Source organism: Eptesicus fuscus, chromosome 7, assembly GCF_027574615.1.
Source record: "Eptesicus fuscus isolate TK198812 chromosome 7, DD_ASM_mEF_20220401, whole genome shotgun sequence".
NCBI lineage: Eukaryota > Metazoa > Chordata > Mammalia > Chiroptera > Vespertilionidae > Eptesicus > Eptesicus fuscus.
This window is the reverse complement of record NC_072479.1, coordinates 100466165-100602143: the sequence shown is the minus strand read 5'-3', so window position 1 is coordinate 100602143 and position 135979 is coordinate 100466165. Positions and strand designations below refer to the sequence as shown.

General features: G+C 56.9%; 7 protein-coding genes across 16 annotated transcripts in view; 4 read left to right on the top strand and 3 right to left on the bottom strand.

Annotated features, from left to right (window-relative positions):
• IL2RB (interleukin 2 receptor subunit beta) overlaps positions 1-303 on the top strand; it is a 16414-nt gene extending 16111 nt beyond the window's left edge. Inside the window, exon 10 of the mRNA XM_054718558.1 lies at positions 1-303. This exon is cut by the window's left edge and continues 465 nt beyond it. Coding sequence (XP_054574533.1) covers positions 1-303 — 303 coding nt within the window.
• Positions 304-14392: 14089 nt separating this feature from the next.
• Positions 14393-47168, top strand: TMPRSS6 (transmembrane serine protease 6). The gene is made up of 18 exons (XM_054719488.1): positions 14393-14438; positions 16117-16313; positions 20192-20325; positions 21348-21415; positions 22155-22339; positions 22558-22599; positions 27069-27273; positions 29950-30086; positions 30867-30979; positions 31230-31339; positions 37981-38126; positions 38498-38596; positions 39522-39635; positions 40884-41000; positions 41292-41460; positions 43198-43469; positions 45893-46029; positions 46540-47168. The coding sequence occupies exons 1-18, from the start codon at positions 14413-14415 to the stop codon at positions 46696-46698; spliced, it is 2430 nt and encodes an 809-aa protein (XP_054575463.1). The 5' UTR covers positions 14393-14412; the 3' UTR covers positions 46699-47168.
• Positions 47169-48165: 997 nt separating this feature from the next.
• Positions 48166-58757, bottom strand: KCTD17 (potassium channel tetramerization domain containing 17). 6 transcript variants are annotated; one of them, XM_054719490.1, is made up of 8 exons: positions 58541-58757; positions 57270-57378; positions 55107-55198; positions 54063-54158; positions 51757-51882; positions 50472-50562; positions 49781-49864; positions 48844-48928 (listed from the first exon to the last, which is right to left on the bottom strand). In XM_054719490.1, exons 1-7 carry the CDS (start codon positions 58748-58750, stop codon positions 49812-49814), a joined length of 777 nt encoding a protein of 258 aa, XP_054575465.1. In that variant the 5' UTR covers positions 58751-58757; the 3' UTR covers positions 48844-48928; positions 49781-49811. The 6 variants fall into 6 exon arrangements, with proteins under 6 accessions (XP_028005867.2, XP_008142893.1, XP_028005866.1 ...); XM_028150066.2 differs by lacking the exon at positions 49781-49864 and having other exon boundaries at positions 48166-48928; XM_028150065.2 differs by having other exon boundaries at positions 48836-50284.
• An 8702-nt stretch (positions 58758-67459) lies between these two features.
• On the bottom strand, positions 67460-76306 carry MPST (mercaptopyruvate sulfurtransferase). Of its 2 annotated transcripts, none has more exons than XM_028150068.2 (3): positions 76191-76306; positions 70955-71600; positions 67460-68056 (listed from the first exon to the last, which is right to left on the bottom strand). In XM_028150068.2, the coding sequence occupies exons 1-3, from the start codon at positions 76269-76271 to the stop codon at positions 67758-67760; spliced, it is 1026 nt and encodes a 341-aa protein (XP_028005869.2). In that variant the 5' UTR covers positions 76272-76306; the 3' UTR covers positions 67460-67757. The 2 variants fall into 2 exon arrangements, with proteins under 2 accessions (XP_028005869.2, XP_008143143.2); XM_008144921.3 differs by lacking the exon at positions 76191-76306 and adding an exon at positions 76093-76176.
• A 156-nt stretch (positions 76307-76462) lies between these two features.
• TST (thiosulfate sulfurtransferase) lies at positions 76463-83061 on the top strand. 3 transcript variants are annotated; one of them, XM_054719485.1, is made up of 3 exons: positions 76463-76573; positions 77293-77846; positions 82635-83061. In XM_054719485.1, exons 1-3 carry the CDS (start codon positions 76479-76481, stop codon positions 82931-82933), a joined length of 948 nt encoding a protein of 315 aa, XP_054575460.1. In that variant the 5' UTR covers positions 76463-76478; the 3' UTR covers positions 82934-83061. The 3 variants fall into 3 exon arrangements, with proteins under 3 accessions (XP_054575460.1, XP_008142894.1, XP_054575462.1); XM_008144672.3 differs by having other exon boundaries at positions 76528-76573; positions 77231-77846; XM_054719487.1 differs by lacking the exon at positions 76463-76573 and adding an exon at positions 76608-76632 and having other exon boundaries at positions 77231-77846.
• Positions 83062-85642: 2581 nt separating this feature from the next.
• On the top strand, positions 85643-98335 carry TEX33 (testis expressed 33). Of its 2 annotated transcripts, none has more exons than XM_008144673.3 (7): positions 85643-85749; positions 85822-85910; positions 89959-90003; positions 91443-91876; positions 93855-93999; positions 97875-97985; positions 98156-98335. In XM_008144673.3, the coding sequence occupies exons 3-7, from the start codon at positions 89982-89984 to the stop codon at positions 98245-98247; spliced, it is 804 nt and encodes a 267-aa protein (XP_008142895.2). In that variant the 5' UTR covers positions 85643-85749; positions 85822-85910; positions 89959-89981; the 3' UTR covers positions 98248-98335. The 2 variants fall into 2 exon arrangements, with proteins under 2 accessions (XP_008142895.2, XP_028005871.2); XM_028150070.2 differs by having other exon boundaries at positions 85822-85923.
• Positions 98336-114577: 16242 nt separating this feature from the next.
• CSF2RB (colony stimulating factor 2 receptor subunit beta) lies at positions 114578-128889 on the bottom strand. Its single transcript, XM_054718557.1, has 13 exons — positions 128725-128889; positions 127651-127774; positions 124517-124707; positions 122837-122988; positions 122585-122753; positions 121915-122050; positions 121599-121753; positions 120357-120493; positions 119307-119466; positions 118724-118814; positions 118443-118500; positions 117600-117721; positions 114578-116983 (listed from the first exon to the last, which is right to left on the bottom strand). Exons 1-13 carry the CDS (start codon positions 128798-128800, stop codon positions 115882-115884), a joined length of 2673 nt encoding a protein of 890 aa, XP_054574532.1. The 5' UTR covers positions 128801-128889; the 3' UTR covers positions 114578-115881.
• Positions 128890-135979: the final 7090 nt, after the last annotated feature.

Sequence of the window (135979 nt, the reverse complement as noted above, 5' to 3'; positions counted from 1 at the left end):
GGAACCGCTCCGCAGGAGGGAGTTCCCAGAGACTGGGCCCCCCAGCGCCTGGGGCCTCCCACCCCAGGAGCCACTGGCCTGGTGGGTTGCCCGTCACCCCAGGAGAATGCACTGGGAGAAGCAGAAGAGGAGGGCCCTGGCCCTGGCTCCGGCCCTGGCCCTGGGGAGGGGGCCGGCTTCCCCTGTGCCAGCCCTCCTGTGCAATGCCAGGTCAGGGCCCCCACCTCCTGTCTGCCCCTGAACACGGATGCCTACCTGTCCCTCCAAGAGCTCCAGGATCAGGACCCGGCGTACTTGGTGTAGACAGAGGCCGGGGTGCGGGGCAGGCGGCTCTCCACCGTTGCCCCAGGCCGCGTGGGGACTCTCTGCCTTCGAGGCTGGCCCACTGCTGAGCTCCGCAGTGTCCAGCTGCCCCTGGGGCATGTTCGCTCAGAGGGCCCCCACCAGGCCCTGCACACTCAGCCATTCGGTTCCGAACCTCAGCTGCTGCTCCCTGGTCCTACTCACTGTCCAAGCCAGGAGCTGCAGGGGACACTTGGACTCCCCCACCAGCCACGGGGGACCCTGGACTCTGCCTCTGAAGCATCACTCCTCCCAGCCTGCAGCTGCTCCTCGAGGCGAGTGCTCATGTCTCCGGGGGTCTGCAGGGCCTCCCTTCTGGGCTTCCTGCCCAGTCTCCCCCCGCCCTGTCCCCCACCCTCCACGCGGCAGCCGGAGCGCTCCTTCCAAAACACACACCAGGCCATGCGGTCCCTGTGGCCCTCTGTCCTCCGCCCATTTCCTGGCCTGGCCCTGGCCCCTCCAGCACCACACTGGCCGTTCCCTTCTGGAACCCTCTCAACGGTCCTCCTGAGCCGAGGAGCTCCCTCATGCCCCCACACCTCTGCACATGCCGTTCTCTGTGCCTGGGGTGCCCTCCCCTTTCTCATCGAGGTGACAAACTCCCCTTACCCTTCCAGTGTGGCTTCAGCTTCCCCTGGAGGGAAACGCCGCCTCCCTTAACGTGCCCGGACCTTGAGATCCGCTGCTGGCGTTCTCAGGGTCGCAGGGCGGCTGGATAAAGAGGCCCTGTCACTTCCCTTTGGGATCTCTTTTTACCTCAACAAGCTTGGCTACTGCCTCTTTAAGGCTGTGGCCCAAGTATGGACACAAACCCCCCAGTGACGTGGACACTGGCTGGGTCCTTCCGCAGAGCCATAAGGCATGCTGCTGGAAAGAGACCCCTCCTGGTTCCAGTAGCCCACTCCTGGGTCCCGCCTCCTCCGCCCTCCACTGCAGGCGTCTCTTCCGCAGCCCAGGGGCTGGCACACCTCCAAAAGGGCAGCTCCGTTCACTGCACTTGACACAGTGCACGTGGCACCCCATCGTGTTCCCCGGGTGAATTAACGAACTGTCGGGTACCACCCGGCCTGGGCTTCCCCGCACCCGGCTGCCTTCTCGCAGGGGGTGCCATCCACCTCACAGCAGCACCCTGGGCACCTTGGCCCTTCTGAGGTCAGGACTCAGAGAGGCGAAGGCCCCTGCCCACTGGTTCCAGCATGCCCGCTCCAGGACTGCTCATCCCCTCACATGGCAGTCCTCCCCCTCCTACCTCCTCCTCAGGGCTCCCCACCACCCCTTCACTTCTTTTCCCTCTGTCCCTGGCACCAGTCACACCTGTGATGTCTCTCACAACCTTCTTCCTTGACTTGGAGTCTTGCAAAGGCATGGACCTTGTTCTTGACCAGAGCCGGGAGAGCGCAGTCCCTGTATTTATAGGTCCTGCTCCAAGCTGATTTAGCACTTGACACAAGCCCACCCATTGGCTGACTGGCAACCTATGATGTGCTTTAGAACGGAAGCTCTGTCCAATCACAGAGGCCGGGCCTGGGCTGGCCAATCAGATTTCTCTCAGTCTTGGGCATTTGAACTCAGGGAGGGAGGGAGGCTCCTGGAACAGGCAAGCAGGGAGAAAGCACTGGAAGATGCACTCAGGGAGAAAGCACTGGAAGATGCACTCATGGAGAAAGCGCTGGAAGATGCACGCGGGGAGAAACCACTGGAAAAGGCTGGAGAGGGGGTGAGCCCCAGCTCCTGACACAAAGACACCTACTGCTGAGGGGGCTACTGGCCCTCACTCAGGATTCCTGTCTCCTGTATGTACAAAATAAACGCCCTTTCCTGAAGTCGCCCGAGTCTTGAATTCTTACCATGGAATAGCTCAATTACCCTGCGTCTCACTTCCCACCTCCTGGTAGGACATCCTCTGTGCTGGGCGTCAGAGCGCAGCTCCGCGCCTAGACCTTTGCAGCGAGCGCCCTGGGGCAAACTAGGGAACTGCTCTGCAAGTCCGTTTCCACCTTGCAGAGTTCTGGGGCGGTTACATTTCTCAAGCCTTGGTCATTTGTGTTATATATATTTTTAATGATCCGTGTGCACCATCTTTGTTTTTGTTCACTTAATATTTTTCTTTAACTCAATTCACAGTTTGGGTTAAATACTTTCATTGAAAGGAAAATCTTTTTTAAAAATATATTTTATTGATTTTTTTACAGAGAGGAAGAGAGAGGGATAGAGAGTTAGAAACATCGATGAGAGAGAAACATTGATCAGCTGCCTCCTGCACACCCCCTACTGGGGATGTGCCCGCAACCAAGGTGCATGCCCTTGACCGGAATCGAACCCGGGACCCTTCAGTCCGCAGGCCGATGCTCTATCCACTGAGCCACACCGGTTAGGGCGAAAAGAAAATCTTTATATTGCTTCTGGAAATGGAAAACTGATATTCACTATAAATGAAAGGTAACTGTAAAAATTAAATACAATAAAAATGTTTTAATTCATTGCCTGCTGGAAATCTGCTCAGTTGGCAAGGTTGAGGGTTCGATCCCCCATCAGGGCACATACAAGCAGCAGCCAATGAATGCATAAATAAGTGGAACAACAAATTGATATCTCTCTCTCTCTCTCTCTCTCTCTCTCTCTCTCTCTCTCTTAGGTCAATAAACAAGAAGTACAAATAATAAAGGGGAGATTACTAAGTGTGGGTAAGCTGTTAGAGACATCCCAGCACCAAACAGCCTTCCTTATTGAGGAAAAGCAAAAGGATTGTAGAGGAGATGCCTTTTCCACTACAGGAGTCAGATTTATCCTGCAGGGGTCCAGGCATCACCTCACATGATCTCATGACTTGTATGGATCTTGGCTGTGCCAACCGCCAGCTGCACTTCCTAACCTCCCTGAGCCTCAGTTTCCTACTCTGAAGCCTTGGAGCATGACACCTGCCTCACCGGTGATGAGAGATGATGCTGGGGAAGTTTTATTTATTTTTAGTGCCCTTGACTGAAAAGTTGGGCCAGATCATGGGTGTAATGTCTGGCATCCATAAAACTGCACCCATGGCAGACATGGCTAATCGATTGCACCCACGCACGGCAGACCTTGCTAATAGATCCTCATCCTCCGGAGCCTCAGTGCCCCTTTAGCTTCTGTAAGCAGGTCCCGATTGATCACAGCGGGCGCCTGGTGACATCTCTGACCAGGTAGGTAATCCCTCAGGCTCCTTCCACAACAGAAGCTCTTGTTTTTCCGGACTCGGATTTCCCAGGCAGGAGGACAGGCTGAGATGACGGCAGCCGGAAAGCGGAGAGGGTCCTGTGAGCAGGTGGGCGCAGGGAACCCAGCTGTCCCCGCCGTTTCCAAGGAGAGATCCGAGGGGAGAGAGGGGCCACCGTACAGCAGGTGGAGATGGTCTGATGGTCCAGAGTGGATTCAAGTGTGGCCTCAGGAGCTGGAACAAGGACGGAGCAACTGGCAGGGGTGTGCAGAATGAAGGAAAGACAGGCCGGCCCGGGTCGGATTGCAGGGCAGAGAAGCCGCACCAGCTGGGGACCAGGCAGTCGAAGGCCCGGGATCTGGGATCCGTCAGGTGCAGAGCGGAAAGCAGGAGGCAGCGAGGGCAGATTGAGGGATAAGAGAAAAGGGAGGAGAGGTGGGAGGGCCTTTCAGCCTCCCGGGTCTCCTGTTTCTCAAGCTGAATTTGTTCCCCCAACTCCCCCTCCCTCCACCACCTCCACCACACCTCCCGGCTCCCACTCCAAGCAACCTCCAGGGCCCACGGTTACCAAGAAAACTGTGGAAACAGACCGTGACTGGGAGGACAAACCTCCCACCGTCCTCTGAGTACTGACATTCCAGGTAACTCCAACGACAGTCAAGGAGCACTTTAGAAAGGAATGGGAAACTAACATTTATGTGCCAGGCGCTTCCCAAGCACGTCTCCCATCACCTGGGAGGGACGCTGGGAGGCCGGTGTCGGTTCCACAGCTTGCAGACTGGGAAACTGAGGCTCGGGGCGGTAGAGAAGTGCAGCTGGTGCAGCCCAGATGCAAACTCAGGTACGTGGGGCGCCAGAACTCTTGGTCCTTTGCATCTACAAGGCTGCATGGGAAGCAGTTACATTCATGGAAAAGAGCAAAGCAATACAAAACATAACAAGCAAAATTCCATTCTAATCTTACTGGCAACCAATTAAAAAAACACACACAAAAAACAGCCCACATTCCACACATGCCATGGTTGTGACTGTGGCTGAAACCATCCTCACCTGTGACCTGGCAGCATCCCCTCTCATTCGGATCCCTGCTCGGCCTCCTCCTCAGTCACCTGACCCTCTAACCCTCCACCTCTGAGCCCTCCCAAGGTGGTCTTGCTCTGGCTTGCATCCGGCCACACCTGCGTAAGCCCCTATTGACTCCCCGATATCTTCAGGACAAGGGTTGAGCTCCTCAATGTCTTAGTCCCATGGTCGGCAAACTGCGGCTCGCGAGCCACATGCGGCTCTTTGGCCCCTTGGGTGTGGCTCTTCCACAAAATACCACGGCCTGGGTGAGTCTATTTTGAAGAAGTGGCGTTAGAAGAAGTTTAAGTTTAAAAAATTTGGCTCTCAAAAGAAATTTCAGTCGTTGTACTGTTGATATTTGGCTCTGTGGACTAATGAGTTTGCCGACCACTGTCTTAGTCCATGATTTGATGGGTTGCATCTGCTCTCATGCCTCAGTCTCCCCATCTGTGAATGGGGTAGTCAATTGGATGATTTCTTTTGTTGTTCTTTCTTTCTTTCCTTTTTTTTTTTTTCTTCTTAAATTGATGGTTTCTAAGTGCTCTCTTAGCCCTGGTATTCTGTGGTTTCAGGTGCCACATGGAATGTGGCTTGTGGCCGGGACTACATGTATTTCACTTCAAGAGTGGAAGGCGAGGGGTGAGGGCCAGGGCCACAATGGACTCATTTACTTTGGCATCTGTTGGTCCTTGGATTTGAAGTAATCTTCACACCCAAACAATCCACTCCCGCACTCCTACACATCCCTCGGGGCCCCACTCCAGCATCTCCGCTTCCGGGCGGCCCTCTGATGCCTCCCAAGTAGGGTTGATTACCGCCTCCTACTGTCACCTTCCAAACTCCCTCCCTTAAAACCCTCTGTTGTGCCGCGGGCCGGACCCGGTGCTAGATCCTGGGGCTATCGGAGAGGTAATAACCGTCACAGCAGAAGGTCAGCAGACCCAGGAGCAGCAGCCTTTATTCAGAAAGACCAGGCGTGAGGAGATGCTGGAGGAGCCCTCTGACTTGGAGAAGGAGGTGGAATGCTGATCGGGGCTTTCGTCAGAGGGCCGGCCAGAGTGCAGCTAGTTTTGGAAATAGTGGGTTGCGGATGGTCCTTGGAAGAGGGGGGATTATACTTGTAGATGAGCACTCAGTGAGCATCAGGCTCTGGTCCAAGCATTGTTTCTAATCACTTACAATGATGTCAGAGAGGAGGAGAGAGAAACCATTCTTACTCCATTATACACATGAGAAGGCTAAGGCACAGAGTGGTTGATGGCCCGTGTAAGGCAACACAGCTAGAACACGGTAGCGCAAGGATTTGAACCCGGGCAGTCTTCAGCACTCACACGGCAAGTTCATAAAACCTCTCGGCGCCCCAGCAAGACAAGAATGACGGAGATTCTGAGTCCTGCATCCCCGATGAAGACAGGCGGCCCGAGGGGATGGCGCCGTGTCCCAGGCCACACAGTGAGTCTAGGGGCCAGAGGGGAGGACTGGAGCCCCGAGCTCTCACCCTACATCCTACTATCTTATGGCCACTGTCACTGGGGACGAGGGGCGGGTTGTTGATTACACTTGAGCTCAGCACCAGCAGCCGCAGCCTGGCCCTGAGACAGCCTGGGGACATCCCCTTGCTGGCTTGCTCAGAGACATTTTCCATCACCACAGGTATGACACACGCAGGCTCCCATCACAGCGCCGGGGAGGGGGCGGTGCTCAGGGCTGTGGGAAAGCAGGCAGGAAGTGCTGAGTGGGGGGAGGGACAGGGGGGTACCCAGCGTGCAATTCCAGGAAGCCAGGATGCAGAGGGGAGGGGGAGCTGGCGGGACCTGGTCTTCCATTCCTCTGTGGAGGTGGCCTCACGGAGTCTGACGACTTGCCTGTCTGCAGAGTCCCCAGCCCCGTGGGGGAGGGGCTGACCGCGGAGGACGCAGCCAGGAAAACTGAGTCACACCCTGCCTCTTGGAGGAAAATTGACCTGAGCCTTTATGGGAATGCCCGGCTTGGGAAGGCTCTGGAGAAGGCACCTCGCCTTGGGAGGAGCGTGGGACGCTGTATGGGACTCTATAGCCAGGGGGCCCTGCACAGCTCAGCGGGTTTGGGATATAGTTGCTTGAGGATGGCTCCTGCATTCACTCAACATGCATTTACTGCGGGACTGTTCGGCGCGGGTCACGGTGCTGGGTGCTAGGGAGCCGGTGGTGGGCAGAACAGAGGCCCCCGTGGTCTCCGTGGGGCGGCTGGTGTGCTGGCTCTGGACCTCGATTCCATCCTGGTTCTGCTGACCCCCAGCTGTGACCTTGGGCGAGTGCCTAACCTTCCCTTTGCCTCAGTTTTCTCAGCTGTAAGCGGGGAAGCACCAGGATGGAGGTGAGGATTAAAGATGCGAGTGTATGTAAAGTACTCGAAGGAGGTGCGATGGCAGGGACAGGGCTGTGGCCAGGGGAAGCCCAGGGCTGGGTGTGGAGGCGGCTGGCTGGCTGGCTGGCTGGCTGCCTCTGGGACGGGCTCCGCTGTCGTGGTGACGCTGTTCAGGCGGGGCTGACCTGGAACCATGGCAGGTGTGGGTTCTATTGCCCTTCCCCCACCCCTTCCCTTTCCACCCTCTTGCTCCTCACTGTCTGCCTTCCCCAAGCGCCTGGGTAAGTCTCAGGGGTCATAGTTTAAGGCGTGACTCTCCCTAGGGCCGTGGTCGGCAAACTGCGGCTCGCCAGCCACATGCGGCTCTTTGGCCCCTTGAGTGTGGCTCTTCCACAAAATACCACGGCCTGGGCGAGTCTATTTTGAAGAAGTGGCGTTAGAAGAAGTTTAAGTTTAAAAAATTTGGCTCTCAAAAGAAATTTCAATCATTGTACTGTTGATATTTGGCTCTGGTGACTAGTGAGTTTGCCGACCACTGACCTAGGGCATATGGACGCCCAGAGGGATGGCTCTCTGATGAGGGGATTCCAGGAGGTGTGACTTGTGGGCCTGGGGTGACCTGCCCTTTGGAAGAACAGCCCAAGGCACTGTCAATAGCCAACCTGCTCCTGTCCCTCCAGCCCCACCTGTAATGGGATGAATTGTGTCCCCCCCAAAGACATGGTCAAGTCCTAACTCCCTCCCTCCCCCGCCACACACACACCTAGGGATGTGGCCTTATATGGAAATATGGGTCTTTGTGGGTGTAAATAAGATGAGGTCACAATCCCATAGGACCTATGACCAGGGTCTTTGTAAGAAGAGGAGAGACACAGGGAGAGACACACAGGGCCGCCATGTGACAGCAGAGATGGATTGAAGTTAAGCTGCCGCAACCCACGGAACGCCAAGGATTGCCAGCAACAGCGACGCCACAGCTAGGAGGGGCAGGCGGACCCTTCCCTGGCCCTTCGGAGAGAGCACCGTTCATGCCATTACAGGCGGGCGAGAGGGGCGGGAGCAGCTGGCTACTGGCAATGCTGAGTGAGTCCTGCTCACACCTTGACCTTGGACTTCCAGCCTCCAGGGCCGGGAGACAGTACAGTTCTGTGCTTTGAGCCACCCTGCGGGCGGCACTTTGTAAGGACCGTCCCAGGAAACCAATGCGCTGCCTCGGCCCGCGAGAAGCTCAGTCCTCCCAGACCCCACCTGCCTGGATGTCCGCTGGGGTGCGAGGAGCGGGGGTTAGGACTTGCACGGAGCCGCCCCTCCGCCTCCCCACAGCTCCTGCTCCTGCCAGCCCTGTACTTCCCCTGAGGGCTTCAGAGGGAGGCTGGGCCAGCAGGGAACCTTCTCTGGGGTGGGCTGGAGTCTCGACCCCTCACCCCCAACAATGGCCTCCTTGAGCTGAGGCTTGGCTGACCCACAGGACAGGCTGGCTAGAAGGGCAGCTCTGCCATGGTCTCCCATCCTGATCTCCCCAAATAGTGCCATCACTCCCTCTACTAGATTGAACAGGGTCCCCCAAAACTGGAACCTGTGACTCTGACCGTATTTGGACATAGGTTCTTTGCAGATGTAAGCAAGTTAAGGTGCGGTCCTATGGGAGAGGGTGGGACCTAAATCCAATAGGATTGGTGTCCTTCGAAGAAGAGGGAAATTGGGCCCAGACACACAGACACACGGGTACGACAGAGGCAGAGGTCGCAGTGAGGTTTCTACAAGCCAGGGATCCCGGCAGCAACCAGAGCTAAGCGGAAGCGAGGCGGGATCCTTCCTAGAGCTGAGAATGGACCCGCCCGCAGCGGGTTTTGGCCTCGAGAACTGAGAGAGGATCCACTGTCTGAAGCCGCCCCGTCGGTGTCAATTCGTTACTGCAGCCCAGAAAACGGATACACCTCCCAGCAAAGAGAACAGAATGCAGGTCCTTCGGCCTGCCGTGGGCGGTGGGACCTGGGGCAGGCCCGCCTCCCCTCTCAGAACCTCGGTCTCCTCTGCAGCTGAGGGGGGCATGTAACTCCAAGCCCGGGCTTGAGGCCGCCCCGTGAAGAGGCCGGCGTGGGCCCAGAGCTCGAAGCCGTCCTGTGTTACCACCGAAGGAGTTGACAGTGACTGTTATTTGTTCACTCAACCAGTGTTTGCTTGTCCCGTGTGCCAGGTACTGTTCTAGGCTGGGATCCAGCAGGGACAAGACAGGAGGGACTTTGTCTTCACGGGCTCACAGTCTAGGGCTGCGGAGGGACAATCAACGGGGGAAACCGCTTAGACCTGGCGCTGCCTGAAGGCGATGAAAACTCGGCTGTCCTGGCGCGTTAGCCTCTGGTGGACAGCTGTGAGCACCTACTGTGTGCAGGGCCTGGACATGGCATTTACTGAGGGTTCATTCAGCATTATGTTAGTTTGCTGGGGCTGCATAAAAAGTACCACAAACGGAGTGGCTTCAACAACCGAAGTGTGTTGTCTCACAGTCTAGAGAAGTCCAAGGTCAAGATGTCAGCAGGAACGGTTCTTTCTGAGGGCTGTGAGGGAGAGTCTATTCCCCGCCTCTTTCCTACTTCCCGGTGGTTTGCTGGCCGTCTGTGGCGGTCCTTGGCTGGTAGAAGCATCACCCTGATCACATGGCCTCCTCCCTGGGTGTCCGTCCGTCTCCACATTTTTCTTTTTTATAAGGACACCAGTCACTGGGTTAGGGGCCCATCCTACTCCAGTTGCATCAACCCCGTTTCCAAATAAGGTCACATCCAAAGGGACCGGGGATTAGGACTTCCACATATGAATTTGGGGGACACAGTTCAACACATCACAAGCATTTTTCTGTGCCTCCAGGGAGGCAGGCGGTCCCCGTCCCGATGGGAGGCACGGGGCTGAGGTCCCGCCTCCCTCTGAGTGTCAGCTTGTCTCCAGAATGTCTTGGGAAGGGGATGCTGGATGGCCAACTGCTTTCTTTCCAAACCAAGGGCTTTGGACAACGCCCCGCTCTGCTGGCAGAGTCAGACGTGTCTCCCTCATGTCCCTGTCCCCAGGGCCCAGCACAGGCCCCACGCCTTGCAGGCACTTGGCAGGTTTGTGTAATTAAGAAACTAGGAGTTGTGCGTTCAGATTTCTCCAGGGCCGTGGTTTCTGCACACTGGGGCTAAACATGGCATTGACGAAAGGGTTGTTGTGGGCAGTGAGTGAAATAACCCACGGAGCGCTGGACGTGGCACCTGGCCCATAGTCCGTGGTCCTCACAGCGTCAGCCAGGACTGGGATGGCCGTCATCATAAGGCTGCTGTGAGTGTGAGGGTCACCGCTGCCGCCCCACCCCGACTCCCCCGGACCTGAAAGAAAGAAAGAAAGAAAGAAAGAAAGAAAGAAAGAAAGAAAGAAAGAAAGAAAGAAAGAAAGGCAGCCGACCTTTCGCAAGGCCTCCGTGTACTGGGCAGAGCACCTGGAATGAATGTAGAGCCAGTTCCATCTTTCTGCCTTCAACAGCCCAACACCCCCATCCACAGGTGACGAGATGGCCGCCTGGGGAGGTCTTGCCAGGTCACCAACAGGTGGAGGGGCTGGGATTCTGACCACCTCCTCTCACGCTCCAACCGCGGGCTGGATCCTGTCACCGGGTGGTGGGCACGCGGCGGCTGGCCTCCAAGCCTCCCTGGCTAAGCCTCCAGGGCCTTTTCTGGAGACCAGGGGGGCCCAGCGTTCGTGTGAAAGGCAGGTTCCCAGAGGACAGTGTGGTCCTCTTGTGTCTGTGTGGGAATATGTCCCTCTGCTGCGGCGATAGGGGCACCAGGCACACAGAAGGCCTCTCTCAGTGGCAGGCGCCCCCCTGCCCATGGCTCTCTGACCCCTTGGGAGGTGGCCCCTTGCTCATGCTTCCCAGGGCAGCCCCTCCCCCACGCCGTGGCCCATGGATCGATGGCTGGGTAGGCGACAAGTACAGAGGACGCTGATTGTGCAAGGCCTGCTTTTCAGACCATCCAGCTCCACAGAGCTTATGCCCAGACCCCTCTGTGCACGACTCTCACCCCTGACGGACACACCCCAGGACACGTGTGGACCCCACATGCCCCTGACATTTGCATACAGCAGGCTCCTTACAGAGCACACGCAGGAGCATGCACATGGGTGGGGACACGTGTGAGGCACCACACAGTAGGTGTTGCACAGGCAGCCTTCCTTACCCTCACCCAAAACTCCTTGCACATGCCGACTAGGCAGACACACTGGGCACATGCACACCTCACCCCCCCCCCCACACACACACACTGGGACCCACGTGTCACGGCACACGGGGTCTCAGGCATGCAACTTCCTCTTTGGGAAAAACACCGATCAGCCTGTCCACACCCAGAAAACCCTGGCGATTGTCCTGTGCTTGGAGCACGCGGGGTCAGACCCACCGTCTTCAGCAGCTTTGCTCACTGATGCTGCAATTCACGCTTGTGAATTTCAATGTTCTATTTGTTTGCCACACTTGGGATTTCCATGTTCTAGTAGTCACACTAAAGAATAGGAAGCCAAGCAGGTGAAATGAAGTTTAATAATATACACTGAGTGGCCAGATTTTATATATATATATATATATATATATATATATATATATATATATATATATATATATATTTTAGAGGCCCGGTGCATGAATTTGTGCATGGGTGGGGTCCGGGTCCGGCCAGCCTGGCTGGGAGGGGTGGGGGGAGGAATATGGGCGGTTGGCCGGCCTGCCTGCTGGTTGAACTCCTGGTCGAGGGGACAATTTGCATATTAGCCTTTTATTATATAGGTATACACTGAGTGGCAAGATTATTATGCGTTCAGAGATCATAATAATCTGGCCACTCTGTATTTTATTTAGCCCAACATTGTCAATATGTGACCATTTCAACATGTAACCAATGTCAAAAGCTCCTTTCCGAGGTATTTTACGTTCTGCATTTGAACCACCTCTTCGAGCCTGATGTGCGTCTCCGTCTCAGGTCAGCCTGGCCCATCCCAGGTGCTCGAGAGCTGCAGGGGGCCAGTGGCAAAAAACGGGCAGCACAGCTCTACAGAACGAGGTAGAAATTCAAACAGTTTCTCACTGAGCAGAAAAAGGCACCAAACCCCACCCTGCACTCCACTCTCCCCTCTCCTGTCCCGGGAGCACGTGGGCCCGCCTCCTTTTCTCTCTCTCTCGGGCCACTGGCTTTTCTGGTCTCGCCTGTCCAGGTATGGAGACCCGTGGGAGCCCCCGAGTGCACCACACAGGCCCCTCGGCATAGCCCCCCGTCCTTGCCACCCCCTCCTGCTCTAGGGGACCAGGGACTGTAACCAGGCAGGAACGTCACCAGGCAACAAGCCTCGGGAGACAGCTCAGGTCTCCGGCACCTGCCCGCCAGCCTCCAGGGTGCCCATGGGCGGGGCGGACCGGCCGGGGCGGGCACTGCCTGTCTCCTGCCTCTGGGCTGTTTACCTGACACAGTCACAGTGCTGTCCTGAACCTAGCGGGAGGCCCATGGCGCCTGGGGCCACAGGCCACAGAGGACAAGGGCCAGACGCCCCGGCCATGGCTCCGGGCCATTGATCCAGCGCTAGCTGGCCAGGTGGGGGTGGGGAGGCCTTGGCCTGGACAAACAGAGGCTGTGAGGTCTGCGTGCAGGCCCGGCACCCACTTGCCAATCCCAAAGGTAAGCGGGGGCCTCCAGGAGAGGGGACCAGATCTATGCGTGACCCGGGGACAGTGTCCGCTCTGAGAGCTGGGCCTGGCTTCCTGGAATTGGAGCCGTCTGCCCTGCTCTGAGGCCAGGACTGCAGGGCCTCCTCGGCCAGGGACTGACCAGGTGAGCAGACGGCGAGGGGTCCACGAGCTGGGGCTGGGGCAGGACCAGGCGGAGCGAGGCCAGGCGTGTGGACAGCACGAGGCAGTGGAGGAGCTGCCGGTTCCAGGTGCTGGGAGGCCTGGGTTTAGGCGGGGCTGCTGGATTCTGGGACAGGGACAAGGCAGCGGGGAGGCCTGATTTGCCAGCTGAGCACCCATCTTTACTCTGCAGGACTGGACATGCTGCCTTCTCCATATCCAGGTACCCCACCTGGCTGTACGGTGTGGAAGGCAGGCCCAGAGCCCCACACCACTAAACAGGGACCTTAGCGCCCAGGCTCAGCATTGAATGGAGCTGGCTGTGTGTGTGTGTGTGTGTGTGTGTGTGTGTATGTGTGTATGTGTGTGTGTGTATGTGTGTGTGTTTGTGTACAAGTGTTTATGAACTGGATGTGTGCATCTATGAATCTGTGTCACAGTAAGGAGTGTGTGTGCGCCTCTGTGTGTTTCTATCTATGTACATCTGTGTACATCTGTGTGTAAGCTGTTTGTGTGTGTGGAAGGGACCTTCACCCACACCCCCACATTTGGGAACACGCGGGCACAGCAGCTCAGAGCAGGGAGCTGCTCTAGGCCCAAGGGCCTCCCTGGAAGGTCGTAGATGAGAATTCCAGCTCTGCCCTGCTCTGCTCTGCCCCGGCTACGTGACCTTGAGGGAGCAATTTCATCTCTCTATGCCTCAGTTTCCCCATCCATTAAATAGAAACAGCAAGGCAAGCGTCCCTGGCTGCTGGAGGCTGAGGGGGACTGTGGCTTGCGGTGCTGCCTGGTACGGGGCTGGCATGCAGGAGGAGGAGTGGCTGGGCCCCCGTGAGCCCAGTCTCCAGTGGGCAGACTGAGGCCCCTCCGATGGTCAGAAGGGCAGGAGGGAGAGGAGCAGGTTCCAAGGTGGGGTCCAGGTACTCAGGTCGGGGAGAAGCCTCAGGCCCCTGTGGCAATTGGGGTACACCTGGTCCCTCCTTCCTGAGCTCACTGTCAGTGGGACAGAGAGAATGCCCCCCAAGCTGAAGTATTCATGGATGGGGGTGGCCCAGGACACTGCAGAGGGGCATCTGCCTCTCCTGGGGCACTCTGGGAGAGCTTCCGGGAGGAGGTGAGCGCTGAGCGGAGGTGTGAGAGCCGTCTACGAGCTGGCCAGGCCAGGATGTGGGCAGCCCTGCCGAAGGAAGGGTGTGTGGGAAAGCTTTCAGTGTTCCAAGAACCAGTCCGCGCTCTGCTCTTCGCCCAGAGCTGGCGAGAGCCCTCGACCTGTAAGGTTTCTACCATATTTATTATTAGAATTGATAACCGCGAAGTCCAATGTCACTGAGGTGCAACAGGAAAAAGAAGTGGGGAGAAGGGAGGCGGGAGAAGTTGGCCCGGCCCCAGGTACACACAGCACCTTGGCGCTGTGTGGGAAGGAAGTGGGATCTTAGCGTTCATTCATTCAACAACGATTACGGAGTGCCGAGTTCTGCTCTTGGAGCAGGGCACACAGCGGCGAGCAGAACAGAGCCCCTGCTCCCTGCAGCTCACGGCCAGGGAGGAGACAAAGCATCTCATGCAATTGAGGTCCAAAGAAAGATGCCGCAGAGAGAGGGCCATGGTCGGGAAGGCCTCACCGATGAGGTAACATTGGAGCAAAGACTTGAAGGAGGTCAAGGAGCAGGCCCTGAGGCAAACCGAAGAAGAGTGTTCCGGTGGTGGGAACAGCAAGTGCAAAGGCCCTGAGGTGGCGTGTGCTTGGCATGTTGATGGTCTGGCAAGGAGCTGGGTGGGGCTGCAGCAGAGGGCCGGGGAGAACAGGAAGGTGAGCAAGGGCCGAGGCACATAGGCCCCGTGGGCGGTGACGCGGCGCTGGGCCCTGTTCTCGGTAGACAGGAACCCTGCGGGGCTTGTGAGCAGGGCACCCGGGGAAGAGGCCACGCTGGCGGTTGTGTGGCAGTTTGCTACTGAGGGTGGCCAGACGACTGGCGATTGCAGGAGTCCAGGTGCCAGGTGATGTTGACTGGGTGACGGTGGGAGCCGTGGAGGTACCAAGATAAGGCTGGGCTCTGGGAGCATTCGGAAGGTATTTCTGGTGGACCGGGCCTTGAAACAATGGGGACGCCATGGTGTGATAGGAAAAGACGGGAGCGGCGTGCTCATCCCCTCAGCTGGCAATTGTCGCCGTCGTCCATCTCCTGCTGGGCTGTCGGGCACAAGAGGAAGAGAACGGGGTCCAGCCCAGAGCCTGGCCTCAAGCAGATGCGCTCGGCAAACATGGGGTGGCTCAGTCACTGAATCACGACGTGTTAACGAACAGCGCATTTACAGGAAGCAACCAGTGGTGGAAGGAGCAGGGAGTCAGACACCTGGACGCGCCCCCCACTTACCCGCTGTGTCACCGTGTGACCTTGGGCGAATGGCTTAGCCTCTCGGGGCTTCAGTTTTTTTTCACCTGTAAAATGGGGTCAGTAGTGAGTGCTAGATATTCAAATCACATTGGAGAAATGAGGCCAGGCCAGGAAAACCCTGGACTGAGTTATTGCTAAAACACCCTGGGTCTCAGTTTCCTCATCTGCCCAATGGGTGTAGAACCTTGAAAGGTGGTTGGAAGTTTAAGCGGAATAATCCAGGTAAAGTGTCCACAGAGAGTGGCCCCGAGGAAGAAGAATGCCTGCGGACAGTGGTCCCCACATCCCTGGGTGAGCAGAGGATTAAAAGAGGTGATACCTGTGAAATGTCTTTTGTAGATACTAAATGAATATTCGTTTTCATCTCCTTCTTCCACCCATAAGAGAATTTTGGGCAGGTGGGGAGGCAAAAGGAACAGCACTCTGGAGGGTAGGTCGCTGGCCCAGCACAGCACTGGCCTAGGGCTTCTGGGGGAGTGCTGGGTGAATGACTGCGTTGGTATTTTGGGGAGCCCTGCTGTGGAAAACCAGGAGGAATGAAAAGCATCCCCCTGGGTGAAGGTATGCGGGTGAGTTTTTGTGCCCCATGTTTGTATCCCACGTCACTCAGCTGCATCTGTGGGTACAGGCTCTGGAGGGCTGGGTTCAGGCACTGAAACCTCCACCTGTCCTCTGACCACAGAGAGGCTGATGTGGTGCAAAGGCGAGGGTTCCAGAGCCAGACCAGCCCAGCTCTGCCGCGCGCCCTCTGGGTGAGCCGCTCCGTGCCCACTCTCAGTGCTGACCGCCTGGGGATACGATCCTCCCACTCCAGAGGGCTGGCTGCCCTCCTTCGGTGCATCCTTGGCATCCAGCAAAGGCTCCCTTGCGAATGCCAGGACGTTTTCAACCCCGGTCTGTTTCCCTGCCAGGATGCCCGTGGCTGAGGCCCCCCAGGCGGCTGGTGGGCAGGGCGACGGAGGAGATGGCGAGGAGGCAGAGCCGGAGGGGATGTTCAAGGCCTCTGAGAACTCCAAGAGGAAAGTCCGGGGCTACCTCCGCCTGGCGCCTCTGTGGCTGGCCCTGGTCGCGCTGGCTTCAGGGGGGTTCCTGCTCTGGTATTTTCTAGGTAACGGCACGGGCCTGCCTGGAGAGGCACCTGGGAAGAACCTGGGGGTGGTTGTGGGGGGCACAGCAGAACAGACCAGGATTCTAGGTCAGCAACACCTAGGCACTCACCGCCGGCCAGCACTTCCTCTCTGTCTGCCTTCCTGTCCTGGGGGATGGAAGTGTGGCTGCACCTACTAGTATGTTCTGGGTCCTGAGACTCAGGCCAAGCGCCCCCAGTTCTCAACAGCTAGGGAAGGAGTGCTCTCCCAGCACCTAGTTCTTGCAAACCAACAAACTAAAGGAGTATAAACATTGCCTCCCCTGCCTGCAGCCCTCTGGGGTTGCCCCTGGGGCTCTGAGCCAGCTGGCTCTGCGGGAGAAGGCCAAGAGGTGCCCAGGGTTCCTGGCACCAATTAATGCTCTGCTCACTTGAGCCCCGTCTGGGAGCTCCTCTAGGGTAGGGACCCCAGCTCTGTCACCTCTGAGTCTCTAGGGCCCGTCATGAATGGGGCGAAGGGGAGGAGGACACGGGACTCGGGCACCCAGGGGGCTGTATACACACAGAGGGCTTTCATACCCCAGCTCGGGCACACGGGGATTTCAGCACACAGAGCAGGTGGCTCAGAGCGTCTCCAAGGTTCTGAATTTTGGCCTCCCTCTCTGGTAGGCCCTTAATCAGTCCCCTGGAAGCAATTGGCCCATGTGTCCACCTTTTCATTCATTCGTTCGTTCATTCATTCATGCATTCATTCAATAAGCACTCTTGAGCACCTACTATGTCTTTCTCTAAAACTGATGAAGACTGTACCTCATTCTTCCCACTCTTGGCGTGGCTATGGAAAATAATGAATGAATCAAGTTAGATGGTACCTGTGAAAATGCTCCATGCACACTCTAGAAGACTTCATTCATTCATTCATTCATTCATTCTTTCTTTTATTTCTGAGCACCTCCTATATACCAGCTCTGTGCCAGGCTCTGAAGATAGTGCTGCCTCACCATAAAGCATGGCTTTGCCAGGACAGAGGAAGCTGAGGGGCTGGGGGTCATAGCAGGGACAAATGATCAGAGACTTCCCATTAAACGCTCTGCGAAAGTGAGATCGTACTCTTACTGGCTAACTCTCATGGTGGAATTTCAGGCCCATTGAAAGGAACAGGGACCCGCCCTAGCCGGTTTGGCTCAGTAGATAGAGCGTCAGCCTGCGGACCAAAGGACCCTGGGTTCGATTCCAGTCAAGGGCACGTACCTCTTGCAGGGTCCTCCTGGCCTGGGCCCTGGTCAGGGCAGGTGCAGGAGGCAACCAATCGATGTGTTTCTCTCACATCGACATGTTTCTCTGTCTTTCCCTCTCTCTTCTACTCTCAAAAGGATCCATGGAAAAATATCCTCGGGTGAGGATTAACAAGAATATAAAGGAAAGGAACAGGGACCCACTTTGGAGCAGCCATGGGGAGATCAGCCTGGGCCCAGCCCCAGACGGGGTGGAGGTGGTGGGAGTCTGGAACCAGCCTCGGGGCAGACACCGTTAGGAAACCCAGGTCCGATGTGAATCTGCCTGCCATGGCTCAGGGTGGATGGTAATTCTGCTCAGGACCGGGCAGTGCCAGCAGGGAGTGGATGCTGTGTGCATGCCGCCACGGGCAGGAGGCCAGCACGGGCTGCCGAGCCTCCTCAGGCTGCGGGATAATTGGTCTTCAGGGTAAACCACAGAGCATCAGATGCAGGGCCAGGAGCTCACCTGTCAATTGTCTTTCTTTGCAGATGAGTCTAATTTCTCCTAGTTACGCTCCAGGAGTAAATCACCCCCCAGAGAGTGTGCTCATGGGGCTGAGTGCCCCCCAAGTTTCAGCTGGGGGAAGCCAATTCCTGCTCAGCAAAGGGATTTCGGGAGGGTGGGGGGCAGGGAGGCACTTGAGGAGAAGTTTGAGCCAGTCCTCCCGCCCTGGCCAGCAGTGCTCCAAGAACTGGGCACTAGGTGGGGAGAGGAGTCAGAGCTGCATCCTGCCCGTCTGGAAGGGGAGAGGGACCACGTCCTAGGACCCTGGAGTAGGGTAAGCCCCGAGTGAGTGGCATGCTAACCCAGAAAAGTGGCCCAGGAGAGGAGAGGGCAGGGACTGGCTTCCGGAGGCAGATGGGCCCGGGCCCTGATGCGGCCTAACTGTTTCTCCCTGGTCTTCCCTCTCCTGCTGCCCTGGGTGATGGTTTTATGCTTTCTTCTCAAACCTCCTGCACCTCCACCCACGTGGCTACCTGTTTCAATGACAAAATGGAAGGAGTCAGAAGAGAAGCCCCCTAGATGCCCTCCCAGCTGCAGCCACATGCTCTGCCCTCCTGCCCGTCCCCACAGTGCACCATCCCTGCCTATTCTAAAGCCTCCTGGCTCCCCCGCGGTGGCCGGGCCCCAGCAATGCTCCTTCTCAACTTGCCAGCATACCTACCTGGTCATCTCTAGCTCCGAAATACAGCTGGACTCCACCCACCTCACCGTCTCTGCCGCGCAGCCTAGTCCAGGCTCCATCGCCTCTTGCCCAGACGGCTCTCACCTGGGTCTCTGGCACCTGGACCCCTCCTGCAGCTTTCGCTGCTTCTGCCCTTGCCTCCTCAGAGCCTGTTCTCAACACAATAGCAAATCAAGTCATCTAAGTTCTCTGCTCAAAATCCTCCACAGCTCCTGTCTCACTCAGGAAAACCAAATCCTCACCCACCTCACCTCCTCCTGCTTTTCCTTCACCTGCTCTGCCATTCCAAGCTCCTCAAGCTCACTCACACACACAGATAAGCTCCTGCCTCAGGGCCTTCGCACCTGCTGGTCCAGGTGCCTGGAAGGCTCTTTCTACAGATTAACATCCACGTGGCTGACACCATCCTTTCTTCTCAGGCCTCATGTTGCAGACCCCTCCCCCCCTCGGCCCCCCACCACTGCCTGCCGCCCTGGTTTCTACTTACACGTCTGTCATGTTGTATAGCTGTTTGTTGCTGGGCTACAAGCTCTTTAGGACAGGGGTTTATTTTCTTTATTGTTGTTATACTGGTCTATTCCCAGGTGCTCCAGGCCAGTCTTGGCACATAGTAGGTTCTCCACAAATATTAGTTGAGTGAATGAATAAATGAATAGATAGAGATATAAACCCCAGGACACTGGATCTGTTCTCTTCACGTCAACCAAAAAGTCTTTGCAAAATGGGAATCTGATGGGGTCATCCCTGATTTTAAACCTTTCGTGGTGTCCCTTGTTCATCGGGTAGACAAAATCCTGCCATGCTGATGTCACAGCCTCTTGCTGCCCCAATCTGACTGTTCCAGCCAAACAGGTCTTAGCCCTCTTCTTCCCCTGATCCCTCTGCCCCAGGGCCTTTGCACATACTCTACTTCCTTCTCTCTCCTCTTCCCCATTTACACTCCAGTCCTCCCATCTCAGCTGGAGGGTCACTGTGACCCAGGCCTGGTTTCTTTGTCATGTCCCTTCAATAGCACCTCGTGCCTCTTCTCGAAGGCCCTTCACCCTCATGGGGAGACATATCTGTCTTTGTTTAGCAGTGTCCCCCACATAGTAGGTGCAACCTAGACAACCTGGTGAGTGGGAGGATGAATAGAGGTTGTAACTCATGAACTTGACCTGGGCCCATGGGGTTCCCTGGCCTTTATGTCACCATGTCCTCACTGCATCAGCTGTTGGGACACCACCCACGTCTCTCTTCTCTGGCACCTCGGGGCCAGCTTGTCACTAAACAAACGTTGGATGGCGATGATGACAATGGCAAAGAGGAGCATGAGGATGGGGCCTTGGAGGTCCAAGATGTTGGAGGCCGAGCTGAGGTTCCGGGGAGGAGAAGGCCTGGGGGAGGCAGAGCCTTGCCTGCGGCGCGTGGTTAACCTCTGCTTTCTCCTGGGCAGGGTACCAGGCAGAGGCGACCGTCAGCCAGGTGTACTCAGGGAGCCTCCGTGTGCTCAACCGCCACTTCTCCCAGGACCTTGCCCACCGGGAGTCCAGTGCCTTCCGCAGTGAAACCGCCAAAGCCCAGAATATGGTAGGGAAGGACCATGGGGGCCAGAGGGAGGAGGGGGGGCCTGATCACGTCTAGCCCATTGGTCGGTCCATCTGGGGAGCAGAGGCCTGATCCAGGCATGACGGAGGGGACGGCATAGGGTGGTGGGAGAGTCAGTGGATGCTGGCATCCAATGCACTTGGATTAAATCCTGACTGTGCCACTGACAAGGAGCGTGGCCTCTGGAAAGTCGGGGCCCGCCTGCAGCCCTCTCCTCTGGGGCACTGGCTTCCTGCACTGGGTGGTCTCCCGCTGCCAGTACCTCCGCTCAGGCCACAGGACCGCACCCTGCCCCGCAGGCAGGCCAGAGAGTGGAGGAGCTATTCCCAGGAGCAGCCCTCAGGCCTGGGAAGCAGAGCGGGTGGCCAAGCACCCCAGCAACCTAGTCCTGGTGGGGATGCCCTCTGTCTCCCAGAGCTCCCCACAGACTGAGCCTCAGTGTCCCACAGCTCTACCCTGCTCCTTCCCAGCCCTGTGGGCTGCCCCCCTTCCCACTTCTAGTCTCTCTCCCCACCCCCACAGGGTCCCCCAGAATCACTCCCACATAAACCACTTGCCTCATGTCCTTGACTCGACCTGCTTCTGGGGACCACCCCAGGCTCTCTTTCCCCCCTGTGAGGGGTGATGAGACAGTGCCTGTCCGCAGGGTTGCTGTGGGTTCCTTCCTGCAGCCCGCCCTGTCGTGGAACAGGCGTGAAAACCAGCCAGCTGGGCGGGGCGGGTGAGGAAAGGACTGGGGAGCCACGTGGCTGCTCCGAGTTGAATGACATTTGACCATTTGACGAGGGGGCCAGAGGCCTTGGGTGGCCTGAAGGAGGCCCGAGCTGGTGGAAGGGGGCGGGGCAGTGCCTGAGTGTCGGGGGAGGGAAAGTGGAAGGGGTGTGGCCGCTGTGTGACCAAGGGCAAGACTGTGCCCTGCAGGCTCCCTGGCAAGCAGGGCTGCCTGGAGGTTGGAGGGGCTTCTGCAGAGGTTCACCAGGGGCTGTGGTTTCCCCTCCCTGTAGCTCAAGGCCCTCATCACCAGCACCCGCCTGGGCGCTTACTACAACTCCAGCTCCGTCTACTCCTTTGGGTGAGTGCCTGGCCCCCCCGACCCGCCCCTGCTAGAACCTCCAACTCGAAGACGCGGAGAGGAGTTGGCTTCTGTTGCCATGCCCTCATTTTTTCTTTAATGGGGAAACCAAGGCATGGAGGGCAACGTGGCTTCCTGTGTGTGACCTTCCTTCCCTGCCTTGGTTTCCGCATCTGTAAAATGGGCACAGAAGTGGGGCAGGGATTACCTAGACCAGGGGTCCTCAAACTTTTTAAACAGGGGGGCCAGTTCACTGTCCCTCAGACCGTTGGAGGGCCGGACTATAGTTTAAAAAAAAACTATGAACAAATTCCTATGCACACTGCACATGTCTTATTTTGAAGTAAAAAAACAAAACGGCAAAAACACCCGCATGTGGCCCGCGGGCCGTAGTTTGAGGACGCCTGGCCCAGACAACGGCTCCGATGTGTTCACCAAGGGCCTGGCCGTATTGGGTGAGGCCACAGGGGGGTGTCCGTGGGGGTGTCTGGTTCGCCACCTTGGACATGGTCTGTGGCCTCGGTTTCCTCACCTGCAGAATGGGGCTGAGGGGAGCACCTGCCTCAGAGGCAGTGCCCAGGGTGGGGCGGGGGGTGCACTGTGAAGGCGGAGAGCAATGCTGGGGGGCAGTAAGCGCCAGCACGCAGGAGCCCCGGCTGGTGTTGCCCTCCGGAGCAGGGGGCTGGCCATGGGAGACGGCAGGCCGCGGCCCCAGCGCTCTCACTTCTGCCCGCCTTAGGGAGGGACCTCTCACCTGCTTCTTCTGGCTCATCCTCCAAATCCCTGAGCACCGCCAGCCCATGCTGAGCCCCGAAACGGTGCAGGCGCTGCTGGTGGAGGAGCTGCTGTCCACGGCCAACGGCTCGGCCCCCGCCCCCTACAGGGCAGAGTACGAGGTGGACCCCGAGGGCCTGGTGATCCTGGGTCAGTACTGGGGAGGGGACGCGGGACGGTCCGACGAGGTCCGGGAAGGCTGCCCAGGAGGGCCCCGGGAGCCAGGGCTGGGCCCGGGGCCGGGGGAGGGTTGGCATGCAGGGGAAACCTCAGCCAGGCTGCCTCTGAGGGTCTCTTCTGTGTTTATTTTCGTTTCATTGACTTATTATTTGTCTTCATTTATGTGTGTGTTCATTTCCTTTTAACAGAAGCCAGCGTAAAAGACATAATTATGCTGAATTCCACGCTGGGTATGCTACTTCGCTTCTCCACTTCTGAGCTGGTGTTTTTCTTGGCTTGGCCGAGTGTCAGGGGACCGCGTGGCTTCTATGGCGGGTGCAGGGGGTCACCCAGGGATGCCCCGGCGGGCTGGGTCATGGGGCCTGTGGGGAAGGGGAGGAGGAGCTGTGCAGGTGTGAACACGTGTGTTGTACGCAAGTGCGCATGTGTGTGGGTGTGAGGCTGTGACTCCACTTTTCTATCACTGAGTTCCGTTTGCCCACAAGCCACTGTTTGCACTGATGGTAGGAAATAATCTTGCCAACTCAGGTGTGTCAGCCACTTGGGCTTAAAACTTGGTCTCCGGGAGGCATTTCTGCCGCATTCAAGGATGCTCCCTCCACCTGCCCTTCCTTCCCCTCAGCAGCCGCTGACCTCCCTCCGCCCGCCCTCCCTGCGCCTGTTGCTCCTCACCTCGCTTTGTCCAAGAGGCCCCAAGGCAGCGGCGGGCCATCGAGCTGCCCAGGCCAGGGGCGCGCTGCACCTCGTGGTCCACGGGACCCACAGGCTCTGGAGGGGCAGCGCTCCATCTGCGCGCTGTGCCCCCTGGTCCTGAGCCCCGGCCCCAACACGCTCGGGTTCTTCCCACTCTCCCCCGAGTTTCCCCGGAGCTGAGGCCTCCGGCCGGGCTGAGGGCCTCCCTGCCCTCTCTGAGGCCTCCGGCCGGGCTGAGGGCCTCCCTGCCCTCTCTGCGGCCTCCGGCCGGGCTGAGGGCCTCCCTGCCCTCTCTGAGGCCTCCGGCCGGGCTGAGGGCCTCCCTGCCCTCTCGTGTGGGAGGAGAGTCTAAATCCTGCCTGTACCTTCCCTGACCTTCCCCTCCCCCTCTGGCTGGTCAATGCTTACTTGCTTGGTGGATGGAGGTAATGGGGCCAAAGTACAGCTTTCAGAGAGTTCAAGTCATGGTTCTCCTCCACAGATAAAGTGAGACAGGTCAGAGATTCACTTAGCGGGTCTGTCATTTATCATCTATCTATTACCTATCTATCTATCTATCTATCTCTACCTATCATCTATTACTTGTCTATCATCTATCTATTATCTATCATCTGTCTATCCTATCTATGTCTGTCTATCTATCTATCTATCTATCTATCTATCTATCTATCTATCTATCTATCACCTATCTCTACCTCTGTATCATCTGTTATTTGTCTATCATATATCTGTAACCTATTAGCTATCATCCTTTTATTCTATCTATCTATCTATCTATCTATCACCTATCTCTACCTCTCTATCATCTGTTATTTGTCTATCATATATCTGTAACCTATTAGCTATCATCCTTTTATTCTATCTATCTATCTATCTATCTATCTAGCTATCATCTGTCTATCCTATCTATGTCTGTCTATCTATCTATCTATCTATCTATCTATCTATCTATCATCTATCTATCTCCTGTCTATCACCTATCTCTACCTCTCTATCATCTGTCATTTGTCTATCACAGTGGTCAGCAAACTCATTAGTCAACAGAGCCATATATCAACAATACAACGATTGAAATTTCTTTTGAGAGCCAAATTTTTAAAACTTAAACTTCTTCTAACGCCACTTCTTCAAAATAGACTTGCCCAGGCCGTGGTATTTTGTGGAAGAGCCACACTCAAGGGGCCAAAGAGCTGCATGTGGCTCGCGAGCCGCAGTTTGCCAACCACGAGTCTATCATATATCTGTAACCTATCATCCTTTTATTCTATCTATCAATTAGATAGAATTATCTATTAATTCTATTAATAATTAATAGAATTCTATCAATTATCTATTAATTCTATTAATCAATCTATCTATCTATCATCTATCTATCAATCTATCTATCATCTATCTATCTATCTATCTATCTATCTATCTATCATCTATCTATTTTCTACCATCTGTCTATTCTATCCATCCATCCATCCATTTGTGTATCTTACACAGCATTGGGACTTTCGTAGCTTGGACCCTTGGTCTGGGATGGGCCTTCCTGTTGCCCTTGCCCGTGCCAGGGGTCCAGGTGTCCCCAGGTTTCTGGCAGTTTCTTGGCAGTTTCCCTTATTTGGTTCCATGAATGCCTGGAGCCCCAGCCCTCGGGGAGCACAGTCTAATGGGATGGAGATGACCATTGGAATCCTGTAAACAGGCTTTTTGAGCACTTTTTCCATGCCAGGCCCCACGCCTGAGCTGGGGACCCCAGGTGGCCACGTCCTCACCCCTGCCCTGGAGGAGCTCAGAGCCCCAGGAGGGAGACAGACTCACAGACAGTCGCACCACAGAAGGTGCCAGTGGCCGAGCAGAGGCCCCGGGCAGTGGACAGAGGGGATTGCTCTGCCCTGGGCATAGGGCCACCATCCAAACAGAGGACGGGACCTACCTCTGGAAGGAGGGGGAGCTGCTCCTGACGGGGGGAGGGGTCCTGGAAGCCTTCCTGGAGGAGGGGGCGGCAGGCCCCGTAGGAATCTGTCAGGCTGAGAGGGGGAGGGCAGCTGGGCAGAGGGAGCCGTGTGAGCACGGCTGGGTGAGGAGAGTGTAAGGCAGGCTCATGGGCTTTCTTCCAGCGACCAGAGGTCCCAGGCTCCCTCCCTCGGGGTGTTGGATTATCATCAGAGACCAGCACTTGCCTCTCCATGTAATTAGCCTAAAAAAAATGGCAAAAGCAAAGCACCAATTTGAAGCAAGATTTAAGGAAGACAAACACCTGGGAACAGCCAGGTACCTCCCCCCAGCTGCTGGCTGGGGCAGGTATCGCAGGCCCTGTCCCTCCCCTGGCAAATGGCAGAAGTCTCTCCAGGGTGGGGTGGGGGGAGGTCAGCTCTCCACGGCGGGCAGGATGGCCAGGGGTCAGGGCCGGGAGCTGAGCAGCAGGAAGCATATCCGAGCAAAGCATGTCACTGCCATTGCCTTCTTGTGTGTCAGAACCACTCAGAGACGGAGCTGGGACAGGGGCTATGCCGTGTCCATTGACAGAACTCAGAGTGGCTTAGCGACTGGCCCAGAGTCACCCCGCCTAGGAGAGGCAGTGCTGGGGCTGTGGCGCGGAGAGGACTCCCTGCACCCCAGGCTGCCTCCCGCAGATGGGCCTCAAGCCCACATCCCTTCTGCTTCCTGGCAGGTCACGCAGCCTCCCTGCCTCACAGGCTCGCGGTGAGGGTTAAACACGATGCGTGTGCTCCATGGACGAGATTGGTTTGCTCCCTGCTGCTCCTGGTGCCTCAGTCAAACACGGGGAGGTTCCCAGTGAATGACTGAACGGTGTAGGTCAAGCATGTCAAACTCAAAGGCTAACACGGGCCAAATAAACGAGGCATGCGGCCCACGGGCCGCGAGTTTGACATGCTTCGTGTAGGGGGTTCTGTGCAAGCCCTAGCACCTCAGACAAAACTCAGGGATTAATGTGAGAGAGGAGGCGCAGCCTGGGGCCGCGGGGCAGTGGGTGTGTCCGTGTGATGGAGGAGGTGTGAAGGGAGGGAGGCCAATGAGACAGACTACATCTGAGCCTCAAGTGGAGCCCAGCTGAAAGGTGAAAAGTCTCAGGACTTTCGCTCCAGCTTCACCTTCGCCCTCTCCCCCACACCCACCTAAAGAACAGCCGCTACATATATGGAGCACCTACTGTGTGCAAGGGACTGTGCTGAGCACTCAAGCGTGCGTCATTCCTAAGCTTGGTGACCATCCTGCAAGGTGATGTCATTGTCCTCATTCCACAGAGAAGAAAAGCAAGGCCCAGAGAAGACTGGGCAGAGGTCAGGCGAACCAGGTCTGTCTGTTCGGCTCTGTGAAATGGGGACAGTGACAGAAACTATTTTGTGGGGGCCTCCGGTGAGGTGGTGTGTGCACAGCCTTCAGCTCAGTCCCAGCATCTCTCAAACCCGTGCCCCGTGCAATGGCTCTCGTTCTCCTTCTCCGTTGTCATTGGCGGGAGCTCGCTTCCTCTGCCCAGGGCTGCCCCGCCCCGATGTCACACACTCCCTTCTCTCCCCCTGAAATGGAACCCTCACCCAGCTCTCTGTCTTCAGCCGCCTCGCTGGTCTCCAGCCTCCTCCACGAGAGTCTGTGATCCAAGCCTGACTCCGGCCTGCCCGCCTGGGCCTCCCACTGTGAGCCCCAGGACTCCCCGCCTCAGAGGCCAGGCCCTCACTTCCTCAGCTGTCACCTCTGCTCTTTGTTTCTGTTGTTCCTGGTGCTCCAGGCAGAGCCGGGCCTTCCCCCTGCACTCACCCAGCACGGAGAGGGAGCTGAGTGAGCGCTAAACGAATGAATGAATGCGCCCACGGATGAACGCGTGCGTGAGGAGACAGAGATAAAGGCACAGGGAACAGAAGGATGGGGCACAGCACCCCTGGGCTGACCCCCATCCAGCTGCTCTTCCTGCCCCACCCCTGCCCCAGGAGGACCTGCTGGGGCTGGCTCTCCTCCCGGCGACTAGAGGTCAGGGGTCCTGTCCCTTTTCCCGCTCCAGGCTGCTACCGCTACAGCTACGTGGGCCGGGGCCAGGTCCTCCAGCTGCAGGGGCCCGACTCCCTGGCCTCCAGCTGCCTGTGGCACCTGCAGGGCCCCGAGGACCTCATGCTCAAGCTCAGGCTCGAGTGGACGCTGGCTGACTGCCGGGACCGGCTGGCCATGTACGACGTGGCGGGACCCCTGGAAAGGAGGCTCATCACCTCGTGAGTTCCTGGGAAGGTGGGGGGTGGGGGGTGGAGATGGGGGGGACTGAGGAAGGAAGTGGTGCTGTCAGGTCAAAAGTCACACCGAGCATTCTGAGCCTGGGGGCTGTGTGACCTCAGGTTCACCATCAGGGAGACAGCCAGGCCAGCCCAGAGGGAGACGGGGAGAGGAAGTTGGAAGTGGCTGTGGTCTGTGGGTCCCCTTCCCCTGCCAGTTTCCCCATTTGTAGCGAAACGGTTGGACTAGATGACCCCTGAGGTCAGGCTGGGAGGCCACGTGGCTGGTGAGAAGAATGCTTCTGAGTCTTCCAACTCCCACGCTGTTGCTTCCAAGCTGTGTGCCCTAAGGCAAGTCATTTTGCCTCTCTGAGCCTTAGTTTCCTCACCTGTGAAATGGGTGCAGGGCTATTGTGAGGATGCACATCAGCCCATCTGTGCCAAGATCCTCACACACAGTGATGCTGTCCAGTTGGGGCAAAGCACAAAGGGCGCTGGGTGCCAGGAGCAAGTTCAACGTCAGCCCGTGGGAGGCTGTGCGTCCCTGAGCAGAGGAGTGGGGCTGTGGGACACAGGGCATGGTGTGGAGTGCAGAGGTGAGCAGGGCAGCCCTAGCCGGTTTGGCTCAGTGGATAGAGCACCGGCCTATGGACTGTAGGGTCCTGGGTTTGGGCACATGCCCAGGTTGCAGGCTGGATCCCCAGTAGAGGGCGTCCAGGAGGCAGCCGATCAATGATTCTCTCTCATCATTAATGTTTCTATCTCTCTCTCCCTCTCCCTTCCTCTCTGGAATCAATAAAAAAAATGTAGTATTTTTTTTAAAATACAGAAGTGATGAGGGCAGAGGTCAGGCAGTGGGGGATGAGAAGGCCAGAAAAGGGCTGGAAGTGGCCTTGATCTCGGGGAGCCTGGTCACCTCCCCACAGGATGGAGGCGGGTGTTGGCCTACAAGGCTCGGGGCAGGTGGAGAAGACACTGGGCGCCAGGCTGCTGCCTTCTCTGCCCTGCTTCCAGGTGGGCGGGGTGGGCCTTCGTGTTCCGACCTGGGCAGTGCTGGAGGGTGAGCTGGGTGCAGCTTCCTCCCCGCTCCCCGGACCCCTCAGGCTCTGAGGTGGCGGATGCTCACTTGCAGCGCCCCTGCTGGCCGGCTGCGGGGACCTGAGTCTGGGCGTGCGTGGGCGGGTTCCCGGAGGGCTCTGGGCAGGGCCGGGCGGCCAGGCCACATCTGACTTTCAGGACTTCCCCTGGGGCTTCTCCGAGTGCCCCTCCCCCCACCTCCTGGCTGCTGGGCTGGCTCTGCCCGACTCACTGTGGCTCCTGGGCAGGTGGCTCACTCCACCTCAGGCCCAAGGAGAAGGCTACAGTGACAGAGGAATCTGGGGGTCCTCACGTGCACCCCGGAGCGTGCGTGGGAGCGTTAGTGGTGATGGAAGACAAAGCAGACCCTTGCCCACTCGGGGCCTCCTGGCCCGTGTTCTTGGGTCCCACACCCCCGAGGCTGGAGGCATTTTCGTGACAACAAGGCTCTGCTGCTAAGTCAACCAAAGGAAAGGGAAGACACCCCAACACTAACAGCTGAAGCCCCCCTTAAGGGTGACCTCCAGGTCCCTCTTGACCCTCCACTCTTATCTCCCACTTCTGGGGGAAGTGAGCAGGTGAGGGCGTGGTGTGTGGGAGGGAGGGGGCACCCAGCAGTGAGAGCAAACCAGGTGGTAAAAGCAGGAGGGACGAGGACCTGGGGCGGCTGTGCCATCTCCCTCCCTGGCGAGAGCCGAGGCCGAGGCCAGAGCCCCTCCCCAGGCCCTGCCATGGGACTCCTCACTCCTCTCTGGGTTGGAGGCTGTGTCTAGCTCTCACGCACGCACTTGCGGGGATGTCTGCGCTTCTCCATTGGTGCCCCTCCCTCCGGTCAAGTCCACGGCCAGCATGTGCCTTGCGGCTGGGTGGGGGCAGGCCCACTCTGGGAGGACGGTCAGCAGCTGCCTGGCAATTGGTCTACAAATTAGCAATGACCCAGAGGATTCTGTCAGAGGCAAGGGGTAGTCTGACGGAGGTTGATAAGATGGCAGACCAGGGCACACCTACTGGGAGGGGGCCCAGGCCCTGTCACAGGCAGTGCCCACACACCTTGACCTCGATGTGAACCTGCCGTGGGGCCTGAGCCTCAGCTGCCCCACCTACCGACCAAGCAGCTGACTCGAACAACCTCTGAGAGCTTTTGCAGGGCTGACATTCAGACCCGGAGAGCCTAGAATTCTACGATCCCATCATTTATCATGTGCACCCGGGCACCAAACTCTGGGCGGCATCTGGGGTGCCCTGGGGGCCATACGCCTGCCTCCTCTCTGTCCCAGCCCAGAGCAGGGTGTGGCCAGCTCGAGGCTGTGGTTCCCACAGGTGCCAGTCTGGTCTCCCTGCGGGCACAGGCCGGACACTCAGAGGCCGTGGGGATGCGCAGGGGGCAGAGAGGGTTCGGTGGCAGAATTGATGCAAAGCTCTCCAAGTCTGAGCATCCTCCTGGCCTTTCACACCTGAGATGCTGGCCTGACCCTTACGGGGTCTCCCATCAGCCCCCTGGGCCAGAGCGGGTCAGCGACTTGTCTGTGAACACACAGCAGGCTGGCTGCACAGCCGGATGCCCTGCCCTGCTCACCCAGTCCACCTTTCTCCGTCCCCCAGGGTCTACGGCTGCAGCCGCCAGGAGCCGGTGGTGGAGGTCCTGGCGTCGGGCGCCGTCATGGCGGTGGTCTGGAAAAAGGGCCTGCACAGCCACTATGACCCCTTCGTGCTCTCCGTGCAGTCCGTGGCCTTCCAGGGTGAGGGCTCAGGCCCCTGGAGGGTGGGGGGTGAAGTGGCAGAAACTGAACCCCTGAGCGTGCCCTTCACCTTCTTGGCTCTAGTTGGTGTGGGATGAGGGAGAAGGTAGGTTCTGGAGGAGTCTCTGCTGTCTACCCCGCCTTCCTGCTCAAAGCCCACCGCTCTTCCCTCCTCTATTCACAGTCCACGCCCCTCATCTTCCCCATCACTCTCCCCAGAGACGGCACCGGCTCAGCTCTCATTCCTCCCTCCTCTCTCTCCTGCCTCTGATGTTCTTTCCTGAGCTCATGGTCTCTCTCCCTCCTCTCCTTCTCTCATCCTGGCGCTGGCTCCTCTCCTCGGCCCCTCCCTGTCCCTCTTCCCTTGGCACCCACCTGGAGAGTGGGGCCTGGGGGGCTGCATGCCTCATTTAGGAAGAGAGAGGAAACGGATGGGGGTGTGGAGCCCTGTCAGGCCTGTGAACGGGGCATGCGGCCCCCCAGCCTCGAGTTTGACATGCCTGCGCGTCAACGGTCCAGTGCTGCACAGCAAATGTCAATGGCTAACGTCTGTTGAGCACTTACTACCTACCAGGCAGTTTGAGTGTCTTATGTCTGTTTAACCCTTTCAACTTCCCTAGGAGGTAGGTCCTGTTAGTGTCCCCATTTTACAGATGAGGTAGCTGAGGCCCAGGATCACACAGTCACACTCAACCCCTGGGCTTTACTGTCGAGTGGCAGCGGGGAGGTGCGGTGGGATGGGGCCGAGGGACCCGGTGTAACCACTGTTCTCTGGGCCAGCCTGCGAGGTGAACCTGACCCTGGAGAGCGAGCTGGAGGCCCGGGGCGTCCTCAGCACCCCGTACTTCCCCAGCTACTACTCGCCCAGCACCCACTGCTCCTGGCACCTCATGGTGAGCCCCCCACCCTGCCCGCCCACCTGCTGCCTGCCCAGAACACCCTACGGACAGCTGGGACCCCTGCTGGGAGGGGATGGCGGGCGTGGCCACGGCAATGCCTAGTTTGTTGAGTGACTGGCGGACTTGGGCCCTGGCCAGCGCTCCATGTGGGGCAGCCTCTTTCTCTCTCTGTCATCCTCGAAGGGGGGGTCACCAGGTGAGCCGCAGCCCGCGGGCCTCCTGGTGACCAGCTCCTCTGTCACAGGTGCCCTCCCTCGACTACGGCTTGGCCCTCTGGTTTGATGCTTATGCACTGCGGAGGCAGAAGTACGGCCTGCCGTGCACCCAGGGCCAGTGGACGATCCAGAACCGGAGGTACCCCCCTGGCACCCTGCCTCTCCCCACAGGTACCCCCCCCCCCCGGAGCCCGATCCCAGACCTCAGAGGAACAGCCTGGGAGAACAGTCCAGGTGGGCTGCTCAGGCCTGTGGCCGCACCCCTTGACCCAGTCCCTGCCCCGGCCTCCCCTCCAGCCTCCCAAAGGTCTCAACACACTTGCCATCAGACACCCGGGATGCTGACCCTGGAGAGAGTGAAGTGGTTTCATTTCCTGGGGTGCTGTCACCCCTGCTGGGAGGGCTCCACTGTCCCGCCTCTTGTCCTTGTCTTTTTGCCTTGAGGTGGTGGGGAGGGACTTCAGGGTGCAGCCAGGTGGGGTCGGGCAGAGGGGGAGGCCTGACAGGTCTCCGCATCCCTATCTGTTTCCGCTCTCTTCCTAAACCTCTCCCCTTCTCATGGAGGCTGCCTGGTTTCTGCCCGGAACTCTGGGGACACCTCCTTTCTCGTCTATAAAACTAGGGGTTAGGCCAGCCCAGGACCCCCATGTTTTATTATTTATCCACTAGAGGCCCGGTGCACGAAAATTCATGCACTGGAGGGGGCGGGGGAGTCCCTCAGCCCGGCCTGCCCCCTCTCACAGTCCGGAAGTTCTCAGGGGCAGGAGGAGACCCAGCGATCAGGGGAAGGTGACTCCCCATCACACCTCTGCTGCTGCCACTGCCAGCAGCGCAAGCCTCGGCCGGCCCTAGTTACCTGAGCCTCGGGCGGCCCTGGGTGGCTGGGTAGCTGCCATCTGAGGCTTGCGTGTGCCTCAGGCCGGACCTGGGCGACTGGGGGGCTGAGGGGACTGTGGGACTCCGGAGGCAGGCACATGGCAAGGCTGAGGGGACTGGGCGCCGCCATCTTGTGGCTATGGGTGCCGCCATCTTTGAGGGCGTGGCAGTCTATTAGCATATTCTCTCCTTATTTGTTGTGGGCGCCGCCATCTTTTGAGGGTGGGGCAGTCAATTAGCATATTCCCTCCTTATTGGTTGTGGGCGCTGCCATCTTTGTGACAGCGTGAGGGTCAATTAGCATATTCCTTCTTTATCAGATAGGGTTAGAGAGATGCGCCCTGTATGTTGCGTTTATTAGTTCCTAGTGGAATGTTGCTGTGAAAAGAGCTTAGGTGTGGAAACCAGGCAGAACAGGGTTCGAATCCAGGCTCCTCTCCTTCCCACTCGGCAAGGACTCACCTCTCCCAACCTCAGGTAACTCACCTGGGAAATGGGCATGAAACAGATCTCCACCCGGGGAGACTATAGGAGATCGTGGATGGAGGACACTGGCTCCTGCAGGCTCAGAGAAAGCTCCAGAAGGCACCGACCATGCGTTAATCACCGGTTGTTGACTGTGCCGGGCAGACCCCTAGCCAAAGGGTTTAGGAGCCAGTTCCTTCATCCCCCACAACCTGGGGAGGAAGCAGGTCCCGTGCTGCCTTCATGGGCCACTGAGGACCCTGAGGCACAGAGAGGCGGAGTCCTCTCCACAAAGTCACCCAGCTTGTGACTGGAGCGACCAGAGCTGAGCAAGGTGGCCTGATCCACACCTGTGTGTGGGTGTGCATGCATGTGCCCGTGTCCGTGCACCCATGTGTGTATATGTGCACACGTAAGCGCTCATGCTTGGGCAGGTTCCTCCCGTGGAGCCTCTGAGCAGCCGTGCCAGCTGTTCACTCTCCTGGCCAAGGCATTTCCGACCAATCCATGGGCATCCCGATGAGAGGGCTGGCAGTCTCCGTGGCTCTCGCCAGTTCCAAGAGCAGCCTGCAAAGGCCCATCTCTGTCTTCTCAGGCCTTCGTAAGGGCCCAGGGTCCCCAAGTGGAGACTCGTGTCCCCCTGTCCCCGGGCTTCTGTGGCTTCTGTTCACGTGAGTGTGGACGGGAAGGCAGAGGCGTACCTCCACACCGTGAGCTCCGGACAGACTGCTTCCTCTGGCTATGATCTTTTTGATAATGATCATCCTATGTAGATGCTGGGAAATTCTTTGAATGAGCATTTTTTGGAAAATCTGCGTGTGTGGGCGGTGGAGGCGTGAGCAGCCTGGGGAAGGGTGTAGATTCCTGGCAGGGTTTGTAGGAAGGGGAGGCCCAGTCCTGGGCCCAGAGTGACCACGGACAGGGAGGGGCAGAGGGCGGGGCGGGGAGAGGTGTCCTCTTCTCCCTCAGCGTCTGAGCAGCCAAGGCTGGCCTGGGCTCTCCACTGTCTGGGCATCCTTGGGCACCGTCCCCTCACTCCCCTGAGCGCTTTCTATCCCCCCACCTCCACCCCCCGCCTTCTACCCAGCCTCTCCGGGTGCCCACCTGACTCTAGCTAAGGCCTTATGCCCTTTGGAGGGGCCTGGAGGCAGGGCAGGGAGGGGCCTCCCCAGATCCAGCCGCCAGCTGCTTGGTTTCGCAGAACCCACTCTGGCTGGGCGTCACCGCAGCCAGGCTTCCCCCTTTCTGGGAACCTGCTCGCCAGCTTCCTCCCCTGTGATGTCACTGCTCCTGTGATCTGTCCAACCGTGTCTGCCTCTCTCCTCCTGACGGGACGGGCAGGGCCCCTGGCTCGGGCCTGCTGGAGCCCCGCTGGCCTGCGCTGCTGTGGAGGGCCCTTCTGCTCCCCTGGGCGGCCAGCACTGGCCGCGACCACGAGGCCCCCGGGCACTGCCGAGTGAGCTGAGCGCCTGCACTGGGCTGGCAGCGAGGGGCAGAGCCCCAGCTGGTCCCCAGATGAACTCACAGCCTGACAGCGTCAGCAGCTGGCTTTCAGAGAAGTCCTTTTCTCGTTATTCCTTAGCACACCCTACCCGGGAGATAGCATCACCCCGTTCCACAGACGTAAAACTGAAGCTGGCTGAGGTGGAGCCATGTGCCAGGTCACACGGCCGCTTCATGTGGCAAAGCTGGGCCTGAAACAGCTCTGCAGCCCCAGGTCCCGGGCTCTGGCCATGTCAGACCCTGCGGCCTCCCTTCTTCCTGCTTGCCTTCTGCCACCCTCCTTCCCGGCTGACCTGTGCTTAGGGAAGGGAATGCATCCTCTCTCCCTCCCCCTCCTTCCCTCCCTCCCTCCTTCCCTGCTCCCTCTCTTTCTCCCTCCCTGCCCATTCCCTCCCTCCCTCCCGCCCGCCCTCCTCTTTCCGCCCTCCCTTCCTTCTTTTCTTCCTTCTTCCCTCCCTCCCTCCCTCCCTCCCTCCCTTCCTTCCTTCCTCCCTCTTCCCCCCTTTCATCCACATATCCATCCATCCACTCCACCCTTACTTTTTTCTACCTGCTCATTCATCTATCTATCCATTTTTCTTCCTTCCTTCTACCACCCTGGTATCCATCCATCCATCCACCATCCATCCCTCCATCCTTTCCATCCTCTCATCCTTCATCCATCCATCCACCATTCTATCTGCCCATCCAATCTTTCTTGAATTCCTCCCTGTGTGGAATTGCTGATGTGTAAGATGATTGACAGGGTGCCTGCTTACCATCTGAGACAAGAAGGAAAACCCTCAAACCCAGAGGTGAAAAAGCAGGGCAGACCCCAGTGCAAACATGTGCCTTCCAGCTTTGTGGCTGAGATGAGAGGGGGGCTCCCCAGCCTTCACCTGTCTGGTGCTCCTTGGAGAGGCTTGTGGGGGAGGAGGTGGCACCCAGTGGGTGGGTGGGGGGGATCGGGAGCTAGAGGTGCATACCCTCCCCCAGAAGGCTCTGCAGCAGGAACCAGAAACGCAGATGCGCAAAGGGCCGGCGGGTGCGTAGGCCCCTGAGGCAGGCGCTTGGGGGGTGGGACGGTGGCAGGCCACATGTGCCTGCCTAACTCGGGGGGGGGGGGGGGGGGGGGGAGGGCCTCAAAGGCCAGCCAGTGCTTCTGGGGCTTATTTTTTAGGAGAAGCAAGAATCCAGATTACGACGTGAAGTTAGCTAGCAACTAAATTTGAAAAAACAAACAAACTAGCACCGCGTAGATTAAACTGATCTTCTCCAAGCTGAGTGACGCAGACTGAGGAACTGGCTGCAGCCTGTCTGGCCACCTACGAACCAAGAGGCTGTTCAGGAATTCCGTCCCTCTCCCGCCCCCCAGCCCCCAGGTCTCCAGAGTGGGAACCAAATGCTGCCCAGGTTGGGCAGGTTCCTGGAGCACCAGCTGAGCCACGAGCGGATTCTGGAATTCTCTCGTGGAGGACACGTCCTGTCCGCAGGGGCTGGCACCTTGGAGAGACCAGGCAGCATTCTAGATTGAACTGTTTCCGCTCCCCTCACCCCAGCTCTGGTGCCTTCCGGTCTCCACCGTCTCCTGGGCTGTGTGCGGACAGCCACCCATGTCCCTGAACTCTGAGAGGGTTAGGGATGCCCTTGACCCCTCACCCTCCCCTGCCCAGTGTTTCCCAGGCCCTGGCCCCTGTCCGCTCCCGGGGCCATTCTCTGTGGATAACAATCTATGAAACATTTGTTTATCCTCCTGAAAAACAACAAAATCCCCTGGTTTCCTTCGTTTTAAAAGGACAAGAAGGGCCAGGCTTGCCCGAGGGTGCCCCCTGGTGGCGCCTGACGGCAGTGTGGATGCCCCCTGGGCTGTGGCAATCAGATGCAGAGAAGTGGTTCTCCAACTTTTCCACCTCAGGACCCCTTGACACTTTGTGAAATTATTGAGCACCCCAGAGCGTTTGTATACAAATTACATAATCTGCATTTACAATATTATAAATTAAAGCTGGGAGGAATCACACATTTACCAATTCATTTAAAATAATGACAAACCCACTACATGTTAGCATATCTTATTTAAAAATTACATTTTTTCAAACCCATAGCATTTGGTGAGAAAAATAACACCACTTCACACTTTTGCAACTTTCTTTAATCACCGGGTGACCAGACCACACTGGAACCCTCACTGGCTTCTGCATTTAATCGTTTACCATACACACACCATGCAGTCTCTGGAAAATTCCTCTGTATTCTCGTGAGAGAGAGTTAGAACGGCAAATGGCATCTGAGCATTGCTATGAAAGTCAGCTTTTCTCTGGACCCTCAGGGGTCCCCAGACCTCACTTTGAGAACTATTGGTTGGGGTGGGGACAAGAACACGGTCACTGTGGCCACGTGTAGGCAGGCTGCAGCACCTGAGGCCAGGACTGTGTGGGGACACGGGGAACGTGAGGGCTCAGGCCCAGAAGATGGCGTTGCAGTGAGCGTGGGGGGCCCACCTCCCCTGTGCAGGCTGGGTGTGTCCTCCCGGGTCCCGAGGGGGCTGGGTTCTCGCCTTGGGAACTATTCCTCCCTCACAGGGTGATGTTGCTTCAAGACCCTCAGATCCCTGTGCAGTGAGGCCTTGCCACGCGCAGCCGCTGAGGGAGGAGTGGGAGAGGCCCGGCTGCACGCAGCCCCAGCCCCAGCCCCAGCCCCAGCCCCGCCTGGACTTGGAGAGGTTAACGTAGCCCCCCAGCCCGTCCTCCCTGGCTCATTGATGAACTCACTGGGTGGTGCACTGAAGTGCTTAGCACGTTCTGGAAGTTCTGAGGAAGTGCCTGGGACGTGACCTGCTCAGTGGGATGTTCCCAGCATGCTTTGGGGCCTTCCCACCTGCTCTCTTGACTTCCTCCCACCTTCTCGGCTGGGGCACGTTTGCCCTCTCCGGAATCTTCCCCCCGTGTCTGGCTGTGTTCCCCTCATATGTGAAGGCGTTCCTACTTGCTCTGCGAGGGGACCCCCTTCCCTGTAGGGGCGCTCCCAGCAGCATCCCATCTGTTCCGCGAGGGTGTCCCACAACCCACGCTGCTCTCCGGGGAGGGTCCCGCTGCTCCGGGGTGTGGTTTCACCCACTCCATGAAAGTGCACCCACTTGCTGTGAGGCGAGGGCCACCCAGACTCCGTGTGGGTGAGCTCCCTGCGCCCCACTGTGCAGATGAAAGGGTTCCTACCTCTTTCCTGGGGAGAACGCTGCCTCTCTGGGGAGGTTCTGTGGAAACGAGAGCATCTTCTTGGCAGGGAGGGGTCAGCAGTGACCCCGTGGCAGGGAGGGATGTGGGGGTGCTCCATGGCTGGGGGATGGTCCCCCCGGGTGTGACCACGCACAGAGAAGGAGCATCCCACTGCGCTAGCGGCCCCGGAGCAGGACGGTCCCTCCCTGGTGCCCAGGGGGTCCCAGGGGGACCAGAGGGCTATGCAGGTGTCTCTGTGGGAGGGACAGTGCCTGAGCGGGAGCGGCTGCCTCCTTCCCCCTCCCCCCCCCCCCCCCCCCGCCGCCCCCCGGAGCACAAGGAGGCTGCCCTCTCCTGTCCACTGAGAGGGAATAGCCAGGACTTCTTCTATGGCACGTTGGAGCACTTTTGTTAGCTTTCAGGTCAACAGAGACCCAATGGCCCTTGTTTCATACGGGAGGAAAGTGAGGCTCCGAGGGGGGGCGCTGACGTGCTAGGTCACGGGGACTGGAGTCCAGACTGAATTGCATCCTGCAGGCACTGGGAGCCATCGCGGTGTTGAGCAGGAGTGACCTAGCCAGGCTGCTTTGTAAAGATGGTTCTGGGAGGGAGAGGCCACCCGAGGGAACCATGAAGACAGAGGGGGGGTGCAGCTCCCCCTTCCTCTCTGTCTGCACGGGCCCAGGCCGTCCCTCCCTTTGGACAGACCCCAGGGGCCCTGAGTGTGTCTCTTGTCGCCCAGGCTGTGTGGCCTGCGCACGCTGCAGCCCTACGCCGAGAGGATCCCCGTGGTGGCCAGCACCGGCATCACCATCAACTTCACCTCCCAGATCTCCCTCACCGGGCCCGGCGTGCAGGTGCACTACGGCCTGTACAACCAGTCGGACCGTGAGTATGAGCGGCTGGGCGAGGCAGCCCCCCGCGGCCCCGCAGCTTCCTCCGGCCTCTGCCATCCCTGCGAGTGCCTAGAGGCTAGGCAAAGGGAGTGTGGGTGTGCATGTGTGCGTGTGAACATGTGTGTGTGTACATGCATATGCAGCTTTGTGTGTGCCCGTGTGTGCAAGCAAAACAGTCGCGTGTGTTCACAAGGTATACACACTCATACATACCTGCGTGTGTGCTGCATGTGTGAGGCTGGACATGGGTTCCACATGGACCATGAACACAGCATGTGTACATATGGGTACAGAGAGGCACACAGAGGCTGCATCTACACGTGTTTTCCCGATGACACGTCCTAATGGCACCCTCCCCCGCAGCGTGCCCTGGGGAGTTCCTCTGCTCTGTGAACGGACTCTGTGTGCCCGCCTGCGACGGGGTCAAGGACTGCCCCAATGGCCTGGACGAGAGAAACTGCGGTGAGCCGTCGGCCTGCCGCACCCCTCCCCTCTCCTCGCCTCCTCTGCACTGGGCTGAGCCCACCCTTTTGAGTAGAGACCCCCCATGTGCAGTTCCCGATATCAGCAACCCAGAAGTGGGGTTCCCTCTCTGTGCTGAGATGGCAAGATGGGGCACCGAGTGGGGAAGCAGCCTCACCATGGGGCAGTGGTGGGGACACACTGGGACCAGGTCTCCCGACTCCCAGCTCAGGGCTTCTCCCCACCTGGCCATCACCCCAGCCTCTGTCCCAGCCAGCCAGCCAGCCAGCCAGCCAGCCAGGAAGGAGCCGAGGTGGGGCCAGGAAGGAGAGGCTGTTAAGCAGGGGCAGGCAGATCCTGGGTGACCCAGGGGAGAGCCGCCCATCTCCCTCCTTGAGTGGGTTCTCACCCTCCACTTCAGGGGTTCAGACCGGAATTGCCCACTCTAATTGGAGTTGCCCAGCCCTGCAGAAGAGCTCAGGGCCTGGTGGTCTCCAAGCCTCTTGGAATAACACCTCTTCCTCTGATCCTGGCTTCGGGTCCTCACCATCAGGGCAACCTGTTCTGGTCTGATCCCCCAGACCTCCCTCCTCCCTGTCCCATTAGTTTTCAACGTGCGGGGAGAGACGCGGAGGGAAGGGCGTGTGCCTTTCTCTGGGGTGATCCTGCCTGGGTGCTGGGGAAGCTGCCTCATTTGTAACCAGAACATCTGGCTTCAAGTTCCGGCTGAGCCAGCTGACCTTGGACACGTCACTTCATTCCTGTTTTCATCAATGAAATAGGGTATCGCACCTGGTATCTCACTCTAGTATAAAGGAGCTGAGAGAGAGATTTGCCATTGTGAGGTGTGATCCATGTTCTACAGGCAAGGCAAAGCCCCAGCTGTCCCTCTGGCGCCCCCTCTCTGCCCTCCGTGTCCCTACAGTTTGCAGAGCCACATTCCAGTGCCAAGAGGACAGCACGTGCGTCTCCCTGTCCAGGGTCTGCGATGGGCAGCCTGACTGTCTCAACGGAAGTGATGAAGAGCAGTGCCAGGAAGGTAGGGTGGGGTGTGACCAGGCGTCTAGAGGGAAACCAAAGATTGGGTCTCAGCCAGACAGCCCAGCCCTTCTGCACGCTTCCTTGGCAAAGGTTTCTGCTCTCTTGTCCAAATACTCACCATCTGTGTGTATGCCTACATGTCCATCCGTCCATCCGTCCGTCCATCCATCCATCCGTCCGTCCGTCCATCCGTCCATCCATCCATCCATCCATCCATCCATCTTCTGATCTCTCCAGCCAGAACTTGAGTGTATATCCATCCATTTATCCGCCATTGGCCTCCCAACCACCTCCTTATCCACCGAACCATCAATCCACCCGTTTGTTTACCCAGCTATCTGCATGTCCACTGTCCCATCCTCCATCCATGCATCCATCACTGCTCTGTCCAACTGCCGTCTACCCATTGGTCTTCACATCCACTCAGTTATCCATCCTTCTAGCTGCTTGTCACTCTCCCTGCTGGACCATCAATCCACCCATTTGCTGGTCTTCCCAATCTCCTATCTGCTTCTCTTGGTTTATCCATCCATCCATCCATCCATCCATCCAACTGGCCAACCAACACTTGCAGACTACCCAGTGGTGGGTGAGGCAGAGGGAGGAAGTGGGAGTAAAAGGTACCAGAGATAGGATCCCTGCCCTCTGGGGACGGTCTGTTGGCAGGAAGACGTGGTGGGTGGCTCCCTCTGCCCAAAGCCTTCTGGACACTAAGTCCAGCAGCATGGGGAGACCGGAGGGTGGGGAGCGCAGGGGGGGAGCTTCCTAGAGGAGGCAGGCTTGGAACGGGGCTTTGAGGAGAGGTGACATTCAAAGAGGGGTACGGAGACCAGGAGGCGGAGCAGAACGCTCTTCACGTGGAGGCGGTGAGGAGCAGGTGGGCGTCTGGGTGCGGCCGGCGCCGGGAGGTCTGCGGGCTGGTGCAGAGCCCAGGCTGAAAGCGGAGGCACGGTTCTAGGGTTGGGTACCACACCGAAGTGGGAGGCACGGCCCTGTGGTCGGGGGGCCCCCGTCTGAGCGGGGAGACATAGCCTTGCTCTCAGCAGAACCGTCGGGCGGGGCGGGAGGAGGGCCACAGCTGCCTTGAGGAGCCGCTGGAGGAGCCGCAGGGACCCTTCATTGGCTCAAGAGACCCTTCAGCACTCACCTGGCTCTTCCCGGCTTCGTCTCCCTGGGCCTTGATCGGAGGCTCCCTTGGGCTCGGGGACCCATCCTCTGTGCCCTGCCCCCACCCCCTCTCTCCCAGGGGTGCCCTGTGGGACGTTCACCTTCCAGTGTGAGGATCGGAGCTGCGTGAAGAAGCCCAACCCGCAGTGTGACGGGCGGCCCGACTGCAGGGACGGCTCTGATGAGCTGCACTGTGGTGAGCCTCCCTGCCCTGCGGCCCGAGGGCACGGGTGGGTGGGGTGGGCAGAAGGCCCTGTCCGCCCGCTGGGCCCTAGAGCGTGGGAGGGCGGGAGGTGCCCACACTGGCAGCAGGAGTAAAAGCTCACCACGCATCTATCTCTCTCTCCCACCTCTGCCCCCTCACTCCGTCCTTCATTCTTTCTCTCCATGTCTCCCTCTGCTCTCCCGCCCCCTTCTCTGTCTCTCTCTGTCTCTGTGCCTCACTGGCCTCCCTCCTGCCCCTCCCTGTCCCCCTCCTCACCCCCAGACTGTGGCCTCCAGGGTCCCTCTGGCCGCATTGTGGGTGGGGCTGCGTCCTCAGAGGGTGAGTGGCCGTGGCAGGCCAGCCTCCAGGTTCGGGGCCGCCACATCTGTGGGGGGGCCCTCATCGCCGACCGCTGGGTGATCACAGCCGCCCACTGCTTCCAGGAAGACAGGTGAGGGGGGGCGGCGTGGGGACGAGACCGTAGAGGGGGGGCAGGGGAGGCCGCGCAAGGAGGCCCGTGTCCCTACGCTCTAGGCACACAGAGCAAAGGCTGGTGAGGAGCCCCCAAAGTGGCTGTTTCCACACTTGGGTTCAGTCCTGGCTCCACCGCAAACATGCTCTGTGGCCCTGGACAGGTTGCTCGGCCTCTCTGTGCTCTCCTTTCAGTATCTTGTTTTGTTTTTTTAATATATTTTTATTGATTTCAGAGAGGAAGGGTGAGGGAGAAAGAGATAGAAACATCAGTGATGAGAGAGAGTCATTGATCGGCTGCCTCCTGCACGCCCCCTACTCGGGATCGAACCTGCAACCCAGTCATGTGCCCTGACCAGGAATATACCCATGACCTTCTGGTTCATAGGTCGATGCTCAACCTGAGTCACACCGGTCGGGCTGGCATCTTGTTTTAAGTTGGGTCAGCCATTCACTCACTCACTCACTCACTCACTCACTCACTCATGCATCTACTCGGCAATGTTGTTGTGCTGTACGCGCAAGGGGCACGACTGACACTGGGGTGCAGCAGAGAGCAGACCCCTCTCCTCCAGGCGCCTCCAAGGGGACATCTCACCCAGCCTCACAGACATCTTCCCCGCGTGCATGGTGCTGGGCTTACAATGTCCCCCTTTCACCCCGGACCTATCTTCTGGGTCCCCAGACCCCTCCCCAGCACAGCCAGCCCTGGACTCCTCTCCCCACACCCCCTCTTCCGCCCTGGGGCTACTCTGTCCCCAACCAAGGACTTGGCACCCCAGGCATCCCTCCTCCCACATCAGAGCCGGACAAAAGTCTCTGGGCTCTGTGAACCCTCACCACCGCCCACCCACACTGGGCCCCGGAGCCCAGAGCCTCTCCCTTCCGCATCCTCGGCCCAGGTTCCCTGGGGGCTCTTCCCGAGTGCGGTCCGACCACCTCACTCTTTCACTCCACCCCTGGCTCCCCTCTGCCCAAAAGGTAGAGAAAGACCTGGCCGCCGACCTGGCCTCCAGGGGTCTGCGAGGCCCAGTCTGCGATCCCTCCACACTCACAACCTCCCCCCGCCCCCCTCCCAGGGAGAACCGACAAGTCTCAGCGGTTCCCAGCAGCCCCGCCTATAAAGCACACAGATAAAAGGAGAGATCCCTGTCAGGTGCCAGCCTGTGTTTTGTTTTATTGATTTCAGAGAAGAAGGGAGAGGAAGAGAGAGCTGGAAACATCAATGATGAGAGAGAATCATTGATCGGCTGCCTTCTGCACGCCCCCCACTGGGGATGGAGCCCACAACCTGGGCATGTGCCCTGACCAGGAATCAAACCGTGACCTCCTGGTTCATAGGTCAACGCTCAACCACTGAGCCACGTCGGCCGGGCCCCGACACTGTGTTAATATTTTTACATACAGTCTTACCACATTCCCCCCTGAAAACCTGAGTAGACGATGCTATTCCCATTTCACAGATAAGGAGACTGAGGCTTAGAGAGGCACACACACATCTAGGAGTGGATGGAGCTGGGGCTGGAACCCAGGCAGGCGGGCTCCAGAGTGGACAATGAACACTGTACCAGCCTCCAGCTACCTGGCCTCTCAGAGCAGGAGGGGATGGGTGTGGGGACCATGTTTAGGGGAGGGGGGAGTGAAGCCGGCTATTCTAAGGGTCTGGCGTAGGAAAGGCAACTGCTGAGCGGACACCACCCCCGCCCCCCGCCCCCAGCATGGCCTCCCCGGCGCTGTGGACGGTGTTCCTGGGCAAGGTGTGGCAGAGCTCACGCTGGCCGGGCGAGGTGTCCTTCAAGGTGAGCCGCCTGCTCCTGCACCCGTACCACGAGGAGGACAGCCACGACTACGACGTGGCCCTGCTGCAGCTGGACCACCCCGTGGTGCGCTCCACCGCCATCCGCCCCGTCTGCCTGCCTGCGCGCTCCCACTTCTTTGAGCCGGGCCTGCACTGCTGGATCACGGGCTGGGGCGCCCTACGAGAGGGGGGTGAGCAGGCCTTCGGGGTGGGCCTCCCCAATGTCTAGCCTAGAGGGGGCGGGGCAAGGGGCCCAGAGCTCCACCCCTGAGGCCTTGCAAGTCCCAGGAGTAAGTCCGGTTGGATTTCACAGAACAAAACCATCTTTTACTGCCTGTGGGCTCCTGCCCTCGCCTTCCTCCTGGAAGGGCTTTTAAGGAGATCCGATGTCATGGGAGGTGATCTTGGTTCTGTGTTGGGTAGAGGGGCAGGCCAGGGGCCCCACAGCCCACAGACAAGCTCCAATCCTCTGCTCCTTGGAGTCGGAGTGGGAAAGTGGAGGAGTGTGTGCGTGTGCGTGTGTGTGTGTGTGTGTGTGTGTGTGTGTGTGTGTTGGGGGGCAAGGCAGGAGAGGCTTTTAATTAAGGTTTGATTTTAGGGGAACATTATTTAATTTAATCCACGCAATAACCCTAGGGTGAGTAGTATGGCCCCATTTTATGGATGGGGAAACCGAGGCTCAGAGACATTTAGCTGTTGCCAAAGACACATAGCCAGAGGGCTGGAGCAGAGACTGGATCCCAGGACTGCCTGGCCCCAGAGCCCATGCTGTTCCTGCGACGGCCTCTCAGGCACAGGGGTCCCTCCCCTTCCTGCCTGACCTGACCGGGCAGCTGTCCTGGAGGCCACCTCAGCTCTGTGAACCAGGCCAGCGCTGGCCGAGCTCCAGCCGCCCTGCCCTCCATGGTGGTGGCTTTTAGAAGGTGCACAGGGATTTACAGTGTGGAGGCAGCACTGCCGGAATCATTCATAAATGAGGAAACGGGCTCGGGTGAACGGTGACTTCCCCAGAGGACGATGGAGAGCAGAGGTGAAGCAAAGGCCGGCTCCCTCGCTCATCCATTCATCCGTCTCCATCCCACGGCACGTTTAGGAGCAGCTACGCCAGGCCAGAGATGGACATGGGCGAGGGGTGTGGAGAGGGAAAGACCATTCGCTGGGGAGACAGTGCGAAGAGCTGACCTGGGCGGGCAGGTGCAGGCAGCCAGGCAGCGTCCAGGGGAGGGGGCTGGGCTGCGGGAGGAGCGTGAGCTGGCAGGGTCTGGCGGAGGGGAAGCATCCCCAGGAAGGCAGCGAAGCCAGCGGGAAGCGGGCAGGGAGCTGGGTGAGGGCCTGCGGGCAGGGAGCTGGGTGAGGGCCTGTGGGCAGGGAGCTGGGTGAGGGCCTGCGGGCAGGGAGCTGGGTGAGGGCCTGCGGGCAGGGAGCTGGGTGAGGGCAGGGAGCTGGGTGAGGACCTGCGGGCAGGGAGCTGGGTGAGGGCAGGGAGCTGGGAGAGGGCAGGGAGCTGGGTGAGGGCCTGCGGGCAGGGAGCTGGGTGAGGGCAGGGAGCTGGGTGAGGGCAGGGAGCTGGGAGAGGGCAGGGAGCTGGGGGAGGGCCTGCGGGCAGGGGAGCTGGGTGAGGGCCTGCGGGCAGGGAGTTGGGTGAGGGCCTGTGGGCAGGGAGCTGGGTGAGGGCCTGTGGGCAGGGGAGCTGGGTGAGGGCCTGCGGGCAGGGAGCTGGGTGAGGGCCTGCGGGCAGGGAGCTGGGTGAGGGCCTTCGGGCAGGGAGCTGGGTGAGGGCAGGGAGCTGGGTGAGGACCTGCGGGCAGGGAGCTGGGTGAGGGCAGGGAGCTGGGAGAGGGCAGGGAGCTGGGTGAGGGCCTGCGGGCAGGGGAGCTGGGTGAGGGCCTGCGGGCAGGGAGCTGGGTGAGGGCCTGTGGGCAGGGAGCTGGGTGAGGGCCTGTGGGCAGGGAGCTGGGTGAGGGCCTGTGGGCAGGGAGCTGGGTGAGGGCCTGTGGGCAGGGAGCTGGGTGAGGGCCTGCGGGCAGGGAGCTGGGTGAGGGCCTGCGGGCAGGGAGCTGGGTGAGGGCCTGTGGGCAGGGAGCTGGGGGAGGGCCTATGGGCAGGGAGCTGGGTGAGGGCCTGTGGGAAGGACCTTGCCAGTGCTTTAGACCCACCCGAGGGCATGGAGAGAAACACTGGTGGCCGCCCTCCCCGGGCGAACAGGTCTCTGAGGGACCAGGCACAGGGCACGTTGGAGCTTCCTGGGGTTCCACACGCAGCCCTCGAGCCTCGCGGAGAAGCGCTGGGTTGGAGGGGCAGGTGCTGAGAGATTTAGAGGGCGCGTGGAGGGGTCAGACGTGTGCTCTGGAGAATCCCTGGGGCTGTCACAGAGCAGAGGGGAGGCGACATGGGGCTCAAGCAGGAGGCGGAGGGGGAGGAACAGCTGGAGAAGACACCCGTCCAGACAGGGGAGGAGCTTGGAGTGACCATGGGGCGGAGGTGCAGGGGTGGGCAGGGCAGGAGGGGGCTCCTGGGATGCAAAGGGAACAGTGGAAGGAAGGGTAGGGACTCCTGGGCGCCTTGGATCTTCTCACCTCTGCCCTGTGGCCTTGACCCCGCACACACCGGGCAGGCCCCACCAGCAACGGCCTGCAGAAGGTGGACGTACAGCTGGTCACGCAGGACCTGTGCAGTGAGGCCTACCGCTACCAGGTGACACCCCGCATGCTGTGTGCCGGCTACCACAAGGGCAAGAAGGATGCCTGCCAGGTGACTCCCGGGGCTGAGAGAGAGGGGGGCGGGGGGGAGGGGCGATGCCCACGTCCCCCAGGGTCTGGCCCTCTGCTTACATCAGCTTGCCCCCAGCAAGGTGGCGATGGCTGTCCCCACTTTACAGATGACAAAACCGAGGCTCAAGGAGGTTGAGGGACTTGCCCTAGGTTGTAGGCCACAGATCAGAAGAGACTGTGGTAGGCAGGCAGGTCTGAGGCTCAAACCCAGTTCTGCTCCTCACTCACCGCAAGGCAGTTTGCCCGAGGTGACACAGGAGAGAGGACTAGGAGCCCCCAGGAGGAGGCAGAGGTGGACGGGGCGTGTGGACACACCCCCAGTTCCAGGCCAGTCAGGACAAGCTGGAGGCCAGGCCAAGGTCCAGGGAAGCCGAGGCTTCAAGAGAGAATGCAACCTTCCTGTCACTCAGAAACACCCAGCAGCCAGCACCCTGCCCTGGAAGTGGGCACCCTGCCCTGATGCAGCCCTCTCTCTCCTCTCCCCTTTCAGGGCGACTCGGGCGGCCCACTGGTGTGCAGGGAGCCCAGTGGCCGCTGGTTCCTGGCGGGGCTGGTCAGCTGGGGCCTGGGCTGCGGCCGGCCCAACTACTTTGGCGTCTACACCCGCATCACAGGTGTGATTGGCTGGATCCAGCAGGTGCTGACCTGAGGAGCTGCCCCTTGCAGAGCTGGGGCCACCTCCTGGACTCAGGGCCCAGGGCACCCCTCAGGCGGGGAACAAGTATTCTGGGGCTGCGGGGCCCTGTGGAAGCCTGCTCCCTGGCATCACCCCAGAGAGCACAAGCAGGGAGGAGCGCCCGCAGCTGGTCAATGCTTTCCGAGTGCCTGGCACGGTCACCAGGCCCCCGGATTCTCTCCCTGCCCTGTCTCCCCCGCTAACTCGGGGGAACTGCTCAGCAGTGAGGATGTGGCTTCCAGGTCCCAGTAGGAGTGTCTGAGCCCCGTACCCCACTCCCACCCCCAGTGCAGAGGCTGCTTGGGGGCACCCACTCCAGAGAGCAGATTCCAGACTGTGACACCCACGGCCTAACTTGAGAGGTGGGGGTGGAAGGTGCCCCCGAGGAGGGGCCCTCAGAGTGGAGACCACCAAGCAGGCCAGCTGCCACTGTGAGCCAAAGGGGGGTGGAGCCTGGGTCCGGTTCTCGCCACACCCCTCCCTGCCCCTGGGCCTCCACTGCCCACTCTCAGTGGGAGGTGAGCGCAGCTGCCTGGAATAAAACCTCTGATCCAAGGCTCTGTTTTGCAGATTGAATGGGGCCCTAGGCACCAACCTCAGCAGGGTTAGGGAGGGGAAGGAGCTGGCCAGCGCGAGTGGGGAGGGTCCTGGCCGGGCAGGAAAGAGAAGCCAGAGTCTAGGCTCTGAGAGAAGGTGGGACAGGTGCCTGGGTGTTTCTATTTCCTGGGACTTGGGGCAGAGGATAGAGCAGGCGTCCTCAAACTACGGCCCGCGGGCCACATGCGGGTGTTTTTGCCGTTTTGTTTTTTTACTTCAAAATAAGATATGTGCAGTGTGCATAGGAATTTGTTCATAGCTTTTTTTAAACTGTAGTCCGGCCCTCCAACGGTCTGAGGGACAGTGAACTGGCCCCCTGTTTAAAAAGTTTGAGGACCCCTGGGATAGAGCAACAGGGAGGGGTGGAGGCGACCAAGAGTTGTCATACAGAGAGCAGGGGTGTCCTGGGGGTTGGGCTGGAGCAGGGGTGGCCTCGAGCAGCAGCGTGAAGCCAGCCAGCAGAGGGCCATCTGAACAGTGGGCTGAGGCTGGGGAGTGGGAGGCAGGGAGCCGGCACGGAGCACCTGGTCTCCTGGCGCCAAGCTCCCTGCCCCTCAGCAGCCCAGCTGGCCTGGCCTGGAAGTCGCCTGGTCCAACCCCTGGTTTCAGGTGAGGAAAACGGGGTCCAGAGAGGGGTGGGCACCAGCAAGGCAAGACTGAAGCCCTCGATGTCTGAGCAGAGGATCCCGCCATGAGTCCCCTACCCCTATGGGGAGTGACACACAATAGGGAGGGTCCCCGGCTTTTAGGAAAAAGCCCCTTACCTTGGGGTCATCATCCCACCTTGAGTTTAGCCCCAGCCCCCAAAAGCGACCCCGAGAAAGAGGGAGGCAGCCAGGCCGCTGTTGCCTCAGGTTTTATTACAAGGCGGGCGGTGCAGACACAGCTGAGAGGTACCCCGCTGGGAGGCAGACACAGAGGCCCAGACAGAGGAGCGGCCCCCTTCCCGTCGCCCCAGGTCCTCAGCGGCCTCACTGCCGCTGCCGAGCCACTGCCTGCCCGCTCCCGGCCTCGGCTCTGTCCACAGCAGCACAGAGGGTGGGAGCGGTCCGGGGAAGGCCGAGGGCCCCCACCCCTCCATCCCCCACCAATACCGAACCTCATCTGGAGCTACACTGTCCTTCCGCCTCGAGGGAAGGGTGAAGGGGCCGCCCCGGGCCTGGCACTTACTCCCCGAGGGAGGGCTTTCTGAGACGCTGCACCTCACAACAACCCTGTGAGGTAGGTGGGGGAGAGCGAACCCACTGGACAGACAGGGAGGCTAAGGCTCAAGGAGGTGACGTGACCGGGCCAGGAGGGACTGTATCCGCCATGCAGCTGGGGGTCTCGGGGGAAGGGACGTAGGGGCCTGGGAGACACAGCTGGACAGCGCCACACGTTGGCCACAGGCAGGCGGCTCTGCCCAGGGGTGCCAGGGCCCACCGGGGAGGCAGGGGTAGGTCACAGCCCCACAGGTGTAGGCAGAGGTGGCAGTGGGAAGAGCACTTCCTCCACCTTGAACTGGGGGCCCACCCCGTGGTACAAAAATAAAGGACTTCAGATCGGAACCCCAAGTGCCTGGAGGTGATCTGGGGCCTCACATCCGGGTGCCTCTGGCTTGTAACAGCTAGAAAATAAGAGGGAAAGGCAGGGGGGCAGGTGTGGGGTGGTCAGAACACCGGGAAAGGGATGGGGGGGGCGGTGAGGAGGGTGATGGGGGGCCAGGAGAAGGACAGAAAGGAGATTGAAATGGAGGGAGGGGTGGGAGAGAGGGAGAGAGAAAGAGGTAGGTGAGTCACAGGGTCCCTTCTGGGAGGAGGGAGGGGGCTGAGGCCCGGAGAAGGTGGGTTCAGACAGAGCCCAGGAGGAGGGGACTAGGAAGGGGGCCCAGCTCCCCTGTCTGGGAGCCCCACACCCCATTCTGGGCTGGTGGTGGCTGCCTACCTAGGAGGCCAGTTTCTGCCAAGACTCCGGCCAGGGGGTCAAGGCCAAGAGCGGCAGGTCAGAAAGCAGCCCTCTGTCCCCCCTTTAGAGAGACAATGACTGGCCCTGAGTCACCGAGCAGGCCGACAAGACTGAGTGGGGGCTTTTCTTGCCGCACGCCGATCCCTGTAGCCGGCTCTGGCTGACTCCTCAGAGGCCAAGGGAACCCAAGTGTGGCCTGTCCTTCCCTCCCCGCAGAGATGGGGAACCCAGGCCCCGAGGCTGTGAGGCAGGAGCTCATGTGCAGAGGGAGGCCAGGGCATCTGGCTTACATCCCCCCCTCCTGCCCAGCCTGCTCTGGAGCTGATGGGCAGATGGCACAGTGTCCACCCCTAGCTTCCTTCTCCTCTCACAGCCTCACATCCAAGGCCAAGATCAGCTGAGATACTTTGGGGAGGGGAGAAAAATCAGCCAGAAGTTTGGCCCAAGTCCAAGGAACAAGATCTGAGCACCCTCCTGGCTTCTGCCCTCCCTCCAGCTCCGCCAAGCTACAAACCGGGGGTGGCGCTCTGGGGGTGAGCGAGGGGCTAAGGCCCTCCCTGCACGCGCAGCCTCAGGTCTGAGGGGTGCAGACGGGAACCTGCAAGGAGGAAATGTGAGGAGGAGGCGAGGAGGCGAGGCGCTGGGGCCGGGTGGCCTCAGAGGTGCCCAGTGGTGTCGGCAGGCCCAGAGGAGGTGCAGCTGCACCCCTCCCCCCCAGGCCAGGAGGTAGGAGCTGCCAGGAGGGATGCAGGAGGCGGCAGGCAGGACGCTCTGAGATGCAAGGCTGGGGCGCCTGGGTGGAGGGCGCGGGAGGCTGGGACCAGGGTGGCCCCGGGATGGAGGCGTGAGCAGGCAGAGAGGAAACCCGGACAGGGGCAGAGAGGGAAGAGGCAGGGTGCAGAGATCCAGGAGGAAGAAGAGGTGGATGAAGATGAGGCAGGACCTCCAGCGGGAAGCTGAGGAGGAGGAGGCGGTGGTGGGAGGGAGAAAAGGTTAGCGAGATCCTGAGATGACTGGGCTGCAAAGAGAAAGTGAGAGAAGGGATGGTTATGCAGGTGAGGCGCCAGGCAGGCGGCTGAGCTAACCCTGGCGGCCCGCCCCCCCCAGCAGCCCTCGGCCCCCCAGTTCTGCGCTGGCTCCAGCAGGGAGCAGGCGGGAGGCTCCGGCTTGTGTGAGCAATCATTCTCCTCGGGGGTTGGCTGCACCTTTCTCCTGTGTATCTGCCTCCACCTGCACCTGTTCCACCTCCACCTCCTCCTCCTCCTGCTGCTCCTCCTCCAGCTGCTCCTCCGCGCTCTGTAGACCAGCCGGCGGACCCAGGGAAGAAAGAGTGGAGAACTAGCGCGGGGCCTGCGGGCGGCTGTCCCCACGGGCCCCAGCTCAGGGCGGGCAGTGGGCTGGATGGGTCAGGAGAGGGGAGGGCTACAGCAAAGAAGCTGGGCAACTGGCCAGGCCCCCGGGAAGCCTGGGCAGGGCCGGGAGAAACCAGCACAGGAAGGGCCAGTCTGGCTGCTGGCATAGGGCGCAGGCTGGGCAGGGGGAGAAGGGGGCCGGAGAGGGTGTGTGGCCGGATGGCAGTGTGGCTGGGGTGTCCTTGAGGGCCGCCTGGGAAGGCTTCACTTTAGGAGGGCTGCCCGAGTTGAAATGAGGCCAGGGAAGACCCAGGGCGGACACCACCCAGTTCTGGGATGCCAGCAACAGGCGCCGGCCCAGGGGCAGGAGCGGAAGGCTCACTGCGCACCCCTGCAAGGCAGCACCAGCCACTGGCCGGAGCGGGGTGGTGGGCAAGGGAAGTCCCAGGCCAGGGAAGGCAGGCAGACAGACAGGAAGCCAGAGTTCATACGTCTCCAAAGCACAGGGACAGACCCCCGAAGGAATGGCCTGCTGCCTGTCCCACTGGCCCTATGGAAGGCGCCTGAGGCTTGTGACCAGCTGTGGGTCCAGGGTGGCAGCTGAGGCGGCCTCAGAGGCCAGGGCGGAAACACAGGAGCCTGGGAAAGGGGCATGGCTAAGAGGCTGGGCTTCCCCACCCCGGCCCAGGCCAGCTGGGGACACTGGCCTGCCCCTGGGAATAAACGGGCCATTAGGATCCCAGAAGCTCTCAGCTTGACGGCACCACAGAGAGGAGGTGACCTGCCCCCCTCAATTCTCAGACAACACAGAGAAGGTGCCGAGGGGATGGGACTTGTCCAAGATCACACAGGGCGAGGCACATCATGCCAGACGCCTGGTCCAGGGCACCCTCCCCCTGTGGCCACCATTCAAGTGGCATCTAAGTCACTCTCGCCGTGGCCTTGGGATGGTCCCCTCTCACTGCTCCCCAGCCTGGGCCTGGGTGACCAGCATGAGCAGACAGGACCGTGGGTGGCATGGGATGGATGGCGTTGACGATGAGGGGGGTTATGCGTGTGCAGCGGGAGGAAGAGAGAAGCAGGGATGGCCACATGGAGGGCAGGGGGTCGGGGGGGAAGCGGGGAGGCTGGGGCTCACCTTGGCTTTGCGGCTGGACTCGGAGCTCAGCCCGTGGGGGGAGCTGTGGAGCTCCTTGGACACCACGCACAGGAACTCCGCCTGGTCCTCCCCGCTGTAGTTGTAGGAGGAGCCGATGTTCACCAGCTACAGGGTGGCCACGGGGAGAGAGAGAGGATCAGTCCAGCGGGGGGCAGTGCGGAGGGAGGAGGTGGGCATCGGCACTTGTCAAGATACCAACGTGTGCCCTGGCCAGTTTGCTCAGCGGTTAGCGCGTCAGCCAGCGGACCGAAGGGTGTCGGGTTCGATTCCAAGTCAAGGGCAGGTACCTTGGTTGCAGGTTCAACCCCCAGCCCCTGGTTGGGGCGCGTGCGGAAGGCAACCAATGGATGTGGCTCTTTCACATCAATGTTTCTCTCTCTTTTCCCCCTCTCTCCCTCCCTTCCATACTCTCTAACAAGCAATGAAAAAAATACCCTCAGGTGAGGATTAAAAAAAAAAAAAACAACTTGTGTCCTGATCTGGCTGTTCTGCTCAGATGCATCCCTGGGTTTCCAGGATTTCCAGAGAGCAGCTCTGAGCTGCGAGTCCATCTCCTCCCCTCCCCTCTGCGCCTCGCCTCGGTGTGCTTTCAGACCAGCCTCCCTGCCGGGCTGGGCCTGTCCCTGGAGGAAGGCAGGGCAGCACTGCCGCTCCTCCCCCAGCCCCACCCTGGCCCAGCCCAGCCCAGCCCAGCCCTAGCAGGCGCTTCCTAAAAGCAGGCCTGTAACGGGCAGGCCGCCCTCCTGTACCAGATAGGCTGACGCAGCCCGGGGACCAGGTGGGCATGAGGGAGCCCCACAGAATCTTCTGTTCCCTCTTGGAAGCAGAGGCAGGACAGGCTGCCCACTGCTCAGGCCAGACCAGTCGCCCCTGGCCTGCTGGCTCAGCCTCTGAGAACACATGCAGTGACCCAGGACTCCCGTGGGCCCTCAAGGGCAGCCCTACACCCACCGGCCCCTCTGGCTGACAAAGGCCCTGCACCTGACAGGCCTCCCTCAGCCCAGGGACCCTCCTCCAGCAGCAGAGGAAGTACCAGCCGACCCATCGACGAGGCTTGGGGAGGGGGTGCCCTGCTGAAAGGCCCACAGCCAGGACGAGTGACCAGGAGTCAGAACCTGAGGCCCCAAGGCCTCTCTCGGGTCTTACAGACTTAAACACGTCTGACTATTTGCACGATGCCAGCTCCTTCCAATGGCTCGAGTCCACCCTGCACGAGGGACTTGATCAGTGGTCCTTCTCATCTCACGACGGCACTACATCACAGGCTAGGAAACAGGCACAGGGTGGAGAGGCGACTTGCCCAGTCACACCGCATGTCCCTGGTGAGGCCTAGATGTGACTCAGGCCTCTGGCTCCTGCAGGGGGCTCCTTCTTCCACACGGCCCGGCCACGCCAGGGGGCCCAGCCTTCTCCCTGCTCCAACCTCCCCCAGGGAGCATGCGTGTGGGTGTGGATAAAGGGCTAGCCAAACCCTCTCCTTCTCTAAGGGTCAACCTGACCTCGGGCTAGCACTGGCTCTGTTCCCCTGGAACCTGAGACAGGCGGGACCTCTGCTTTATGACGAGGCCAGCACCGCTTAGGATGGGAAGCCTGCCTCTGGCCTGGGAGGAACCAGAGGTTACTATAAATTCCTCAGGCGGAGCCACTGCTGTGGGCTTCTCTTAACGTGCAGATGACTGTGACGGGGCATGTCGCGGGCCGGGACCCCGGCAGCTGTGCATGGCATTGTTCCAGAGTCCATTGCATGGACTCTGCTCACCTATGTGGACCTCAGCTCCTGCGCCTGAGCTGTCCCTTGGGGGCCGGAGGCTCGCTCACACCACTGTGGAGATTAGCCCCCGGTTTCTGTGCGCACGGAGGACGCCCAGAAATGCCTGCAGCAGGTGCGGCTTCTACCCTCTCTCGTCCTGGTCTGCCTGCTGCCAACTGTGGCCTTTCCTGGTTGTGTTTACTTTAAATATGTTTTTATTGATTTCAGACAGAGGAGGGAGAGGGAGAGATGGAAATATCAATGATGAGAGAGAATCAGGGATCGGCTGCCTCCCACACCCCCCCCACTGGGGACTGAGCCAGCAACCCAGGCATGTGCCCTGACCGGGAATCAAACTATGACCTCCTAACCACTGAGCCACGCCGGCCGGGCTGATCTTGTTTACTGTAACTTAAGAGGACCCCCTCGGGTGGGGCAGCAGTATGAGACCCAAGGCTGGGGCTACAGGAAGGGAGGGCCCTACTTTGCCTGGAGACTGGGAGGCCCTGGGCACGGTCCCCCGGCCCCAGCCCACCTGCTCAAAGCGCCAGCCATCAGACATGGTGGAGACCATCTGCGTGAGCTCCTCCTCCTGGCACTGCAGCACGCGGTACACGTGCTTGGGCGGGACCTGCAGGCAGAAGAAGGGTAATGTGGAGGCAGCCAGGAGCGGGGGAGCACCGCCCTCCCCAGTCTCTTCTGTCCTCCCACACCACATCCCCGAGAAGGAGAGGAGGAGGGGAGAGGCAGGATGGGAGATGGGAGCCATGTTCCGAGTGCTGACTATACGCCGGGCACTCGACATTCGTGATCTCGATCCTTCCAAACACTCTATGACTTATGGAATTTTCATGAAGGCTCAGAGAGGGTCAGTTCCTTGCCCAAGGTCACCCAGCTAAAGAGTGGCAGAGCCAGAACTGTGATACAAGAGGGAAGGGACGGGCCTGGGGGACATTCTGGGTCACTAACTGAGGCAGGCCCTCCAGGAGACACGCACGGAGCCCCCCCCTTCAATCTGGGCCTGGGAAAGGGTGCCTCGCTGCCTGTTCCCCACCTCCGCCTCGCCACCAGGGCGGGCCGAGCACCTCACAGCTCCCCCTACTGACTGGCCACGGAGGCCCAGGGTCCACGCTCAGAAATGCCAGCTCCACAGCTGTGCTGGGCCGTGCCCGCCAGGGGACCGGCTGATCTCATGAAATAGACGATTGACTAACCCTGCGCCGTCCCCCGAAGGGCCCCTGTACCTCCACACTGACCTCATTTTGCCCCAGGAAGGGAAGGGGTGGGCAATTCTCAGCATCTCTGTATCCCACCAGAGGGACCCAAGGTCTAGAGAGGGCATGCGTGGCCCCAGGCCACACAGCGAACAGACCCAGGCAGGGAAGAGCCACTGTGTACCTCCCAGTCTGGGGCTCTGCTGGGCAGTCTGGGAGCTGGACAACTCCCCTCCCTTACAGGCCCGCTGGGACTCCCCAAGGCAAACACTGTTCCGCCTCCCGCCTCCTTCCTCCCGCCTCCCTCTCCCCATCACCAACTGCTCTGGCCCCGGGTGCGGCCCTGCTGCTCCCTGCTCCCTGACCTGTGTGACAGGGTAGTCCTTCTCCTCCATCCGGTCCTTGATGATGCGAATCAGCGGGCCGATGTTGTAGAACTCGGCTTCCTCCAGGACCCCTGGCACAGACAAAGCCGTCCCGGGTCACTCCCGCTGCTCCCCTTCTTCCCGTGTCCCCTCCTCCTCCAAACCTACCTCCTGCTCCAGTCACACGAGGGTGACGAGCATCTCTTGAGTTCAGGGGTCAAGCAAGAGGGAACATCTCCTTCCTTGCATCCCACGCTCTCTGTGGAAGGGGCGAGATACTGCCGCTCAGCAGCCCGGCATCTCTGCTGGGCCGAGCGTGGTGACCGAGGGGTGCCTGCCAGTCCCCTGATCTGGGGGCTGCTCTGGGCTGTGAAGAGGCAGCAGGCTCGCTGGCACTGGGCCCTAACATGCCACGGTGAGAGGGCCCTGGCTGACCCCGTCCCATGATGCCCAGTGCCAGGCGCGATGCTCGGCATTTTCCACTCTTTCTTGTGGTGAGTTCTCAGAACTAGGAGTGGGCACTTCTATCGCCCCACAGAAGAAATGGGGGATCTGAGAGCCAGGAAGAGAAGCAGCTTGTCTAAGACCCCGGAGCCCCGAAGCGGCAGAGCCGAGGTTCACACTCAAGCTCCTCGGACTTCAGGGCCCCCTGTAAGTGCATGGTCACTGCGCATGTGCGCGCCCCCGTCCCACACTTCCCAGTCTGCAAAGCCCCTCCCGTGCTCACCGCGGCCCTGGGGACACAGGGAAGCAGGCACTATCGTCCCCATCCCGCTAAGGGAACTGAGTCTTAGAGACTAAGTGGTCACCTCTCCAGTGAAGTGGAATGGCCCCGGGCCTCTGCACTCCAAGCCCCTTCAGGGCAGGGACCCCTCTGATTGTTTCCTGGACCGGCCTCTGGGCTCCCTGCTGTCCCCGGTGCCCACACAGCAGCTCACACAGAGGAAGCGGGCAGCGACTGGCGCTGCATCGGTGCCCGCGTGGAGCCCTGCGGAGGACGGACAGCGAACATTGCGTCACTGGCCCTCTGCTGCCAGATGCTGCGCTGCGTGACGCACTTGTTTTAGCTCCTTTCAGCCTCGCAGCAGCTCAGCCAGGTGGGTGCCGCTGTCACCCCATGTCACAGATGCGGCACGAAGGCACATAAGGATAAGGGACTGTGCCGGTGTCACACGGCTAGTAAGTCTCCTCCCAGATTCCCCAGCGCCCACACGGGGCCCTCACCCTGTCTGAAGGCGCTGGGAGTGGCCAAACATGGAGAAACCCAGAACCTAAGCGTAAACAGGTGTTGGCTGTGACGCAGCTGGAGCGTTGACTCCCCTCCCCTCGGAGCTGCTCCCGGGCCCGGGCCACGCCCCTGGTACCTGCTCCTGGCGGGGGCTGCCTGGGAGCTGTGGGCCCTGCAGAGCCAGTGTCTATGGGGGGCTCTGACTTTGAAGTCCTGGCCCACTGGGGACGCACTAGGGAGGAGGGTGGACCGTGCTAGACACACACAGGCTATGCGCACGGGGACTCAGGGCATTAGCTGTTGGAAAATATGCTTTCACCCGTGTGGATCACATGCACACTTCACATACACGTGGAGACTCAGAAAGGAGAAGTGACATGTCCAAGCTGGCCTGGCCAGGTCAGCTGACCCAGAGCCACACCCTGTGCCCCAACAAAGAGTTGACGCGGCACTGACTGTGCCAAGAGGCCACCCCCCAGGCACGGCTTCCCCACCTCCACCCACAGCCAGCACTGTGTTGCAGATGTTGCCGAACTGGGGGAAGAGCTTCCCGCTCCACCCACCTGCTGACGGCAACCCCTCGCCAGGCATCGGAGATACTGGATCACCCTGCCCAGCTTCAGCCCGTTCACACCCAGGAACCAGGAGAAAGGGCATCTCTGCCCACAATGAAGGCTGCCAGCCTCGCTGGCTCCCTCTGACCTCTGCCTGGGCATTCCTGTCACCTCCCCAGTGGCACCCAGTGGAAGCTCAGGCTGGTCAGCCTGGCAGAGCCCCTGGGATTCAGCCCTGGCATGAATGGGAAGAGGCAGGAACACAGAAGCAAGCAGATGTTGCTCCTGGCTGGGAGGCATGGCTTTTGACCTCCACAGAAGGCCTGGCAGGCTGCAGAGGGCAGGGCTAGTAGGCCCGGCCGGCCCCCTGGACCAACTCACCCTCCTCAGCCATGTCCTTGTCCAGCACCAGCTTGCCATGCCGGAGGAAGTTCAGGATGGGCCCGAAGTAGGTGGGGTCACGGTCAATGAGGTAGGCCCCGGTCTCATCCTAGAGAGGTGAGGGCACAGGCTATGGCAGGAGAAGAGTTAGGCCTCCCCCTGCCCACCCTCCACTTCGGGCCCAGTGAAGGGTTGGAGGGAGGGAAGGAGTGAGAGCATAGAGTCTGCCCTTCCCTGGAACGAGATAGCATGATGGAGCCGAGAGTTCCGATCCTGCCTCTGCCTTTTCCTGGCTGTGTGACCGTAGGCCAGTGATTTGGCCTCTCTGAGCCTCACTCCCTCTCCCCCATAACGAGGGGTCACTGGGAGCATCCAGTGAGGTCTCAGTGGCACCCAACCCAAAGTGGGGCTCAGTGATCGTCCCTCTTAGAGGCTGTTCCCCTGAAGCCAGCCCTACACTGTCTCCAGCCATCCGGGCTGTTCGCACGTTTCCAGAGGAGCCACTATCTCGCTGCACACCCTCAGCCTGCAGGGAGGCAGGCGGGCAGCAGCACAACTCTACAGAGAGCAAAGAGCATCAAGAGGTGAGGGACTTGCATCAGATGGTCAGGAAAGCGGGGAGGGGGCCTGAGAGGCCATCTCCAACCAGCCTCCTCTGCTCACAGACAGGGGGCTGAGCCTGGCGCTGGAAGGGTCCCACGCGGGTCACGCAAGCAGTTGACAGCAGAGCGAACGGACCCCCAGACGTGGTGCCGGCCAGGCAAGCACCGCTCCCAGATGTCCCAGATGAAGCGCAGCTCAGAGGGCGGCCCGGGCCTTCTCCACCCCGCGCCCTGCACACCCGGGCCTCCCAGGCCTCCCATTCCCCAGGAGGCCGGGAGAAGCAGCCGCAGGCACAGGGAGAAAGTCCCGTTTCGGGGGGACTGAAGGCCCTACGTGTCTGCCGGTCCCCAAAGCTCCCGGGAGCGGGGAAAGCGGGCCCTGATCCACCAGCCTCCTGGGGTGGGAGCCCAGGGCAGCTCTCTAAGCTCCAAATGGCCGTTGCCTGGCGTGGTGCGGTTTCCAAGGCAATGGCAACAGTCCTCACTCTGGATCCACTTCCTCCTCCCCGCCTCTAGCCCGTTCTTCCCGCCTCCGGCTCTTAGGAAATAAAACCGGCCGGCTCCCCAGCCCGGCGGGCGTGCCAGGCCGGACAGCCCCGATTCCGGCATGCTGCCCCCTCTTCCCCCCGCCTCGCCTCCCCGGCCCACTCCGCCCACCGCGGGCCTCACCCGGTCAGACTGCAGCTCTTCCCCCTGGCACAGGCGGCTGAGGAAGGACTTCTGCTCCCGGCACAGCGTCTGCCGGGTGGTCAGGAACACGGTGCCCCCCACGTTGAGCCGCACCCACTTGCTCCAGCCGCCCGCAGCGCGGCCGCCCGCCCCCGCCGGCGGCGCTGCCTCCCCGGCCTCCATCCTCATTTCTGGCAGCGGCTTCTGCATCCTCCCGGCTCCCGGGGGCTGGAGGCGGGTAGGTACTGCGCGCGGGGCATGCCGGGAGCTGTAGTCCGTGCCGCCCGGAGCTGGGGCGCCCGGGGTGAGGGTCTCCGGATACCAGCAATTTGCCTTCCCCCAGCCCTGCCCTACTTTGCCCTTCCTGGGAGACCCACAGACCGGGTCTCTTGAAGAAGCTCATTGGCCAGATGACTGTGTGTTTGGGGAAGGTCAAGTTAAGGGTCACTGGGGAAATCCTGGGTGATAACCCCAAATCAGCAATCCTCCCATTTGTTCTCCACATGATTGATTCCCCTTTGTCCACAGTGGGTGTCAAACAGCTGATAAATATGGGGAAGAAATGTTTTCCTCCCAGAATTCCCATTCTGTTCCCTGTATGGGTTTTCTAATATTGTTTCATTTTGCCCTTCAGTGTGTGTTGGGGAGGGGGGGGGAGGGAGGGGTATTGGGGAAGGGAGGGGAGCTGGTTCTTTCCCCATGTGTTTTTGTTTTCTATCCTCTTGTCTTTCTTTTTTTTAAATTTCTTTATTGATTAAGGTATCACATATTTGTCCTCAACCCCCCATTCCCATCCCACATCCCTCCCCACACATGCCCCCACCCCCCCCTGTTGTCCTTAACCGCTGGTTAGGCTCATATGCTTGCACACAAGTCCTTTGGTTGATCTCTCCCCTTTACCCCCACCCTCCCTTACCCTCCCTCTGAGGCCCGACAGTCTGATCCATGCCTCCTTGTTTCTGGGTCTGTTCTTGTTCATCAGTCTATGTTGTTCATTATTTCCCCTAGATGAGTGAGATCATGTGCTATTAGAAATACACTTATAAGAACCGAAAACGAGACAAGCACTAATGGTTATGGTGACAGGCAAATGAATCAGTCTGTAGTGAGTTTCTTTCTGGGCCAACAGTTCTTTTGAGACGCAATTTCAATGTCCAACAGTTCCTTATGTGTACATGTCAGCACTGACATTACAGTTCTGGATGGTGGACAAATGGTGGTAATGCAGGTCCGACTCTCTCTGGTTTGGTCCTGGGCAACCTGCAGTGATGCACAGCTGCTAACTGCTAGTATGGGAAGGCCACATCAGCGTCTTCCGTCTCTGGACTGCTTCTCTTCTGTCTTCATGGCTGGAGTAGTCCTGTCGATTCCTCTCTGTTGCTGGAGTCCACATGGTCTCGGAGTTGTTTTCTGAAAATATACAAACATATTCTCGACCAAAAGTTAATAAAGCCCATGTGTTTTTTTTTAAAACATATTTTTTATTGATTTCAGAGAGGGAGAAAGAGAGATAGAAACATCAATGATGAGAGAATCATTGATCGGTTGCCTCCTGCACGCCCCCTACTGGGGATCGATCCCACAACCCGTGCATGTGCCCTGACCAAGAATTGAACCCGGGACCTCCTGGTTCACAGGTCGCTGCTTAAAGTTGATTGAGCACCCACTGTATTCCAGATGCTTCCTGTTATTCACTGAAACTCTCAGCAGCCCTGTGAGGCTGTCCTTACTGTACCCATTATACAGATGAGGGTTCAAGTGAGGCGACCCCCCCTGACTCACTGCTGGTGACTGGCAGGCTGGCACGAACCCACGTGGTTTCCAAGTGCATTTCCCCCAGCTAGGCCCCTCTCCCGCTTCCCTGCCTGCCATGGATGGTCAGCGCTCCTTGGGCAAGATGTCTAGGGAGGAAGCGTGGATGGGGCACCGGATCAAAGTCTGGAGAACTGGGTTTCATCCTGACTTTTGCAGCATGAGGCATGATGCGAGGGAAGGAGAGGCTTGTTGTGTGGGTCCCCTTCTGAGCCGCTAACTCAGCGGTGGGACTGACGTGGGTACTGCAGGGCGGGGGCAGAGGGGCAGCTCCTAACGCCGCCTGGGCCCAGGGAGGCACAGGGGCTGGGGAGGAGGCCGTCCTCCTTAACTTGCTCTCCTTTCCCATGATGCAGTGCTGGTCTTAGACTAAGGCGGCGGGCACGGAGGCTCCCCTCATCGACTCCAGTGTCACACACACACAGGCCCTGCACCCTGGGCAGCCTGGCCCTGTGCTGGGGAACGGCTCTCTGTCACCACCCAACGCTCTGTTTTCTCCTTGGCGCCTTTCCTCTGGGCAGGGAATAGGTCACCGCGGCTGGGCGGTTTCCCAAGGACTCGCCCGCGCGTTCTAGAGCAAGTCCTCGCTGGACCTCCGTTTTCTCTTTTGGAAATTGGGAATTATAGAAGTTATAATAGAGCAAGGTTGTGAAGACTGAAGTATTAAGTGTCTGTAAAACACCTGGCACAGTCCCTGGTCTTAGGACATTGAATGGATGGACCCACGCAGGAATGAGTGAGGCGGGGTCCAAACTGGTCTCGAAAGACCAGCAGCGCCCCTGGCGTTCAGTGAGCCCTCCGCCGTGGTTAGCTGCAACAAAGCGAGAGCAGGAAATGCTTTTTAAAATCAACTTCAAGTGTTGTAGGCAGGGAGTGACCTGGTCAGCTTTGCAACGTAGATCGTCTTGGGGCCGAGCCCCGTGCCAGGGCTCATTGCCATCCCGCACAGGAGCTGCCCTGCGGATGGTGACCCAGGAGGTGTCTGTGGAGGCTGAGCCAGCATCTTTGGTTTCAAAGTAGAGGGGGGAGCTTTGACTGAGCCAGTCTCACCCCCTCCTTTCTCAGAGTCCTCCCCCCACCCCCTCCAATTCCTGGATACCGGTGACCCCTCGGCAAGTATCTAAAATATTGCCACCAGAAGCAACAATCCCGCCGATGAGGGCCTCAGCTATTTTGTCTGGAGGAAGCCATGTTTCGGTGGCAGGGATTGGGGGGGGGGGGCGCGGGGGGGGCGTGCACCCACTGCTGGAAAAGGACTCCTGACCCCTTTGTCCCACCAGCCATCATTCAGTGCCATCCCTATTTGTTGAGCAACAGCTATGTGCCAGACACTGAAACCCAGAGATGAAGAAAGTCGTCAGGTGGCCCCGGGTCTAGAGGGGGGCCTCTGTGTGGGGCGGTGGGTGCAAGAGGCTTGGACAAAACTCAGAATCCCAGACAGTCCTGTTTGTAACCACACACGGACGTTCCTCAGAGCTGTTTGCTGTTCTTCCCCATTTGGAGGATCATGGCAAACATTCCTTAGATGCTTTCTGGGGTAATGGCTATCCTGGAGGAGAGCCAAACTTCCGCTGGTTACACTGCCCCCTGCTGTCCCCTTCTGGGAAGAGCAGATGCATTTTAATACGGCTCTGAATTGGGCTTGAAAATAAGCCAAGAGAGAGGTACTTACAGGACAAAGGCTCCCAGGCAAGGATGCCAGCCCAGGCTTTGTGGCTAGCTATCTGGGTGGCTTGGGAGCGTCACTTAACCTCCCTGAACTTCATTTCTAAGTTGGGAATGATAATAGCTCTAAGCAGCCTCCTCCGGGGACCCCACTGTTCCACGCAAGCGTCCCTCTGGCTCCTGCGGCTGTCATCCCACAGCTTGAAACAGGAATCACAAGAACCAGGATTCTACTCACCATCCCCCTGGGCCTCTTGAACCCCCACCCTGCTGCCAGAGAGTCTGCGCCAAGCATTTTTGTGGATTATCTCTTTCCCAGGCCTGGGTCCCTCCCAGCCCATGAGGCCCCAGAATCCAGGACACACAGGTCTAGCTCCACAAACGGCCTCCTTGTAACCGGACAGTCGATGGGTCCGTGCTGCCAATTAAGCAGAGACGGGGCTGAATCATATATGAACATTTATCCCAATACTGCTGGCAGCAGGGGAGAGCAGCAGGTCACCCACAGAAACCTGCTCTGCAACTAAGTTGCAACTAAGATTTGCAACTTAGATCGTCTTGGGGCTGAGCCCAGTGCCAAGGCTCATTGCCATCCAACACAGGAACTGCCCCTCCACCCCCACCCCCATAAACCAGCTACTTATATGGGATAGGACAAGGATTCCATGGAGAAGTGGGGATTACCGGCATGGGGAAACAGGAGGCTGGGGTGGGGGGACTCCATTGTTTGGGCAACAAGGTTGTTAATCCTTCCATGATAATAGGCAGTTCTTGGAGGAGAATGGACCACATTCCAAGGTTGACTCCCAGGTCCTGGGGGTGTACGACTCCCAGCCAGGTCAGAATGTCCTTTCTTTAACCAACACAAGGCAACCAGGGTTTCCAGAGCATGATTAGTATTTCCCATAACCAGCCCTAGCTGGTTTGGTTCAATGGATAGAGCGTCAGCCTTTGGACTGAGGGGTCCTGGGTTCGATTCCAGCCAAGGGCACATGCCCGGGTTTTGGGCTCAATCCCCAGTAGGGGGCGTGCAGGAGGCAGCCAATCAATGATCCTCTCTCATCATTGATGTTTCTATCTCTCTCTCCCTCTCTTCCTCTCTGAAATCAATAAAATATATATTTAAAAAATATATATTTCCCATAACCATAGCTAGTCCCCAATATTCTATTTTTGCCCCTAACACTCTCACTCAGTCTTACAGAGGAGGGAGGCGCCTCCCCCCACCCCCCAAACCCCCAAGGCAGGGGAGGTAAAGTGCCACAGCACCCAACCCTGCTTCTAGAGAAAGCCTTGTCCGCCGTCCAGCTGCTCCCGCCGGCCTCTCTCGCGTCTCTGCCGTAGGCCGGAGGTGTGTGGGGTCCTGAGTTTCTAAACTGGATCTTAACCACCTTGGCTGAAAGAACTACTTCCGATGGTCCAGCACCTTGTTTTAGAACGTGGGTGCAGTTAGCAGCCCTGGCTGAAACTGAGTCAGAAAATCCTGTGTTTAAAAATAGCATTTTGTTTTGAAGTAATTTCAGGCTTAGAGAAAAGTTGCAAAAACATCCTGTTTTCCATCAAACTTATTTATCTCAATAATTTTAGTATTCGTTGATGATTCTTGCTGTAAAAAGTGTGACTGTGCAGATTGCCAAATTGTGATTTTTCTATTTCCGACATCCCTTCTGCATTTATTAGGTGGCATTCTATTCTAAGGGAGATAGTTTCCTTCTCATTCATTCATTTATATCAGAATGGACTATTGGATTCCTATTAGATTCTGTGGGTTATAATCTGTTACTATTAAATATGTCCCTCAGCTGAGGCCAGGAGAACCATGGATAAGATGTTACCCACAAGGGCATTCGGGCCGGCACAGGGGGCAGGAGTTGGAGCAGGACAGGACATTCGTCACAGTAATAATTCATTGTTACTGTGCCGGGCTCTGTTCTCGGTGCTTTGTATGAATCTGATTCTATGAGGCAGGTACTGGATTATCCCCCTGTCACAGATGAGGAAGTCGAGGCACCTGCTCACACCCAGAGCCGGGGAGCAGGAGGGCCCGATGCCTCCAGGGGCTGTGCTTTGAACCCTATCCCCCTGCGGTGTCTTTACATGGAACGAGGAGTCACAGTCCAGGAATTCCTAAAGGGGCTGTCAGCCCTGGCAGAGGAGCCTCTGAGACCCAGAGCCACCGGCTCCCCGTCTCCTATTCTGTGTGGCGGGTCTCCGATACTCCTCACTGCACCTGTCACCGTCTGTCTGTCAGCCACTCCTCACCAGGCCGATTCCCCCCGAGGGTCTGCCTTCATCCTCCATTGCCGCAGATCCTGGCATGAGGCCTGTCCTTCAGGGTGGACTGAAATGGAGGGATGGGACAGGCTGTGTCTGTGAGCGTCTTGGGAATGATGGGCAGCGGACCGGGACCAAGGCGGTGGGAATGGAGGTGGAAATCCAGAGATCTCAGTGCTGACTGGCTGTGGACAAGACGGGGGGTCGTGGGGGAGGGAGTGGGGAGAGGCAGTCTTGGAGAGCTGCCAGGACTGGGCACAGATGACCCTGCGTGGTGGCAGGGAACGTGGGCTGAGGCGCAGGCGGTGGACACAGGGATCTGAGTCCCGCCAGAGGCTGCAGGCCCAGACTCCAGTCCCCAGCTCAAGACAGTGGTGAAGCCACTGGGATGGTGGCATCGTCCAGCAAGCGGGCCCACCTCGAAGCAGGTGGAGACTCCGGGGGCGTCAGCAGGGCTGACCTGAGACGGTTGCGAGGCCGGGAGCCCAGGAAGGCACATCAGTGGGAGCCATTTAGTTCAGGACAGACAGTCCCTGAGGGCATCCCTGTGCAATAACGTGGCGAAACAGAGCCTTGGAGCTCAGCGGCCTCTGCGTACTGTGCTGCACGCCCTCACAGCTTAATGCGTTACAGACTTCGGTGCTTAAAGTGATCGGGTGTCAGTTAACCTGAAGACTTCATCTCCTCCAGATGACCGTGCGCCAGGCGTTAAGGATGAAGCTCCGCGCTGCTTCCACAGCTGGGGGGTCCCAGTAGGAGGGGCACCTTATACTGGTTTCAGCTTTACCCTGTTTGACATCACACCCACCGTCACAAACAGTCAGGGCTGAGTGTGCTCCCATTTTTCAGGAGACGACGGAGGACCCCACCGGAGGGTCTAGGAGGCAGACCTGGGGCCTTGTGCAGAGTTGACTCCAGTGTGGGGCGGGGGCTTCCTCAGGCCATGACCCCTCCAGGGAACGGCCGAGCTCCAACACACCTGGTTAGACAAGGTCGGGAAACTTCCAACGGCCCAACACAGAGCGGGTGCTCAGCAAATATTTGCCAAGGGGACAAAAATTTCATCATCCCTGTTATCTGGTGCGGCAAGTTCCTGCCTGCGGCACGGCGGGCGGTGAGTGGCTCATTATTCCGGCGTTCAGGCTTGCCAGAGGCAGGGGGAGCGCAGGGCTCGCCAGCTCTGTCAAGTTAAACCCAAGTTCTGAGAACCCTGGAAGGCACGGCTCCACTTCCTTTCTCCCACCTCTGGGCTTTGCTCCTCTGAACCTGTTCAGACCCATGAGGACCTTCCCAGGAAGAAAATGCCCTGGCTCAGCCTGGGCACCTTGCTGGGGGTGGGTGGGGGGGGGTGCGGGGACCTAACCAAACTCCCTTGCTTGTATCCCACATCTCAAGGTGTCTCCCCGTGGAGCTGGCCATCCTACATGAGCGTGTCACGCGTGTTTCCAAACCCCGAGTTACACTCCATTCTTCCCTGATCTTGAGATCTGGAAAACCACTGCAGGCAAGGCCCATTGGAGAGGCTCCTACCCGAGAATTTTAACTCCAGTGAAATTCCTCTCTTGAGCAAGCCGTGTGCCCTTAGGCAAACCACTCAACCTCTCTGAGCTTGCCTTCTTACTTGTGACAAAGTCATCTCCCCCTTCTCTCTGGAAATATGACAAGATGGGCCCGTTTTCCTCCCTGGCTGGGAAGCTTTTCCAGGCAGGAACCCAGTCCTTACATTCCTTGCTCTTCCTCGCCCCCAGTGCCGGAGTATAGGAGGCACTCAACATGCTGCGTAAGTAAAAGGCTTTTAACAACTAATAACTGTTCATGTTTACTCTGTGCCCGGCACCAGTTTCTATGGTTCTCTCACTCAATCCCCATATTGCTCTAAGAAGGTACTCTCACTGCCATTTTAAAGATGAAGACATCAAGGCTCAGAAATGTGTCGAAGGTCAGGCAGTTTTACATGGGGTAGCGGAGACAGAAGCCAGATCAGAACCTCACATGTGTTTGCAGACAAACCTTGCTCCCTGTGGAGGCAGGGGCATTCCTGGGAGAGAAAATGAGGCTGGTCTGAGACCAACACCGAAGGCAGGTTTCTTGGCTACTAACCTGTGCCTGCAGGGGCAGGGCTCCCTCCACAGAGCTCCCTGTCCGCACTGCCCTGCCTGCTGTGGTCCAGTGTCCTCTGCTCCTACAGCAGTGGTTCATCCGGGCATGTCTGGAGATGGCTTTGGGTGTCACAACTGAGTGGGCCCACTGACATCTAGTGGGTAGAGGCCAGAAATGCTGCCAAACATCCCACAGGACCCAGGACAGCCCCAGGACCCAGGGTGATCCGTCCCAAAGGTCACAGAGCGGAGGTTCGAAACCCTGAGCTGGAAAGATGGGACTCCTGGTCTGAAATCCCTTCTTCTGAAGCGGGTATTATTCCCATCTCACAGATGAGGAAGCTGAGGCTCAGCGAGGTTGGGACTTCCTTGGGAAAGTCACTGCCCGTTGGTGGTTTTTTCTCCTTCTAGGGTTCCCCCAATACTGGCTGACACTGGCCCTTTGCTACTGACGTGCCTCGGGGGCTTGTAGGTGGGGAGGGTGACCCAGGTTCTGACGGGAGGCCTTGGGGCTTTCTCAAACCCCTCTGCACAGAAGACACAGGCAGAGGGAGGAGAACAGAGTGGCTCCCCTGGGGAAGCCTCGGGGAAGAGGTTCTCCGTGGGCAGAGAGGACGGACCCCTGGGTCTGCCCACCCCCTGGCAGCTCCAGAGACTAGCCTCCAAGTGTGGACTCCCAGAGTCTAAAATTAGAGTCTCCTCCAAGTTAGCCAAACTCAGCCCTTCTCCAGTGCATCCTGAGGGGCCAGGGCAGGCCTCCTCAGCCGGTGCAGCCTCCTGGTCACCTGTGGACCCCTCTCTATCTGGAAATGAGAGGCACCGCTCACCCCTGGGCTCTGAGTGGGACCTCAGACATCTCATGGCAGGATTCACCTGACACAGCGCAGGAGCCGGACGGGAGAGCCCCAGCATTAGGGGGTGGAGGACGGTTTGTTGGGGGCATTTGGCTCTTGGTCCCAGCACCTCCCAGGGGCAGGGACAGGCCCCCAAGACCCTCGGGCTCCATGGAGCTCCCCTTGCTGGGCGGGCTGGAAACCTTGCTCCTAGGGAAACCGAGGCAGCCCCGGAGTGAGAAGCACTTAGCACTTGGCTGTTTTATTTCCTCAAAAGTAAAGCAGAAGGGAGGTGGGGCCCAGCTCCGCTCCATGTGGGTGGCTCCCCTCCCCCCTGTGCCCACCACCACCTCTCTACCTTCTCTCCCGGGAGCCCACAAGTCAAAAGAAGTCCTGGCCTCTGGGATGGCACCCCGTGTGCCACCTGAGTTGGAGGAAGAAATGCTCTTCTGGTGAAAACAGCGTGAGAACAACCAGGCTGGCACAGCGGTGGCCGGGCGTCCCCCTGAGCTTCCTGTGTCCCGTCCGCCCATCTCAGCGGGTCTTCCCCCGGCCCTCGGAGATGACTTCCTCGGGCTGGGCCCGCATGTACCACTCCACCCAGGAGCCATCGTAGATGGCCACGTCCGGCTTGCCGCAGAGGTAGGCCCCCAGGGCCACATGGCAGGCCGTGACGCCGGAGCCACACGTGGCCACCAGCGGCCGGGACAGGTCCACCTTCTTGTCCTGGAACATGCGGCGGATCTCCTCGGGCGTCTTCTCCAGGCCCTCCTTGGTCATGAAGTCCGTGAAGGGGATGTTGACAGTGCCGGGGATGTGGCCAGGTTCGATGCCTGCAGCAGGAGGGGGCAAATACAAGGCGGTGTGAATGGCCTCTGGGGTACTGACGGCCCCCACGCAGCCCTGGCGCTACACCCCCGATGGGCATCATCTCACGTGGCCCACACAACTGGGAACCCGGGTACGACTTACGGGCATTCCCCTTTCACAGGTGGAGACGCTGAGGGTCAGTACTGCCCAAGGTCCTGCCTCCAGCAAACTGCTGGCGGGAATCTGAGCCCAAGACTCAGAGCCCACCAGAGCCACACTCACCCGGTTTCCTGAAGACTGACTATGTGCCCTGGGGCAACTATATGCCCTGAGGCAATGGAGAGGAACAATACCTCTGCCTCTGGGACAGGGAGTACCTGCAGCCAAGGAGTTCTGATCCGGCAGAGCAGACGCAATAGCTGAATAGTTACAAGTATGACGAGTGTTGCCCAAAGGCCCTCCTGCGTGGGGCACACCATAGAAGGTGCTAACAGCTGGCAGCACTGACCGCTCACTTTGTGCCTCGCACTGTTCTGAGCCCCTCAGCTGTATTTCCTCCTTTAATCCTCCCCCAAACGCTGTGGGAAAGAAGTTACTACCGTCTCTTTTGTACAGACGAGGAGACTGAGGCACACAGGCTAACCTGCCCAAGTGAGTAGGGGCAGAGGCCCAGAGCCTGTGCACTAACCATCGGGCAGCACTGCCTGGGAGGGGTGGTCAGAGAAGCTTCTCTGAGAAGTCCCTGAAGGGTGAGTCGGATTCAGCCAGGTAGAGGAGTCTGGGCTGTGGGAACGGAAAGAATCCTACGGAGAAGCCCTCCTGGGGGGCAGGGACTAGCATGGTGCTTAGAGGGGTTCAAGGTCATCATGGCAAAAGCCCAGACAGTGGGGAGGCTGAGGCCCAAGGGGGAAACTGAGGCGGGTGGGAACTCTAGGGTGGCTTCTGCCTCAGTTTACCCCCTGCAGTGGAGCGACACGCCTCCAGGGAGCTGCTGGCCGAAGCCACTATCTCTTCTCAGGGCCACATGTGTCGCCAGCACTGGAGCCCCTCGTGAGGTTGGAGCGGGCCAGGCATCTCCGCTAGCAGATGCAGAACTGGGCTCAGTCAGAGACATTGCGTAGAGACTAACTCGGAGCCAAAGACGCACAGCAAGCTGCCAACCCCGGTCAGAGCAGTGCGGTCCCCGCGCCTTGAACCCCACCAAGCGAAGCAGGCTTCCCCTCCCTGCCGGGACGACGTGGCCAAGTCTAGGCGCACTTGGCCGGGTCTCGGGCCGTGGAACGGGAAGGATGGGGACAGTGACCTTCTGCACGGGTTTAGCGCTGCGCTGCTCACTGACATTAAATGTACCGGGCTGCTTCCTGACACCACAGCACCTATCAGCTGGGGTCACCCCTGACAACAGGCCTGCTGGGTGTATCTCCTGTCCCGTGTCACGGATGAGCAAGCTTGCCTGAGGTGAGTGTGCAGCACCCGGGTAAAGAGCCACAACCAGGTAAGCACGGTAACCAGATCACTTCCCATTTCCGGAGTGCATCCGTGTCTGCCAACACAGAGCTGCCATGTGACATTTGACCCTGACCCCATCCTTGAAGTTCCCCGTTCTGCTGCCACTATACACAGGCAGAAACGACAGGTCAGAGATGAGGTGACCTGCCAGGGGTCACACAGCCAGTGCCATCCGGGGCAGGGCTCTGTCACACGGCCAGGTCTGGCCCTGGCTCGCTGTCCTATGTTGCTTCACTCCTCGGTCCCCGCCTCCACTCCCCGGGGGCTGAGCTGAAGCACCAACAGGTTCCAGATGGCATTCTTATTAGGCTGAGCCTGTGTGGGTTTGTAAATGGTTGGGAATCAGCAGTGTATATGGTTTGGCCTATTGTCAACACTGCTCTGCAGGGTCCCAGGAGGCAGGGACCTTCTGAATTCAATACTCTAAGGCCTCGACTCTGTGCCAGTTACTGGGTGAGCTCGGGCTGCAGGGGGGACAAGGATGTCCTTGCCCTCGGGCCATCCCAAACACGGCTGGGATAGGGTGAGTCCCAGCTGCTCTGCCGGCTCAGGGAAGCCCCACCCCCGATCCGAGGGCCTGGGGGTGCCATTCAGGAGAGCGTCCCAGAGCAAGTGGCAAGTTCCTCACCCCCTCCCTGAAGCAGGCACAGGAGAGATGGCTGGGGAGTTACTGCTCACGGACATTAAATGTACCGGCTCCAGGAGTTCAACTCCTGACACCCACAGCCAGGTCGCCATTCTACGGTTCCATTTCCTCTGCTCTACAGTGACAGCTGACACCTTGAGGAACCATAAAAAAGCTCACACCAAGGGGCCGCTGACTCGCCTGCTTTGTGGAGACCCCTCGCTGCTTCTTATGGGCTTCCCTGCAGGCTCCTTGCCTGGAGAATGGAGCCCCACCCAGAAGACCCTGCCCCAACCCCGGCCAGCAGCCACCCTCTATTCAGTTTCTGCCCCAAACTGGGCAGCAACCTCTATTTAGTGCCCCCTCTCTCCTGCTCTCTGCCACCCTGGGCGGGGGGGTCAGCCTCCTCTTCCCCAACTCCATCACCCTCAGAGATGGCCTAGACCTGACTAGGCCCCATTTCTTTGGGGCTTCTCCCAAACTGGGCCTGCCCACCACCCCTCCTATTCTGCAGTGACCCCCTACATCCATAGTATTGGGGGGAGGCTGTTTGGGTTCTCACATATATACACCCTGGCTTCCCAACAAATTTGGGGGAGTCATTGCCCCAAGCATCACTGTCCCCAGTTGAGGACTGAAGTCAGTGGGGCTCCCAGAGTGAGTGACTAGAAACCAAACCTTGGGCCCCCACCCCATGCGGGGTCCTTTAAAGGCAAGGGCGGTGCCCAGCGGGCGCCCGATCCCTCTCCCCGGGGGACCTCCCAGACCCGAGGGCCAGCCCTGTTACCGTCTCGGGGCTCCGGCTCCGTGCCCTGGAAGCGGCCGGCGGCGCGGGCGTCCACCACCTGGAAGCGCCGGGACTCCAGGTTCTCCTTGATGTCCTCGTACGCCTTGACAAAGGTGGGGTCCAGGGTGGCCCGGAACTCGGCGGGCGCGGGGCGGCTCTTGCCCGAGCTCAGCGGGAGGCCCTGGCGCAGCCAGTTGCGGAGGCCGCCGTCCAACAGCGACACTGCGGGGTGGCCAAACGCGCGGAACATCCACCAGACGCGAGGCGCCGCGTACAGGCCCTGGTCGCTGGCGTCGTAAACCACCACGTGGGTGTCGGCGCCCACACCCAGGTGGCCCACGTACTCCGCGAAGTGCGCGGCGCTGGGCAGCATGTGGTCGTAGGGCGAGGTGCGGTCGCTGCACTGGTCGATGTCAAAGAAGGCGGCTCCCGGGATGTGCCGCTCCTCGAACTCGCGGCGCGCGTCGCGGCCCAGCTTGGGCAGGTACCAGGAGGCGTCGAGCAGCTGCAGGGGCTGCACCTGCTGGGGCTGCCCGGCGCGCAGGGTGCGCAGCGCCTCGGCCACCCACTGCGCCGACACCAGCGCGCGGAAGAGCTGCGGCGGGGCCATGGCGGCGGCAGCGGCTGAGACACTAGGGCTGCGGGCCTGGGAAACAGGGAGGGAGTCAGGAGGGAATCTAGGAAGGGCCGGCCCTCGGGCAGGAAACGCCCCGTGCCTCTGAGGCTGGGCCTGGGGCAGGGGCTGGAGCTGGGGCTGGGCCAGGAGGGGAGGTGGAGCTGGCGGAGGGCAGAGTCCAGGGACCTCAGAAAATCATCTGCGGTGAACCCAGGTGCAGACTTGGGTCACCGCGGCCTTCCCTCCCCTCCCCCGCCAGGATATATAACCAGCACAGTGATGACCATGACCCCTAGAAAGGGCCTGGAGGGCCCCTCAGTGCTGCTTGCTGCGTGGGGGCGGGGGCACATTGGGAGAGGGCCCAAGCAGGGGCAAAAGCCTTAGGCCCCCCCCCTAAGATGCACCCAGCAAGGACGGTCCCTGGTGGAACTCATTCACTCAGCCTTTACACAGCAGCCTAATAGGAAGAGTAGCGGGGGGTCCGGCTGTGGGGACCGTTTCATCCTCACAACACCTTAGAACAAGGCAGGTCACCGAGTGGGCTCCACATTAGGGGTGGGGAACCTTTCTTCTGCCAAGGCCCATTTGGATATTTATAACATCATTCGAGGGCTGTTCAAAGTGTGGACGAAAGGGGCCACATGCTGACCTGACAAGCTCAGGGGAGGCCTGCAGGGCGGTCTTGCAAACTCACCACAAAGGATGGTCTGAAATTAAACTAAAGTCACCACAAAGGATGGTCTGAAATTAAACTAAAGTCACCACAAAGGATGGTCTGAAATGAAACTTGAACTAAAAGCAGTTACGGTGGGCAGTTACGTCCTAGGCCGGCATCTTCACTGACGAGGTCAACCTTTACCTTAGCTGAGCCTATCTGTCTTTTTTACATCTAGGATATCATACCCTTGAAATGTCTGGGTAACTTGTAACTTCCCCTTTTTCTGGAGCCCCTGGGGCACAACCAAATGTGGTGGGCGCCAGGACAGAAACCACAAATTCCTTCATTATCATGTTAATTGTTCCTGCACCCACCTAAGTATGTGTCCATCATTTTACTTTTTATCCAATCCCAGGGGTTCTCCCCCGCCCCGACCCTGCTTTGCTTTATCCCACCTCCTTAATCTATCACCAATGAATTTCATGTAACCCACCTATGTCCCTCCTTTGATTGCAATGTATAAATACAGATGTAACCCGCCATTCTCCCAAGCATTATCTCAATTCATTGAGGTTCTGCTTCCCGGCATATGTCGACAGTTTGGCTCAAATAAATTCACAAAAATTCTTTACAGGTTTCAATGTTGTTGTTTTTTTACATTAACAAAAGTTATCAACTTAAAGATCAGGCTACTATAGGGGTCAAACATTTATAAGTTCCTCGCCCCTAATGCCTCGGCAGGGCCAGACCAAATGATTTCTCGGGCCTTATGAGGGCCCGCAGGCCAGGTGTTCCCCAGCCTGCTCTAGACGATTTGTTGAGTGAGTGCCCTCAGGAGGTTTGGTATTATCCTCACTGTTTCACGGAGGGGGCCACTGAGGTCACAGAAGCGCACTAACTTGAGAAGTAGTGACCAGGCTGCACACTAGGCAGTCCGACGCGGGAATCCAGACCTCACTGACACGCACTGAGCAGGCTCCCCGCGTCCAGCACAGTCAGATTTTGCCCGGTGAGCCTGAGCTTTCTCTCCGGATCTTCTTGTAGCAGCAACAGTGACTTAGCACCTCACTCCCTCTCCCCTCCACTTCCCTGAGCCAGCAGCGCCCACGGTCATATCAGCCCACAGTCTTCCAAAGCCGAGCTGCTCCCACTGCGAGCAGCCCCTGTGCAGGCAGCCCCTAGCTCACCAGAGGCCTTTGTGCAGGTTAGAGAAAGGCGCCCCTTTGGCAAGGCCTCCAGGTCACGCCCCTCAGCTGTGCACTCCCTGTGCAGGGCCCAACCTTTGCATCCACCCCAGGCAGTCCTGCCACCAAAGGGAAGAGGATGGCTAGAGAAAAAGAGTTTGCAGGAGGGCCCTTTGGGCCAGGCTACAGGCTAAGCGCTGCAGCAGGCCAGGGGCAGCCTCAGGAGTTGAAGCCAGATTTCAACTCCTGAGGCTGGACTTCTCCCCCAGGCGTAGGTCCGCGATGCCCACTAATGAGTGTACAGAGTGCGACCTAAGGCCCAGCCCCCTCCCACAGTCTCGCTGCAGGCTGACGTTTAGGAACCACAGGACCTGTGCTGGATACAAAGAAACTCTTGACTTGGCCAGATCCTGGAGGTAAAGGCAGGCCACAGGCCTGCTTGAGATACAGTATAATTAAGGAAAGGCTGAATGAAGTTCAGTGGGAGCACAGAGGGGCCATTGGCTGGGCCTGCAGCTGGAATAGAAGGTGTGGGAAGGCTTCCTGGAGGAGGGGGAAATCCAAACTCATTTGACCTTTTCAGGGGGCTTTGGTGAAGGGGTCCTCCCAGAATCTGTGGTTTACACAGCTAGATGATGTTGAGGTTTGCTTTGGGCCCCTTCTTAAACCACAACAGCCCCGCGGCCCCCCCCCCCCCCGCCCCCCCCTCCTCCACCACCACCGCCACCATTCTTGGGGCTCTTTGCTTCAAGGATACATTTAGAAAGATAAGAACCATGGTTTGGGAGTCAGATCCCCCCACTCCCACCTGAAAGCCAACGCTCATTTCACTCTGCAGCTTAACACATTGCGGACGGATCACGAGAATTCTCGTGTTTTCTGTTCTAAGGCTTGTGGCCAATCATACTTTAAAAAGATATTTGCTTGTAATAAATAACTTCAAAGTGCAGTGGGTATTTAATTTTAAAGCGTGCCTTTAACATTTATGTAAAACGTTTTTTGTACTCGTTCAATAGAAACTGACCTGGCCACTGAGTAAAGCTAGCAATGTGTTAACAGGTTATGTGAAGGTGGACATGCTAAGCTCCCTGGCCTGTTACCATTTCCTATAAAGGGCTTTCCAAACCTCACCTCTTTTAGCAAAGATTAATAATGAATGTAGAAGGCCGTGACGATGCACTGCATATGGCTGGCATTAATAATCATTCAAAACGGCTTTTCTTTTTCAAAGTTACTCTCATAGGTGGCCTTTTAAAAAATATATTTTTATTAATTTTAGAGAGGAAGGGAGAGGAGAGAGAGATAGAAACATTAATGATGAGAGAGAATCACTGATGGACTGCCTTCTGCATGCCCCCGACTGGGGATTGAGCCCGAAACCCAAAAATGTGCCCTGACTAGGAATCGAACCCTGACCTCCTGGTTCATAGGTCAATGCTCAACCACTGAGCCATGATAGCTGGGCTCATAGGTGGGACTTCAGAGGTCTGAAATCATCCCGCCCCACCCTGCCTGCTGGATTGGCAGTTCTTAAAAAAAACTGGGAGGTAGAGGGTCTGGGAGAGCAGGCTGCATGTGTCCCTGAAGGGCAGGATCAGGTTCCCGCGTGCTTGGCAGGCCTGGACCAGTGTAGTTGGGGGTGCTCTGGGAGTGAAGGGCTCCAGGACATACAGGCCAGCCCCAGGCCCATCTCAGGAGCATAAACAACCGCACCAGGGGGAGTGTGAGGCCCAGGCCACCATCCGGGTGGGCCCTGGAAGAGCGGGGCTCCGATCAGACTGGCATTCAGGGACTTCTGCAGCCTTGTCCTTCCTGGGACCCCAACTGCAAAGCACCAAGTTCAGAGGATTCACTGGGTCAATGCTCTCATCTAAGTATGGCTTTTTGCAGCTTCCTGAGAGAATATAATTATTTCAGAATAAAACAAAACTTTTAAAGGGGATGAGAAAAGCATTCGAGGTATATGTAACCGCATATGCAAAAGCTAAGTAGGGCATGAGGCCCCACCAGTTGTTAGGGTCTCAGGTTGTTAATTAAAGTATATAAACTTACAGTTAAATGGGAAAACAAAGGCAATTATATTTAAAAGTACAAGGCCTGGAGATTGGCAAGGTAAGCAAAGGCAGTTGGTGCCACGTGGGCTCAGGACCTAACACAGCCTGCCCTCAAGGCGAGTGCCCCAGGGCAGCCAGCCCAGCTTCCCTCTCTGCTCTTTAAATAAGTTCTGGCCTTCGCAGCAGGGCGGTTGTGGGAACTAAGTAACAGCCCCGGAAAAGTGCCGCACCACAAGGGCCCTGACAGAAGTTACTTTCATTTCACGCCAGCAAGTTCCTTGCTAGTTTCTCTCCCTGCCACCCCTGCCACCCCTGCCACCCCTGGGTCGGTTGGCCTCTCCCTAGCTTATCTGTCAGAATTTATTAGTCCCTCCTCCCTCCCTCCGGTCCTTCTGGCGGCACCAGGTGCCCCCCTCCCCCACCCAGGGCCACTCACTCCCTCCCCACCCTGCAGGGCGCCCCAAGCTGCTGCAGACAGCCAGCCATTATTAGGGCAAACCCACGAGCGCGCCTTCCCTCCCAGACTGCAATCCCCTCCTCCGATCAGGCCCCGCAGGGACCCCCGCCCGGTGCACCCCAAAGATCGGCCTCCCCCTAAAAATCAAACGCGACATCGCAGAAGTTACCCGGGGTTCGGGCTCTCGGATTCCCGGCTCGGCCATAGCCCCCGCCGCAGGGTGCCCCCTCCCCGCGCCCGCAGCTGTCCCCTCCTCCCGACACCAACCTGCGGCCGGCCAAAGGGAGGAGACTTGGGCACAGCCCACCGCCCTGGCCACTCGGAGCCGCCTATGCCCGCGCCTTCCATCGGCTGGGCCTGGGGGACGCCCGCGCCGCCGGGTCTCACCCCGCGTCACCCCGATGCCACCCGGCGTTCCCAGCGGGTTTCGGGGGGATCTGAGAGACGCTGCGCGCGGGGTGGCGGGCCGGGGCGGGCGCCGCCGGGCGGCGGGCCACGCGGGGCCGAAGCGAGTGGCGCGCGTCCCCCCCCGACCCCCCCGTGGGCGGCAGCGCGATGGTGCAGGCCGGCCGGGGAGTTGCCGGCCCGGGGTTTGAACCGCGAACTTCTCCAGCGGGCAGGGGCGGGAGCCAGGGCGGCGGCGAGGGCGAGTAAGTGCGGCGGGTGAGGGCGGCGGCCTGCGCTCGGGCCGCTCGGGATCGAGCCGCCGGTTAGGTCCCCGTGGCGAGGGCGGGCGCGATGCCCCCGGAATCCCTGACCCAGCTGGGCAGAGGGCACCGAACCGGGGCTGGACTCGGGCATCCTGGGGGGGCAGGCTGGCCCCGGCTGCCCAGAAACCGCAGGATGGTTTTCGAGACCCGAGGCGCGGCGGGTTAGGGGGGCGGGGAGAGTGCGGGACTCCGGCGAACCCTCCCCCACGAGCTCACTCCCCTGCCCTCACTGGAAAGGGGGGGCTCTAAGCCCAAGATGCCACCTTCCCCCATCCTGGGCATCTTTTCACCGTTCTTCTCGGCAGGGTCCTGAGGGCAAGTGTTGTAGCTTCCAGGGCCAGCTACCTCCCCCCCCCCCTACCCCCCCGCCCCCAGGAGCTCTTGCCCCACCCCCTTCCGTGAGGGGGACCCCGGGGCGTGGAGTCTTTCTTTAGGGAATCTATCTGCCCACCCGTCCCCCTGCACGCCCCAGCCCGCTGGGTAGCTGTAAACACCCCACCCTGAAGGGTTCGGTGGGGGAAAAGCTCCGCCCAGGCCCCACCGCGCTGAGCACAGGGTCCTCATGCCCGTCTCTTTCCCGGTTCCCACCCGCGCCAGGTGAAGCGCAGAGCTGAAACCATGGTTCATCAGGTGCTCTACCGGGCGCTGGTCTCCACCAGGTGGCTGGCCGAGTCCGTCCGGGCTGGAAAGCTGGGGCCTAGCCTGCGGGTGCTGGACGCGTCCTGGTACTCGCCTGGCACCCGGGATGCCCGCCAGGAGTACCTAGAGCGCCACGTGCCCGGCGCCTCCTTCTTTGACATAGAGGAGTGCAAGGACAAGTCGTCACCCTACGAGATGATGCTGCCCAGCGAGGCGGGCTTCGCCGACTACGTGGGCCACCTGGGCATCAGCAATGACACACACGTGGTGGTATATGACGGTGACCACCTGGGCAGCTTCTATGCACCTCGGGTTTGGTGGATGTTCCGGGTGTTTGGCCACCGCACGGTGTCGGTGCTCAATGGTGGCTTCCGGAACTGGCTGAAGGAGGGCCACCCGGTGACATCCGAGCCCTCCCGCCCAGAGCCCGCAGTCTTCAAAGCCACACTTGACCGCTCCCTGCTCAAGACCTACGAGCAGGTGCTGGAGAACCTTGAATCTAAGAGGTTCCAGCTGGTGGATTCACGGGCCCAAGGGCGGTACCTGGGCACCCAGCCAGAGCCAGATGCCGTAGGTAGGTGTCCCAGTGGGCGGGATGGTCCCTGGAGAATAACGCCCCATGGAAGGGTGGGGCATAAGGATGTCTGGGACCCTCGGCGGGTTTTGCCCTCAGTCCCTCCTATGTAGGCCTCAGTTTTTCCATCTGTAAAGTGAGAGGACAGAGCCAAACCTGAAGGCTTTTTCCTCTCTGATGCATGAGGACCTCCATGTGCGGTCCCATAGTCCTGTGCCAACAGGCACCTAGCATCTGCATAGGGTGGCACCAGCAGCGGTGACTGGTGACATATCCGCCCACGTCCACACCAGCTCCCCACATGCCCAAAGGCATGAATCACTGTACAGAGGCCTCTCAAGGACACCTAGGTCTGAGGCCCTCTCTGTTCCTCAGAAACCCTTATAGACGCCAGCAATGTCCTTCCCCCCGCACCACCCCCTCCAGCTCTCCCAGGCCCCCTGACCTTTCCAGACAGCTGCAGCCTGTCGGCAGAGCTACAACAGCATCTGCACTTCACGCTAAGCACTCGGCATCGCATTATCTCATCCAACAAGGCTTCATGTCCCCATTTGAGAGGGGAGGCAACGGAGATGCCAGGATATTAAGTTACTGGCTCAGTTACATGGCCAAGTCAAGATCGGAATCCAGTGCTGCCTCGCTTCAAACCAGCGATCTAAACCAGGATGCATTGCTCTTTTGCCCACCCCCACCTCGCAGGGTCAGGAGGGGAGCCCCCTCCCTAGGCATCAGCAGGGAGATGGCATATGAGTGCTCCCTCTCCTGTGGAAGGTTCTAGACTGCAGGGGGTGGGGATCGTCTCGGGAGAGGAAGTGCAGAGTTCTAGAACCGCCTAACAGACCTCAGAGGCCTTGCCATCACCCCTGCTGGCGCCCTGGACCTCACTGCTTTTGGGGCCTCTCATGGCCCAGGCTGGCCTGAGCTTCTGGGTGGCTGGCACCTCCCGGGGCGGTGGCTCTGCCCTTGGTCAGGGTTCCTCTGCAGAATCTAACTCCTGTGCAACATTTTGCCCAACGTGTTGAAAAATGTCTCTTCCTGTCTGTGCCCGGGAAGCTGTTTCCAACACTATTTGAGCTGGAGGGCCTGAAAGGTCACCTCATCAGACAGAAGGGAGACTGAGGTACCCGGAGGGAGGGGAGGGGTCAAGGCCACGAGGCGGGTTAGTGGATGAGTCAGGAGAACGCAGCGTTCCGCGTCCCTATCGTGGGCTTTTTCCACGCCCTGTGTTTTCCTTGCCCAGCTTGCTCTCTGAAGGTCCAGAGTTGAAGATTCAAGTTCATTTGGCACCTTCTAGAGACTCCTGGCACGGAGTTCCTACAGCTCCTCATGGCCTTGATTCAAGATGCCTTCTCTCCTTGGGACTTAAGCTGCTGGGGCGGGGGCGGGGGGGGGGGGGAGTGGAGAGACTTGTGGAGTTCCCCAGCTGCTTTCCAGCTTGCCCGGAAGCGCTGTGAGAATCAGTGAAGGGAGAGTTGAGAGATGCCAGACCCAGTGTCCTCACTCCCATTTTAGAGATGAGGAGACTGAGGCACAGAGAGAGGAAACCGCCTGCTGCATGTGATGCCTCTTGGAAGTCTGGACTTTTCAAGCCCTGCCCCCTGCCCTGTGGCCCTACTCCCACCTCCTACAGTTCCCAGCTGGAGCCCTGGGGAGCGTGGGTCTTAGTTGAGGTCAGGAACGTGGTGGAACCTCAATCTAATTGCTCAGCTTCTCTGGGTTCCTTTACTGTAAAACGAGAAGTAATGCCAGCCCTGCCCACCCGGGGGTGTGTTCCTTTAAAAGCAGCAGTGGCTGGGAGGGTATTTTGAGAAGGGTGAGGAACTGCAGGGGCCAGGGCCGGCTAGAAAGGCATGGAGGATGTAGCCCTTCCCTCCCTTACTTTCTAAGTGGCCCTCCTTCCATACAAGGCATTTTGGGGACACAAAGGCACATGAGTCTCTGCTGAATTCATGGTCGCCAACTTGGGGTGGATCAGGGAGGCAGCGCGTGGGCCCGGCAGGCAGTCCGGATGTAACACCCAGGGGAATGTGGGTGGCGGGCCCTGGGCACCCCTGGAAGGAGTGTCCCAGGAGGAGCTGGAAGCAAGGCCTCAGAAACCCAACAGCCACGTTTTGCAAAACCTAGGCAGGCAACGCCCCCTCGGGCCTAGGTTTTGTGCCCCCAGTACCTTTGGTCCTGTTTGTAAGGGGAGCAAGGTTGGAGGCAGACACCTGAGTTTATATCGCCGTGTGGCCCTTGCATGTGGCCTTGAGCAGGTCCTTTCACCTCTGAACCCCAATGAAAGGAACACTGCTCACCTTCTAGGGGGAGAGGGAATCAGGTAGGAACTGAGCCAGCTCCGTCTTTATAAACTCATTCTCTTTTCCTCCTCCCCCCCCCCCCCCCGGGGTGGGGTAAGGCTGAAGAGGGAGGATATTGACCTAGTGAGCACTGTATTTGCAGAGCCTTTATAAACGCCACTGCAGCCCTGCCCAGGGAGGCAGGTGGGGGTTGGAATTGGTCCCACTTTGCAGGTGGGAGCAGAGACCTTTCTAAGGAGGCAGCGTGGCCAAGACTTGACCCCAGTCTGCAGGCATCGAAGTGGGGCTGTTTCCCGGACCACTGCGTGCCAGCAAACAGACGGGAAGAAAGCCCCCACTCTGCGCTGTGGCTACGGGATCCTGTGGCCCCTCCGCCTCTCTCTCTCCCTTGAAAGTCTGGGGGCTGGGGTGGGGGTGGGGGTGGGGGTCGCGGGAGGGTGCTAAGATGCCTCCCAGTGGCCTGGGTTGGGGGCTACCCACTGGCGCTACTTGAACTGAATTCCTTAGTGCCTTTAGGAAGAAAGCAAGAAAGAGCCAAACAGGTTTCCTTGGCTTGAAAACCCACACCTACCAGTAGCCTCACCAACTTGACTGGCATCTTCTTGGCCAGAGCTGGAACACAGAGTCCCAGACCTCTGAGCAGTTGAGGAAAATGAGGGGTCATCTCATCCATCCCCCCCACCTCAGCCCCCTCTTCCAGGAAGGCTCTGGTGGTCAAAGAACACGGGCCTTGGGGTCCGACAGACCTGACTTCCCACACCTGTGCTGTGTGTCCTGGGGTAAGTTCCCTCACCTCTCTGAGCCTGGACTCCCCATTAGTGCCAAGAGGATAAGGTTCTTGAGGTTGCCCGTTGGGGGTTTGATACCAGAGGTTGTGAGCGTGGTGGTCGGGAAAGCTGAGCCTGCAGCTGGAGTTGGACCTGGAAGAAGAGCAGCTGGAGCTTCTGGGCCCATCACCGTTGCCTGTTCTCCAAGGAGCTCTGGGCTGGGGTCACTCTTCCCCCCTCTACACGCATGCACTCACGCGTGGGCAGGGCAGGACAAGCAGTTCCTGCTCATTTAAATTCCTCAGACACACCCTGAGCCCCTGCTGGCAGAGATGAGAAGGGCCCCATCCTCCGACTTCTTCCCTCCCAAGAGGTGCCTCTTATGTAATCAGAGGAAAACAATGAAGCTGTTTCAGAAGGAACATCAGCATTCAGAACTCAACAGACGCTTGTGCTCTTAAAGGCACTAAATCCAGCCCACTGCGTGGATGCTGAACATTTTAAAGTTGGTTTCTTGGCAAAGAGCACCCTCAAAGCCAACAGATGAAATATTTCTCATTGGCGGGGTCAGCACCATCCAATCTCAGATTAAAGTTGCCAGACAAAGATGAAATAATTTTATTTTTTTTTAAAAAAAGGTGAGATCAGCCCAGGAAGAAATTGCTCTAATTTTATAAGTTGGGCATCTATTTAATCAAAGGAACTCTTGAGTTGTGCCAGCAAATTTCAGAATCCTCTTTGTCCTTGGGGGAGAGGAATGGGACGTTGCTGGCATGACCACACCTACTGTGTGCCCAGGGTCACTAGGGTGGGTGGTGAAGTGGTGGGAGCGACAGCAGCCGAGGGTGGGTGGCAGCCTCAGTAGTCAGTGCTGCTGTCCTTACAACAGCCCTGACACCTGTGACTCCGCTCATTCCCATTTTCCCATGGGGAAACTGAGGCTCAGAGAAGTGAGGTCACTTGCTTAAGGTCACCTTGCTGGTAAGTGTCAGAGCTGGGATTTGAACTTGTCGAAGACCAGGGCATATGCTCCTTCCACAGCTGTGTGCTTAACAGGAAACCAGTGACTGCGATCCTGGGTCTGCCCTTACCTCTCTCTGTGCCCTTAGGAAGCCGGTTTATTTACCCAACCTCGGTATAATCACCTGTAAAATGGAGCCGTGTTAAGATGAATGAATTCCGAGGGTGTCTGTTTAACATCTGTCGTCCTTGCTAGACCATACTCCCAGAGAGCGGAGCTGAGTCCCTTTCACCTCTGTGTTCTCAGCAGTTGACACAGCACATAGCATTCACATTATTTCACTTGCTCTTCTCAACAACCCTATGAGACGGGGCTGTACCACTGAGCCCACTTTACAGATGAGAAAACTGAGGTTCAGAAAAGTGATACGATTTACCCAAGGTAAAGGTTAGTATGTGGTAGAGCTGAGACTCATTCCCTGTCCTCTCAGGCAGGTATGATTTTGGAAATTCCTACCTCAAGGCAGGTTTGCGGGGAGAGGGCACTTTGTCTTAAGTCAGGAGCACTGAATGTAGGTAGGGCCCACAGTCAATGCTCAGAGAAGAATACAGGTGACCTCAGAGAAGGGCAAAGACGTTCCGTTTATTTGCGAAGCACCCTATCCTGGTAGCCTTGAATGGTGTTGGACTCCAGGCCCCCCTTGCCCCACCCCCATGCCTTTCTAACCCTGCCCTTCCCCTTGCCCTCTGCCCCTGCCCAGGACTGGATTCGGGCCACATCCGAGGCGCGGTCAACATGCCGTTCATGGACTTCCTGACGGAGGATGGCTTCGAGAAGAGCCCAGAGATGATCCGAGCTATGTTCGAGGCCAAGAAGGTGGACCTCGCAAAGCCCCTCATTGCCACGTGCCGCAAGGGTGTCACCGCCTGCCACATTGCCCTGGCCGCCTACCTCTGCGGCAAGCCCGACGTGGCCGTCTATGACGGCTCCTGGTTCGAGTGGTTCCACCGGGCCCCCCCAGAGACCCGCGTGTCCCAGTCGAAGGACGGGAAGGCCTGAGCAGGGAGCCTCTCCGCTCGCCCAGAGCTAAGCCGGTTAGTGACTGGCATGACCTGTAGCTGGTTCATAGCTCCCGCCTAGGAGATCTTAGGGTTGAGGCTAAAGCTCTCCTCTCCCCGGTCCCCCCCCCCCCCCCCCCCCCCAACAACACTGGAATAAACGTGGCTTTTTCTGAGTGCTGTGTCTGCCTGTCTCTGCCTGGCTTCCATCCTTGCCCCGAACACCCCATATTTCCATCTCCGGCCGATGCCTTAGAACCACCAAGGAAAGACACTCTGTAGCACAGCTGGGGAAGCCACTTTATTACTTAGTTTTGGCAAAGGTGGGGCATGCTGGGCCCTACCTAGAAGGGGCACCAGGAAGCCAGAGAGAAGTGAAGCCACAGCTGGCCAGGCACCAACCCCTGCTCTAGGCCCAGCCCTCTGAGTGTGTGTGTGTGGGTGGGGGGTTGGAGGAGGGGGAGGGGAGGGGCAGCTAGCCTTCTGAATGACTATTGAAAGAGGTGTCACACAACACAGGCCCTGGGGCCTCGGAAGAGGTGATGCTCAGCAGCAGGCCAAGGGAAGGTGGCCTCCACCTTAGGTGACCTTCCTGCCTCAGAATAAGATCCTCTGTCCCTGGGACAGGAGCTCGGCAGGTGAACCAGGAGCTGTGGTGGAAGAAAGCCACCCAGCAGACTGGACCCAGGTGGCTGGATTTCCAGTTTTCCAGCAACAGGCTCTGTAAACCCTCCTTTGGGGAGAGAAGATGACTCCAGGCCCCACCTCCTGGGGGTTCCCTGCTGCCCACTGTCCAGCTTGGAAAGAAGTTCTACTGTGGGTTTAATGCTACCCCACAGCATCACATGCGACGGAGAAATTGTTCATGAGAGGAAGAGTCAATGGATGTGACAGGCTCCATCTACACTAATAAAAGAGAAAGATGCAAATTGACTGTACTTTAGCAATGCCCACCAGCCAATTAGGAGTGTGTATGCAAATTAACCCAACAAATATGCCAGGTTAATTTGCATATGCAGGCGCTGAGCAGCCGGGGGTTGGGCAGGACACAGGCGTTCTGCACCGCCCCAGCAGCTCCAGGCCTCTGGGCAGCGTGGGAAGGCAGAAAGGCGGCTCCGGCCGAAGCGAAGGCGGTGCCGGCAGCCAGGGGAAGGAAGGCCCATTCTTGCACAAATCTTCATGCATCCGGCCTCTAGTTGTTTTCTATTGAGAAATTGCCACCGCCGCCCCAGCCTGCAGTAGCCACCCCCCTGCTCAGTCAGCAGCCATCAACATCCAGGCAAGACCCTCCACCAGCAAAAGGATTATGACTTGCTAAAGGCTCAGGTGCTAGTTAGCAATTTTCAGCAACGATGTATTTTAAATTAAGAGGTGTTGTTTTTTAGACATAGCACACTTGATGGACTGTAGCAGAAACATAACTTTTCTATGCACTGGGAATCCCAAACGTGTGTGTGACTTGCTTCATCGTGATACTCGCTTTATTATGGTGGCCTGGAACCAAACCCACAATACCTGTGAGGTCTGCCTGTGCATTGACGCACCTACAGGCAGTTAATTCAGGGGACAGAGCAAAACCAGGAAACCCGTGAGGGGGCCAGTGTGCTAACCCAGGCAAGAGGTGGTGGAGGTTTGGACCAGGGTCGGGAAAGCTGAGGAGGTGGATAAAGGGGTCTGAGTCTGGTGTACTCTGAAGGACTTGATGGGTCACTTACGGGGTTAGCTTAGGGTTCTAGGTGACATCTCTCTCTGCCAGGCAATGTTCTAGGCATTTCACAAAACGTCCAGTCCTCACTCTTACCCTTGGAGGTGGGTTATATATGTTTCACATGTGAGGAAAGTTCATCTAAAGAACATGGGCAGCCAGGCTGGTGTGGCTCAGTGGTTGAGTGTCAGCCTATGATCCCCAGTGTGGGGCACGCAGGAGGCAGCCAATCAATGATTCTTGCTCATCATTGATGTTTCTTCTATCTCTTCCTCTCCCTTCCTCTCTGAAATCAATTAAAAATATTTTTTAAAAAAGAACATGGACAAAGCTACTCTTCCTAAAAAGTGGCAGGCCCAGACTCTGGGACCCCAAGTTTAACCACAGTGCTCTGCGCCTCCTGAGGAGACCTTGAAAGGCTGAGCATGCAGGAGGTATCCCTTATACCCCCTCCTCTGCTGAGCACCAACTGCGCAAGTCACAACCTCATATAATCTTCTGAAGCCCTTATGTTTCAAGAGGAGGAGACTAGACCCTCACTATCCCAGACCCCCTAATTTTACTCCTTGGTTCCTGATCCCTTCACGTCCAGCTCAGGCAGTTAGTGCATCTTTCCCTCCCCTCCCCTCTCCCCTGGACCTACATTTATGCTCATAAACACATCCATGCCTTTAATATTTGAGTCCCTTCTAAATTGTTGAACTCCTCTGCATCTTTCAAAATCCAGCTCACATGGCCCTTCTTTGAGCCCTGTCTTTTTTCCCTAGTTAGAACGAATCACTCTCTACTTAATCCTTTGTAATCCCAAAACTTCCTTCCCGCTTGATGGTACACAACCTGGCACATGGTGGGTGCTCAGGGGATATTTCGTCCCTCAGTACTGGTTTTCCATGGCCTCTGACCCCTATGGTTGGCCTATCTGCCCTCTGAGGTAACAGAGCCCTGTGTATAGTGGTCGCCATGGAGACTCCAATGAACAGCAGGGAAGGGCTGCTCCCTAGCAACCACCCATTGGTCTTCGGCAGCTGTGCAGTGCAGATCTGCACTCCTGGGCTTCAGCACACACCAGAGTGGTTCACGTGTTTTCTGACGTTATAACGGAGAGTGGAGAGGTCAGACAGGCACTTGCCAGGCGGGCGGGGGGTCTGTCATGACCCATATTTCACCTTCCTTCTCCCGTTCAGAGTTGTTCGTGAGTGAAGAGTGCCCAGCCTGCAACTGGACCTTCTCTTCCTCCCTTCTTCACCAACATCTCTTGGGACCTTCTCTTCAGGTCAGAACCTGCAGTGAGTCCACACATCTGGGGACTGGGGGTGCCATTGGGGCAGATGGGACGCTGCTGTGGGCACTCGGGTGGGTGGCTGGGGATGAGGAATGAGGACAAGAGCAGGAAACTCACTTGAAGGACATAGAAGATGTGGGCTTGTTTTCAACACCACCCGGGTGAGGTCCTATTTCTTTCCTGAGCCCCAGTTTCTCCATCTGTGAAAGAGGGTGGGTTAATACATTCTCTAAACACCGCACTGAGTCCGTGTGAAGACAGACCAACCTACCAGACTGCATAACAAATCGCCCAACACTTAGTGGCTTACGACCACAATATTATCTCAGTTTCTGTGGGCCAGGAATACAGGTGCAGCTTCCATGGGTCCTCGGTCTCAGGTTCTCTCACAGGCTGTGATTAAGCTGTTGGCTGGGGCTTCAGTCTCATCTCAAGGCCAACTAAAGAAGGACCCCTTTCCAAAGCCCCTCACGTGGTAGGAGGTTGGACTGAGAGCCTCAGTTCCTCATGAGCTGTTGGCCATGTTGGCCATGAGAGGGTGGCCTCTCCAGCGGGCAGCTCATCACATGGAAGCTGCTTTCGTCAGAGTGACGGAGCCAAGAAGCGCCAGAGAGAGTGTGAACAAGACATCTCATCTTTTATCATCTCATCTCGGAAGTGGCATCCCATCACTTTTGTCATATTTGTTAGAAGCAAGTCAGTAAGTCCAGCCCACAGATGGAGAGCAGTTAGTGGAATTAATACCAAGGCATAGGGGACGCTGGAGCCATGTCAACTGCCCCGTCTCACCCTCGATGATATACGTCCCTTCCACATGCAATATACATTCACCTGCTCCCAAGATCTCCAAACATCTCATTTCATTGCACCATCTCCTTAATATCTAGAATCTTTCTATAAATCAGGCCCAGATGTGGATGAGGCTCTTCAGGTGTTGTTTCTGATCTTTTTCTAAAACAAGACATGCTAATACCACAGTCTTCAGGGTCTCGAACTCTCTACCTGCAGGTCACAGATGCGTTTAATGGGGCATGTGTTTTATTTTTTTATTTTTATTTTTATTGATTTCAGAGAGAGGAAGGGAGAGGGAGAGAGATAGAAACATCAATGATGAGAGAGAATCATCAATCAGCTGCCTCTTGCATGCCCTCCAACCAGGGATCAAGCCCACAACCCTGGCATGTGCCCTGACCGGAAATCGAACTATGACATCCTGGTTCACGGGTCGTCGCTCAACCACTGAGCCACACCAGTTGGGCAGGTGCTGTTTCCTGAGTTCAGTCCTCCATCAGGAGGTCTGTGAAACTAAGTAATCTTCCCTGAACACAACTGGCATACAATGGTGCAGCAGGCAGAGGATAAGAGCTGCTGACATTCCTATTCAAATAGGAGGAAAATGGAAACACGGAGTCACTGGTCCATAGCAGTTCTGAAATTTGGTCAGGCAAATGTTGGACTTTCTCTATTAGGTTTCAAGGCATGGAAATAATTCTCCATGGCTCTCAGCTCTGCCCTATGGACCCTTGCTTCCACTCTCTAAGTTACCCTTAAAAAAAAAAAGGAGGTAGTGAGTGTTTGCAGTCGAGTGGTTTTTTCAGACCATTTCTGTCAGTAGAATTAGGAAGTCCACTGGTTTCTCTTATTTTGTACTGTCTCTGTCCCTTTCACTCCACGCTGGCAGTACTTTTGCCGATATAGTTTTCCCAAAAACGATGACATTGTACTTTTCAATTGGCACTCCTGCTGAGAGTTAGCACTGTTAAGCTTCCTAGAGGCCCTATTATTTCATTAAGAGAGTCTGTGAGGCATATTTTTAACTTTGTTAAGGGCCCGTTGTGTGACTGAATAATACTCTGATTCTTTCACCTTTCTAAGGTTTTAGCTAAAGGTTGTACAGTCACCCTCTTGGTTAAATTTTCCTGACAGCACTCTGAAGCGTTTCCTTTCTTTTTTTAAAAATTATATTTTATTGTTGACAGTATTACAGATGTCTCCCATTTCCCCCCCTGGAGCCTTTTCTTAATTTTAGCATCTTTTGGCATTTGGAGAGGATGAGAATTTTCAAAACTATTAAGTCTTGCCTCATTTTCCTTTAACCGTTCTTTCTTCAATCTTTCTCTTTACTCTCACCTTCCACGATAAGCAGCAAGAAGAAACCAGGAGGCACGCCCAGTGCTTTGTTTGGAACTCTCCTTTGTTAGCTCACCCCGCTCATTAGTCACGGGCCCTGCTTTCCACAGAACTTCCAATGGGTGTCCCTGAGTTTCTGTCACTGCACAACAAGGACACTTCTCCTCCAGGTTCTGATAACATGCCCCTCACTTCCCTTTGTGCCTTCAGCGGCAGCATCCTCCGAGTCCGGATGTCTACTCCTAGCCCGTTTAACACAATCCAGGCCTGGTCTGTCATGTTCCTCAAAATCCTTCCAGGCTCCACCCACTGCGTGGTTCCAAAGCCACTCCCACACATTTAGGTATTTGTTACAGCAGCACCCCATCCTTGGTACCAAAATATTAGTTAGCTATTGTTGCATAATACATCACCACAAAGCTCAGCAGCATAAAGCCATGTGTTTTTAAATAAACAACAACAGACAAATTATTACCTCACAGTTTCTCAGGGGCAGGATCCTGGGTGTGGCGTGGCTGGGTCCTCTGGCTCAGCGTCTCCCACAGGCTGTAATTAATGTGTCAGCTGGGCTGTGTCCTCATATCAAGGCTCAACTGGGGAAGGATCGTTCAGGTGGCAGGATTTGATGAGTTTCTTACTGAATCCTGCTGGACGAAGGGTCTTTATTTTTTCCGAGCTGTTGGTCAGAGCCCCCCTCTGTTCCTTACACCTGAGCCTCTCCATAGGGCAGCTCAAAACACGGCAGCTGCTTCCGTCAGAGCGAGCAAGCCCAGAAGAGCCGGAGAGTGTGTGTGAACAAGACAAAAGCCACTGGTCTAATTTGGAAGCGGCATTCCCTCACTTCCGTCATATTCTTTTGATCTGAAGCAAGTTGCTAGGTCCAGTCCACATTTAAGGGGGGCATTTTGCACAGTGTGTGAATACGGGGGTCGGGGGGGGGGCGCGCGGTAAGGGAGGGTGTTGGGATCGTTGGCAGTTACATCAGAACCTGCACAATCACCAAACAATTAAGTAAAAAATTAATAAGGCGTTTTGCTTAGTGATTTTTCAAGATGATAAAATTAATCCAGTTCTTAAACTGCTCTGAGCTTGCCGGCAGAACAAATTGCTGGGTGACCTAAGACAAGTCACTCTCCTTCTCTGGGCCTCAGTTTCTTTATCAATAAAATGAAGCCGTTAAATTAGCTTATCTCAAAGATCCCTTCTAGCTGGACTAAACATCTGTTATATAATAAATTGTTTTATTTTAAAAATTTATGAAAACCTTTTAAAAACGTGATAAAATAAGAGAATATGAATAAGAAAAAGATCGCCTCGGAAAAAGGAACACAAGCCTAAAAGGTGCAGAGGCTGTTGAAGATGCCGGAGCAGAGCCCCCAGTTCGCCCCGGAGGCCTGTCTTGGGAGGAAAGACACCAGAGTGGGGTCCTGCTCTCGGCTCCCCTCCACCTTGGCCAGCTTGGCTCCCTTCACGTGAGCTTGAATGACCAGCTGGTAAAATGGACAAAACCCTATTTGCAGGGAGGCAGACAGTCACCAGCATGGGGAACCTGGGGCAGCACCCCACAGCCAGGGGCGTGTTGGTGGTGTAGATGGGGGAGAAGGAGGAGGAAGAGGAGCCTAGGCCCCAGGCTGCCTGAGAAAAGCCTTGGGGGCACTCGCTGGTGTGGGGGTGACCAGGGCTTCTAGAAAGAGCAGAGCCCGCAGAGGGGTCCAGGAGGCAGGCCCAGTGCCAGGGGCGATGGGTGGATGGGGCAGGGGACCCCTTGAGTGCCAGGGAGCACTGGGAGCAGGGGCATGGAGGGGCCTCTGGTCGGGGGCGGGGCCGATGGCCACAGGTCTCCCTGTTCCGCGCTCACGAAGCCTCTGTGACATCTGAGACGAATGACAGGTTGTTTCTTTGTCCACAGCATTAAGCTTGGAACAAGAATCCATGGAGCTGGGCCATCGAGCAGGTAGGACGGGCCGAGCAGGGACGCACTGACCGGGGACACTCAGTGCAAACCCAGGGCTTCGAGAGGAACTCCCAGGGGCAGCAGGGACCACCCCCTCCTCTCCCTCGGTCTTGCTCTGGCTTCCAGACCCTCTGTGTGGCCCTGACCTCGTTGGGCATTCCCTGGAGACAGAAGGAAAAGAGAAGGAAAGGAATATCCCCGCTCCGGGCCTCCATCTCCCCGTGAGCAGGAGGAGGGGCAGAGGTGGATGGGTGGGTGCTGAGTGCACTCTGCCTCCACTCCTCTCCAGAAGGGTCACCATCCCCATCCCGGCAGCCTTGGTTTCCCCGGAGGTGCCCCCGGCTGAGCGGCCTGCTCCTTGGGACAGAACCCAGGACAAAGGGAGGGGAGGCGTCTGGCCTCTTAGACTTGGGTGCAGTATTACTCGGGGTCTGAGGCCCCCGCAGCCACCTACTCGTCCCCTCACTCACGAGGGACTCCACCTACTTCCGATGCACAGGACTTTCTGGTGGGTGCTGGGGGAGGCCCAGGACTGACTCACCCGGGAACCCCACCTCAATGACTGCCCCCCAGCTAGGAGGAGAAACAAGAGGGTTTGTAGCTCACAGGGATGGAGAAAGGGAAAACCCAGGGATGAGAAACCAGGGGGAGACTGGCGGAGCATGTTGGGGACAGAGTTGTGAAGTTGAGAGGAGGGAGCTGGTCCCGCAGGTTGGCAGCTTGGAGTGGCTGAGGCTGCAGTGAAAGGAATGGCAGAATTTTGAATTAGGGCGGAGAGGGGGGACTTCTAGGTGGCAGAACCAGGCTGGGCAAATGCTGGGAGGCGGGACATCCCAGGTTGTCGTGGAGAAGGGAGAAGAGGATGAAGAGGAGACATCACAGGCTGGGAGCAGGGGACCCCTGGGACGGGGAGTCAGAAGCAGGAATGGGGAGGAGAGGAGGGAGGTGAGAGGTGCAGTGTGTGTGGGGGGTGACACTAGGTTGGGCTGACAGCACGCGATTAGCCCAGAGAAGAGAGGAGGGAAGTGAGGGCTGGGGAGCAGCTCAGAATGGGGAACAAAGACCGGGGCCCAGATCCAGCTCTGGTCCATGCCAGCCGTGGGACTTGGCCAAGCCAAGTAATGCCCTGTGCCAGCTTCCAGGGCTGCGGCCCCCATTGTCAAAATCCACGTGGGACGACCCTGTCCCGTGGGAGGCTGGCAGCTGAACGACCTTCTCTCTCGGTCTCTTTCCACGTTTCTCACCCGTGCTTCTGGCTCCCTGACCTCTCTGTTCCCGCCCCTTCCCCTCCCCCCCCCACTTCTGGATCTCTGGGGCCCTGGGGCTATCTGTTCCCCCGCCCCGGCCCCACTGCTGTCTCCCTTCCTGCCTGCCACTTTGTGTTTGTCTGCTGCCTCCTCCTCTCTCTCCCACCCTCCCTCCCTCGTCCCGCTTTTCAGGTACAACCACTTTGACCAGGGCCCATCTGAATAGCAAGGAAGGCCAGCAGGACACGGACCCCAGGAGAACTGCCCACAGCCCCTTGGAGACCTCCAAGGCCAAGTGCCAGACCCCAGTCTCCCCGCAGGCCTCCCTGAACCAAGAAGGCAGCCCCCAGGGCCAGGCCTACCCGGCAGGGATCCGGTCTCCAGGCTCAGCCGTCAGCAAGGACGCCCCTGGGATGGACTCCCGACCTGGGTCAATGAAGAAGGGCGACAACAGAGCCTCCCCGAGGGAGAGCGGGGCCACTATCCCAGAGGGGGCTCAGCCAAGCCAGGGGCTGCAGGAAGGCCCCAACCCCGGGGCCACGGGCCAGAAGAGCAGCGTCATTCCTGACAACATTCGCCACAAGTTTGGGAGCGACGTGGTGGACCAGCTGGTCACCGAGGAGCAGGTGTCAGCACAGGGCCCAGGAGCCCCGGGCGGCCGGAGGGTGGTACGGGGAGACGTAGAACGGGCCCCCAAAGGAACCTGCCCTGGAGAACAGAGTTCCTGTAATAATGCCACCAGGAAGCAGTGTTTACTGAGTACTTGCTCTGTGCCAGGCCCTGTGCACCGTGTAAACGCTTCACATGTAACAACTCATTTACCGGCCCAACCCAAAGCTACTCTTATCCTCGTCTTAAGGGGAAGGGGCCCAAGGCTCAGGCAGGGCTAGGAAAGTGGATCAAACGTACCCAGCTGTGTGGGATGAGGACCCAAGATGGGCCAGTAGAATCCAGAGCCCAAGTCCTCAATGACGCTTCAGTAATAAGTCTTAGGTTTGAATTAGAGACTTTCATCTTTTAAAATATATTTCTTTATTGATTTCAGAGAGGAAGGGAGAAGGAGAGATAGAAACATCAAGGATGAGAGAGAATCATTGATCGGCTGCCTCCTGCACGCCCCCTACTGGGGATCGAGACCACAACCCAGTATGTGCCCTTGGCTGGAATCAAACCCGGGGACCCTTCAGTCCACAGGCCGATGCTCTATCCACTGAGCCAGGCCGGCTAGGGCGAATTAGAGACTTTTAACTCACACGGATCCAAAGGAGACAGCATTGAATAGACAGCTCTGATCAGGAATCAGGAGACTTGGGTTTGAGTCCCGGCTCTGCCACGAGTGCTGGGCGGCTTTGAATAAGTTCCTTCCCCTCTCTGGGCTTTAGTTGCTACATCTGTAAAGTGAAGCAGTTGGACTGGATCCCGCTGGCAAATACCTGGCGTGCATCCCACAGCGCCCCTGGTCTGCATGCATGGCAGACATCATTAATCAATGCTGGCACCTCTCCTCCGCCCCCCCCTCCCCTTCCCACACACACACACCCCGTTTTGGGGAGTTATTACTGACCCATTGAAAGTTGAGATAAAATTCATCTGCCATTTTCTGGCCAGATACTAAGGGCTTTTCCTGCTTTGGCATTCTGAGACATTTTCAAAGCCACCTTCTCAACACTCCTAGCAACTACATTGTGTGGCAGGCTGGGCAGGAGCTATTGCTGCTTTTTAAAAATTTAATAAATTTTTATTCATTTCAGAGAGAGGAAGGGAGAGAAAGAGAAACATCAATGATGAGAGAGAATCATTGATCGACTGCCTCCTGCACGCCCCCTACTAGGGATTGAGCTTGCAACCTGGGCAAGTTGAACCACGACCTCCTGGTTCATGGGTCGACACTCAAGCATTAAGCCACACGGGCCTGGCTATTGCTTCCTTTTTAACAGATGGTAAAACCTAGACTCAAAAAGTGCTATGATCTGCCCAGGGCCATACTGAGCTAATGGAAGACCCAGACTCACCAGGCTGTGGGCCCGGTCCCTTCCATTTGTCATCTTAAGGTGCAGGGAGTCTACCCATGTGGCTGGATTGGGACTCAGAGCCAGGCTTCCTGGCTCCTAGGCCTGGGCGCAACCATTCTGGGCCTCAGTTTCCACTTTGGTACAAGGCAGGGTTGGCTTCCATGCAATCAGAGGAGCCTCCTCGATCTGCCTGGAGTGATGCCTGGATCCCAGGAGGCCAGCCAGGCTCTGTCCCCAGCAGTGTGGGCGGCAAGTCCCCAACGTGAGCCCCAGCGTCCTCACTTCTAAAACGGCAGGAGAAATGTCACCTAATAAAGACCTCTCCCGACGAGGCACACAGTCGGTGCTCAGTGCAGGGAGAGGTTTATGGTCACCTTCATCTCTGTGTCCCCTCCCGAGTGGGAGGTGGGGTGGATGAGAGGGAGGAGGGGTACTCAGCATCAGCTCCCCAGCCCTGGGGGCTGGTTGAGGGCTGCAGGCGAAGGGTGGAGCAGGCGTGGTGAGGGCAGGGTCAGGGGAGCTAAAGGGGAAATAGAAAGAGAAGCTGGACCTGCTTCTCCATCCTGTCTCCTCTCCGTCCCTCCCTGCTCAGGCTCGAAAGGCCCTTGGGGAGGTCGTTGAGGGCCAGAAGAGGGCAAGCTCGTGGCCCAGCAGGACCCAGAGTCCCGCGGAAATCGCCTCCATCTTCTCTGACTACTACGATCTGGGCTATAACATGCGGTCAAACTTGTTTCAAGGTCAGGTCAAAGGGCAAGGGTGGGGGCCGTGAACACCCACGGTCCCCAAGGGGCAGGGAAGGCCTATGGGATGTCTACCCCCTCCCAGGCCTCTCTGGACCCGACCCTAGGATCCATCCCCAGGGGTACTCATTCACGGCCACCACGGCCTGCTCTTTGCCAGGCCGTGGGGCGGCTGCTGTAAATGTCCAGGGCCCTGGCAAGTCTGCCCTCGCCGTGCAAGTAATCCACCCCCGTTGGCTGTCAGCTCCCCGCTCCCCCAAACACCTCTAGTGTCCTGGACTGCCGAGACCCAGGCACCCCTGAGCTGGGCACCTTTGTCACAGTGACCCCAGGTTTCTGGTTCAAAGCTCAGCTCAGCAACGTGCTGGGTGTGGCCTCACGTAGGAGCTGTAACCTCTCTGAGCCTCAGCCATTGCCTTCTGGGTCCGATGGGGACAGCACGGTAACATGGCCCTCACTGGGTTGGCAGGACTCGGAAGGCGCTTGGCCTGTGACACGCAGTGCGTGCTCAGTAGCTGGCAGGGTGGGGTTTTTCCTTCCCAGAACCTGGTGGTGGCGCTGCCGGGGGCAATGGGTCAGCCCGGGACCCTTCTGTACAGGGGGGTGCTGCTAGCTCCCTTTCACAGGTCGGAAACAGTTTGCCCAGGACCTCTCAGTGGTAGGAAGTGGAGCTGAAGTTCAAATCCAGGTGTTTCTTCTGCCTCTGAACCCCAGAGTCTTCCCTGGGTCCTGGGTCCCCTCCCTACCTATGACCCTGTTCCCAAGCATTTACCGAACTGCTCCGATGGGGTCCATGGCCAGCACGCAGGGGCTTCTGTCTGCCCCCACGGTCCAGTTCCGCCTCAGTCCAGAAAGTCAAGTGTTTCTGGCCCTCCCCCCTCCTCCTGCCTCACTCCAGCCCTCTCCAGTGCCCCGGGGCCCAGCACACCTCCTCACCTGGCGCAGATCCCCGTTACCCGAGGAACCCGACAGCCACTGCAACTTTCCGGGTTTTCCTTGGAGCTTAGAGAAGGGTGGTGCTGGGGGAGGGGAGAGAGAATACAGCTCAGACTGTCCTGTGTTCTGGGCCTCGGCCCTCAGCCTTCCCCTGGTCCCTTTAACCAGCATCCCCCACCCAGAACTTCTTACATGCAACCCCATAGGGGAACGTCTACAGGACTGTAAGACAAGAGTATAAAAACGTGTGTGGACCCATCATCCCGTCAGAGCAAAACACCACTGTGTGTCCTAGCAGCTCACAAGAATCCATTGTGAAATCTTCCTGGGCTGGCTGGCTGGCAGCCCAGTGCCATCTCACCACTGGCCATGGTAGGACTTACACTCTAGAAATGGGCAAGCGCTGCGAATCCGGATGTCACCTTTAGCGCACAGCTGTCAGGATGCTGCCCGGCACCCTCTCCACCTCCACCCTCCGGGTTGGCCTCTGCCCTTGCTGTTCCGGGGGGCGAGGCCCGGGCGGGCGGCTGGAAGGAGTGAGGGGAGGAAATAGGGGGGAAGGGCGAGATGGAGAAGGCCGAGGAAGGTCTTTCCTCTCAGGGAGAGGGACGCCAGGGCGGGTCTGTAAGCTGGAGGAGGGCACGGTCTGCCTTAGGGGAGAGGGTGGCTCTCACTGCTGTGCTGAGCTGGGAGCTGGGAGGGAAACGCAGAGCCGTGAGGAGGTGACTGCTAAGGTCCCGCTGGGACAGAGGGTGGCGGCTGGCCAGGCAGCAGGCTGGTGCGCGCACTGCCCTGGAGGGCGCCCCTGTGCAATGGGGGCCCGGGAGCTCCCGGGGGAGGTCTGATGTGGTAGGACGCTGGGCATTTGTGTGAGGTGGAGCGGACAGCGTAGGCTAATGATGGATTTGGGGCGAGGGGCAGGTTGACGAAACCCTATCCCCTGCTGAGTCAGGAAGGTTGGATTTCCTATCGTCTCCTAACGATATTTAGTTTTTCGTTCCACATTTAAGCCTTTAACCCACCTGGAGTTGATTTCTGTTTTTAGTGTGAAGCAGGAAGTCGTTTCTAATCCCTCCTTTATGTGGATTACCTATTGCTCAGGCCCTTTGATTGAGCAGTCCCGCCCGTCCCCCCCAGTGGCCTGCAGCGCGATGGCTGGCACCATCGAGCTTCCTAAGAGCACGGATCATTTCCCAGGCTCTCTGTTCTGCCCCGTGGGCTAATGTGACACTTTTTATTTCCAAGATGCCATTAGTCATCTGATATCGGGTTGGGTAATCTCCCGCCCTCCCCCCGTCCCTATACCACCACCACCAGCTAGTGTCTTGGCTATCCTAGGTCATTTACTCCTTCATACAAAGTCTAGAATCAGATTGTCAGTTTCCATGGAAAGGTCTGTTGAGCTTTTGTTGGAAGAACATTGAATCTACAGGTCAGTGTAGGGGCAGATGTCAGTGTTATGATAATGAGTTTTCCAATTCATGAATGTGGTATTCGGATCCATCAATTCAAACCTTTCTTCACTATCCATCAGTAACATTTTCTGATTTTTTTTCCTATAAAGATCATGCAGCGTTTGTTAGATTCATTTAGAAGAGCATCTTTTTTTTTTTTTTTTGTTGTTTATTACAAATGGTATCTTTTTTTAAGTCACCATTTCTAACTTTCCTGCTTAGATGCACAGAGGTCATTTTAATTTTTTGTACACTAATCTTATAGCCAGAAGCCTTACTCAGCTCACCTAGCAATTCTAGTAATTCGCTTATCGATTCTTTGGGGCTTCTTTTTAGTAATAGCAGTGGCTACGTTTATGCGTAGTATGTAGCATGTGCCAGGCACTGCTTTATTTTAAATGTATTTTCGGTTGTACAAGAACTTTATTGAGTGAGTGCTATATTCCCTCTGCGCCCCCCCCCCACCTCCCCCTTTTTTAAGATAGAAAACAAGGAGGCGTGGAAAGACTAGACAACTTGCTGAAGGCCACCTCTCTGGGAGTGGTCACCGCCGGGATCCGAGCTGGCAGCCTGGGACCCGCTGGGCTCGTCCTGCTTTCTGCCATCTGTCCCGGTTTGTTTCAAAACAAACCCAGGCCTCTGATTGGTCACTGAAGTTCAAATGATCGTCACGTGTCATTTCTGAGATTCCATTTGCTTCTTTTCCTAACCTGCTCTTTCCGGGAACTTCCTTATTCTTTGCTTAGACTTTTATTCCCTCTCGTGACTCCAAACATTAAGTACACTGTTGTATTCTGTAACTGGTTGTTCAAGTATCCTTGCTATCTTTTGGGATTTGATCCCCTGTTTGATGTTTCTGCTGACTCCTTTTCGTGGCACCTTATTTCCTCGGGTGCGTTTTACCTTTCCACCTAGAGATACATTTTGTGAAAATACAGGGCTTCGTTGCCACATGCCATAGGCTTCAGTGAATTTCCAATAATGTAATCTTCCCCAAGCAAGTGCATTTTCCTCCTCTGAACAGATGAAGAGACCAAAGGTCTGAGACTGTGGTCTGCAAACTGCGGCTCGCGAGCCACATGCGGCTCTTTGGCCCCTTGAATGTGGCTCTTCCACAAAATACCACGGCCTGGGCGAGTCTATTTTGAAGAAGTGGCGTTAGAAGAAGCTTAAGTTTAAAAAATTTGGCTCTCAAAAGAAATTTCAATCGTCGTACTATTGATATTTGGCTCTGTTGACTAATGAGTTTGCCGACCACTGGACTGAGAGGTTAAAAACGTGTCTGAGGCCACACCCTCCATAAATGATGGAGCTGAGGTTTGAACCCAGGCCTGCCAACCTCTGCCTTACCCTCCCCGCTCCCCTTCCCCCTCCCCCACAATCCACCCTCTAAGGGGAAACTCACATCCCAGGTATGAACCCCAGAGCACCTGTCCTCCGTTGACTTGTGGCTTCTGGGGATTTCTTTCTGGGGTCCCACAGGGGCCACCGAGGAGATGAAGAGCCTCATGAAGGCCTCCTACACCCCCGAGGTGATTGAGAAATCCGTGAGGGACATCGAGCACTGGCATGGCAGGAAGACGGACGATCTGGGTATGTGGGAGCTGGGGGGATGGGCTGGCCCCATGGTGCAGAGAGAGCCCTGAGCGGCAGCGAGAGCCCTGGGTGCGAGTGGGGGGCCTGGAAGAGGCGTGGGCCACCACGGGACCTGGGCCCTCGGTCCTCTGGGTGACCCGTGCTGGTTCCTGCCCTGCCCTCTGCAGGACGGTGGCACCGGAAAAACGCCATGAACATGAACTTGCAGAAAGCACTGGATGAGAAATACGGAGAAAAGAGCAAGGCCTCGAAGTTCTAGCTGCGACCCGGAAACGGTGCCCTCGACTCAAGAGGAAGTGCTAACGATAAAGCTAACAATAAAGAGAAAGGCACAGATCTAAACCCTCCTTCCCCTGCTTGGTGACTCTCTTCATGTTGGGGTTGGGGCCGATGTGTGATGCTGGAGAGACCAACTGAGGGAAGACAGAATCCCTGAGGGCCCCAATTCTCCCCCAGACTGCTGCCTAGACACACACACACACACACACACACACACACACACACACACACACACACCCCACAATTCCAGGAGAGGATGTGAGAGCAGAGTGGGACTCTGTCTCCAGGCCAGTGTGCCGGGCTTCTCCCTCATGCCCTGTGCGGAGGGGTCCTATCGCGGACACTGGGGGATCTCACCTTCTACCCCCTCCCTATTATTTCCAGACACCCATTCCTTCCCTATGAGCCCGAGGACTTCAGAGGAAGTGGCCATATTTCCCTTCAATCCAGGGGTAGTTTTGATTGGTCTCGTGGTAATTCTGACCCCTCCCCCTACACCTACAGAATGATTGGTTTAGAAATGGGCATGTGGCTCAATTTGGCCAATGAGATGCACCTGACCTCCGTGCATCTTGACTGGACTAGAACTCAGGAAGGAAGGAAGGTTGTGTGTGTGTGTGTGTGTGTGTGTGTGTGGCCTTCTGGGAGATTCTTTTCTCTCCTAGGAGAGCTGGGGAGCATCGCTCTCTCGTGTTGCACTGAGTGAGGAAACACTCCGCCAGACTGCGCCTGGCAGACACAGTCCAGGTCCCGTGCAATCTTGGTCCTCCCGGGACCTCACTGAGCTGCTCCATCCGCCTGGCCAGAGGCCACCCAGCTCTGGACTGCTGATAACGTGAGCCTGGGCATCTGTTTAGAGAGCAAACCTTACCCTTCACTGATAAAGGGTCCCTGGTAGCAACAGGGCAGGGACCTGGGAACGGGGACCCCAGGGAAGAGGACCCCAGAGAAGGAGCGCCAGGTTAGACAGGCCTACCTGCAGCTATTACCTGCTGGGTCTCCAAGCCAGCGGCGCCCCTGCCCCCCAGATCACTGACTTGCTCTCAGGGAGCATGCTCTGCTCATGGGTTATTTGCTGTGTGTTTCCAACCACCCGGAAGCCCAGTGGCTTAAAAGGACAGCAATCCTAGACTAGTGTTTGCTCCTGATTGTGCAATGTGGGCGGGGCTCAGGAGCTGTGCTTGCTCTGGGCTGCCTGGGGCGCCTGCGGTGAAGATGGCTGCTGCTCTCTCCCACCAGGCGCCTCCGCTGGCAGGAGCTCCGCCGCTGGGGCTGGCCAGCATCCCTCGCCCTGTGGCCAGCTTGGGCTTCTTCCTGGCTCGGCGACTGGGTTCCAAGACGGAGCCTTCCCAGGGGACAAGAGTCCATGTGCAAGAGCTCATCAGGCCTTGCCCTGGCTGGTTAACGCGCTGTGGTCTAAAGGTCACGTGGTGAAGCCCAGCCTTGCAGTGGGAGGAGACAGCCCTAGAGCAGTGGCCGGCAAACTGCGGCTCGCGAGCCACAAGCGGCTCTTTGGCCCCTTGAGTGTGGCTCTTCCACAAAATACCACGTGCGGGTGCACACGTACAGTGCGATTGAAACTTCGTGGCCCATGCACAGAAGTCGGTTTTCGGCCTGGGCGAGTCTCTTTTGAAGAAGTGGCATTAGAACACTCAAGGGGCCAAAGAGCCGCATGTGGCTCGCGAGCCGCGGTTTGCCGACCACTGCCCTAGAGTATTCCTCGGGCAGGACTGGGTCCTTGGGGACCACCGCGATAAGTGGTGATCATGCTTAGGAAAAATCAAACAAGATCCCTGCCAGGGGAGGGGGCTGCCCTTCTCCCCACAAACTGACTTCTCCGAGGTAGACTGGAGCAGGATGCTGAACGGGGAGGTGAAATCGGCTTGACTTAATATGTATTGAATACCTATTTCTGGGCAAGGTGCTGAGTTCAGCTCAGCTTCCTCCCTGAGTACCTCATTTCTGCAAGACACTCTTCCTGTGCTGGAAAGACCAGACTTGACTGAGTAGCTACTCATCACTTATGGCAGCTGAAAAAGATGAGCCACCGGAGTATGGTAGCCAAAGCAAACCCCACACTGTTTGGATGTAGGAATTATAATATGCCAAGTGCTGTACACACAACCTTTTCTCATCCTTACGCCAGTCCTCAACGCTAGTACCACCCTCGCGATGAAGATGAGGAAACGGAGGCTTGGAGAGGCCATGTAAATTGCCCAAGATTCTACCAATAGGAACCTGGGATTGAAAATCCAGGAATGTCTGAGCAAAGCCATTTTCTACACTACCAGGCAATCATACAGCCAGGGCAATAAATAGGCCTGGCCGGTTTGGCTCAGTGGCTAGAGCGTCAGCCTGGGGACTGACGGGTCCTGTGTTCGATTCTGGTCAAGGGCACATGCCTGGGTTGTGGGCTTGATCCCCAGTAGGGGGCGTGCAAGGAGGCAGCCAATCAAAGATTTGATCTCATCACTGGTGTTTCTCTCTCTCCCTCTCCCTTCCTCTCTGAAATCAATAAAAATATATTAAAAAAATACATACAGAGCACCACAAACACTGGGCCCTGTGAGGCAGTGTGGGGGACAGCGACGCGAATCTACTGCAGTCCTTGTCCTCGAGGACGGGACAGTCGGCAGAAGACTGATGTGGAAGACGCTGGCTCTGAGGCTCATCCATCCGACGAACACGCACCTGCCCTCTCTGCCCAGCCCTGACCAATGAACTGGGAGCTCTGCGATGAATAAGACACGGCACCTGTCCTCTGGGCGCCCAGAGTCTGGTGGGAGGTACATCAGTACACAGAGGCTCGGAGGTTTTACATACGCGGCGAGAAACTCAGACGGGGCCAGTGGAAGCACCGAGGACCTGGGATGGGACAGGGGCTAGTAGCCATGGAAGGCCTCATAGAGGAGGTGGCTGTTGAGATGAGTCTTGGGACATGAGTAGGCACATTCAGATGGACTGGGAGAGGCACAGCATTCCAGACAGAGGGCACCGTGTGAATGATCCCAGCATGTGCATGTGGGGAGCTGTGGGGGTGGGGGGATGTTAGGGCTCCAAGGTGGGCACAGAGGTCAGGTGGGGAAAGTTGAAAGAGAATCTGGGCTTGGATGGGGCCGTGTGTGCCCCGTGAGGGTCTCAGCTGTGAGACCCGGCCTCTCCCCCAGGAGATGACAGTCTGGCCGGAACACAAAGGGTTAATAACGACTGAAGAAGCCACACGGAAGCGTTGAAAAGATGCCCAAGATCCCCAATAATCGGAGGGCGCAAATTAAAACGATAAATCTGTTGGTTGGCAACCATTAAAACGCAAGTGCAGGTGAGAAGGAGGGAAATGGGAACTCGCGGCCCCTCAATGAGTTATGAGCGCAGAACAGCAAGGAAGAACTTAGCAAAACTGAAATGCTCTCTCCTAACTTAATAGTCCGTGTCCATGTGGCCCAGAGAAACGCAAACATACACACCAGGAGCCCTGCCCCACGGGGCCACCGCAGCTCCGTTCGTCATGGCAGCACACCGCGCATGCCTGTGAGCAGGGCCGTGGACACGTGGGGAGGAATGGACCACATCTCCACCCGCCAGCACGGGAGGGTCTCTCAATACATCAGAGCGGGCGAAACGGCAGTCTGCAGAATGAGCCCCCCAGTATGAAACGTGCCATTCGCACAACCTTCAAAAGGCACACACCCAGCCCTCCGTCGTGCGTGGATGCAGTTATGTGAGTGTGGAGGTGGGTGGGAGGATGCTGCAGAAATCCAGCTTCACATTATAGTGAGTTGCGCCCCTTTCGGGCATAACTCCGCTTTCTGTAACTGCAAGAGAGCCGCCAGAGCTGGAAAGAGGGCCAAGGAGCTGGACGCCGGGGAGGGGGCAATGCCAAGCTGACCCTCGTGAACAAAAGCTACAAGTGTCACCCTGTGCCTCAGGGAGAGATTTCATCCCGGAACATTAGAGGAAGCCTTTGAAATTCAGCCTTGAATACTTCGTCGCTGTAATCTTGGCAAAATAAAACCGAACAGATTTTTAAAACTTGAGTAAGGGCTTTTCTCTCTGACGCTGTTTCCAACGGGGCTCCTTGTTCAGGCGCCTGAGGTTCTCGGATGGTGGGATTCGCAGTGATTCTTAACTTTCACGGAGCTACAGGGACCAGATCCTAAGAAGCACGAATTCACACAGAGGAGACGTCACTCACCCTTCAGGTCATGCAGGGCCTCCTTTGCTCATAGTGACTCAGAAATGGTTTCCCAGCCCGTTTGGCTCAGTGGATAGAGCATCGGCCTGCGGACTGAAAGGTCCCAGTTTCGATTCCGGTCAAGGGCATGTACCTTGGTTGCGGGCACATCCCCAGTAGGAGGTGTGCAGGAGGCAGCTGATTGATGTTTCTAACTCTCTATCCCTCCTCCTTCCTCTCTGTAAAAAAATCAATAAGATATATTTTAAAAAAGAATAAAAAAGAAATGGCTTCCTAATTTCTATTATATCCAAGCACCCCTTGAGGGGGAATCCCCCAGTTGACTAGCACCACGTGGTTATATTCCTACTCCAGCTCGCCCCCTGGTGGCAGTGCAGGCTTAGGTCTCTCCATTGCAGGCCCAGTGCTTAGGTCTCATAAATCCATGGTAAGGAAGGAGCCTAGAGACCACGTAGTTACATCTTTCTAACCATGCTTTTCCTGCCCCCCATCCATATCTCCATTTCATAGATGAGGAAACTGAGGCCCAGTTAGATTTATATCTAATCTGGAAGTAAACAGTCCTTGTTGGCCAGGTTTGCAAATCCAAACTGTCAGGGATGGAGCAGGGTGGCAGGCAAAGTCTTTTCTTTTCTCGCTCTCCCCCCAGGAATCATGGTGTCGGTGGTTAACAGGAGCAAGCAGGAGCTACAGCAAATGCAGAGGAAATGCAGGCTTGTGGTCAAGGGCAACAGGAGAGCCTGCAGCCCTAGGTGGCTCCCTAGCTGGCTCAGCTCCTGGGCAAGGCCGTCCCACTTGTAAAAGCCTGTTTCTCATTGACAGCAACTCCTTCCCCAGAGGGCCTCGTAAGGATGACCCGAGAACATGCGCATCCGGGGCCTGGCACAGTGCATGTGCCTCTAACAGGTGTGTAGTACATGCTATTCTTTTCCTTCCTTCAGGCCCAGGTTTCCCCAACTCTGTGTTTCAAGGAACACTGGGACATGTGAACAGGTACTGTTGTTGCAGAAGACCAAGAAGACCAAGGACGCTTCTGAGGAAGTAGGAGGGACACTGTTTAATAACGCCAGCGGACTCAGGGAACAGCCTTCCAAATCTGAGTGAAGGAACACACATGGGGCCCTCCCTTATGTCTCCCTCCCTGTGCTCTTTGTCCCACAAGCATGGATCATGCTTCCGGTCCTTTTCGCGGGCCTTGCAAGAAGGCCCCTAGGTGTTGGGGGTCTCCAGGCCATATCTGATGGTCTGGCCTGGCGTCAGCGTTAATAACCCTCCATCCGGGACAGTGCACTATTCACAGTTTTATGGCCTCTGTAACAGGTTCTGCAAGACCAGTATCTGGGAAGGAGAGAGGGACTTAATTATAGGTTATCAGGAATGTACACTGAGCTTGCTGGCATGGATTCAGGTCACTAGCCTCCAAATATGAGGGTTACATTGGAATTACCCCTTTTAGCCTCCTCACTGTCAGGGTAAGAAGAACATCCAAACCTGGAAATAATTTTTATAAGATTTTATTTGAGCCAAACAGACCACGATTGCTGGGAAGCAAGAGCTCAAATGCTCTGGAATAGGACAGTTTTTAAAAATATATTTTATTGATTTTTTTACAGAAAGGAAGGGAGAGGGATAGAGAGCTAGAAACATCGATGTCGACCAGCTGCCTCCTGGTCACATCCCAATGTACCGGGGATGTGCCCGCAACCAATGTATATGCCCTTGACCGGAATCGAACCTGGGACCTTTCAGTCCGCAGACCGACGCTCTATCCACTGAGCCAAACCGGTTTCAGCAGGACAGTTTTTTTTTTTTTAAAATACACGTAGAATTAATGAGAGAATGAATGTAAGATTACACAAAGGTGGGAGAAAGCAGGTACAGGATGGCCAACACGACAGTGTGTTCCCTAGAGGATGCTTACGCCTTAGAGGGGTCTGGAGGCGAGCATTACCTCTGGCACGTCAGGGTGCATTGACCTAGATGCCCAAGAACAATGGACAGGGCTTGCTTAAGGCAAAAATAATCCTTTTATTTTTTTAAAATATATTTTTATTGATTTCAGAGAGGTAGGGAGAGGGAGAGAGAGACAGAGACATCCATGATGAGAGAATCATTGATGGGCTGCCTCCTGCACACCCCCTACTGGGGATCAAGATTGCAACCCGGGGCATGTGCGCTGACCAGGAATCGAACCATGACCTCCTGGGTCAAAGGTTGACGCACAACCACTGAGCAACACTGGCCGGGCAAAAAAAATAAGCCTTTTATTAAAGAAGTTACATGCCTGGGGTGTAAGTACCCACCATGACCGACCTTCCCGGTTAGGACGCCATGATCAGATCACCCTGTGAGGTGACGTCCTCTCACCGGACTTGTCAGTCTTATTACAGAACCCCTTCTTCACCCACAGTTGCTATGTGAAAACTTCTCCCATTGTCAAAGGAATTTGGGTCATGCTGTCCGAATAACAATAAACAGATTTATTTTGTGCAAGACTTCTCAGAACCTGAAATATGCTAATATCCACGGTGTCCCTCCTACTTATTGCCTATAGTGTTCCCTGTCCCCCACGGTGCCTGGCAGAGACAGAGCGAGCCACTAATAGCTGTGACAGTGATAATGATTTCATTAACAGTGCAGGTTCAGACGCCTGGGAAGTCACCCTGGAAAGAGTAGACTTTTTTTTTTTGGGGGGTGGGGAGGGTGGTGAATGGATCGACATGTAAACCAGGATGCTCATTATCAAGGCCCACGGAGAACTGTCTGCCCAAGGGCCTGACCACTGCCTCCATCTGGCCAACCCTGCAGGCGTCCCACCTGGGGAGCAGGTAAGTAATCCGAGAAGGTGTGAGCTTGTGCACAGAGCAAAGTGGGTGGGTTTTATGGCTGGTACTGCACAAATCAGGCTGAGGGCTATCCCGGCCTCCTGCTCACTGCCATGTGCTGCTAGCTTACCTGGTTTACAAGCAAGAGGTTGACCTGCCCCAGGCAATAATCACTTTCCAGTGGGCTGCTACTTACTGAGCACCTACTATGTGCTGGGTACTTGGAGTGACAGGGAAGTAGTCCTTGTGCTCAGAGGGCCCCTAGGCTAGGGTGTGATAATGGAAGGTGGGCGTAGACAAGCATAATATAAGGGAGTGAGAGGGTCAGGAAAGGCGGGGGAGAGGTGGTGTGTTTGCTATGGTGGTGGAGGGGGGCTGGGCTTCCCGGGTGGGAGCTTAGGAGCTGGGATTTGGGGTGAACCTTGCTGGGGCCCTGGAGCAGGTCAGGGTCCTGGTGCAGACTGGTGGAGTAGAACGTTCCAGACCCGAGGGAGGGACACTTGTGACTGCCGGCCTTTTGGAGGTCAGAGTGATGAGTTCCACGGCTGCGGGCCCTGCAGCTGGCTCCGCGGGCACTTCCCCTCAGGCGTCTCTAAGCCTCCAGCCCTCCTGGTGAGCGGTTCTTCCTTCCATTTGCCTTAGCCCCTGACTCCTAAGGCATTTTCCCTAGGTTTTGTTTTGCTTGCGGGTCAGGTCTGTTTACCCCTTGGCCCAGGGTAAGTCCCCACTCTCCAGGCTCCCTGCAAATGTTTACCACAGAACAGCTGAGTCACTGCAGAGAGACTGTACTTCCTCCGACTTAAGAGACTCGGAGCACAGGGTGACCCCATTACGAAGAACAGCTAGGGCCTGGCTGGTGTGGCTCGGGGATTGAGCGCTGACCCATGAACCAAGAGGTCCCTGCTTCTATTCCTGGTCAGGGCACATGCCTGGGTTGTGGGCTCGATCCCCAGTGGGGAGAGGAGGGGAGGGTGGCGAGCAAGAGGCAGCCGATCAATGTCTCTCTCTCTCATCGATGCTTCTATCTCTATCCCTCTTCCTTCCTCTCTCTCTCTAAAATCAACAAAAACATTCTTTTAAAAGAACAATAGCTAGCATGGAGACCGCTGTAGGCATGAACTCAGTCACATCCCCCCAGCCAGGTGCGTACCTGTATCATCCCCAATGTACACATCCAGACACCGAAGCACAGAGAGGCCTGGTGACTTGCTCAAGGTCACACAGCCGGTAAGTGCCAGAGCCGGGACTGGAACGTCTCGGCCTAACTCTGAAGTCCAGGCCCTTAACCAGGAGGTTACGCTGCTCTGAGGAAGTGGGAACTATGGTTTTCTCAGGAATTTGTGTGGGGAAGGGCGAGGCGTCTGGCGTGTTTGTATAGTCGGGAGGAGGACGCTCACACGCAGGTTTTTATGCCCTCAAATTCCTCCTTCCTGGTAACGAGAGGCCGGTGATCTTTCCACGCCCGTGAAGGAGGCGGACACGCTGCAGAGCATCTGATCTGGGTGAGAGCCAGGCAGCGTCCGCAAGGACATGGACCCGGCCACGTGGACAGGCGGCCATGCGTGTGGGGCACCGGGCCTGCGGGCCTGCGGCCGTTAGAACACGCGCTCCCTCCCTAAAGGGGAACGTGAGGGCAAGGGCTGGAAGGTCTTTAGAGACCCCCCTCCCCGAGTCCCCTTATTAACAAATGGGGAAACTGAGGCACACGGCAGTGAGTGGAGTGGTGCCGGCTCAGCAACCTCTACCTTGGCTCGCAGTGGGCAGAGTTGGGACTCAGGTCTCAGGATTCTCCCTCTGGAGGCGGCTCAGCTGCCAATCAGCTGTGAGATTGGGGGGGGGGGGGAGGGGTGTTACAGAAGCCTGCAGGTCAGAGAACCTCGCTCACAGGAGGCTGGGAGGGTAACCGCGAGGGTCCCCGAGTCCGCAGCAGGCCTGGCACAGACTAGTGCTTGATAAATGCTGCATTGTCTTCCACCCACTCTTGCTCCCCAGAAATCACCTAAAAAGAAAGAAGCAAAGGCGGGGGTGGGGTGGGGGCGGGGAGGTTGGAAAAATGCTTCCGACGGGTGGGTCAGTGTGGATGTGAGGGGGCCGGCGCTGTCGGCCGGCCGGCTGACATGGGGGTCGGGAGTCTGTCCTCCCACAGAGCCTGGGGGACAGAGGCCTGTCCCTCCTGATGGAGGCATTTTGGAGGAACGGCTTTCATTCAGGTCCTTGAGGACTACACTCTCTTTCCAGTGGGCGCTCTCAGAAAGGGGCCTGTGGGCACGTGTGGGCACCTGTCCTGGCAGCTCAGGCTCTCTCAGCTGGCACATCAGGGTGGCCTGGTCATCTGGGACACAGCCGGATGCTGCTGGAAGCCCTGCCAGAGCTTGGTCAGGTCTCTCAGTGTGGGGTTTGGACAGGGTCCCTATGTGCCCCGAGGTCGCAGTCTCGGTGGGCGGGGCCTGGCCTGGCTGCACCTGTGACAGGTCGTGTGGGAGAAGCCAACGGCTCTGACATCCCCGCTGGGGCCCAAACCAGAGCCCTGAGGCTCGCCGGTCCCGGAACACAGAAACCTGCTTTCTCTTTCTCTCTCACATGCACACACACACACACACACACACACACACTGTTGTTCCCTATCTCATTAGGTCTTGCTCTTTCCTCCCGTCTTGCTTCACATTGGAGGTCCCCTCGAAGCTCCACCCTCAGCCCTGAAACCCAGGGCTGAAAACTGCAGCTCCAGGGGCTGCCCCCCAGATAGGGGGTGAAGTAATGTCTGGTGCTGACCTCTAGATGGCAGCACCAACCCGAGCCAAGCCTGGTGGAGCAGGGAAAGGATGTGGATGGAGAAAAGGGCACCCTCATGCTATGTTGGTAGGACGGTGAATGGGTGCAGCCACTATGGAAAACAGTATGGAGGCTCCTCAGACAATAAGAAATAGAACTGCTATAGGGTCCACCAATCCCACTTCTGGGTATATATCTAAAGGAAATGAAATCACGATCTCAAAGAGATCATTGCACTCCCATAGTCATTGCAGCATTATTCACAGTAGCAAAGACAGGGAAACAACCTAAGTATTCATCCATGGAAGAATGGATAAAGAAGATTATATAATAGATATGTATACACACACATACTCACACGTAAAACAGAATATCATTCAAATATTATTCGTTCATATAAAGAAGGAAATCCTGCCATTGTGACAACATGATGAACCTGGAGGAATTATGCTAAGTGGAATAAGCCAGGCACAGAAAGACAAATATTGTATAATCGCACTTATATGTGGAATCTAAAAAATTCAGACTCATAGAAACAGGGTAGAATGGTGGTTGCTTACGAGCTGGGGGCGGGAGAAATGGGGAGATACTGGTCAAAGGTGCAAACTTCCAGTTAGAAGATGAGTAAGTTCCGGGGGTCTAATGTGTAGCATGGTGACTAATACTCTATAGTGTACTTGACATTTGCTAGGAGAGTAGCTTTCAAGTGCTCTCCCCACAACAAGCCACCATGTGAGGTGATGGATGTGTTCATCAACCCGATAGTGGTGAACATTTCAGTGTGTACTTACATTAAATCATTGCGTTGCATGCCTTAAAAACTCACGTTAGCCTGGCTGGTGTGGCTCGTGGTTGAGCGTCGACCCATGAACCAGGAGGTCTCGGTTTGATTCCGAGTCAGGGCACATGCAGGGTTTCAGGCTCAATCCCCAGTAGGGCGTGTGCAGGAGGCAGCCGATGGATGATTCTCTCATCATTGATGTTTCTATCCCTTTCTCCTGCTCCCTTCCTCTCTCTGAAATGAATTAAACAAAACAAAACAAAACACAATTAAAATACCTCACGTTATACAACCTAAATACGTACCATTTTTATTTGTCAGTCATCTATAATAATAAAAGTATAATATGCTAATTAGACCAGACTTCCTTCCAGACGACCTTCCAGACGAAAGCGGGGGCTGCGAGGGAAGCCCGGGTCCTGGTGCCAGAGGGAAGCCAGTGCCAGCAGCCGGGGGAAGGAAGGCCTACTCTTGCACGAATTGCGTGCACCGGGCCTCTAGTATCTCAATAAAGCTGGGGGGGAATACAGATAATAACTTGGTGTGATGAGACAAGGCCTGTTGAGATAGAGAAGCCTGGCTCCCATCAGTCATCTGGGGACAAGAAACCACACCGCAGTGCAGACAGCCGCTGCCGAGACAGAAATCTTAGCAAGGAGCAGGCCGCGTGTCCGCTCAGAGGGGATGGTTGCTAGAATCTGTATGCTGCGTGAGCGCTTGGTGACTGATAAACTCGCTGGGTCTTTCAGGGGTGATCGCCCACCCTGTGGCCTCGGCGGGAGCACAGGGGAAGGTGTCATGCACTTTGGACGGGAAGAGAAACAGCACGCTTGACTGCGGGGCCATCCCCCTCACTCCTTACTCTCTTCGGTTCACATGTGTCATTTTCTATCAAATAAACCAGTGCCATCGAGACCTTTGGAAATGGGACCATTCCTGCCTCGTGGGGAGAGGAACGCCGGCCTCCTTGAAGGGCTCTGCAGTGGAAAGACAAGTATCACGTGATCTCACTCAGATGTGGCATCTAATGAACAAAGTAAACGGAAGAACAAAATGGATCCAGAGACACAGAAGCTCCGAACAGACTGTCGAACCTCAGAGGGAAGGCGGGGAGGGTGGTGGTGGGGAGAGATCAACCAAAGAACTTGTATGTATACTAGTACATGCATAACCCATGGTCACGGACAATAGGGGGTGAAGGCCTGGGGCAGAAAGGGGGCAGGGGCGGGCTGGAAGAGGTCAATGGGAGGGGGGAGCATATGTAATACTTTCAACAATCAAGATTTTTTTTAAAAAAGAAGAAAACCTCGTAGTGGTTTTCCTTTGCAGATGATTGACAGATTGGAATTTTATCCCTTTTTTTAACAACTGTTTTATTGTTAAATACAGTCCACGTACCCCAAATCACAGGAAACATGTTTAGCTTAAGTTGTTAGAAGGTGACGATCCTTGGAATTGCACCCCCAGGACAAGAGATAGAACCTAGCCAGCCCCGCAGAGCCCCCCACATGCTGCTCCCAGACAAGCCCAGCCCCCCAAACCAGTACCCCGACTCCTACAGCAGCACCCACCACGTTCCTTCATCATCGTACCCCCACTGGGCCTCTCTGAACACTATACCATAGTTTTGCCTTTTTTCAAACCTCGAGGTACTTTTTTTTTTTTAAACCTAGAGACTCTTTTGTCTCCTTGCAATGAGTTTGCTCATGTACCTTTTATGCTCAAATTGAATCAGTCAGTTGAGGTATAAACCCTATTTATTAGTTCCAGAGTAAAATGCGGCACTAACTAATAACTGTGAAAGCTATTCGTTTTCTGAAGAAAAACAATAATTGAGCTTTAAACAGTTGAATCAGGACATAGGCTGGTGGTTAATATAAATATTAAGATGTATTTGCTTTTAATTTCAGGGAGAAACAGACAGTTTGAGCTTATGAAATTTCAATAACAATAAAGGCAGAAAATAGAGATTTAGTTATAATCCTGATCTCTATAGACTTACCAGCAGAGTCTCCCATTCCTTACAGGGAGCAGGATCCCCCTGAGAATTCTGTTTCAGTTTGTAGACGTTTAATTCCGTTTAGGCCATAGATCCTTCAAAAATAAAAAAAAAAAAGGTCTCGTTTGAGAATTGTTCACATCTTGTGAGAATACATTAGAAGCCACATGTCAGTTTGGCCATGTGCAACTTTCACGAAGTTCAAAACTCCAGATCCAGGACAACTTACTGTGGAGGCAGATGATGAAGAGAAATACACATAAACCAGGCTCCCCACACACATTTTGTTCTTACTGTTCAAACCTCAGAACAACAGGCGGTACAAGAGCGCCTCAGGAAGGCCATTCCTCACAGCTTCCGGCCCCGGGAGGCTCACATTTAGAAAAAATGCTTGAGGAAGTGTCGGCTGCCGACGGCCAACCATTTTCCGAAGTTGAGGATGAAGGCTTTGGGGAGCTGCCTGAGCATCCACCCTGAGTGCAGAGTTTTTTCTAGAAACATATTGGCCGCAGCTTTTACCTGCATGACCTTCGACTGCACTGAGAGACGAGGGATGTCGTCCGTCTGAGGCGCTGGTTGAATAGGAGTGTTTGCCAAGCATCACCGGGGTGCAGGAGAGGAGACCCGGAGCGATCTGCACCGACAGGGCTGAGAGATTGCTATGATGACCCAGGAAAATGTCAGCATGTAAAGTTTGGAGACTCACATTTATAATAATAAAATTGCATTATTCCCCCCTTTTCCCCTAATCCTCACCCAAGGATATTTTTCCCATTGATCTAGAGATAGTGGATGGGAGGGAGGGAGGGAGAGAGAGAAACATTGATGTGAGAGACACACCGATTTGCTGCCTGTGCACCCACTCCAACCCAAGGCCAGGGATCGAAACTGCAACCCAGGTATGTGCCCTTGACCAGGAATTGAAACTGTGGTCCATGGACTGACGCTCTAACCACTGAGCCAAACCGGCCAGGGGGGCATTATTCCATTATTATTCCATTTCTGGTGGGTAATGTTCCAGGTTTATGATGGGATCCCAGAAGTTTGTTTGAGGACATTGATGGTTGACTCAGGCTCCTCAGGGTCCTGGGCTCTGCTCCTGGGGGTGTGGGCAGAGCAGAGAGGGGTGGAGGGTCCCCAGGCCTGCAGGTGCTGGGCGTGGGGCACCGGCTGGCAAACGTCACCTGTTAGCCACATGTCACAGATGAGGAGACCTCAAAGCTATGTGACCTCCCTTCCACCATGGGCCAGTCTTCCAAGTCCCCTCTGGGCAGCCCTGCCCCTCCCACAGCCAGCAGCCACGTCCTGAGCCCGAGGGAGCCCGGGACCATGTGACCCCGTTCTCTCCTGGTCCGGCAGCAGGTGGGCGACTAGTGCCTCCCCCCAGCTTTGGAGATGGTGCAGCCACTTTGGAAGACAGCTTGGCAGTTTCTTACAAACCTGACATACTCTGCCCGTGGGGTCCAGCGCTCACGTTCCTTCGTGTTTACCCCCCGCGGTGGAACACGCCCACACGAAAACCTGCACGTAGATGCGTCAGCAGCTTTATTCGTTTTGCCCAAACTTGGGAGCAGCCAAGATGTCCTTCGGGAGGTGAATGGACGTGAAGACTCGGGCCCGCTCGGCTCCCCTCGCAGGGAAGGACCCGCCGCTCAGCTGCACAGCCTCCAGCTCTGGCTCCTACCCTCTACTCAGGGCCCCAACTGATGACAGACACCACGAGGGCCCCGGGCCGGTCATTCCTGCCCCACGTGGGCCTTTCTAACAGGCAGTTTTTGCTCCAGGGTTCTCCGCGGCTGGCAGATGTTCCGCCAGGTCTGGAAGGTCTGATGGCTCCTCCTGCCCAACTCTGCTTCCTCCCCGTTCCTTTCATGCCCAGCACGTCCTTTGCACGTCTACCTCCACCTCAGGGACAGCTTCCTGGGGGTCTCCAGCGGGGACAACTCCCGCATCGTCACCTGCCACATGCACAGTTCTGGGTTCTCAGGGAGCTGTGGTCCTACACGGCAGGTCTGTGGGAGCTCAGTGAGTGAGAGCGCACCGTTATATTTGGCTCCCAGAGAAACACAAGCATTTCACGGTCACCTCTGTCTCAGTGTCCCCGCTCCTCCAGCTTGGCGTATGGATTTTCCTGTCTTGTCAAGCAACACGAATCATCTCGCCTCTATGTGTGGTGAGGGATCTTGCTTTCAAGGGCAGGCTCTGAACCCCGGGGGCCAGGGTTCAAATCCAGACTCGGCTACCTTCTGGCTGCTTGACCTGGGACAAGTCACGTAACCTCTCTGTGCCTTAGTTTCCTCACTTAGGAGTTCCCTCACGTAGGATAAAGACAGCGTCGGCCTCAGAGGGCTGTGGAGGGTCAGTGAGCCAATCCCACTAAATCGACTGGGCAGTGCCTGCCAGAAATAAGCTCTCAATAACCCTCAGCTATGCCTATGGGGAACTCAGTCTCTTAACTTAGTTCTTCTCTCTCTCTCTCTCTCTCTTCTCTCTCTCTCTCTTTTTTTTTTTAAACATATTTTTATTGATTTCAGAGAGGAAGGACGAGGGAGAGAGAGATAGAAACATTAATGATGAGAGAGAATCATTGATTGACTGCCTTCCGCACACCCCCTATTGGGGATCAAGCTCGCAACCCAGGCATGTGCCCTTGACTGGAATCGAACCCGGGACCCTTCAGTCCACAGGCTGACGCTCTATCCACTGAGCCAAATCGGCTAGGGCAGTTCTTCCCTCTCATGGGAGGGCACACACAGGCCCCCAGTTATATTTGAATTTCAGAAAGCAATGGACAATTTTTTCAGTGTATTCCTTTATTACCCCCCAACCCCACCCCCATTGTCTTCTCCCTCACTCCCTCCTGGCTGCCCCAGGAGCTCCCCCTGCTGGGCACAGCACTCCTGTGCTCGGGGTTACACTACCCCAGACTCACTGCAGTGCCCCAAAGACCAAACAGCCTCCTGGTTAACAGAGTTCCTGCCTCTTACTGCCACTGAGGTTTCAAACAGCACCCGTCCCCACCTGCTCCCACACATCTTACATACGTTTAGGGCTTGGTTTTATAATAAGAAATATTTTATTGCAGTTTCTTTCAGTTAACAATGTCTGAAACATTTTGGAATGAATAGCTTGGACTTCTGTCTAATACACATAGGTCTACCTCATTCATTTTAAACTCAGGTTTGTACTTTAGAACGCACAAAAATTGTTGTTATTAATTTCACTACTGGTGAATACTTCGGTTGTTTATAAGTTTCTTTGGCCATAGACATTGCTGCAATGAACAAAGATTAGTGAACAAAAATGCCAAGAATATTTGTGCTGAAATGTATTGGAACCTATTACAAAGCTAGCAAGAACCACCCAAACGGCGGGGAGAACAATGTAATGAAATGGGAAGCCTAGAGACTAAGTACATGCGGGGCCCTTCTGTCTGCTAAGAGGGGCCTTGCAGCTCTGTGGACGGAGAACAGGTGACTCATCGAATAAAGCCTGCAGCCGGCCCTCCATCTCACACGCGAACGGCCCCAAACCATTACAGTTTTACATGAGAAGCTTGAAACACAAAAAGAATGAGAAACAAATAAATCAATCAGGACAAAAGGGTTTTGAAGCGGGAAGGCCTTTGTAAATTTCACACCCACACCGGGGCCAGGTTGGCGTTCCCCGGGAGACCGCTCTGTGGACACCCACAAGCCTCGTCTACACAATTAAAAGACAAACCACAAACGAGGTGGGGGGGGGGGGGGAATTGGCACCATCCGTGAAAGACCATATAAATAGTTTCAAAAACTCCATCAGAAAACGAGCACCCGACAGAACAAAGTCCTGAATGGCCTTATTCCAGTAAAAAAGAAAAAAGAAAAAAAAAATACTGAGGCGCACAATATAAAAATATGTGCAAACTTGAACGTTAGGAAATAATGCAAATTAAAACAATTTAATGCTATTATTTTTGCAGAGCAGGAAGGCAGAGATGTAAAGAACCATCATCCCCTCGTCGGCCTGGACATGGAGAGGCCTAAAGCCCTCACGCTTGGCTGGTGGCAGTTGAAGTCGAAGGTCTTTCTGGGAAAGAGGCAGCCGGGCGATTTGGTCTGTAAGCCCGAGCGTACGTGCCCTTCCATCATGTCCTTGGCTGAGCCTTCTCTCCCACTTCCCGCGGTGGACGTGGGTTCCGGCCTCCCCTCTCCTCCTGACCTCCCAGCTCCCACCTGGGTGCGGGAAGGAGATCGCCAGGAACCTGCACCTCACCCCCTCAGGGCAGCGGCCTGTCCCCGGTGCAGGCCCTGCGCCCCGACACTTCCCAGTCACCTGGTGACCCCGCCAGGCTTCCATGAGCTCAGAACAGCTCTTCCCCTGCACACCCCTTACCACGCCCATTTCTCGGGGTGACTGTCGAGTCTGGAGCTTTGTCACCACATCTGGGGCCGGGGGGCCTGAGAAGGCAGGCCCAGTCCTTGCTGCTCTTCCAAGTGCTCAGCCCCCAGGACTCCTGCCCTGAGCCCCGCCTCCCGCCGCCTGCACCCGCCTGGAACCTTGAGCTCCTGACTGCCTGGAACAGACCCAGGTCCCCCAGCACAGCCAGACACGGCAGCATCAGAATAGGCTCTGACCGAGACATGGCATCTCAGGACAGGCCGAGCGGGGACCTCAAACTCGCTCGAATAATAAATCAGGGAAAAGAGAAAGAAGGAACGAGCCCAAGCAGGGAAACCTTGTGACAGAGAAAACGAGGGCAAATGGAACGAGAACATATGGAACTTTCTATCAATTCAGAACCTAAAAGTCTGTGAACTTGAAAGAAAAGTACGTGGGGGTGTGTCTGTGAGACGGGGGCGGGAGGGAGGAGGAAGAGAGACAGACAGAGAAGCCTGACCTTGCTCAAGGTCAAGGGAGAAGATAGGCAGTTCACGCGTTTTCCTGGCCCCTCTCCCTGGCTTTGCAGAAATGAGTGTGGAAAACACTGAGGCCGGTGGGAGAAAGGCAGGGCAGGAGGAAGGCAGACCCTCTCCTCCCACGTGTCCCCCCAGGCCTGCGGGGTCTCAGCACACCTCCCCTGGCCTGCTGACATCCCAGGGGGGCAGCGACAGGTAGTCCTGCTGCTTCAGGGCTTTGAAGAGCTGAATGGCGGGCACCTGGGGAATGGCCGGACAGGAAGGCTTCTTGGCCGGGAAGCCCCGGTCCAGGTCCCTGCTCTCAGGACAGGGTCCAGGAGAAGAGGACTTACTCTGGGGGGACAAGGGGCCAGATCCCATGCCGGGGAGGAAGCAATAGTCACCCACCTGCTGCAGGACCAGGAGCCCCTCGGGGTGCGGGGAGACTGGGGTCACATCGACCCTGGGCTCCCTCGGGCTCAGGACGTGGCCGCTGGCTGCAGGAGGGGCAGGACTGCCCAGAGGGGACTTAGGGGACTGGCCCATGGTGGAAGGGAGCTCCACATAGCTGTCAATCACTGATTTCATGGGGGCGGGGCCTTCCAGGGGCCCACGTGCCAGTCCGGGACAGAGGCTGTGGTTCTGCTCCGAGGGGAGGCCAGGGGGAGGAACCCGGGAGGCAGATGGTGCCTCGGTGGGTAAGGCGAGTGCCAGGTCTGCGGTGCTGACATAACCAGAGGCCACGATGCTGTCCGCAGGGCCCCCGGACACAGCGGACACAGCTGTGGGGCTGTCCTGCAGGCCCTGACCACCCACCAGCAGCCCAGGAGTGTGAGGGACAGGGCCCGCCTCAGTCTCCATGGAGGGGCTCCTCTCCACACCCCTGGCCTGGCCCTGTCCCATCACCTGGGCCAGTGGGACCAGCTGCACCTGCTCCCCTTGGGGCAGGCACAGGTACTCCAGGGACCCTGGGGGCAGAGGCTTCTGGCTCCCACCCATCTGCGGGGGCTCCTCCTGGCCCAGGAGGTCCGGCAGGGAGCGGCTGTGGGGCGGCCCCAGGTAGGGGCCATTGAAGTCGAAGCCGGAACCCTGGCTCTCAGGGCTGCTTGAGGGGGCCGACAGGCAGGGCGCGGGGCCTGGGGGCAGCTCCACGGGCAGGTCGGCGGCGGCCGGAGTCGTGCTAGGCTCAGATGGTGAGTCGTGGGCATTTTTAGGGTCCTCCACGGTGAGAGGTGACACCTCGCTGTGCATGCGGTCTTCAGGGGACACCCTGTGGGGAGAGCAGGTGCAAGATGTTGGGACCACCCTGGGCAGACACCTCAGCTCATGCAGGAGGGGCTGAGGGGGGCTGGGACCAGCAGGGCTGACGGAGAGCACAGCGGGGGCGGGGACCCTAGAGCAGGGAGCCGGCCGTGCTCCATCGCCCTGTGGGTCTGGCCCTCCAGCCTCTTGTTGAAGGGCCTCCTCTCCCAGGTGAGTCCCTCTCACCCTCTGCTCCTTGACAGGCCCAGCCTCAGGGCCCAGGCCGATGCCCAGTCCATTCATGCTGTCACCCCCTCATTCCTCACCTGCGGCCTGCAGTGCCCTGTCCGGGGGTTAGCAGTGCTGGGGGCGCAGGTGCTGACCCCATGAGGCCGAGGCAGGGCTGTCCCCAGGCAGCAGGGCACAGAGAGGTCACCTGTCAAACCTGAGCTCTGGCTCTTGCTAGCCTGGGAATCAGGAAGTTCTTCCAGCTAGCCCACTGGGATGCTCCTGGCTTTAGTGCCAACCGCCTCCTTGGGCCTCTCCACACTGAGCCACAGGCCAGAGGCCACCTCCTCTGAGCCTCCCATGTGCACGGTGGGGCCACCTCCCGCCTCCCAGGGATCCCAGGCCCAGACACTCACCCCTCCAGGGGGGTGACAGCCTCCAGCCCAGGGAAGCGGCTGTCCCAGGGTCCCTTGTGTGCGGGGCTCCTGCTGGTGAGGGCCGACAGGCCGCCGCGGGGCCAGCGCCCCGCACTCACGTCCTGGAAGAGAGGGCGTGTGTGCCGGTGGGTGTGGGACCGCGGGATGGTGTTGGAGGGAGGGCTGTGCGGGTGGCAGGGGATTCAGCGAGTCCCCAGAAAAGGGGGGCAGCTCAGCATGGTCAGGACCAGACACAGCCTCTGACACCAGGAGGGGAGGCCAGAGCGGGGCTGGGACTTCCTGGGGTCCTCCACCCCAGCCCTGAGGACAGGGACCCTGCTCTGGTGAGTCTGCTTATTGGGGTGTTGCTGCCTCCATACTCACCCCCTAGTCTTCCCACACTGGCCTTGAGACCCTCCCCACCCTCATTCCCTCTGTGGTCCCCTCAGCCTCCTGGGATGTGCCCAGCCTCGTGGCCCACCCTCCTCAGTCCTGTCTCATCCCCACCTGCCTTCTGCCTACAGTGACCTTTGCCCCCGGGCCACCCGGATCCTGCTCTCCTGTCCTCGGAGAGCCATCCTGCCCCCCACCGCCCTACCTGCCCTTCCTGAGCCCACCTGTGCACTCCTGGCATCCCACCCTCACCCCCTCCTGCTCCACAGGGCCCCTCTGGATGAACTCACAGGTGCTGGCCTCGCTCTCAGAGCCTCCCAGCCCCTCCCCTGGCCACCTGTGCCCCACTCTCCACGCCCCCAGGAAGGGAAGGAGGACGTGGGCACGGGGACATGGGCGCAGCGTAGAGGAGCCTTTCCCACCACAGCCGCCCTGACCGCAGGGTCCTACCTGGAACAGTTGGCTCTTACTGGGGTTGGGGATTTTCTCCTCCCACTTGTGGGTCAACCTGGAAAGACAGCAGGGAGGTGACAGCCACCAGAGACCTCAGGGCAGCTGCCCATGCTCAGATACAGAGGGGAAACTGAGGCCCAAGGAGAGGGTGAGATTTGTCCAAGAACCCCCAGGGAGTGGGTGGCAGAGTAGGGACTGGAGGGATCTGCTGTGGGATCCCTGTGCCCCTCCTAGGGTCCCGGGTACCCCCACCCCCACTCATCATGGAGTCCCCTTACCTGTACCCGTACGTGCCACAGAAACGCAGGGCCAGGAGTAAGGCCAGGGTGGTGAAGACTAGGATGAGGGCCAGGCCCCACGTGGGCAGCACTTCCGGCAGCCAGGAAAGAAAAAGGAGCATTAGCCTCTGGGAGGGAGAAGCTGGGGCTCAGGTAAAAAGTGAGGACGAATGCAAGTAGCAAGTGCAGGGAGATGGGGAAGATAAGAAATCAGACCCAGACCTTCCCAGCTCAGACCTCTGTCCGGAGGCCCTGATGTTTGTGGATGGTAACTAGAATTTTGTGCTGAGTGGTCACTGGCCAGTGGCTGCCACAAAGGCTAATGAAGCCATGGGTCATATTAATAGAGGACTAAGGTCCAATCTGAGGGAGGCATGACGATGAGACCTGCTCTTCTCTGCTCTCTCAGGGCCTCGTCGGCAGTCTGTGCGGTACAGCGGGTGTCATTTCTCAGTGACTAGTGTCACACGGGAGGAAAGGATGCTGGGGTGGGTGCAGTCACACCTCTGTGTCTACATCGCCCCTGCCCCTCACCCCAGCTGGGCTGTAGCGGGAAGGGAGAGTGTGGGCGGGGGAGACATACCCCACTCAGTGTCCCAGGAGCTCTCCTCACTCCACTCGCTCCAGATGCCGCTGTAGCCTTTGTAGGGCCTGACCCTCACTCTGGCCTGGTACCTGGTGGAGGACTCCAGCGGCGGCAGTGACAGGACGCGCGTGTTCTGCAGGGGCTCTGTCTTGCTCTCCTGCGGGGGCAGGTGTGTCAGCAGGTGTGCTGAGGCCGAGGCAACTTCCGGGGATCATGTGGGCACAGCGGCAAACCCCTCCCCGCCCAGGGCTCTGCTACCCGCCAGCCCCCACCCCTGGCTGTGGCTGCATCCTCAGGTCTGCGGCAGGACTGCTCCCACCAAGGAGGACCCTCCTTTAGACCCAGAGAGAGAGAGAGAGAGAGAGAGAGAGAGAGAGCACTCCGGGTGGGACCGGAATCACACCTCTCGCAATGCACCCCTGTGACATCGAGGCCCAGAAACCCTAAGGGATCACCCAGTCCCATCCTCATCTTGAGACCCCTGGACCTCCCAGCTCCCCGGGGGCAGCCTGGACCCCAATTATGGCCTCTCGGGAATGTAGCGCAGGGTGACTGGACTCTGAGCTCTGAGACGGGGGTTCAGGTGCCCGGGGCCTAATCCCAGACCCACCCCTCCTGGCCTCTGTTTCTCCATTTCCAGCCCTCAGGCCTGGGACTGGCTCCAAGGTTCCTGGTCTGGCCTCTGTGGAGCCCCAGGTTCTGGACACGACTGAGGGCTGCCTGGGGGTGGGGACCTGGATGGAGCCCTGGGCTGGGGCCCTGCCTGCTTCATCGGGAGTGGCTCTGCTCTGAGCGGCTGCACTGCTATGTCAGCAGGAGGTTCCTCTGCAGAAGGGTCCCCTCCATGGCTTTTGAAAACCCTTCATCCAGCACCTCTCAGCCCTCCCTGCCCTCCAGGGTGACATGTGTTCATTTTGACCACATCACTTCATCTCCCTGAGCCTCAGGGTTGCCATCACCAAGTCCCAGTGGCTTCCTCTGACTGTCACCTGCAGGTGGCGCCTTCCAGGTGTTGTCTCACATGCCTCCCCCCAGCAGGCCCCTCACCTCCCAGGAGGCTGCGTCTTTCTTGTACTGGACCTCGAAGGTGTACTCTATGTGGCCATAGAACATCTTCACTTCCCAGCGCAAAATGTAGCCATCTCTGCCCTTGGTCACGTTGAGCGTCGGAGGAGCCATCTGGACTGGAGGGAGGAAACTTTTAGGGAACATTCTCCTCAACATTCCGCCCCTGGACCATCCCCTGCCTTCCATGCTGGTCACAGGTGCTGTCTTCACCGGCCCCAGGACCCCAGGGCCCGCCCATCTCAGGCTCTCTGCACCCCCATTTCACCACATCATCCGACTGGACCTGAGCGGCCCTGTTCTTGGCCGAGGCTGGGTTTCACCTGTTTTGTAGCGAGGTGACGCCGAGCATGGGTTACTCATCGCATTTCAGTCAAAGTAAAATCACTATCATTGGTTCTAGTCCAGAGCGGGGACTGTTCCAGGCACTAATAGACATGCTCGCTCACTTGAATCCCCATCAACGTGTCACAGACAGAGAAAGTGAGCCCCAGAACAATCAGTCTCTTGTCAAGGTCAGGCAGCTAGCAAGGGGCAGAGACCAAGGCTGCAACCTGGCCGATCCCCAGAGAGGAAGTGATGGGTTCTAACCCAGGCGGCTAAGACCGATTGGCCGCTGCCAGGGACACGCACTGGAGCCGGGAGGACGGAGAGGAAGAACCTGGTCATCCGGAAATCACATGGGGGTTCCTCTGCATGGGCCCCTGATGCACACCAGGAACCAGGGCTATTAATCAGGGAAATGAACCTGCAAGGAGCTCCATCTTGGGCCCGCACCCCAGGCCCCACCTGAAGTAGTCATAGGTCTATCAGGGAGGACTTTGGAAACTTAAAGCAAAGCCCCCAATCAGGGAATGGACAGGCAGGCTGGGTGGGAGCGCCGGGAGGCCCGCTGAGGGCGGAGACAGCGCAGCTGCGAGTTGGGGAGGAAGGAGGAGCTGGTGGGAGGGAGGGAGGGCGTTAAAGATGCGTTCCTGTGGATAACAACGGAACCTCCCACATGGTATCTGTGGGTGCCATTGTCCTGTTACTGCTTCCTGAGAACTTCGGGAGGAGATTCTAATGACCTTGTGCACTTTGCTCACGGCACTGTGTTTGTTGAATGTCGCAAACGGAAAGACGGGACAAAGGAACCCTGAGTTTACATGGTTCATACAAGGAGATACAGCGGTCCCCCCCCCATTCCCCCCCCACCCCCACCCCCGAAGGCTGGGGCACACTCACTGTTTTCCGAGCTCTTTATAAACTTCTCTTCCCGCTTTGGCCGAACAGAGACGAGGTACTGGCTGTGGTTCCCGGGGTCGGCCACGGGCACCCGGCACCGGTGGCGGACATAGGGGCCGCGCGCCTCCTTCAGCACCGGGGAACACTCCTGCTCCCTGAGGGCCATGGCAGAGGTGAGGCAGGAGGGGGCAGGGGCCACGGGAGGGAGGAGACCTCGGGGTGAGCTGGGGCCACTGCTGGGCACCCAGAGGCAGGAGGAGGCCTGGAGAGGGCAAGGCCGAGAGGAGGGGAGGGGACAGAGGAAGGGGACACTCACCCCTCGTCGGGGCTGGGCTTGTAGAAGAGGGTGAAGGAGACAGAGCGGCCCACCTCGGACCTCACTTCCCAGGAGCAGCTGAGCGCGGTGGCCCCATCAAAGAAGCACTGGAGGTTCTGGGGCTGGGCCTTGTCCCCTGCGAGGAGACAGCCCTTGCTCGTTCCCTCCTCCATCCATTCCTAGCTCAGTGGCCGCCCGCCGTGGGACTCATCCCAGAGACAGCCTGGGCTTTGGGGCCCAGACCGGGGCTTCACCTTCAGTCTGAACCTGCTACCTGTGTGGCCACAGGTCAGAGGGAATCCTGTGAGCCTCCATGCCCCCGGGAATGGGGACAGCGTCTGGTTTCAGGGTTTGGGGACTGAACAAGAATGGTGGTGTCTGCACTGGGTCAGCTCTCAGGGAGGCACAGCTGCTCAGAACGCGGGAGGCGGGGGGGGGGGGGGGGGGGGGGGGGGGAGAAACCACCATTGTAATGGTCGCTGGGCAGAAAGTGTGCAGACCCTGGGGCCCAGCGGGAGCCGATGCCTCTGCGGAGCTACAGGGCGGGTCGGCCAGGGAAGACACTAACACGTGGCACAGAGGCTGGTGGCCCCGGACTCCTGTGCGGACCTGTAATGAGCCGCCCTCCACAGAGGGGCGCCGCCCCCACCCGACTCCCTTACCGCCTTACCTGGCTGCGAGTCCCAGCGAACCTCTGGGCTCCACGGGCTGGGCCGGCCCGAGAACCCTGAACCCCGGCCCAGCCGGGTGCGCACTCGGGCCACGTAGGTGCTGCCGGGAATGAGGTGCCCGGGCCCCAGGTGGGCCTGCGGGGCGGTGGAGGTGAGGCTGGAGGCATCCTGTGGGAGAGGGGGGCTGCTGGAGCAGGTGCCGCTGGGCCGGGTCCCTGTGGGCTCCGGGCCGAGCTGGCTGAGGTCCCTACCTCCCAGGAGTCCTGAAGCCGCCTGTAGGCCACGTCGAACTCCAGCTTGGACAGCCACGGGCTCTGGGAACCCCCGGGGGCCACACTCCAGGTCAGCAGGAACCGGTCCCCGTCAGCACTGACGTGGAGGTCGCTGGGCGCGGGGGGCTGCACTGAGGGAGAGGGAGTTGGGGCCTATAAGGGGATGGAGGACTGTGGGAGGGAAGGGCCTGCAGGTCTGCATGTGGATAGCTGGGGTTCCAGGGGGAGCACTGCCCCCCCACTCCCCAGCTCACTGACCTTGGACAAGACCCCAGTCCTCGGTGGGCTGCAGGCCCTTCATCTGCCAAATCATGGGATTCAATGTGACCGTGAATGAAGGCCGTGCAGATAGCAGTGCACATGCTAGTACAGCATGCACTCCATACAAGGTGCTGGCAATGATCCCAAACTCTAAATGCAGCCTCCCTCTGTCCCCAGGCCCCCACTGCCCAGGACGTAGCCTGTGTGGCACCCCCGACCCAGCAGAGGGCGCTGTGGCTCATGTTACTCTGTGTTGTCCACCTGCCAATGTCCTGCACCTCTCAGGGCCCAGCATACAAGTCTCCTCTAGAACCTTCTCGGATCCCCTCCCCCAGTCAGAATCTTGGTTCCTTTTCCAGCCCACCTAGCCACTTGTACGGTCCTTACCCTGGGGGGCTTATGTGTTCCCACATCTGCCTCCCCGAATGGTCCACGAGCTCGTGGGGTGGCAGGGTTGGGTCCCGGACCCCTTCCCTCTCCCCAGGGCCTGCGATGTGGCGGTTCAGTGGATTTGGGGAACAAAGTGAATGAATCAATGAATGAGTGCATGTAGGCAACCTTCAGATGCTTTTCATGAACTCATTCCATCAACCGCCAGCAAGCCTAGCTCTGCTGGGAGCTACAGGGCTGGGCGAGAGGTTCGTTAGTGAATGGCCTGGCTCCCGCCCTCCTGAAGCTTCTGTGTGTGAGTGCCCAGGGCTGACATTCAAGCACAAAGCGTTCAGTAAGAGCCGACAGGGTACAGATGTTCTGTGCTGGGCACGGAACACGGCGTGTTAGAGCAGGTCAGAGCTGCCCGTCGGAACATCTTCAGCCCAGACTGGCAGAGACGGGGCACCTCTTTCCCACCCATGGATTTTTAGAGAGAGTGGAAGGAAGGGAGGGAGAGAGACAGAGAGAGAAACATCGATGTGAGAGAGACACATCGACTGATGACCTCCCGCACACTCCCCGATTTGGGGCCTGGGATCGAGCCTGCAACCAAGGTACGTGCCCTGGACTGGAATCGAACCTGGGACCCTTTGGTCCGAGGGCTGATACTCTATCCACTGAGCCAAGCCAACTAGGGCTAACCTGGTAAGTTTTAATGTGAATCATGAGAACGGTTCTTCCAGAAGGGAAACCTTCAGCGCTGGAAGGCAATGGCCTGGCAGGTGGTGGAGCAGCCAGGGTGGGGTGGGGGTGCCTTTAGCCAGGGGGTCCTCACCTTGCACCTGCTCCAACAGCTCCATCATAAGGAGACACATGTCCTCTTCCCTCAAGAGACCAACTCCAACCCCAGACCCTTGTCTCCATCCCTTGAAGACTCACTCCCCGGCCCACCCTTTGCAGTGTGGCCACTCCATGGGCCCACTGTCCACACTGGGGGCCACCCCCAGCCAGGGACCCCGAGCTCACCATGCTGGGCCAGGATAACAGTGAGCTGGGTGCCCAGAGGCCTGTCGGGTTGGAATGAGAAGTTGTCCTTGTCGGCTATGACGAACCGCTTGCTGGGAATGACGCATTTTCTGGGCACACAGTGGGAAGCCGGGCAGTCTGACCAGGGCATGTCGTCACTGAGATCACAGGACACTGGCTCTGGGGGGGACCTGCAGGAGAGGACACAGGTCAGCCTAGAATGAAGAATCGCTCACTCGCAGCATTATTGGGTGGTTTCCGTGTGAACAAAACACACACCAATCCCTGTCCGGGGAGCCAACGTCCTGCTGGAGGAAGACAGACAGGAAACAGCAGAGTGAAATAAGCCGCGTGTCAAACGGGGAAAACTTGACGCAGACAAGTGCAGCAGGAAAGCATGAGGAGGAGGCCAGAAGGTCTGTGGTGGGGGATGCAATTGGAAATAGGGGAGACAGGGGAGGCCTCCTGGAAAAGGTGACATTTGAGTAGAAACTTGGAGGAGGTGGGGGAGGAGTCATGCAAATTCTGGGGAAAGGGCATCTCAGGTACTTGCAAATGCACAGGCCCTGGGGCAGGCTCAGGTTTGTAGTGTTGTTCCACTAGGCAGTTAGACGTTATGCGTAGAGTTTGTGAGGTTGGGAGGTCTAGGAGGCTAATTGAGTGAGGTACTGGAGGCCAACACTTAAAAGAATTTGGATTTCACTGTAAGTGGGAAGAATTAGAGAGCTATGCACAAAGGTGTGATCTATTGTGACATATGCTTTGAAAGAATTCCTCTGGCTGCTGGGTTGTGGACAGATTGGTTTAAGGGGGGTGGGAGGGTTGAGGGGGGCAATACTGGAAGCAGAAGGACCAGTTGGGAGGCTTCTGGAATATCCCAAGAGACAGGAAATGGTCTGGACCAGGTAGCGATGTTAATGGAACATTGGCCAGAATCGTGTTCTATTTTAAGGTAAAGTCGGCTGCATTTGCTGATGGATTAGATGCTCTGATGGGGAAGGAAAGGTGGTAAAGAGAAGAAAACAACATCAACACGCCCCTCCCAGTGTTTGGCTTGAGCCACGAGGAGCCCCGTTTAGTGGAGAGAGATGGCAGGACTGGGGAGCAGGGTCTTCTGGGGGCAGAGCAGGGATTTGGTTTAGGATGTTTGGGGTTGAAGACACCTATTTTCTTTCTTTTTTGTTATTTAGAAATATTCCTTTCATCATATATATATATATATATATTCCAATATATATATATATATTATTAATTTCAGAGAGGAAGGGAGAAGGAGAGAGAGAAACATCAATGATGAAAGAGAATCATTGATCAGTTGCCTCCTGCACACCCCTCACTGGGATGGAGCCTGCAACCTAGGCATGTGCCCTTGACCAGAATTGAACCCGGGACCCTTCAGTCCACAGGCCAACACTCTATCTACTGAGCCAAATCAGCTAGGGTGAGATATTCCTTTCTTTTTTAAATATTTTAAAATTGATTTGAGAGAGAGAGAGAGGACAGGAGAGGTACAGGGAGATAGAAACATCGATGAGAGAGAAACATCGATTGGCTGCCTCCTGCACGCCCCTTATTGGGGATCGAGCCCGCAACCTGGGCATGTGTCCTGACTGGGAATCGAACCTGTGACCTCTTGGTTCATGGTTGCTGCTCAACCCCTGAGCCACACCAGTCGGGTGACACTTATTTTCTAAGGGACGATGTGGAGAGGCGAGTGCCCCGGCTGGGTTTCAGCTTCGGGGGAGGTCTGGGCTGGAGAGAGCAGTGAGAGGCCCAGAGCCTGAGGCTGGATCTCTGCCACTGCGTCAAGGTGTGAGTGGAGGACTGAGCCCTGGGGCGCTCACTCTTCAAGTTCAAAACCAAAGAGGGAGCCAGATGAGGAGACAGGACAGGATGGGCCAGGGAGACACAGGGCAAGGGGTGAGCGTGGCGGCCAGAAGCCAGGAGAAAAAGTGCTTTAGGAGGACCCTGTGGTCAGTCCAAGTCAGGGGTGCCCGGGGTCAGGGAGGGAGAGGCTCAGACTGACCACTGGGCTTAGCAGCCACGAGGGCTTTGCTGACTCCAGCAGGAGCAGGTGACCTGGGGGGCAGTAGTCTCCTGGGGGCGTCGTTTCCCGAGAGAATCACTGGAAAGACACTGGGCATGCTGGGTCTGGACCGCTCTTTAGAGGAGTGTTGTTACAAAGGAGGCAGGGGTGGGCCCCGGCTAGAGGTTGATGGGGTCAGGGGGCACCCTGGCGCTGCACCCCTTCATCTGTAAATGGGGCTCAGTGATGGTAAATGATCCCAGGCGAGGGCCCATCCATGGCCCAGGAGAGTGGAGACCTTGAGCGGCAAGGCCAGATGAGACCCCGGCTGCACAATCTGCAGGAAGTCACCGCAGGTGACCCAGGGAGGCGGCGGGCGTGGCCGGGCAGCGAGAGCACAGAGGGGCTGCGGCTTCTCTTCCGTGGGGTCTGGTGTCTCAATGGGGGCGGGAGCAGGTCACAGCCAAGGGCGGGGGGTGCAGTGGTAATGAGGAGGGGAGAGCGAGAAATTCAGAGGTTCTCAGGAGAGCAGGAGACAGGTGGGTGGCCACGCTCCCCGGGGCGGCCTTGAACCCTGTGACCCCAGCTGTTTAATGATCTCTGTTACTATGAGTTGGACTCTCACCAAACCCCAGCATGGCGCAAGGCATCTCCCCGAATGGCACATGCCTCAGACACCATGCGAGGGAAAGGGCAAACTCCTCCAACGGGAGGTTTCAGGGCTTGGGGACACCTGGAGCCCAGCCTCTCAGGCCAGACACCGGTGTTGGCCACCCTCAGCTCCACAGCCTCGGTTTCCTCATCTGTGAACTAGGTGGACATTTATCCCACCATGCCCGCCTCTAAAAGGGAACGAGTGCGGGTGACTTTGTTAAATTGTGATGAAATAAGAGAAGATCATCACCATCCACAGCAACAACATTAACGCACATGCTCTTCCCAGAAACCCTGGGGTCAGATACCAGCTCCTGGGCCTGGGGCCACCCCATGAGCAGCACCTCCTGGGCAGCGGCCTCTGTCCTCTGTCCTCTGTCCTCTGTCCAGCCCCCACCCGGCACAGCCTCACACAGCAGCCCCTCCCTGCCCTCCGGCCCCCAGAGTCACTCACTCGTTCAGCCTGTGGTAGAGGGTCAGGTTGATGAGCCGCTGGGCATCCTGGGTGTCCGCCCACCTGCAGGTGATGTGGCTGGTGTAGTCATTATGGCAGCGCAGGGTCTGCAGCGGGATGGTCTCTGACCCGGGAGAGGCAAGAAGGGGTCACACCTCTCCCCTCCAGGTGCCCTTTGTCACCACCCCTCCCAGCCCCTCCTGGGTGCCCGGCACTGGGGAAGAGTCACCCAGAATCCTCTAGAGGCTCCTGGATGCCAGACAGAGGTCTGGGGCCCTGGGCAGGGCCGGGGGCTCCACAGGTGTGAGGGTGCTGGTTTCAGACCCTCCTGTCTGGATAGAGACACAATATCCTCGTTGGTTCACAGCCATGTCTAGCCCCTGCTGTGTCCTTCTCCTGGAGCCGGGTCCCTGCCACCCCAGGACAGGGACGGGTATCAGACACAAGCCCTGCCTCTGGAGCCCTCGGTGCATCCTGGGAGGAGAGGCACAAACCGCTCCTAAGAGACAGCGGGGCAGAGCCCTGCTCTGCGACCCCCTGCCCATGTCCTTGCTCAGCTGCCAGGCCTGATGGCTGGAAAAGGGGATGTGGTTGCCATGGTGACCAGAGACGCCAAGTTCTCTGGGAGCCCTTGGGGAGCGGGTTTCATGGGCCTCAGGAGTGTCCCAGCTGCTGGAGCCAGAGCAGGAAGAGATCCCCAGGCTGAGGGTCCCAGGGAAGTGGGGATCCGTCAAGGAGCAGAGTGGGGGTGGGGTGGGGGCGAGAAGGGGCAGAGAAAGGCAGGAAGGGCCGGCCTGGAGGTCAGAGGCCTTGGATGCCACGCTGAGGAATGTGGGCAGAGGAAGGACACAGTAGAGATGGCCTTTGCAGGGGGCCTGAGAGCACTGAGCGGGAGTGTGGGAGGGGCCAGGAGGCACCTGGGAACATGAGGGAGAGAGAAGGCATGAGGGAAGGCCGGAGCCCCTGGGGTCTGGAGCTTCCTGGGAAACATGTGGTGGACAGCGTCACCCAAGGGTCCCTGCAATGGGAGGAGCCTGGGGAGAGGAGAGAAAGGGGAGGGAGCTGTCGGCTCACCTAGGTCCCCTGCCATGCTGGGCTCCCGGCTCAGAGCCAGCAGGGCCATGGGGAGCAGCCACCGGGTCAGCGCCATCTCCCGGTCAGCTCTGGGCGAGCAGGGCCGGCAGGGTGGGTGCAGGTCTGGGCCAGGGCGGGTCCTCACTGGCCTGGAATCCTGTGTCCCTCCCCAGTTGGGGGCCAGGCCAGACCCATGTCATCCGCTTGCTCTTGTGAATCTTCCCTGCAGCTCTGGCTTCTCTGGCCTGTGGAGGAAACGTCACCTGGGAGCTGCCCTCCCAGACCTGCGTCCCCAGGCACTGGGCCCACTTTTGGGGTGAACCTGAGAGCGGCCCTGATGCATGGGCTTCAGCCTGGCACTTCGGACAGTCCCTTCCCCTTCGCCTCAGTGTCCCCCGGTGTGACCTCGAGGGAGATGCTCTAAAGGCCTGTGAAGACGTGGGTCGGGCACCCGGGCAGGGCCCTGGTGATGGGAAAACAGGAGACAGAGGCCTGGTGTTGGATTTGCACTGAAGCCCCGTGGGCCGCTGACCTACATCTGCTTGGGGGAGTCACTGGGTGTGGGGGACACTGTCCTCCCTGGATGTGACCACGTGCACACTCCCTCACACACTCAGGGCCTGGTGCTCTCCCCACCTCTGCCCGGTTCCTGGCATTCCTCCCACACCACCCTCCCAGCACCAGACACCAGACACCAGACACCAGTTCCGCTTTCTCAGCAGGAGGCTGGGGGTTTCCTCTTTTCATCCCTAGGAAGAGAGTCTGAAACTTCACTCAAGATGCAGGAGCGCGAACACACACACACACACACACACACACACACACACACACACACACGTGTGCGCGATGTATAAGTGGACCCAGACCAGACAAACTTTTACCCAAGGATGTGCTATATGACGTAAGAGAAGTCACGAGTCAACATGCAGTGATAAGAAATAAGAAAAAGAACAGGGATAAGAAAAAGTGCTAAGATAATTGAATAACAACATGAAACGTATCAGATAAATCCCTCTCTCACACCATTCCCCAAATATCAGGCTACTTTACAATTTAAATGGAAGAAGTCAAAGCATAATAAATGTGCAGACCATAGAAGTGAATATCTTTACACTATTCCAGCTTACAAACAGTGGAAGAAGTCAGCGAGATGAAGGCTGACAGATAGAAATACATAAAAGCAAAATCTTCTACATTTTATAAAAATAACCAAGACCATGAAGCAAAGGACAAAATGCCAAAGAGAAATGTTTGCAGCAATATGATGAGGAACAGATGACTATCTTTACATTGGAAATGTTTAAAAAAGATTAATATCATCAATGAACACACGCATAAAATTCACAGACACACAGAAAATTCATATCACTGGCTGACATAAAACACTGACCGTGAGCCAGGCCTGGCTCAGCGCTTCACAGGTATGAATACATCACTGTGCAGTGACTACTGGAAACCCCACTTTACAGATGAGGAAACGGGTAGATGGTCCAGGATCGCTCAGCCACTAAAGGACAGGCTGGGACTGAAGCCAACAGCAGGCGGGCGCTGGAGTCTGTGCCCTTAACCTCTACACCAATAGCGGTTGTACTTCCCAATCATTGGTATCATACGTGTCTACCGTGAGGAATACTGACCCAGCAGGCATTTCTACAAACATGCATAAAAACGAAACATCTGATTATTGAGTTTAATACTATTATCTTATTGAGTTTAATACTATTGATTTTTTTTTCATTCTATAAGGGAACAATTTTTTACTGTAAGTCTTATTTGTTTCTTTTCTTTTCTTGCCACTGATTCCAGTATCACATGCTTTCTTTCTTTCTTGGACTCTTTTTTTCTTTTCTGAAATACATCCTAGACCAATGATGGGCAACCTTTTGAGCTTGGTGTGTCAAAGTTCGCCAAAAAACTGAGCATAACTCGGGTAGTGTGTCACTTTGAGGAAAAAAATTATTTCGCAAATGTTTCATTCTCAGGAGCAGCAAATGTTTCATCCTCGGCATGCGGCCACCTCAGCGGCCACGTGTCATCAGAAATGGCTATGCGGGTCAGTGCTGACACGCGTGTCATAGGTTCGCCATCACTGTCCTAGAGTAACTTGTTTTTTTTTGTCGTTATATTTCCAAAACTTTTTTTTCCCTTGAACTTTTTCTTTATCCTCACCCAAGGATATGTTTGGAGAGAGAAAGGGAGAGGGGGGAGAAAGAGAGAGAGAGAGAGAGAGAGAGAGAGAGAGAGAGAGAGAGAGAGAGAGAGAGAAGATCTATCGGTTGCTTCCCATTGCTCTGACTGAGGATTGAACCTGCAACCTTGGTATGTGCCCTGACTGGGAATCGAACCCGCAACCTTTTGGTTTATTGGATGATGCTCCTACCCACTGAGACATCCGGCCAGGGCCAAAACAAAACTTTAAAACTTCTTGCTTAACATCCTCAGGGAGATTTGAGAAATCATGGCCATTTAAAAGAATAGACTGCTGTGCAAACAATAAATAGACAGAGATCTTGGAATTTGATGGTAAAAACATCCATAATTTTTTTAAAAACCTCAGTAACAGGCCAAATGACTGAATGAACACTACAAACAATCATGTTATGATGGTATATGCTGAAGACAGAGCAAATGGGCAAGGAGAGGGAAAGCCTGAGAGAAAAGCTGAGACCTGGAAAAGAATCCAGGAGTTCCAACATCTGGAAGCAGAGGACAGAGAGAAGTGCGTGCAGGTGTGGCAGTGTCCGCCCACGAGCTCCCTTCCTCCTCAGTAACAGAAGTGCAGGTTTTATTTGGACCTTTTGCTGCACAGAATTAAAGGCTATATTTCCCACAGTCTCCTATCATTAGGTGTGGTCATGTGACTAAATCTTATCCAAGGAAATACGAGTGGAAACATTGGATGTGCTATCCAAAAAGGCTATTTAGCCCTAGCCAGTTTGGCTCAGTGGACAGAGTGTCAGCCTGCAGACTGAAGGGTCCCAGGTTCGATTCTGGTCAAGGCCACATGCCCTGGTTGTGGGCTCGATCCCCCATAGGGGGAGTGCAGGAGGCAGCTGATCAATGATTCTCTCTCATCATTGATGTTTCTATCTCCCTCTCCCTCTCCCTTCTTCTCTGATATCAGTAAAAATATATTAAAAAAAAAAAAAAAAAAGGCTGGAGAGATTAAAAATGGTGACAGAGTAACTGGATGCTGCACGGATACGTTCCCAGGTCCAAACTGGAATTACAATGAAAATATAGAAAAACTTCCTGAATAATCAATGGAAGACTCGCTGGAGAGAACCCTGATACCCGAGGACAGAAAGTGGAGATGGCATAGAGACTGGTAGGAGGGGTGGAGGCACGAAAGGGCTGGCCGGGCCCCCACAGACAGCAGCTAAAGTTCTGGGGAGATATCTCATTTGCAGGGGGTTGCCACTGAGAATGCTGGGGTCTAATCTCCAAGTGGGGCCCCCCAGTAGAGAGCACCAGAACTGAGGGTACCCACATAACATCTGGCTGTGAAAAGCAGCAGGGTTGCTGTCTGCCAGGGAGAGACAGCTGGAAATTCAGGCCCCCTCTTAAAGGGCCAACACACGAAATTCCCTGTGTAGCCACTCACCTTGTGCTCCGGCAGAGGGAGGGCAGAGTGGACTGGAGCTGTGTGAACAGAAGCCAGGATCGGGGGCTCAGGAATTAGAGCTCAGAAGGCAGACATCCCGGTTTCCTGTGCTGAGTCATTCCCTCATGTTGCTGAGGACATCTTTCTTATGTAGGCATTACCTATACAGGCAACCTTGCCTGGGGGAAAGACAGCTGGTCCACCCTATTGGGAAACACCTTGTCCCACGGTGCAGAGTTGCTGAAGCCCAATAAGAGACTGAGAATAACAATTAGCCTCCAGGCAGAAACAACTGCCCCACCCTGTTGAAAACAACTCTTGCAACACCTGAGGTCCAACGTCTGAGGGCAATTTAACATAGAATTTTATCAGTCTGTAGACAGAGGCAGTCTCTGGTGGCTTTAAGTCTTTGCATGATCTAATCAGTCAGAAACAGCTGTTTGACACTGTCCTGCACTAGAGATTGAGAGGTATATCAGATCTACCTAATACATAGCCATAAACCCAAACTGGCAGCCAAAATGAGGAGACAAAGAAACAACCCCCAAATGAAAGAACAAGAGAATTCTCCAGAAGAAGAGATAAATGAAATGGAGATAAGAACAGCTTGAGAATCCCTAACTGGTTTGGATAGAGTGTTGGCCTTCGGACTGAAAGGTCCCAGGTTGGATTCCGGTCAAGGGCACATACTTTGGTTGCAGGCACATCCCCAGTGGGAGGTGTGCAGGAGGCAGCTGATCGATGTTTCTCGCTCTCTATCTCTCTCCCTTCCTCTCTATCTCTCTCCCTTCCTCTCTATAAATATATATATAAATATATATATATATATTTTAAAAAGAACAGCATGAGAAAAGCTATAGTAACTGAAAACAGAAATAAAGAATGACATAGCACAAATAAAGAACACTTTGAAAGGAATACACAGCAGATTAGGGGGAGCTGAGGATCAAATCAGTGGATTAGAAGATAGGGTTGAAAAAAATCTCTGAATCAGAGAACCAGAAAGAAAAAAAAAAATTAAAAAACAGGAGGACAGCTTAAGGGAGCTGTGGGACAATGTGAAATATAACAATGTTAGAATAGCAGGTGTGCCAGAAGAGGCAGAAAGGGAGAAAGGGATAGAGAACGTGTTTGAAGAAATAATGGCAGAAAACTTCTCTAACCTGGTAAAGGAAAAAGGTACACAAGTTCAGGAGGCACAAAGAACCCCAAGCAAGAAGAACCCAAACAGGCCCATGCCCAGACACATAATAATTAAAATGCCAAAAATTACTGGTAAAGACAAAGAGAGAATCTTAAAGGCAGCAAGAGGAAAGAAAACTGTTACTTACAAAGGAGCTCCCATAAGCCTGACACCTGATTTCTCATCAGAAACACTACAGGCCAGAAGAGAATGGCATGAAATACTCAAGGTAATGGAAAGCAAGGATCTGAGATCAAGATTACTATATCCAGCAAGGCTATCATTCAAAATAGACAGTGAAATAAAGAGCTTCCCAGACAAAAAAAGACTAAAGGAGTTCATCACCACCAAGCCAGCATTACAAAAAACACTAAAGGGATTGCTGTAAGGGAGAAACCTAGCCATACAGAATTAAAATGGCTATAAATAAGTACCTCTCAATAATAACCCTAAACGTAAATGGATTAAATGTTCCAATCAAAAGGCATAGGATAGCTGAATGGATACAAAAACATGACCCAACTATATGCTGTCTACAAGAGAACCACCTCAGAATAAAAGACACACACAGGATGAGAGTGAAAGGATGGAAAATTTTTTCCATGCAAATGGAAAAAAAAAAAAAAAAAGCTGGAGAGCAATACTCATATCCGCCAAAATAGACTTCAAAATGAAGGCCATCACAAGAAACAACAAAGGTCACTACATAATACTAAAGGGATCAATCCAACAAGAGGACATAACCCTGGTAAACATATTTGCACCCAATATAGGAGCACCTAAATATATATATATTTTTAAAGTCTGTTTAAAGGGAGTTGGCTCCAGCAGCCATTTTGGACCATGAGGTAACCCTGAGGATGAAAGCCACATGCCACAGCAAGAGAGAAACCTGGATTCCTCTTTTCACTGTGGAGCAACCATTCCAGCCTGAGATTGCTTGCTTCTAGCCATTCTTTATGTGAGGGGGGAAAAAAAGTCTGTATTGTTAAACCACTGTTGTTTAGGGATTTTCCATGTGCACCCACATGGATACAGTTAGAAATAGAAGAAAACTTGCCCTAGCCGGTTTGGCTCAGTGGATAGACTGTAGGCCTTTGGACTGAAAGGTCCTGGGTTTGATTCTAGCCAAGGGCACATGCCCAGGTTGCTGGCTCAATCCCCAGTAGGGGGCATGCAGGAGGCAGCTGATCAATGATTCTCTCTCATCATTGATGTTTCTCTCTCTCCTTCTCCTTCCTCTCTAAAATCAATAAAAATATGTGTAAAAAAAAAAGAAATAGAAGAAAACTTCACAGGGCTTTGAAGGAGACAACAGGTCACTAAGTGAAGAGTGAGATTCATTTTCCATAATGCCTACTCAGTCTCAAACTGGTGAACTTTCAGTCATCCAAGAATGAAAGGGTAATCCTAGCAGTTTCCCGAAGGAAAGAAATAAACTGGTTATTTTTAATTCAGCAAGGGCCAGGTTGGCAAGATTTTCTCAAGAAGTTAGTGACTCCAAACTCCAAATACACAGGGATGTCTTGAAAATATGGAGAGAAAATAGTTTAAACCTAGAATCGTAAACAATCAAGCTTACTTTGAAGTTCAAGGGCAAACACCACAACATTTTGGAAATGTGAGGACAAAAAAAGCTTTTCAGATATTTCCTGGGGAAAAAAAATTACTCTAGGATGTATTTCAGGAAAAAAAAAAAAAAAAAGTCCAAGAAAGAAAGAAAGCATGTGATACTGGAATCAGTGGTGAGAAAATAAACTAATAAGACTTACAGTTAAGTCAAGAATTGTTCCTGTACAGAGTGAAAATAAATGAATACAAGATAGCAATGTTAACTTCAATGATCAGATGATTTTACCGTAGGAGTTGGCTGTGAGGTTGCAGTGGACAGTGGAGAAGTGAAAGTTTGCGAAGGGTCTCGTCTTGTTTTTGCAACAGCATCTAAATGTTAATTTCCAACTGCTGATGGAAAATAAAGGTTAAATATATGTGTTCAAAACCTAAGGGTTAAAAGTCACTAAGAGCGAGAGGTAACCACAGGGGCAGGAGGGTGACAGAGGGGAGAAGGAGGGCGAGGGAGAAAGGAGAAGAGAAAAACCAAACACCTTCTCACTCAACATAAACACGCACACCAAAATTCCCAAACTCTCGGAGAAATTTCATGGTAGGAAAATAACTGAAAACGAAAAACACCCCCTCCCCTCCCCCCAAATTCACGGCAGACAAAAACGATTTTAGAGGACGATCTGACAAAGAAAGACTGTATCCTGGTCACATAGGGATTATTCCAGAACTGGACAGAGAGCCATTGAGAAATCTACTCATGATTCAAAGAAACAGATGAACAGATTAAAGGGAGGAAAAGGGTAAGTTTATCTTGATAGACGCTTCTAAATATTTGATAGTACAAAAGCCATTCCTGAGCAAAGAAACAAATAAATAAACCTCGGCAGATGAGGAGATGAAGG

What these genes read in the sequence shown, in the direction of transcription:
- TMPRSS6 (XM_054719488.1), top strand. Translation starts at nt 14,413, where the DNA reads ATGGTCGGGAAGGCCTCACCGATGAG. An exon ending in CGAGGGCCTGGTGATCCTGG is followed by an intron (nt 22,340 to 22,557) that starts GTCAGTACTGGG and finishes TCCTTTTAACAG; the next exon opens with AAGCCAGCGTAAAAGACATA. An exon ending in ACTGCTCCTGGCACCTCATG is followed by an intron (nt 30,980 to 31,229) that starts GTGAGCCCCCCA and finishes CCTCTGTCACAG; the next exon opens with GTGCCCTCCCTCGACTACGG.
- KCTD17 (XM_028150065.2), bottom strand. Translation starts at nt 58,750, where the DNA reads ATGCAGAAGCCGCTGCCAGAAATGAGGATGGAGGCCGGGGAGGCAGCG. An exon ending in AGTCCAGCCGCAAAGCCAAG is followed by an intron (nt 50,563 to 51,756) that starts GTGAGCCCCAGC and finishes GCTGGTCTACAG; the next exon opens with AGCGCGGAGGAGCAGCTGGA. An exon ending in GGCAGATACACAGGAGAAAG is followed by an intron (nt 50,285 to 50,471) that starts GTGCAGCCAACC and finishes TTCTCTTTGCAG; the next exon opens with CCCAGTCATCTCAGGATCTC.
- MPST (XM_028150068.2), bottom strand. Translation starts at nt 76,271, where the DNA reads ATGGAAGGCGCGGGCATAGGCGGCTCCGAGTGGCCAGGGCGGTGGGCT. An exon ending in CTCCCTTTGGCCGGCCGCAG is followed by an intron (nt 71,601 to 76,190) that starts GTTGGTGTCGGG and finishes CCTGTTTCCCAG; the next exon opens with GCCCGCAGCCCTAGTGTCTC. An exon ending in GGAGCCGGAGCCCCGAGACG is followed by an intron (nt 68,057 to 70,954) that starts GTAACAGGGCTG and finishes CTCCTGCTGCAG; the next exon opens with GCATCGAACCTGGCCACATC.
- TST (XM_054719485.1), top strand. Translation starts at nt 76,479, where the DNA reads ATGGTGCAGGCCGGCCGGGGAGTTGCCGGCCCGGGGTTTGAACCGCGA. An exon ending in CAGGGCGGCGGCGAGGGCGA is followed by an intron (nt 76,574 to 77,292) that starts GTAAGTGCGGCG and finishes GGTCTCCACCAG; the next exon opens with GTGGCTGGCCGAGTCCGTCC. An exon ending in GCCAGAGCCAGATGCCGTAG is followed by an intron (nt 77,847 to 82,634) that starts GTAGGTGTCCCA and finishes GCCCCTGCCCAG; the next exon opens with GACTGGATTCGGGCCACATC.
- TEX33 (XM_008144673.3), top strand. Translation starts at nt 89,982, where the DNA reads ATGGAGCTGGGCCATCGAGCAG. An exon ending in GGAGCTGGGCCATCGAGCAG is followed by an intron (nt 90,004 to 91,442) that starts GTAGGACGGGCC and finishes CCCGCTTTTCAG; the next exon opens with GTACAACCACTTTGACCAGG. An exon ending in GCGGTCAAACTTGTTTCAAG is followed by an intron (nt 94,000 to 97,874) that starts GTCAGGTCAAAG and finishes GGGGTCCCACAG; the next exon opens with GGGCCACCGAGGAGATGAAG.
- CSF2RB (XM_054718557.1), bottom strand. Translation starts at nt 128,800, where the DNA reads ATGGCGCTGACCCGGTGGCTGCTCCCCATGGCCCTGCTGGCTCTGAGC. An exon ending in TATAAAGAGCTCGGAAAACA is followed by an intron (nt 120,494 to 121,598) that starts GTGAGTGTGCCC and finishes TCCTCCCTCCAG; the next exon opens with TCCAGATGGCTCCTCCGACG. An exon ending in CTCCTGGGACACTGAGTGGG is followed by an intron (nt 118,815 to 119,306) that starts GTATGTCTCCCC and finishes GGCTGCCGGAAG; the next exon opens with TGCTGCCCACGTGGGGCCTG.